General features: G+C 54.7%; 2 protein-coding genes and 2 long non-coding RNA genes across 8 annotated transcripts; 3 read left to right on the forward strand and 1 right to left on the reverse strand.

The window, feature by feature from the left end:
* Positions 1–211: 211 nt before the first annotated feature.
* On the reverse strand, positions 212–30,145 carry ITGB2 (integrin subunit beta 2). Of its 2 annotated transcripts, XM_025282248.3 has the most exons (16): positions 29,979–30,145; positions 17,407–17,470; positions 16,982–17,070; positions 12,004–12,184; positions 10,845–11,015; positions 10,444–10,685; positions 9,428–9,583; positions 8,380–8,475; positions 6,473–6,562; positions 5,623–5,763; positions 4,000–4,187; positions 3,669–3,913; positions 3,273–3,492; positions 2,887–3,089; positions 866–1,032; positions 212–679 (listed from the first exon to the last, which is right to left on the reverse strand). In XM_025282248.3, the coding sequence occupies exons 2-16, from the start codon at positions 17,465–17,467 to the stop codon at positions 617–619; spliced, it is 2,313 nt and encodes a 770-aa protein (XP_025138033.1). In that variant the 5' UTR covers positions 17,468–17,470; positions 29,979–30,145; the 3' UTR covers positions 212–616.
* LOC123335089 lies at positions 17,477–18,321 on the forward strand. Its single transcript, XR_006553402.2, has 3 exons — positions 17,477–17,592; positions 18,001–18,090; positions 18,189–18,321. It is a non-coding gene; the product is annotated as an uncharacterized LOC123335089 (long non-coding RNA).
* Positions 30,146–51,219: 21,074 nt separating the features above from the next.
* SLX9 (SLX9 ribosome biogenesis factor) lies at positions 51,220–75,660 on the forward strand. Of its 3 annotated transcripts, none has more exons than XM_006060814.4 (6): positions 51,220–51,499; positions 54,785–54,893; positions 62,132–62,200; positions 70,059–70,209; positions 74,088–74,275; positions 75,343–75,660. In XM_006060814.4, exons 1-5 carry the CDS (start codon positions 51,362–51,364, stop codon positions 74,239–74,241), a joined length of 621 nt encoding a protein of 206 aa, XP_006060876.3. In that variant the 5' UTR covers positions 51,220–51,361; the 3' UTR covers positions 74,242–74,275; positions 75,343–75,660. The 3 variants fall into 3 exon arrangements, with proteins under 3 accessions (XP_006060876.3, XP_006060874.4, XP_006060875.4); XM_006060812.4 differs by having other exon boundaries at positions 51,226–51,499; positions 74,207–74,275; XM_006060813.4 differs by having other exon boundaries at positions 51,229–51,499; positions 74,210–74,275.
* An 11,010-nt stretch (positions 75,661–86,670) lies between these two features.
* Positions 86,671–96,795, forward strand: LOC112586921. Of its 2 annotated transcripts, XR_003111412.3 has the most exons (5): positions 86,671–86,895; positions 89,169–89,283; positions 90,453–90,648; positions 91,169–93,946; positions 96,489–96,795. It is a non-coding gene; the product is annotated as an uncharacterized LOC112586921 (long non-coding RNA). The 2 variants fall into 2 exon arrangements; XR_003111413.3 differs by lacking the exon at positions 89,169–89,283.
* Positions 96,796–140,237: the final 43,442 nt, after the last annotated feature.

Raw genomic sequence — 140,237 nt, forward strand, 5'->3', positions numbered from 1 at the left:
GGACCCCCTTGGGGGGGGTCCTGCTCCTTCTCAAAGCAGCTTATGAGGGGGACCCAGGTAGGGACAGAGAGAGGCTTGCATTGGCCACAGGTGAGGAAGGAGAAAAAGAGAACCCCATGCCCTGGCCCAGAGGCCACGCGGACCCTCAGAGTGCAGTGGCAGAGGAGCAGAGCCTGGCTCCCATGAAAGCTTCTGCACAGGAAGATTTTACTGATTTTTTTTATTGATTGGGGGCAGCATAACCAAAGAGATGTAACTTCATACCCTGAGAAGTTCACACATAAATAATTCTTCATCAGACTGCTGTGCTAATTTTTACAAAGGCCCTGTGTGTAACCATACAAAATGTAGGCAATTCCTTCTCTGACTTGCTATCAAAAGTCATTCACATCAGAAGGGGGAGGCTGGCCCTTACCATGAGCCCATAGAATAACCTGGCCATGCCCATCATTCTGGGGCAGGAAAAGCAGTACATTTTTGGTTAACGGTGAAGTTGTCAAGCATCATCAGCCATGTCCATGAGGCAGCGGGGTCACGGCCAGCCTGCTGGAGGGGACGTGGAGAGGGGGTGTTCCCATCTGGGTGGTGCAGAAGGCCTTGTCTTCACCAGGCACCCCTAACTCTCGGCAAACTTAGGGTTCATGACTGTCGTGGTGGCACTCTTGAAAAGAGGGTTATCCTGGTGAGAAAAGCAAATGTGGCTTGTCAGCACAGGGAGGAAGGCGCTGGGCTCTGGGCCACAACAGTGTCCACTGGGGGTGGACGAGGTTCAGGGGTGGGAGTAGGGCAGGCGCACACGCCTGTGGGGATGCCTTGGCTTGGAGGGTAGGAGGTGGGCCTTCGCAGGGACCCTGAGGCCACTCACGTTGTTCCACTGGGACTTGAGCTTCTCCTTCTCGAAGCGATGGTACTCCCTAAGGTCGCTCAGGTGTGTCAGGGCCTTCCAGATGACCAGCAGGAGGATGCCGACGAGCACGACTCCCCCCACGGTGCCCCCCACGATGGCAGCAATGTTGGGGCCCTTCACACACTCTAGGGCACAGATGTGGTGTCAAGCCTGCCCCGGCTCCCAGGCCCCAGGTGTCGGCCCTGTCCCCGCACGGAGTCGAGGTCCCACTGCCAGATCTCTGTGGCAGGTAGTAAGCAAACCAGCCCTGGCCCCGGCCCCCAGACCAGGAGAGCCCAGAGCTGAGCACAAGGCCAGGCTCCGTGGTTCCCAATGAAGTCTAGAGGGCCCTTGTTTACAGAGAAGGAAAGGGGGGCCAGGGTTGCCAGTAACCAGGGCCAAATTCTGGCCTCCCACCAGGACCACACTGTATCAGAGTTTAGTGGGGACTCTCCTCATGCAAGCATTCCCGGGGAGACTCACAGCAGCAGCCTTGGGAATGGGAGGCGGGGTCCCAGTGCCCAAGGGGGCTGCACCCAGCCTCCTGCTGAGCTCAGGTGGGGGTCTCTGGACTGCCGCATGCTCACTTTGGCTGCCAACAAAGGCACCGCACTCGGTGTGAGCCCCTCCCTGTCTGCTTGGCTGAGGGCACCGGAGTCTGCGGTGCTCCCTCGTTCATCACCCTGGCCTTTCCAGGGAGCCTCGTGTCCTTAGAGACTGAACACTTTAGCCACAGCTGCCCCAAACCAGACCTGACGGCACATCTGCTCTGAAAACCCAGGGAGAGCCACCCACCCCAGCAGGCTGGGCTCTGCAGCCCCGGGGATACACAAGGGACTGGGCCCCACATGCCTTCCTGGGGGTCCTTTCCTGGGGAGGGGGAGCAGGAGCAGATTCCAGTCTTGCAAGAACCTGGGTGGACAGCTGTCACATGTCTGCTGCGGTCACCCTGGAGGCTGGCCTAGAAGCCTGTGCCCATACCCTCAGCCTCTCTGAGTGGGAAGGGTGGGGTACTCAGATCTGGTGTCCAGATGGCTCTGGGTGCTGCTGCTCCAAGCCTTACACTCATTCCCTCAGGGGTCTGTTGTTCTAAGTCCCTCCATCTCAAAATGTCATCATCACTCAATGTACCTCCTTGAAACTGACCCACCCTCTGCCCCCACTCATCACCTGTCCCTTTCGATCCTGCCCAGAGTTACATTCCAGAGCAGGCTCTGTCCATGCCACCCCCAGGGCCCCAACCCAGCTCTGCTCAGTGCCTGGGCCGGGCAGTGGCCCTTCCCAGGTGTGTGTCCGGCTTCTGAAAGCTCCTCTGAAAGCTGTTGGCAGCCTCCTTTTATGTCTGGGAAAAGACCTAAGGCTCCCCTGGACTCTCAGGGCTCCAGTAAGTGCCCATCCCGGCACCTGCAACCTTCTCCAACTATCTGCAACTGTCCTCCTTAGAGATACCTTCTGACCTCTGAGCTCAGAGACAGGCCCCGCTGGAGTCTTTGCCCCTCAGAACCTGCTCATGTGTCCCCAGACTGTGTCATGGGGGGACCTATGAAGACTGCGCTGGTCTCTGGGTCCTCGGCAGAGCCGGGTGACTGGCGGGTAGTGGGCATCTGGGGAAGAGAGCAGCAGCTCTGCGGGCCCCTCCAGGGCAAGGGCTGGACTTGGGTCTGGAGGTCCCCAGGATCCCCTCTGCCTGGCTCTCAGGACCCGCTCTCCAGACGCGCTCAGCTTGGGGAAGCTCTACTGTGGGACAGCCCACCGCCCACAACGACGGGGGCGGGCTGAGAGACGAGGTGGGGGCGGGGTATGGTGGGGTGCGGCGGGGGCGGGCTGAGAGATGAGGTGGGGGCGGGGTATGGTGGGGTGCGGCGGGGGCGGGCTGAGAGATGAGGTGGGGGCGGGGTATGGTGGGGTGCGGCGGGGGCGGGCTGAGAGATGCTGGGCCCGGGGGTGGGGAGCGGGTGCGCGGCGGGGACCCTTCCCGACACCCCCCCGCCCGGGCTCACCGAGCATGTCGTCCACGTGCACGTCGTATCTGTCCCGCCCGTCGCGCTGCACCAGGGTGTAGGTCATCCAGCAGCCCTCGGAGTCGCGCTCCTTGCACTTGCGGCCGGGCACCGGGCTGGACAGCAGCTTCGTCTGCCCGCACGCTGCGCTGCAGTTCTTGGCGAAGGGGCCCTTGTCGAACTTCAGGCACTCGGTGCAGGGGCTGCGGGGAGGCGGGGCGTGAGCACCGGCGGGGTTGGGAGGAGTGGCCGCCGGGAGCGGCGGGTCTGTGCAGGGCCTTCTGGGGAGGACGGGCCGCCCGCGCCCCCGCCCTGCGCTCGGGGCCGGGCAGTGGTTCTCCCCATCTACAAGGAGGTGCGAGCCCGGCGGGGCGGCGGACACTCACGCGAAGCCCGCGCAGGGCACGGGGCAGCCCGGGCACTCGCTGCACAGGGGCGGCTGGTAGCCGGCGTCGCACTGGCACACGTTGCAGCGGCATCGGCCGCGGCCGCTGCACTCGACGCCGTCCAGGTTGAGGCAGCCCTGAGTGGACTTGAGGCACTGGCACGCCGAGCCCTCATACTGCTCGTCGCACCTGCAGGTGCCGCAGAAGCAGAGCCCCCTCTCTGGAAGACAGCGCGGCCGCGGACTCAGTCCCGCCCCAGCCCTCGACCTCGCCGGACCCCATCCCCGCCCTGGAAGACAAGGCCGCCTCGGACTCAGTCCCTCCCGAGCCCCGCCCTGGCCAAAGCCCCCGGCCACATGCGGCCGAGGGTCTGTCCCGCGGCTCCCCAGCACTCACTTTCGCCCCCGCAGACTTGGCCATCGTAGCGTTCGCAGTTGACGTTGTCGCACTCGCAGAACTGGCCGTAGATCTTCTTGTTGGGCACGTCGCTCGTGTGGCACACGCACTGCCCGCAGATGCAGTCCCCCAGCCCCGAGCAGATGATGGAGCTATTGTCCTTGCGGCAGCTGCCCTCCAGCTCCTGGCTGCTCCGGCCCTGCGTCTGGCACTCGCAGTTCTTCCCGATGTAGCCGGCGTCACACCTGCGGGAATGCGGGGTCAGAGCCCTCCGGAGCGCACCCTGCTTCAGGGCGCCTGCGCCGGGGGCGGGGCGGGGCGGCGGCCTCACTTGCAGACGCCGCACTCCATCGAGCCTCTGCCGCCGCAGATGCTGCCGTCCCTGCTGGCGTCCCGGCATTGGCACTCGCACTGGGGGAGGACCCGCACGGTCACCGTGTCCGTGAAGCCCAGCGCCCGGATGGTGAAGGACTGCTGCTGGATGCACTCGGTGGCTGTGACCTTCACCTGGAAGGTGATCTGTCATGGGAACGTAGAGCTCAGGTGAGCATGGGACTCCAGGGTCATGACCCTGCTCTGATCTCCTCTGGGCAGCATGAACAAGGGCACAGCCTAGAAGGGGAAGGGCCACCACCCTCTGCTACCAGGCTGGTAGGGTGCTGCCTCTGTTGGGCCAGGGAGGGAGTGGATCGAGGTGGGAGAGGGGAAGGACAGGGACATTCCAGGTGGCTCCAGGGCTCAGGAAGGGAGATGAGGGAGAAGAAGATGAGAGCTGGAAACTCAGCGATGATGGAACATGCACCCCCACCCAGCTCCCCCCACCCACCATCCTCAGGTGGCCTGGACTTGCGCGGAGGTGTCTTTAGAATTCTTTAAATCATGCATCTCTTAAAGGGATTTTAAAGTGACTTCGTATTAATAAATGATGTATATTTTCTCCAGGTATTTTGTCCTGAAGCCCGGAGGCTAAGATGTCAGAATACCATAGGAAGTCCTAGATTCTGCCTGTGAGGGTGTATCTTGAGCCTGAATGCCCCAGAAGAACTGAGCTGGCAGCACAGAGTCCCCCCTGACCCACACTGCTCTGCTGCTCAGCCCGCAGGGAGCTTCAGGGAGCACCTGCTCAGCCTCACTGCCAGTCAACGTAAGTGAGTCTCCGCCCAGTACATGAAGACAGAGCGGAAACATCAGGAAGGAATCAGGCAGTCAACACTGAGTACATTCGGATATGGATCCCCCATGAAGAGGGGCAGAGATTTCAGTCAAAATTCACATGCATTTAGTAAGTCACATATTTGAAAGAATTTCAATGTCATTCAGAAATAAAAGCAAGTATTTTGCTGAATATTAATTCACAGCTGGTGAAAGGAAACGTTGAATCATTCCTGGTCACGACAAATTTAAACTATTAGAGAAATAACTCCCTGCCTGCTTGTATTCATCTGTGTGGCCCCTGCTTTAATGTCTTTGTCAAAAAACAGGGACTTCCCTGGTGGTCCAGGGGTTGAGAATCTGCCTTCCAATGCAGGGGACTTGGGTTCCATCCCAGGTTGGGGAAATAAGATCCCACGTGCCAAGGGGCAACTAAGCCTGCTCACCACAACTGGAGAGCCCACGTGCCACAACGAAGACCTGACGCAGCCAAATAAATAAATTCATAACAATAATAACAATAAACAAAACCACAAAAATCAGGAAAATCAAACCAAAGCAGATGCCCAGAGGGGAAGGAATGCCCATTTTAGGCGTGTGGTGCTATGCCCAGCATCTGCCACCAGGGGGCGCTGGGGTCTGTCCACATCAGGCCACAGCGTTTGTGGATTTTAAAGGGAAGGAACTGCACCGGAGGTGGACAGGCCCAACCTCTTAGCTCACCCCTGGTAGGCTGTTGGCCAGGGCACACCCTCTTGCTGTCCAAGAGGAGCCCCTTCCAGAGGCTGGGAGGGAGCCTCACCGGGACGTTGATCTGAACGCCGTCGCAGTCCCCTCTGGGCTGGTCCACCTGTGATACCCTGTTACTGCAGAAGGAGTCGTAGGTGACTTTCAGGGTGTCAGGGAGGGTGCTGTGATCCAGGAAGACTCTGGAGGACAGTTTCTGTGGGGATACAGTGGTGCCATCAGACTCATCTTCCAGGCCATGGCTGGCATGCCTCTCACCTCCCCTGCCACCCACCACACATCCATGGAGAGCTCTGTGGGTGCCAGGTTACCCATGTCATGCCCCTCAAGACAGGCCAGGGGAGGGTACGGACGTGGAGACAGGTCCCAGCCCCATGAGAACAGGAGCTCAACTGTCCACTCACCACTGAAACCCCAGTGCCTGGCACAGGGCAGGAGCTGGAAAAACTGTTTAAGTGAATGAGAGAGAGACAGACACAGAGAGAGAAAAACAGAGAGACACAGAGGTAGACACAGAGAGGTGAGACAGCCCCTCCTGGACAGCATCTGGAGTTTGGGAGGGCCTGCTGGGGCTTAGGGCTCCAACAGGGCAGGAGCAGCAGATGGAGCTCCCCCACGGGGCTCCGACTTCTCCCAGAGCCACCAGCGCTTCCTGGTGTGCCCAGCGAGCTGAGCCCGTGAGGCCCTCAGGCCCTGCGGCTGTAAGAGGGCTTAACGCTCATGTTCCAGCCAAGTGCAGGAAGGCCTGGGGTGGCACCTACCGCGCCATTAACCAGGGAGGACATTGCTCCCCAGGGGAGGCGCCCGAGGGTGGCCCAGACAAGGCCGGGGCTCTCCGCATCAGATCACCCTCCTGTTGACCTGCGCTGGGGACCCCATCTTCGCTGACTGCCCAGGGGACTCACATTGTAGGCATTCTTGATAAGCTCCACCACGTTCTTGGAATCTTCAGACAGCTCCCCGACTGCAGACTTGGGGATGATCTCTGTCAGCTTCTGTCAGGGCAGAACACAGGTGGTCGTGGCCAGAACCATGGGGCTGAAGACTCCTCAGTGTCCACCCAGTTCTGTAACACCCCTGAGGGTTTCCTTCTTGCTGGTGAGATGGCCCAGACAACCCCCCACTCGACTTATTCTTGTGTACATGGTCAGTGTTGTGTGGGCAGACATTTGCTTGGTAAAACTACTTCCCCCTGGTTATTTCAAGCTGGTCACTGAAAGCAGAGCCGGGAAGACGTGCCACAGCTAGGGGCCCGCCCCACCTCGCAGATGTGACAGGCACAAACAAACCAAGGGCACAGGTCATTGTAAAATGTGGCATGAAGTCAGGAAGCGACGTGTGCCGAGCGTGTGAATGAGCTGACATAATTTCAACAATGGCTGCGTTAAACAACAGCGTGCCAGTTGACTCTGGCAGGCAGGGCCACATCCAGTCCAGGTACACCTCTGCGTAGGCAGGCCGGAGCACCGGGTCATGCAGGCAAGCCTGGGGCCAGCCTCTGGGGCCAGCCTCCAGGGCCATCTGTGCCCTCTGCCGCCACCTCTCTCCCGCTTAGCTTATCTTTCACAGGAAATTACACCATCGGTTTATCTTGCAGAGCAGAGGGCTGGGCCATGTCTGTGCCCCCAACCCTGCTGTGATGCCCTGGAATGGAGTCCAGTCCCCTCCATTTGTGGCTCACGAGGACCATCACAACCTGGCCACCCACCTTGGGCCTCCATCACCAAGCAGGTGATGCTCCTAGCTCCTAGCTCAGGACCCCGCTGGGCTCGGGAAGTCCTCCCAGCCACCTGCTCTCCACTCAGAGCAGACACATGTACTGAGGAGGGTCCTGCGTAAACCGTCCACACAGACCCTGGGCCTCCTAGAACCCCCCAGGAGCCCCAGGAATGGGGGTCAGGAAGCTGAGACTCAGCGAGGCCTGTGACTGCCCGGGGCCTTGCCCTTGCTGTTGGAGAGCAGGGTCCGGGGTCCATGTATTCCATCTCCAGCTCCTGCCCTCTCACCACACTGCCTTCTGGGACACAAGTGTGCTGGGACCCATGCTGCCACTCGGTGAGGAGAGATTGTTGCATCCGGTAATACGGTTGGGGACATGGTGACTGGAGGTCCTGACCTGCCGGTGCTCAGGCAACTTGTGGGGCAGTGGTCTCTCAGCTGCACCCAGCCATCAGCCCTGTGGCTTGGCCAGCTCCCATCACCCACCCCTGGCCACTTATCCCTCCTCCCTCGGTGTCCCCTGCATCCTGTGCCCGAGGTGGGGCCCCGAATGCTGACGGCGGGTGTGGCTGGTCCCACCGTCGGGCCTGCAAGTGTCCCACACAGGCACAGCAGGTCACAGGCAAGAGGAAGGAGCCTGGGACTTAGGGGAGGAGAGGGGCCAGGAGGCGCCCCCAGCCCATCACATCCAGAGGCCACCACGCTGAGCCCAGCAGACGAAAACACAAGACAGCAAGTAAAACAGCCCTTCAGTGACCGGCAGAGGGGAGAAGTGCTGATGTGCAAATGTACTTGGACACAAAACAAGGAACTTCTCCTGATGAGAAGAATGGGACCTGCAGACTGAAAGGGTTTGCTATGTTGTAGCAAAACCACTGCAGACTCAAAGGGTTTGCTATGTTGTAGCAAAACCACGATCACTGAGCCACAGGGACCTGTCAGCTCCTCCTCCACAGGGCTCACTGCCTGGGGCCGCCCACATGGCCTCGGCCAGCACACCCAATGCAGAAGCAGCACTCAGTCTGATCACCCCAGATTTTGTCACTCTTCAGCTGCAACACCTTGTCCTGCCAGGCTGCTCAAGCCCACTTACCTCGTACGTTTTCACCATCTTCTTGGTTACCGCAAAGATGGGCTGGATGTTGCTTTCTGCCAGTTTGTGTGCCAGCTGGCCCACCGATGGGTAGTCCTAGAGAGGAGACCCCCGGTCAGATGGCCCTGAGGCTGGGGACAAGCCATCCAGGCCACCCATCAGCTCCTACAGGCAGAAGTGACTGCCCAGAGTGCAGAGGCTCCGCCCTGCTTGTGCTGTGATGCGGCTGTTCCCAGCGATGTTTGCAAACATGTAAGAGAGTGGGATTAGTAGGGAAATGGACAATACTGAAATACACTCAATAAAATATTAAAAGTTGTGGTGTGCTTCTTGATCAATGCACCAAAAAAGAAGTCCAGTGGCAAGTATCGGCTCACAGACCCTCAGCGTGGAGATGAGTGAGCAACACTTCGCTGTGTCTGAGCTGTAGGGCCGAGATCACAGACGCTGCACGCCAGCATGCGCTTAGTCACTCAGTCGTGTCCAACTCTGTGTGACCCCATAGACTGTAGGCCGCCAGGCTTCTCTGTCCATGGGATTCTCCCGGCAAGAATACCAGAGTGGGTTGCAATTTCCTCCTCCAGGGGATCTTCCTAACCCAAGGATCGAACCCGTGTCTCCTGTGTCTCCTGCCTTGCAGGTGGATTCTTCATCCGCTCAGCCAGTGGAGAACAGTGCAGTGGTGCCTATTTTCATAGCTGTCTCATGTACAATTTCAGACAGAAGCTCACAGGAACCTCAGATGTTACGTTCATCCTGTCCCAGTCGGTGGGCCCCTGAGAGCTGCCTCCACCACCTCCCGCCTCAAGTCTGCAGGCTGCAGGTGGAGGGCCCCAAGGGTCCCACCTCTGAAATCCTCTGCAGCTCCAGGGATTACAATGCCAGCAGACCAGGGAATTCTACCCTCTCGGTGCCATGAAAGCACTTCCCTGGGAGCGAGGGCCCCTTCTCGCCCCTCTGGACCCCAGGCTGGGAGTGAGCCTGCATCCCTGCTCCCCTGGGGCAGACCCACACCCTCCCACCTCCCACCCCAGGACACTGCACTCACAAATTCGTTGCTGCTTTTGTACAGGTTGTCTTCCAGGTGGCAGCGGCCGTCATTGGGGGTGAGGATGGCACCCAGCTTTCCATCGCCCGCAAAGTGGAACCCATCGTCTGTGGCAAACACCAGCAGCCTGGTGACATTGCGCCAGCCGATTTCCTCCTGACAAAGAGATGGTGGGGGTGACCTGCCTCGGTTTCCCCAGTGGGGCCCCCACAGACTGCAGGAGCCGAGGCTGAGCTTGCTATGGGGGCCTTGTGTGCCTCCAACACCTGGGTTTTCTAGGGAGCACAGGGACCACAGAAGGTCCCAGCTGCTTGACTCAGGGTCCTGGGTCTGCTGCAGATCCCAGCGCTCAGGGGAACCCGAGAAGTGTCTGCAGGGTGACAGCCTCCCTGATGCCTGGGCGGGTGTGGGACACTGAGGGGATAGGAATGCACATTCACATCTGAACACTGCATCCTCCATGCCCAGTCAGCTCAGATCTGGGAGCACCTCCTAAGGAGATGCTCCCAAAGAAGAAAAAATACTTAGAAATGTTTATCTCAGTGGAAAAGCACTGCCAACACAGGAAAACGGCCATGGACACTGGGGTGAGGGGGTGATGGAGGCGGGCACGTCAGCAACACGCGTCATGAACCATGATAATCACACAGACGTGAAAGTCTGGGTCTATGAGGCAGGGCGGTGTGCCCAGGGACCAGAGCACCTGGAGGGCTGGGATCCCATCTGCGAAGGCGACAGGACTGCGTGGCTAAATGGGATCGACGTGCTGCAACACTGACGTCACAGATACAGCGCGGGACAGGACCACGTGGGGAGGGGTCAGCAGTGGCCGGGGGGTGGCCGGCACTGACACCGAAACCACATAACCGTGGGCGAGCCTGGCCAGGATGCCCTTATTCTCTGAGGGGCTCTGGAAGTAGGGGGACTGCTAGGATCGGGCGGCAAAGGGCTCTTGCTTTCCAGGGTCATTTCCTCGTATTTGGGCTTCAGAAGGTTTGCTCAGGACGGAGCCTCACCGGGCACGCAGCCACCTGCATCATGGCGTCCAGCCCACCCTCAGGGGCGTCCAGGTTCCCTGAGATCAGCTGCTTCCCGACTTCTGTCTCGAACTGTTTGGAGTTGTCGGTGAGCTTCAACACGTGCCTGAAGGCGAACGGGGGCTGGCACTCCTTCTCCTTGTTGGGGCAGGGGTTCCGCAGCTTCTCGGGGTGCGTGTTGACGAATGGGAGCACCGTCTTGTCCACGAAGGACCCGAAACCTGGGGGACAGTGAGGGGCCATGAGCCTCTTACCAGAGCGGGGTAGGAAGGCCCGGCACGTGGGGAGGGGCCTGACGTCCTGCCCTCGGGGTGCAGAGGTGCAGAGGTGCCTGGGACTGGGGCTTGGGGGTTCAGGGGAAAATGGAGTAGCTGCCTCACCAATGCGGCCCGACTCGGTGATGTCGTTGAGGGCCCGGAGCAGGTCACCCCCCAGCTTCTTGACATTGATGAGGTCGTCCACCATGGAGTAGGAGAGGTCCATCAGGTAGTACAGGTCGATGGGGTAGCCCTTGGCCCTCCGGAAGGTCACGTTGAACGCAGCTGCCTGACCTGCCAGGATTTGGGAGAGAGTCAAGCTGTACCACCTGGTCTGGGGGTGGGAGGTTTTGGGGGCACTGTTGCCTGTGCAGGCCTCAGAACCCTCAGGACTCCCCCATTCTCTGAGGCTGGTGGATAAGACACAGGATGCCTATTCAGATCCCAATTTCAGGCAAAGCGCACGTTCTGACATAGAAGACCATCTGGATACAAGACGTGCTGGATACAAGAAGATATAAGACGTGGTCATTGTTTATCCAGCACTGTTGAGATTCAGTTCTACCTGGATCTCTCTGGGTCTCCCTGGTAAGGCCTTCTCTACCACCAGCCGCTAAGCAAACCTGCCAGGGCCCAAAAGGGCTCCCTGGCCATCCTGGGGACACCCCCCCCACTTCCTCAATCACAGCTGCCCTGGTTTCTGCTCCTCGTCATCTTAGTCACCGCCTGCATTGTAATGACTTCTTTCCTTGTCAATACAGATAGCCTGTGTCCCCAGCTCTCAGGTAGGTGCCTGGCACACAGCTGGTGCTCGACAAAGCCATGACCATCAAGTCCCCTCTGCCAGCCCGCCTTCCAGCATCAGCTCCCCCATGTGGCTGCCCCAGCCCTGCCCAGGGCCGTCCACCATAACCCCCTGCTGTTCCACCAAGCCACCTTCCTGAAGGATGTTTCTTGGAATGCTAGCAGAGAGCTGTGTCCTAAACCTGGGTCTGTGGTCAAGTCAGGTGGGCAACATTGATTCAAAGGTTTACTTGGGTTCCTAGCTTACAGGCCTTATGAGAGCCTTCACTCAGCCAAATAATACCTCATCTTCTGAGACAGGGATACAGGAGTGTTTTCCAGATGGTTTATTCTCCCTTTTTTTAGGACGCAGAACTCAGCGCTAAAAGCGAGACTAGGCACCAGCTGCAGATGGGGCATTGGGGACATCCTCCTGGGGCAGGGACACATGGATACACACGCCATTAGGGCTGGCCCACCCCTAGCCAGCCAAGCCTACCTGGTCTCAGGTAGAGTGTCACTTCCTGTGGGGACAGCTGCTTCTGTCTGTCCGCCTGGCTGTCCCGGGTCTCAGCAAGGCTCTTGGGTTCCATGATGTCATCAGCTGGGCAGCCCTTTGACAGCAGCTCCGCCCGTGTGTCACAGCGAAGGGAGTCGGGCTCCCCTTGCCCTGTGAAGTTCTGGGGGAGGCAGGGGTCAGGGGTAGCACAGAGGAAATATGGGAGCCCACACTGTGGGTGCTGTGCCAGGCTGACCCCCTCATTTGCTCCACTGTTCAGGAAGAGGTCCCTGCGGGGTGGGGCGGGGATGGGGGGAGCTGGGCAGCCTCTTCACAAGGCTCGGGGTTGCAGGAGAGCCTGGCACCAGCGGGCTTCTCCCCACAGCCTCCAGCAGTGGAAGCAGCTCAGGGCCAGCATCTCAGCTCCAGGCGGACCCATGGGTACCCTCCAGGGCCCATCGAGCAACTGGCCCAGGTTTTCAACCCCTTCCTCAGCAGTGCTTGCTGGCAGGGAGTGGCTCTCTCCTGAGGGAACGCAGGTGCCCCTCTTGGCCTACCAGTGAATGCCCAGGCACCCCGGAAACCCGGAATAGAGGCCAGGGCTCTGGGCCAAGTAGATCAGAAGGAAAAGACAGGGGGCAGCGTGGGGGTCCTGGGTCCAGGGCACTTTCCTCATGACCACTCTGCCCCCATGAAGGCCCCCTGGATGTCGCTGCAGCAGGGAGAGCCAAGGGGCCGCATCGGTGGGTCTGGCTTCCTCCCACAGAGGGAGACTAGGGGATAACAACCAGACAGGCCTGATAGGAGGCACTCAACATGCTGGCAAATTTGGAAAGCTCAGCAGTGGCCACAGAACTGGAGAAGGTCAGTTTTTATTCCAATCCCAAAAGGCAATGCCAATGACTGTTCAAACTACCGCACAACTGCACTCATCTCACATGCTAGCATGGAGAAGGCAATGGCACCCCACTCCAGTGCTCTTGCCTGGAAACTCCCATGGATGGAGGAGCCTGGTAGGCTGCAGTCCACAGGGTCGCTAAGGGTCGGACACGACTAAGCGACCTCACTTTCACTTTTCACTTTCATGCACTGGAGAAGGAAATGGCAACCCACTCCAGTGTTCCTGCCTGGAGAATCCCAGGGATGGGGGAGCCTGGTGGGCTGCCGTCTGTGGGGTTGCACAGAGTCGGACACGACTGAAGCGACTTAGCAGCAGTAGCAGCAGCAGCACACACTAGCAAAGTAATGCTACAAATCCTCCAAGTTATGCTTCAACAGTACATGAACTGAGAACTTCCAGATCTTCAAGCTGGATTTAAAAAAGGCAGAGGAACCAGAGATCAAATTGTGAACATACCTTGGATCATAGAAAAAGCAAGAGAGTTCCAGAAAAACATCTACTTTTGCTTCATTGACTACACTAAAGCCTTTGACTCTATGGATCACAACAAACTATGGAAAATTCTTAAAGAGATGAGAATACCAGGCCACCTTACCTGCCTCCTACGAAGTTTGTATGCAGGTCAAGAAGCAACAGTTAGGACCAGTCATGGAACAACAGACTAGTTACAAATTGGAAAAGGAATACGTCAAGGCTGTATATTGTCACCCTGCTTATTTAACTTATATGCAGAATACATCATGCGAAATGCCAGGCTGGAGGAAGCACAAGCTGGAATCAAGATTGCCGGGAGAAATATCAATAACCTCAGATATGCAGATGACACCACCCTTATGGCAGAAAGTGAAGAAGAACTAAAGAGCCTCTTGATGAAGGTGAAAGAGGAGAGTGAAAAAGTTGGCTTAAAACTCAACATTCAGAAAACTAAGATCATAGCATCCAGTCCCATCATTTCATGGCAAATAGATGGGGAAACAGTGACAGTCTTTATTTTCTTGGGCTCCAAAATCACTGCAGATGGTAACTGCAGCCATGAAATTAAAAGACACTTGCTCCTTAGAAGAAAAGCTATGACCAACCTAGACAGCATATTAAAAAACAGAGACATTACTTTGCTGACAAAGTTGTGTATAGTCAAAGTTATGGTTTTCCCAGTAGTCATGTATGGATGTGAGAGTTGGACCATCAAGAAGGCTGAGAGCTGAAGAATTGATGCTTTTGAACTATGATACTGGAGAAGACTCTTGAGAGTCCCTTGGACTGCAAGGAGATCAAACCAGTCAATCCTAAAGGAAATCAAGCCTGAATATTCATTGGAAGGACTGATGCTGAAGCTCCAATATTTTGGCCACCTGATGCAAAGAGCTGACTCATTAGAAAAGACCCTTGTGCAGGGAAAGATTGAAGGCAGGAGGAGAAGGGGACAACAGAGGATGAAATGGTTGAATGGCCTCACAGACTCAATGGACATGAGTTTGAGCAAGCTCTGGGAGATGGTGAAGGACAGGGAAGCCTGTTGTGCTGCAGTTCATGGGGTCACAGAGTCAGACATGGCTGAGCCCCTGAACAACCAACAAGGAGGCCAGAGAGCTCAGGGGGCAGGGCCAGACTAAAGGGGCGTGGTCACTAGGGGGGTGGTGCTTCCTGAGCTGCCTCTGTACTGGCTTCACTTTTGAAACCCTATTAAAGATTTTATTGCTGCGTGCCTGCGAGCTGCTTAGTGTCTCAGCCCAGTCTGACTCTTTGCGACCTTATGGGCTGTAGCCCGCCAGGCTTTTCTGTCCATGGGGTTCTCTAGGTAAGAATACTGGAGTGGGTTGCCATTTCCTCCTCCAGGGGATCTTCTTGATCCAGGGATGGAACCTGCATCTCTTGCATCTCCTGTGTTGGCAGGCAGATTCTTTACCACTGAGTCACCCTGGGAAGCCCACTTCAAGTGTTAGGGAAATAAAATTAACAGGAATGGGGAGGGAAAAAAATCCCTAAAATGGAATCTGCTCAGAAGCAATTTAGCCTAACTGCATTTCAGATGCAAACGAGAAGCTCACAGGAGGGAAGGGAGAAACCCACTCTGAGGAGGGGCTTTGCAAGCTGGACTGTGACTGAATGCCAGCAGAAGAGCACGCAGACCACACCCATCTCCTCCCTGCAGTGCTGTGGGTAGCAACTCTGTAACCACTTCCCCCTAGTCAAAGAAGGAGGAAATGTGGAAATGTATTGTGGATGTTGGGAGCCTGGCTTCTCATGAAGGGAACCAGGAACCCTCTGGTGGTGGCCAGGCAAGTGCCAAGGGGCCAGGAGCGCCTGCTGATCCCAGAGAGAGAGCTCAGGAAGTGATGCTGGGGTGTGCTAGTCGGGCACAGGGCTAGCCCCAGGGCTCCCATGGCCAAATGGGGAACAATTTGAGCTTCAAAATGACAAAGTGAAAGTGATATCTTATAAGCTACGGAGTAACAGAAACATCTATGGGTCCACACCGATGAGAAAGAGAGAGGGAGAGTGCAGGAAGGAAATATTCCTCTTACATTAGGAGCCATTGGAGGGAGTCATGAACAGGAATGTCACCATTCTGCAACCATCCCAGTGATAACTGATTCAGGCTCCCATCAACCGATGGACACTAGAGTGAGTGGGTGTAGGCTACAAGGGAAGCAGAGTGCTTCCTGGCTTCAGAGCATCTCCCCACAAATTACTTACTAATTGCAAAGGGGAAATACTGGCATCACAGTGGAGAGTCTGGCAGACGATTCCCTCAGCTGAGTGGTCTAGGCTGTCATCGCCCGTACTAGGACAGAATGACAGCCGAAGCCCTGGGGGTTCCTGCTGAAAGGCCCACCCCAGGCTGTGTCAGAGGGAACGCCAGACAAACCCACACGAGGGACATTCTGCAGAACTGCTGTTCTGAACTCTTGAGAAATGTCAAGGATGTGAAAGACAAAGAAATCTGAGGAAAGTTCCAGGTTTGAGGAGATAAAGAGACATTCGAATGCAATGTGCAATCCTGGATTATAATATTGACCAGTGAGGCAGGGATGATAGCGAAGACATTACTGGAACAATTGGCAAAATTTGTACAAGGTGTGTAAATTTGTCTTTTTATTTATTTTACTTATTTATTATTTTGGCTGCACTGGGCCTTTGCTGGGCATGGGCTTCAGTAACTGTGGTGCATGGGCTTCATTGCTCCACGGCCTGCGGGATTTTCCCAGACCAGGGATTGAACTGTGTCCCCTGCATTGGCAGGTGGACTCTTAACCACTGGGCCACCAGCGAAGCCCCGAGCTGTGTAAATTTGATCAGAGTAAAGTACTGTGTTAAATTTCCAGGCTTTGATAAATGCATTGTGGTTTTGTAAGTAAATACCTTGTTTTTGAGAAAGTCCCTAGAAACCTTAAGGGACAAAGGGGCTCGTGTCTGCAATCTACTCTCAAACAATTGAGAAAAAATAATAATGTGTGTGCACGCATGTGTTTCCAAACAGACCTGCAGTGTCTGAACCTCAGGGATCTCCAGGGGGAGAGAATGGTCAGGATCTCGGGAGTCCCCAGGGAAGGGGTCCTCTGAAGGAGGAGGTGGAGCTCCCCTACATCCTGGCTGTCCTGGGCCTTTGCCTTTTTCCCCAGAGGGTCTTGCAAGTAAAACATGAAGTAAGGAGAGCAGAGAGTTCAGGACCCAGTAGGGAGCTTCCCCACTCCTCCCGGTTCTGGGAGCGAATGGCTAGCGGGGAACCAGGGCTGCAGCAGCTCCTCCCACACATATCTCTCCCTTGTCTGGCCCAGGGCTCCTGCCTCCAGGGCCCAACGAGCTGCACCTGGCCCGACCCAGAAGTTTCACTCAGATCTGCCTCTGCCAGGCTGCCTGGGGACACCACTGTGTCTGCCTGTCTGTCTGCCTCTCTGACAACGCTGCGTCCCTGGCCTGCTCCTGCCCCACTGGGAAGCAGAGTGATGGTGCTTCTGGGGGCCGGCAGTTTCAGAGGCAGAGAAGGGGCTCCAGCCCAGGAGGAGGGAAGAAGGGAAGGGCAGGCTGGGTGAGAGGACCCTCAGGGTGGCCGACACCATTCAGCGAGGCTCTTACCAGTTTCTGGCACCAGGCGCAGCCGGGGCCAGACTCGATGCAGTCCCGGCAGGTGCTGACCTTGTACTTGGTGCACTCCTGGGACAGGACTGGGAGAGAGACACGGGCTGGTAAGCTGGCACTGGTCGACCCCCCTCTCCCAGAGATGGCGGGCCTTCCAAGGGCAGCAATGAGGGGCTGGGGGCTGTGAATGGATGACCAAGCCCGCAGGCAAGGGTGGTGGAGAACGAGGGCCAATGGGAGGATCAGGAAGCAGGGAGGAAACCAGGGCCAATGGGATGCTGTCTTCAGGAGGGTGGGGCCCAGGTCAGCCCCAAATAGAGGGGCAGGGGAGGGCAGAGCAGGGCCCTTCCTAAGGCCCCACCGAGGAGGGTGCAAGGGTGGGTCCCGCTCTTCCCGGGAGGAGCCGCCCCCGTGGGACTTACCGGACTGGAGGGCGAGCAGGCCCGCTAGGAACAGCGCCCGCTGGGGGCGCTGGCGCAGCATGTCCTGAGGAGGGAAGGGGCAGTGACACAGCCTCAGACCCCAGACTCTGGGCCTGGAGACACAGAGTTGGGAGGCCCCGTCCCTGCTGCTGAGGACTGCTCAGCGGTGGGGTGGGGCCCTCACAGGTCAGTCTCCCCGACCCCCTCACCCAGGCTTTGTGACCAGAAGGGGTGGAGGCCTGAGCTGGTCACGTGCTCCACTCCGCTGAGCCATCTTGACCTCCAAGGGTGAGCAGGGAGTGGGCCTCCTGCCAGTGACACACACACACACACACACACAGACACACACACACACCCCACAGGTGTGCCTGAGGGGTGGCATGCTCTGGGTCAGGGCCCTGTATCACCTTTGTGGCCCTGAGTCCTCAGCGATTTGAGCTGAGCTTGGAGCAGAGACTCGGTGTGCCCAGGCCTCCTGGCAGGAGGCAAGACCAGGATTGTGCTGGCTGCCTGATGGACGCCTGCCCCCAGGGCGAGGAGGTGTGACTGGACAGGCCCTGCCCACCCCATCCTCTGCCTGCCTCTTGTTTACAGAAAAGCTGTGGTCTCCCAGGCCTGGCTGGAGAATTAATGATCAAAGGATGTGAATGTGTAGTAACAGCAGCAGTTGGGCCGGGAGAACTGGTAAGAATTTAAACAGTAATTCAGCCATGTGGCAGTCACAGAAGCTTTAGTTTCTCCCTTAAGTACCTAGATAACAGTCTCTGAGATACATTTCCTAGGTTGTTTTACAGAAGCTAAAATCCCCACCAAACAGAAGGAGCTGATTGAATGATGACCATGAACACACGGCCCAGGGACCTACTGGATCCTGAAGACTGATAATGTTAACCCCTGTGATCCTGCCCTATTACCTCATCATCAACCAATCAGAGAACTGGACACAAACTGATCGCATACTCTGCTAAGCCCCCTCCCTCCTTTTGGCTTTAAAAATGCTTTGTCTAAATCTTCGAGGAGCTCGGGGATTTGGGGGTGGGGCCTGAGCCACAGTCTCTTTGCTCGGCCCTGCAGTAAGCGTTTCGCTGCTCCAAGGTGTTTCGGTTTGCCTGGCCTCACTCTGCACCGGGCACTGGAGCTTGGGCTAGTGGCCAGCGCACAGCCCTGCAGAGCCGGCACCTGCCTTACCTGCAGCCACCAGCTGTAGGCCACCGCTATTGTGTTTTTCTTATTCCGCACCTGCTGTCCTTAGAAACCCAGCACCTGGAGTGAGGCTGGACCGGGCGCTGGGTCATCACTGACTGGTCCTGATGCTCCCCAGGCACTGTGGCGGGGCGGGGCGGGAGGCTGGTATGCTGGCTCTGGCACTGGGTCTTGGAGGTGGAGGCAGCACCTTCAAACCCACTGCCTGCTGCGCCCTCGGGGAGTTGCTGCCCACCCCCTCCCTGGAAGTGACCCAGGGACCCAGGTCCGGACCAAAGTGACAGACTTCCTCCAGCTCAGCTTCCAGGAGGGATGGCAGGGCTTCCTGGGCACATGAGCCCCCAGGTCTGAGAAACCTGTAGGGCTGCGGCCTTTTAATCTGATACCAAGAGAGTGGAGAGAGTGCTGAGAAGCCAGCAAATCAGAGGCAGCAGACAGGAAGTGGGTGTGTTTTATCAGAAACCAAGATCAAGCCAAGAGGAACAAGCTTGCCCTGAATACCTTGCCCAGTGCACTGCTGATGGTGTTGGCCAGCGTGGGGGCCTCGGGGTCCCAGATCTGGGCCCGCAGAGGCTCCGGCCCAAGGTGTGCTGTGGCCCCTGCTGTGGCCTGTGGGCTCTGGGTGCCCGTGGGGTGGGTCGTGCCCGAGCCTCTGCTCTCGCATAACCTCTGCATGTGTACCAGGGGCTCTGGGTGGAGGAGGACCCCAGGGTGCCCCTGGGAATTCCCAGTCCTTTTGAGTTCCACCCAGCCTCACCCTGCTGTCTTTTCGGAGGGACCTTGCTCCCTGGTCCCTGCCAAATTTAAATCAGGAGCTAGAAGTGTCAAAATGGAACTGTGGCTCCTTCCTGTTCAGGTCAAAAGCAGAACTCACGCCCTGCTCTGGCCTCCAGGGTCTCAGAGTGGAGCTAGGAAGAAGTTTCAGTTCACTGCACGCCCACCCATTTGTGAAAGCCCGGAGTTGCCCCAGAGTTCTCCCAGTCCCTTCAGGTTCCACAGCCGGGTGGCCTGTGGGGCCAGTGTGTGCCCGTGACCTCAGCTGACCAGGGCACTGCCAGATCCAGGCGGCCTCAGGAGAGCACCCCACATCTGAGCCAGAAGTGGCTCCAAGTAGAGGAGGGGGAGCCCCCACCCCAAGTGCCCCAACCATGCATGTGGCCTAGTAGGGGGGCTATAACCCCAGCTCTCCATGCCTGCTCCTGTGGCCACAGACAGAACCCCAAAGGGTCAGCTGGCAGGTAACCCAATCCTGGCCTATGGAAGCTAAGGCCCCTCAGCACCAGGCTGCGGACCCTGAGCTGCTCACAGCTGGAGCCCCTCCAACACAGGGGGGATGGCGAGGGCGGGGAGAGGGGAGGGGAGCCGATCACAGCTGGAGTGGTGCCCCTGGAGCCCCTGCCACCTGGAGGGAAGGGAGTGCACTTCGGTTAGGCAAGACAACCCACAGGCCGCAGGTCCTTCCCTTGACCGCAGGAAGCTAGTTGGGGGGGGTCTGTCCCCACAAGTGTCGTCCCCACTTGCTTCCTCACTCAAGCATTGGGACAGCCTCTGCCAAAGGCTCTAGCCTGGCCCCGGTGTCCACAGCCCCTCAGGGACAGGACACCTGGACACATGGCAGCTCTGGGAGCTGAGGGTGGCCAGCCGGGAGCAGAGGCAGGGCCTGCAGCCAGCCCTGTGCTCAGCTGCAGGCAGAGGTCACAGCACCCGTGCCCCACGGCCAGGACTGGCTACCGGAGCCTTGATGCCTGAAACCAGCATCGCGGGGCTTTGCAGACCGAGACCCCTCTGGGTGCCGACGGCTCAGGTCAGTGTCAGTCCGGGTCCCCCAGTAACACGCTCTGCCTCAGCTCTCTGTGTGCCTGGAGGGGCTCGCGGGCCTGGACCAGCTTGAAGAGCCCTCATGTACTTGGGGCACTGACTCAGCTGGGACAGCTGGTCCAAGAGCAAGGAGGAGGGGCTCCAGCCGGCTACCCGAGCCCAGGTGGTGTGGTGCCTCCCTGATGACGTGCCAGCCTGCAGGCTGCACTGCACGCTCCTCAGATCAAAGGGCAGCTCCAAAGATCAAGGTGCAAAACCCCAAGTCCAGGCAGGTTCAGAAACCCAAGGCCACTCCCACCCCACCACCACCCCACAACCCACTGCCACTGGCAAGGATTTTGCATCAGAGTCACCCTTGAGCTTGACCTTGCCCAGCAGGGGGGCGCTGGCGCAACTGAGTGCAACCACAGGAAGTGGTTCATCTGGAGACCCCGGGCGCCCTGAGGATTACCCTTCACAGTGGACAGAGCTCTGAGCTTCAGGGACTGAGACTCAAAAGAAAAACTGAATCTATTCCTTTCAAACCCCACACACGCCACAAAACCCCATAGTTCATATTTGGTAAAAGACAAGAAAAAGAGGAAACATCAACAAAGGGAGAAAAGTTTGAGCAAGAGGCAGTGGGAGGCCCACATCCGAGGCAGGGCGAGCTGATGTCAGATCAGCTTCCTGTCAAAGACAAAGTCTCTGCCAAAGTGCAGACCCCTAGATGAGGCCCCTCTGACTGCCATCAGAGCCTGCCATAAACCCAGAGGTATGGCCAGTAAGTGACAAGGAACAGAAGCGCCCTGGGGAGGTTACAAGAGGAGAAGGCAGGGTCCAGAATTCACCCTGGGAGGTGAGGATTCAAGCCTCTTTCATGTAGAAAAAGTGTTTACATCAACCTTTAAACAGGTATCAACCTTTAAAACCAAAAGACAAAGTTAAGATGTAGTTGTGTCTACTTTATGTAAAGACAAGAAAGAATTGGACAGAAGCAGATTGCAACAGAGGCTGGAACCCCCACCTCCACTCCAGGACTTAGAGTTTCAGACAGACCAGGGAAGAGGAGGAAACCACCCACCGATTCTCCAAACCCACACATTCTCAGGCCCATGAAAACCCACCATACATGCTCACCACTGCTCAATTCACTGTCCATGGCAGAAATTTTCAGGGCCATAGTTTCTGGCCAAATGGAAAAAAAAATTGATGCCCCCACACACACTTGCTAATTGGAACCTTTAAGGCGCTCTGCTCAATATCGCTTGAGTTCAAGAGGAAATCAGGTTTAATGTTTACAGACATATCAGAAAGGAGAGCGCACAGTGCTCACTGATCAACACGGTGAAAACCTCTGTCCCTGCAGAGACAGAAGCCCAAGGGCCTGGGTGGCTTTGTGCCGATGAAAAGGAGTGATGATACACACCTGCAGGACAGAAAGCTCGAGGCGAGAGAAAGAGCCAAGGGCTCAGGAAGTAAGGTGAGGGAGGGGGGAAACAGACAATAGAAGAAGCTGGAGAATCTGAAAACAAACACAAAAGCTGAAATTGATAAATACACCGAAACCCGTTTCTTTGGAAAAAGCAATCCAGTAGGTCTCATCTGGAAGACAGTGTGTGTGGCAGGTGCCAGGGAGCTTAGAAAGGGAAGGGGCAAGGTGGCTGCCAGCTGGGCAGTGGCCTCTGAAACTCATCTAGAAGCTTTGGGACAGAGTTGGTGCCACCCTGGCCCTCAGACCAATGGCCAGGAGAGAGAAGTGAGCAGCAGGACTCGCCTTGGAAGATGCAGGGCAGAGCACGTTCCTGGGGAGATGCGCCCCCTTCACATCACGGGCCAGGTCAACCCAGGTGCAGGAAATGAAATGATTAAAGGAATGAGAGACTGCGTATTTCAGAGTAAGGATGCTGAGCATAAAAACTAAGGGAGAAGCTGTTAGAAGATAGACTCTGAGACGAAAACCCTGATTTGAAAAGACACATCCCAGTTGTTTATTGCAGTGCTGTTTACAGTAGCCAGGACATGGAAGCGACCTGAATGTCCATCAATAGAGGAATGGACAAAGAAGATTTGGTACATATATATGATGGAATATTACTCAGCCAGGAGAAAAGTTTGCCTGGAGAAATGTCAATAACCTCAGATATGCAGATGATATCACCCTTATGGCAGAAATCAAAGAAGAACTAAAGAGCCTCTTGACAAAGGTGAAAGAAGAGAGTGAAAAAGCTGGCTTAAAAAAACATTCAAAAAACTAAGATCATGGTATCCAGTCCCATCACTTCATGGCATATAGATGGGGCAACAATAGAAATAGTGACAGACTTTATTTTCTTGGGCTCCAAAATCACTGCAGATGGTGACTGCAGCCATGAAATTAAAAGACACTTGCTCCTTGGAAGAAAAACTATGACCAACCTAGACAGCATATTAAAAAGCAGAGACATTACTTTGCCAACAAAGGTCCATATGGTCAAAGCTATGGTTTTTCCAGTGGTCATGTATGCATGTGAGAGTTGGACCATCAAGAAGGCTGAGAGCTGAGGAAATGCTGCTTTTGAACTGTGGTGTTGGAGAAGACTCTTGAGAGTCCCTTGGACTGCAAGGAGATCCAGCTAGTCAATCCTAAAGGAAGTCAAGCCTGAATATTCATTGGAAGGACTGATGCTGAAGCTGAAGCTACAATACTTTGGCCATCTAACCCGAAGAATTGACTCATTAGGAAAGACCCTGAAGCTGAGAAAGATAGAAGGCAGGAGGAGAAGGGGATGACAGAGGATGAAATGGTTGGATGGCATCACTGACTCAATGAACATGAGTTTGAGCAAGCTCCGGGAGATGGTGAAGGACAGGGAAACCTGTTGTGCTGCAGTCCATGGGGTCAGAAAGAATCAGACCCGACTGAGTGACTGAACAACATTACTCAGCTGTAAAAAGAATGATATAATGCCATTTGCAGCAATATGGACAGACCTAGAGATTGTCATTTGAGTGAAGTAAGTCAAAAAAAGAAAGAAAGACAAATGATATGAAACCATATCATATCACTTATATGTAGAATCTGAAAATTGGTACAAATGAATTAATTTACAAAACAGAAACATATTCACAGACATAGAAAACAAACTTCTGGTTACCAAAGGGGAGAGGGTGGGAAAGGATAAATTAGGAGTTTGGGATTAACATTTACACACTGCTGCTGCTGCTAAGTCACTTCAGTCATGTCCGACTCTCTGTGACCCCATAAACGGCAGCCCACCAGGCTCCGCTGTCCCTGGGATTCTCCAAGCAAGAACACTGGAGTGGGTTGCCATTTCCTGCTCCAATGCATGAAAGTGAAAAGTGAAAGTGAAGTCGCGGGCTCCTCCATCCATGGGATTTTCCAGGCAAGAGTACTGGAGTGGGGTGCCATTGCCTTCTCCGAACATTTACACACTACTATATATAAAATAGATAAATAAGAAGGACCTACTGTAGAGAACAGGGAAGGGAACCATATTCAATGTCTGAAATAACCTATAACCTATAATGGGAAGGAGAAGGAAATGGCAACCCTCTCCAGTATTGTTGCCTGGAGAATCCCATGGACAGAGAAGCCTGGCAAGCTAAGGTCCATAGGGTCGCACAGGGTTGGACATGACTGAAGCAACTTAGCACGCCCGCACGCACGCAGAATAGAAAAGAAACTGGAAAAGAATGTATATATATATACAGAATCAATTTTCTGTGCACCCGCATCAGTGTGAATCAACTACACTTCAATAAATTAAATAAAAAAGAAGACTGACTCTAAAAACAAAGTTTGTAGATAAAAAATTGAGTGGATGAAAACATTCAGTATTTGTCTCATGCAGAAGGTGAATGGTAATTTTTGTGTCTAAGGAAATCTCAGGAATAAAAGCAAAAAGGCAAATTCCCCCATAGAAAAGTCTGTTGTAAACACAAAATGCAGAAGAGAAGAGATGAAACTTGTTCTCAAACATTTGAAAAGGCTGCTCTGGATGATAATCAGGTATTCTAATCAAAGTACCTAGATTCCTGGTCTAGTTATCAAGCTGGACACTGTTTTTAACAACTGTGATGCTCACGAGTGGAACCTACACAGCGTGAAAATGTGTGAACGGTGAGTCCAGCTCAATTTTTCCAATAAAATGTTGCTGTGTGAAAAAAAAGTAAGTGAACAATAACCAAACTAGGCCGTTTCTGCTGGATGGCAGCATTGTAAGTGTTTTCAATTTTCTTCATTATCCCCGTTTGTATTTTTCAAACTGCTAGAATAAACATATAAACTGATTTTTTAAAAATTCATACATTTAAGAAAATTTCAATTCTGTGGTAGTCGATGCATTGCTTTAAAATAGCTCTGGATTCCCAAAGTGGTCAGTTTTTCTGTCCCCAGTGAGGACAGAGGGCAGTCCTCAGTCCCCAGACTGAGGGCAAGTGACTCTCTGCTGGGACGCCGGCTCCCAACTCGGTCACTCATTCACTCATTCTCAGAACAAGTGCTACCTGTCTGGTCTCTGGCACTGTTCTCGATCCTAGGATTTTGACTTCTGCCAAGCCCTTGTGGTGTGCCACACCCCTGTCCCTCCCCCAAACTCCCATCACCCTGAAACTCTCACCACTGCAAAGCCAACACACAGCCACATCCATGCTGTTTATAAAATGAACTGGGGACTTCCCTGGTGGTCCAGTGGCTAAGACTCTGTGCTCCCAGTGCAGGGGGCCCGGGTTCAATCCCTGGTCAGCGAACTAGATCCCACAGGCCACAACTAAGAGTTTGCTTGCCGCAACTAAGAACTGGCACTGCAAAATAAAAATAAATGTTAAAAAAAAATAAATTGGTGGATTTTCGTCACTAGATATTCAACAAGGGACTCCAGAACACTGTTGAATGGTTCCAACTTGCAACTAATTATAAAGCATTTACTTTTCGTCTTTTGTAACCATACACAAATAAACATGTTTACAAAGTAAAACCACAGATGGGTGGAAGCACTGGTCCTGCTGGGCTGCCGTTCTGTGTGTCCCCGCCCTCGGGACGCGTGCCCCATGCTTGGGGAGGCCCCTCAGGCAGGAGCCCTGGCCCTGCTGAGGTCTCGCCCATCAAGGAAGCTGGCCTCAGCCCCTGACTTACTCCTCATCCAGCCAGGGAACACTTCCAGCTACTCCTAGCTATAGCCCAGGGCACAACTCCCCCGGACAACCCTCCCCTGGAAGCTTCCAGAGTGGTGGAATCAGGCCACGTGGGTGTGAAGGTCTCTGCATTGCAGACTGGCCAGATCTGAGCACCCAGGAATCTGACCCCACACTGTGGGCTCTGTGGTGACCCCTGGGCAGAGGGCGGAGGCTGTGAAGGCCTGGCCACAGCGACCTGACCACGGCAGGCACGGCCAGTCTTCAGGGGGAGCCTCAGGCAGCAGGCGTGGTCCCTGCCTGGACAGCCACTCAGGACCCCAGGTCCCAGAGGACCAGGGCTGGGTGATGCCCACAGCAGCCTCCCTGTGGGCCTGGCTGCCTCTGACACCCACAGCCTCAATTTGTCAGCAGCTCCCTGGCGTGGGGAGGCCAGACCTGCTCCCCATTCTCAGAGGTGGGGGAACCAGACCTGCTCCCCATTCCCAGGGGTAGGGGACCAGACCTGCTCCCCATTCCCAGAGGTAGGGGAACCAGACCTTCTCCCATTCCTGGGGGTGGGGGGCCAGACCTGCTCCCTATTCCCAAGGGTAGGGGACCAGACCTGCTCCCCATTCCCAGAGGTGGGGGAACCAGACCTGCTCCCCAGGGGTAGGGGACCAGACCTGCTCCCCATTCCCAGGGGTGGGGAACCAGACCTGCTCCCATTCCTAGGGGTGGGGGGCCAGACCTGCTCCAATTCTCCCAGGGGTAGGGATGGTGGCTCTGAGGGTCCCTAAGCCCCACAGCCAGGACAGAGGCCAGGACTGGGGCCCCCATCAACCTGACCCCAGGGTTGATATGCCTAAGTCTATGCCCAGTGCCAAGTGACTGTGGACAGGTCACAGTGACTTCCCCTTCTGGACCTCGGTTTCCTCCCGGTCACAGAGAGCCAGGGGTGCTGTGAGCGTGAGTCTCATGTGCCAAGTACACAGGCCCAAGGGACCCAGATGTCTGCTCAAACTCTTCTCTGAATGTGCTGCAAAGATGTCTCTTAGACAGAGTCAACATTGAATCAGTGGACTCTGGGTAAAGCAGAATGCCCTCAATGCTGTGGTTGGGCCTCATCCAATCAGTTGAAGGCCTTAAAGGAAAGATGGTGTCCCCCAGGAGGAGAGACCTCTGCCTCTGGACAGCCTGGAACTCCAGCTGTAGCATCAGTTCTCTGCAGGTTCTCCAGCCTGTCCTGCAGACTTGCGGTCTGCCAGCCTCCATAGTTTCACAGGTCAGCTCCACCAAACCCACCTCTCTGTACAAACACATGCAAACACGTGCACATGTTTACACACACACACACACACACGTGCACATGTCCTATTGGCTCTGTCTCTCTGGGGAGCCCACACTTCATAGCTCCCAGGAGAAGCACGTCAGGTTCAGGGAAAGCTGCTGGCATTTTTTGACAGCACCTCCAGGTAGGTGGGCACAGCTGTGCCTTCCTGCTCTGTGTGTTTCAGAAGCGGCAAGGGTGCCTGGCTCCCACATCTCTCTGCCCCCAGCAGAGCCCTGCGGTGGTGGCACCCCAGCCCCGAGTCCATGTGCACAGCTGCAGGCCTGGCCTCATGGGGTGCCATGCTAAACAGGGATCATGCCAGGGCTCACATGGAAGCTTGAATCTGCTGGCTCCCTGGCACCCCCAGCCCTGCTGCTCAACTGCTGGGATGGTGAGCAGCTTGGACACCCCTAGCTATTGGGGGGGACCCTGGAATAAGCAGGAAGGCCTGCCCGGGTCACAGATTGGCAGCTTGGGGACTTAACTGCACCTGCTGCATCACCAAGATGCCCACTCACCAGTGGTGGGAGCGACTGGAAACCCCAGGCCCGCCCTAGGGCTGCCGTCTGCATGGCCTGGCCTGCCCAGGGTCAGGGGGTGAGTGGGGGAAGGTAGGGGAGGTGGGGGAGGGGAAGGCGGGGGACATGGCTCTTTCTGAACAGCCCAGCTTCCCTGCCCACTGCGGTAGCTGGACATGGACTTCATCAGCCTGACCATGACCCCATGTCCAGGGACAGGCCCCAGAGGTCAGGGGGGTGACAGGTGGCAGCACGGCTGGGACAGGTGGGTCTTGGCATCCCAGGGCCCCTGGGGCTTGGCCCCCCACCCTGTCGGCCACTTGCTCAGTAGGTGCAGGGGGTTTGGGAGGCGCCTCCTTCAGACCTCAGCTCCTGGCTCAGGTGGGATTGGGTGAGATGACGACAGAACCCACAGCCCATTTTAGGTCTTGTTTGGGGAAAAGGGAAATGGACAGGGGCCACATTAGCATCGCAGCCCCGCCTACCTGCGGTGTCACTGGGACTTCACTGTTCCCAGAACTGGCATTCTCAGCTGGCCCCACCACCCCCAGGGGCTTAGTCACTAGCGCCTGGTAGCTGCCCCCGTGATGTCGGCTCCAGAGGGACTGAGGGACACACGCACAGTGACAGGTGTGCAGGCTACTGGGCCCCACCCCCACATGCTTTCCAGACCAGGGGGCCAGAGTCACATGGGGCCACCTCGGGCTCCACGCTGCCCCACCCACGGGGTGAAGAACTCTCCACAGTCCAGTAACCAGCCAGGCGTGGCCTGAGCTGAACTTGTGGGGCCCTATGGACACAAGGCCAGCCTTGCCCACAGGCCCACATCGCCACCTCCCAGGGAAGTGGTTTTTGAATCACAAGTCGATTAGACCATCAGCTGGAGTGCAAACTACTAGCCCATTTCACAGATGGAGGCTGAGCAGCCAGCCTGGCCCCACCCATTCGGCCAGTGTGTGGGCGGGCCTCTCCCATCCCCTGGACAGCGGCACCCCCTCTGCTGAGCTTCTGAGAGGCCCCCGACTGCCTGGGGTATCTCCCCTCAGAAACCTCCAGGAGCTGACTGTGACCTGCCCCAGGGCTGCACTGGCTTGGTCCAAGCCGACAGCTGTGGGCAGGCACGTCCATGCGGATTTCAGCTGAGAAACCCAAGGCCGGCGGGGCTGAGTCTGGCTGCCTGGCCAGCCGAGCCCCCAGGAAATATCTCAATTTACTCCCGTCGGGACAAATCCCAGGGCAGCCAAGAGTCCCCTCTCCCTGAACTGATCTGGGTCCTTGGACCCTTGTCCCCCTACTCCCAGGGGGAGAGGCCTCCAAGGGCCTGGTTGCGGGAGATTTAGGTCACACACCCAATGACCGCCTAAAGCTTTAACTGTCTCCCCGCATTTTCACATCATTAGACCAGAACTCATGAGCCTCTGGACCCTGAGAGAAGAAGCAGACCTGCCTTCAACACAACGCACCATGGACACAAACACACACAGACACACAGACACACACACACACACAATGTACCATGGACACCCAGACACACAGTCACACAGACACAGACACACAAAGACACAGACACAAACACACACACACAGACACGAACACACACAGATACAAACATACACAGACACACACACACACAATGTACCATGGACAAACACATAGACACGCAATGCACCATGGACACCCAGACACAAACACACAATGCATGGTGGACATACATACACACATAGACACACAGATATAAACACACAGAGATACAAACATACACAGACACACACACACAATGCACCACGGACACACACACATAGACAGACACAGACACACACAGAGACACAAACACACACAGACACACACACAATGCACCTGGATACACACACAGACAGGCACACACAAAGCACTGTGGACACACACATATGCACAGAGACACATACACTCAGAGGTACCACATGCACACAGACACACACACAGACACAAACACACAGAGACACAAAATGCACCATGGACACACAGACACACACAGACACATACATACTCAGAGGCACCACACACACACACACACAGGGGCTCGCTGGAGGACAGAACTGCCCGGCCAACTGTGGAAGCATGAAGAGAGGATGGGGACAGACCAGGGCAGGAAGAGGAGGGCATGGGGCAGGGGGAGGAGGGGGAGGCCCGGGAACCCTCCTGCAGAGCCCGGCCACACGGACCCCGTACCCCCGAGAGGGGCCTGGCCTGCCTCCAGCCTCCTTCTGGCTCTGCGGGGCCTCGTGGCCCCCAGATCAGGGGCTCAGCAAGTGCCTGGGCCTTGTTGAGAGACTCCCACAGCGGGACCGAGGCTGAGGTCTGAGCGCATCCTTCCGCCATGCTGGTCCCATCTCCTTGGTTACATGCCTCCCAGCAGCCAGTAGCTCTGCAGCAGTGGGCTCAGCGCTTCCCCTTGCGGGGTCTCAGCTCAAGGGGCCTGGAGTGGACGACCAGGGCCACCAGGGCCCTCGCAGCCTGGGCTCCTCGGAGCTGCTTCCCTCGGGAAAGACAGCAGCCAGGGCCTCAAGACTGAGCAGTTCCCCTTCAGAGAAGCTAGCCCGGACACAGAGGAGCCTCTGTCCACTCACCCCTGGATGCCCTGGAGACCTCGGCAGGGGTGTCCCAGCTGGACTGGAAGGGGCTTCAGCTCTGCTCTTCACCAGGCTGGTGCTTCGCAGGTCTGGGAAGACACTGGCCACTGGAGACCCCACGGGTGAAGGCGCGGTGCTTCCTGTTCTAAGTCAGCAACTTGGAGGAAGTAGTTACATGTGCTTGATTGCACCACATGGGGCCCGTCATCCAGCCCCGGCCCCTCTGCCTACACAGCTCCAGCCTGGGGGCTGTCAGAGGAACAACATGCACACAGACACACCATCCATTACACATGCTCAGGGCGGGAAGCAGAACAGGGTGGGAGCGGATGGAGCAGGAGCAGGGCCCCTGGCAGCACCGCCTGTGCCCTCAGGGGATGGGGAAACCTGGAGGGCAGTGCCCAGGAATTTGCACCCCTGGAAGGGACAGCCTGCAGACCGAGCACACCCATCAAAGAAGCAGACAGGCACAGAGGTTCCAAACTTGTATCACAGAAATGGAAAAGCATCATAGGGCCCGAAGGGCAGAACGAGAAGGTGGAGAGCAAATCAGTGAGCAGGCTGTGGGATCAACTGGGGGGACAAAGGAACAGGGCAGAGGGCAGAGGAGCTCCAGGAGAGAACAAGAGGGGAGAGACTCAATCAACAGGGGAAAAGCTCAGATCTAAGAGAAAGAGAGAGAGAATCCAGATGAAGGGGCTGCTGCTTGGCTTGGGAGGAAGGAAAAAGGTCCCCAAACTGGGTAACGTATGATGTTATCACAGAACATTAATGACAGAAAACAGTACAAATTCAGAGAGACAGAGATGGAGAGAGACAGAGACTGAGAGACAGAGATAGAGAGAGACAGAGAGACAGAGGCAGCACACAGGAGGAAGGGGAGGATGAGGATGAGGAGGAAGAGAGGAGAAGAGGAGACACAGACTGATTACATCCACAAAGAAACAGAAAGCAGAGTCTTCAGATGAACCCAGTCTCACATACATAAACTACCCTTAACTCTGTTTGGAAGATGCAATCTCAAAGACAGATAGATGAAGAAATCCAAGAGGAATCCAAGGGTGGGTGTGGGGGCAACAGTAACCAAAGAAATAAGTAAAAATTGTTAAGCCTAAGTAACTGTTGATTTTAAACTAATGATAGGAAACATTTAATAGTTAAATTAAATTTTAATATTTTAATTTAATATTTAATTTTAATAATACATGGTGACTTGTTGTTCAGTTGATAAGTCATGTCCGACTCTTTGCGACCCCACGGACTGTAGCACAACAGGCTTCCCTGTCCTTCACCATCTCCTGGAGTTTGCTCAAACTCACATCTATTGAGTCAGTGATGCCATCCAACCGTCTCATCCTCCGTCACCCACTTCTCCTGCCCCCAGTCTTTCCCAGCATCAGGGTCTTTTCCAATGCGTCAGCTCTTCACATCAGGTGGCCAAAGTACTGGAGCTTCAGCTTCAACATCAGTCCTTCCAATGAATATCCAGAGTTGATTTCCTTTAGGATTGACTGGTTTGATCTCCTTGCTGTCCAAGGGACTTTCAAGACTCTTCTCCAGCATCACAATTTGAAAGCATCGATTTTTTGGTGCTCAGATAGGAAACATTTAATTTTACATGTGGTAACTATTAAAACTCTTCTAAAGAAGAGAAATAGGTAGGTCTTCCCTGGTGGTCCAATGCTTAATAACCTGCCTGCCAATGCAGGGGACATGGGTTGGATTCCTGCTTGGGGAACTAAGATCCCATATGCTGTGGAGCAATTAAGCCTGAGCGCCACAACTAGGGAGCCTGTGCACCCTGGAGCCTGTGCTGCACAACAAGAGGACCCACTGCAGTGGGAAGCCTGCACGCCACCACCAGAGAAAGCCCATGAGCAGCAACAAAGACCCAGGGTGGCCAAAAGTCAATAAAATAAGTAAGTAAATATTTTTTAAAAAGAACAGAAATAGGAAGTACACAGCTGAAGAAGAAGGAAATATGAGAAAAAAATTTTTTTAAGGCAGGAGCAATAGAACAACAAGAAAGGATTGTCAACTAAAAGCACACAGTAAGACTTCAGGAATGGTTTCAAAAATTCCAGAGAACCCAGAGTTCCAGGGTTGCAGCACCTGTGAACACGCCAATCTCTCCCTCTTCAAATAAAGTCTTGGTGACTTTTTTTGAAAAAAAGAACAAGTTCCAATTAGATGTCTTCTATAAATGGAACTTCCTCTTTATGGAACTATTTCAGAAAATACGACAAAAAAGGAAGCAGAGATTGAGATGCAGCAGTGACTGTCCCTGGCAGTGACCCCACAGAGGCATGCCAGTCACAGAGACACCCCTGCCACTCACAGACGTGTCACCTGCTGCCCTAGGCCTTGGCACATGTAGCAACAGACATTAAGATAATCATAAAGTAAATAAAATAATTGATGTTGAAGCTGAAACTCCAATACTTTGGCCACCTGATGCCAAGAACTGACTCATTGGAAAAGACCCTGATGCTGGGAAAGATTGAAGACAGGAGGAGAAGGGGACGACAGAGGATGAAATGGTTGGATGGCATCACTGACTCAATGGACATGAGTTTGGGTAAACTCCGGGAGTTGGTGATGGACAGGGAGGCCTGGCGTGCTGCAGTCCATAGGGTCACAAAGAGTCGGACACGACTGAGTGACAGAACTTAACTGAACTGAAATAAAATAAAAGTAACAATGTTTACTCTTGAACCCCAATCACATCAACACTTTATCCCTTTGCTTGGGAACAAGGAGGACAGAGGGCTGGGCTAGTGGGCGTGGCAGGGATGAGTGAGCACCATCGAGGCTGGAGAGAAGCCCCCAGGACCAAGAGCAGGTTGCATGAGAGAAGAGAGGTGTGGGAACCCCAAGACAGGAGACTGGAGAGACAGGAGCCGCTTACCACGCCTGGACCGCAGGACATTCACAAACTCCTGTCAACAGCTTTAGGCGTGTTAAAGGTTCCGTGATTATCTTAAAGAATCATCACCTTTTAGAGTCCCAAGTTAAGATATTTGCACAGGATGTTTCGGGTTTGCTTCCAAACAATCAGGGGTGGGGTAGGTGGGAGAGAGTGGAAAGTGAAAGTGAAGTTGCTCAGTTGTGTCTGACTCTTTGTGACCCCGTGGACTGTAGCCTATCAGGCTTCTCTGTCCATGGGATTCTCCAGGCAAGAATACTGGAGTGGGTAGCCATTTCCTTCTCCAGGGGGTCTTCCCGACCCAGGGATCGAGCCCCGGTCTCCTGCATTGGAGGCAGACGCTTTAACCTCTGGGCCACCAGGAAAGCCCACCAGGGAGAGAGTGGGCAGAGATGTATAAGACAAGATTAGCCGGGAATTGATTGTTGTTGAAGCAGATGCTGAGGACACATGGGTTCATTAAACTGTCTGGTCTATTTGTATATGTGTAAAATTTTCTGTAGTAAAAATTTTTGATTCTAAAAAGAAGCATAAAGTTGTCTAATGGGGGTAGAGGTTCAGTTTTGCAAAATGAAAAAGTTCCAGAGTTTAGTTGCATGACAATGTGAATATACTTAATAATTGTGAACTTTACACTTAAAAATGGTAAAGATGGCTAAATTGATGTTATGTATTTTACCATAATTAGAAGGAAAAAATGTTACCTATTAAATTGTTAAAAGTGACATTGAAGGCTGAAAATAAAGAATTGGAAAACATACATATCACATAACAAAATACTAAAGATAAATATAGAGATAATATTAAAAGATAGAATTAAATGCAAAAAAAACCACATTAAATGAATAAAGATGTACATAATGAAAGTTCCAATCCACAAAGAAAGTTCAGCCATCCTAAATATATACTAAACAAAATCACAATACATGAAAAATAAAAACTGACAAATACATAAGTGAACAGATACAACCACAAACATAGCAAACATCTTAATATGCCTCTCTCAGAAATGAATAGATCCCAAAGAAAATTAGGTCTATGGAGAACTTGAGGAATATAATCCCCAGAGGCAGGCATGGCAACTCACTCCAGTATTACTGCTGGAGAATCCCACGGACAGAGGAGCGTGGTGGGCTACTGTTGCAAAGAGTTGGACATGACTGAAGCAACTTAGCACACGCGCACAACCCTTTATTTTTAACTTGTATGCGGTAAAGTTAAAAAGGGAGGGAAGTAACAAGCAGATCATTTATTAAGCCACAAAGGAAATTTCCATTTGTTCCAAAGCATAGAAATCATAAGGAGGCCAAATTCAGTGTAATAAAAGTAGATGACAAGCAAAGAAGGGTGTGTGTATACTAGTTACTCAGTTGTGTCTGACACTTTGTGACCCTAGACTACTCTGTCCGTGGAATTCTCCAGGCAAGAATACTGGAGTGGGTAGCCATTCCCTTTTCCAGGGGATCTTCCTGATCCAGAGATGGAGACCTGGTCTCTTGCCCTGCAGGCAGATTCTCTACTGTCTGAGCCACTAGGGAAGCCCGAAGCGAAGAATAGCAGTAAAGAAAAACCCAGCACTCCCAAACTGGAGCCAAACCCAAAATGGAATAAAAAGATAACTGGTGGCCTTTCATGCACAAGAGGAAGCAATTAAAGTATGGATCTGGAGCTGTCTGTGTCCAAACGAGATGCCCAAAACCATAACACTGAGGTTATATTTAAAAACAAACTGCAGAAGAAGGCTTCCTACTACACCATGCACATTTGATATGATCCCAGGAAAAGCACCCACACACTCAGGAACCCACATCCAGGGCAGCAGCTACCTCTGCAGGTGAGAAGGCAGTGGTCCTGGGAGATGGATGCAGAGGGCTTTAGTTTTGTGTTTTAAAGTTTTATGAAGAAGAAAACTTCTGGGCAAAGTAAAGCAAAATATTAAGATTTGATAAAGTTGGATGGTGGGTATATGGGTGTTGTTTATGCTGATCTCCACACTTTTCTATAGTTCAAAATAATTTATTTTCTTTTTTAATGAGCATTTTTAAAACAAAAATTTTATTTATTATTTTTATAGTTTTGGCCATACTGGGACCTTTGTTCCCCAACCAGGATTGAATCCTCACCCTCCTGCATTGAAAAGTGGAATCTTAACTACTGGACCACCAGGGAAGTTTCCAAATAATTTTTCTTTCTTTTTTTTTTTTTAAAAAGGAACTAACAGGGAGTGACTGCAAATGGGCATGGAGATCTTTTGGGGGTAAGGGAAATACTTTAAAAATGGACTGTGGTGGTGACCAAATAAATTTAAAAATCCAGCTAAAATTCATCATCATTAAATCGTACACTTAATATGAGTGGTATTGGCTTGCAAGCTCTGTCTTAATGCAGCTGTAAAAAATGAATTTAGATTAAGAATAAGAAAAAAAGGGCCAGTAGCTTCCAGTCCCAGCTGAGACAGAGTAAGCCCACCCCACTCCATCTCTACAGTGACCACAGCTGAAAATATTACACAGAATAAAATGGAGCAACTTTCCAGACAGACTAGGGGAAGAAATCAAAACCTGATGAAAGTCTGCTTTCATTGCAGATGTCTCCTACACCCACGGGTTAGATTCAAGGTAGTTTGAACCCCAGGAGAGACAGGAGGCATGGCCAAGAGAACCCTTCCTTTCTGGTCAGTGGACTGGGAGGAGCAATGCCCTGAAAGACAGACAGAGTGAAAGAGGTGCCCTGTTTCATTCTCCTAGTCTTGCCCTAGAGGCAGATTCCTGTCCCAATGCTGCAGTCCCAGCACGGTGGTAGTGGCAGCAGCTACAGCAGCGGAAGCTCTGGTCACTTTGACCCACAGGTGACCCAGTCAGAGAAAGCAGGAGGCACACCAGTGCAGGAGGCTGAAGCTCCTGCTTTGTAGCCAGAGGACAGGAAAGGAAGCCTCAGGAAGCTGGAGGGCTTGGGAGAAATTAATAAGAAGATCAAGAAGGAGAACACATAAAGCTTCACATGAAGTTCCAGACTCAACTCTGGGCTGGGAATGTATGGAAATGACCCAAAAGAGCAAGTCAAAGCCTTTGAGAGTTGAATCATGGTGTAGATAGACCACTGTCAAGGTTGAAAACTGGACCAGGGGGTGCAGATGAGAAGTGGATTCAAACAGCACTGCAGAGAGTCTGAAAAGTAAACTCACATTGGAACCACATCCCACAGGAGGCAGATCTGAACTTGTGGTCTAACCCAACCAGGCTGATGGGTGGGGCGGGGGCAGGGTTCAGGGAAGAGCAATGTTGGAGAACACTGGAGAAGATTTTGAGAGGATCATTAAACAATGTCCAAAATGTTTAAAACATAATCCAAAAGTTCCCAAACAACAATAACAACAAAGACAATCTGACCAAATTGTAAGAGGAAAAAAAAAAATACTAGGTGCCAACTCTGAGATGATCCAAATGTTGAAATTATCACGTAAAGCATTTAAATCAATAACTTAAAATATGCTCTATTATGTAAAAAACACATCTTGAAACAAATGCAGAAATATAAAAACTTCAGCAGCAATATAAAAGAAACAAATGGTGTTAAAAATATGATTATAGATTTTAAACAATTCATTGAGTGGGCTTATTAGGAGGGTAGTGAAGACAGCAGAGTGAGTGAACTTGGGGACCAGTAGAAATTATCCAATATTAATGACAGAGAGAAGAAAAGATTGACAACAAATGAAGAGAGCCTGGGGACCTGTGGAATAATATCAAGAGACCTAACACTTGTGTCACTGAAGCCCCAGGGTGAGAGGAGTAAAGGGCTGGCCCAGAAAAAGTATTTGAAAAAATAATGGCTGAAAAATGCCCCAAATTTGATGAAAAAATATACTACTGCTACTGCTGCTGCTAAGTCACTTCAGTCGTGTCCGACTCTGCGCAACCCCATAGACGGCAGCCCACCAAGCTCCCCCGTCCCTGGGATTCTCCAGGCAAGAGCACTTGAGTGGGTTGCCATTTCCTTCTCCAATGCATGAAAGTGAAAAGTGAAAGTGAAGTCACTCAGTCGTGTCCGACTCTTAGCGACCCCATGGACTGCAGCCTACCAGGCTCCTCCGCCCATGGGATTTTCCAGGCAAGAGTACTGGAGTGGGGTGCCATTGCCTTCTCCAAAAAAATATACATTTACAGATTAAAGAAACTTAGCAAACCCCTAACAGGATAAAGCTGAAGAAAATCAAGCCTACACACACCCTACTCAGACTGCTGAAAACCAAAGACAGAGAAAAATGTCCCGAAAGCAGCCAGAGTGAAATGACGCATCACATGTAGAGAAGCAATCACTGGAATAACAGCAGATTTCCCGCCAGAGTCCATGGATGCCAGAAGACAATGGAACAACCTGTACAAATCTCTGAAAGGAAAGAAGTCCTTTCCCTCAGCTCTGAATTCTGTTCCCACCGGCGAAGGGGAAACAAACACATCCTCTGATAAAAGTAGGGAAACTAGCGCTCAGCAGACAAGCTCTAAGAGAAACCTTAAGATTTCAGGAGGAAATGATATCAGAGGAAAACTGGGAAACCTAGAAATGAAGGAAAAAACAACAGACCCAGTAAATAGCTGGTAAACATGTACGGTATTTCCCCTCTTCAGTTCAGTTCAGTCACTCAGTCACGTCCGATTCTGCGACCCCATGGGAAGCAGCATGCCAGGCTTCCCTGTCCATCACCAACTCCCAGAGCTTCCTCAAACTCATGTCCATTGAGTTGGTGCTGCCATCCAACCATCTCATCCTCTGTCATCCCCTTCCCTCTGGCCCTCAATCTTTTCCAGCATCAGGGTCTTTTCCAGTGAGTCATTTCTTCACATCAAATGGCCAAGGAACTTCAGCTTCAGCATCAGTCCCTTCCAATGAACACCCAGGACTCATCTCCTTTAGAATGGACTGGTTTTCTATGATCCAACGGATATTGGCAATTTGATCTCTGGTTCCTCTGCCTTTTTAAAATCCAGCTTGAACATCTGGAAGTTCTCGGTTCACATACTGTTGAAGCCTAGCTTGGAGAATTTTGAGCATTACTTTGCTAGTGTGTGAGATGAATGCAGTTGTGCTGTAGTTTGATCATTCTTTGGCATTGCCTTTCTTTGGATTGGAATGAAACTGACCTTTTCTAGTCCTGTGGCCACTGCTGAGTTTTCCAAATTTGCTGGCATATTGAGTGTAGCACTTTCACAGCATCATCTTTTAGGATTTAAAATAGCTCAGCTGGCTTTCCATCACCTCCACTAGCTTTGTTTGTAGTGATGCTTCCTAAGGCCCACTTGACTTCACACTCCAGGATGTCTGGCTCCAGGTGAGTGATCATACCGTTGTGGTTATCTGTGTCATGAAGAGCTTTTTTGCATAGTTCTTCTGTGTATTCTTGCCACCTCTTCTTAATATCTTCTGCTTCTGTTAGGTCCATACTGTTTCTGTCCTTTATTGAGCCCATCTTTGCATGAAATGTTCCCTTGGTATCTCTAATTTTCTTCAAGAGATCTCTAGTCTTTCCCATTCTGTTGTTTTCCTGTTTCCTTGCATTGATAACTGAGGATGGCTTTCTTATCTTTCCTTGCTAGCCTTTGGAACTCTGCATTCAGATGGGTATCTTTCCTTTTCTCCTTTGCCTTTCACTTCTCTTCTTTTCTCAGCTATTTGTAAGGCCTCCTCAGACAACCACTTTGCCTTTTTGCATTTCTTCATCTTGGGAATGGTTTTGATCATTGCCTCCTGTACAATGTTATGAACTTCCTTCCACAGTTCTTCAGGCACTCTATCAGATATAATCCCTTGAATCTATTTCCCCTCTTCATGTCTTTACAATATGTTGATGGTAATAATGATGACATTGTCTGGTGGGGTTTTCAATGTACATGGATGTTAAAATGGACTTCCCTGGAAGTGCAGAGGTAAAGAATCTGCCTGCAATGCAGGAGACGCAGGTTCAGTCTCTGGGTTGGGAAGATCCCCTCTGGAGAAGGAAATGGCAACTTACTCCAGTATTCTTGCCTGGAGAACTCCATGGACAGGAGCCTGGTGGGCTACAGTCCATGGGGTCACAAAGACTTGTGACTTGATTAGTGACTGAGTGTGCACGCAGATGAAAAATAGACACAACTACATCATAAAAGGAGACCAGTGAGGAACACAGTTTTAACATTACATTTCATTTCACTTGAAATGGTAGAGTGGCCACTTCAAGTAGACAATGAGGTGTTTAGTATATATATTGTAATCCCCGGAGCAACTGCTGAAAAACCTATATAAAAAGATGTAGTTAAAAGCCAACTAATAAATTAGAATGTAATACTCAAAACCCTGATACAATAAAGGAATGCAGCAAAGTTGAACAGAAAAGTGAAAACCAAAGAGCAAACAGAAAATGAAGATTTGAACAACACCTAAATCCAATGATGTTAACAATTACATCATGTAAACGGTCTAAATACACCAGTTGCAAGACAGATACTGGCACATGGAGTTTCTAAAAATGTGGCCCAACTCTATGCTGCCTGTAAGAAACACACTTTATTAATTTTTTTTATTGAAGTATATAGTTGATTTACAGTGTTGTGCCAATGTCTGCTGTACAGCAAAGTGACTCGGTTATACACACATATATTCTTTTTAATATATTCTTTACCATTATGATTTATCATAGGATATTGCATATAGTTCCCTGTGCTATACATTAGGACCTTATTTTTTATCCATTCTAAATTTAATAGAGAAACACACTTTAAATATGATAGTATAGGTAGGTTAATAGAAGATGGATGGGGAAGATATACCATGCACTAATAAAAAGAAAATTAGAATGACTGTGTGAATGTCAAGCAAAGTACACTTCACATCAATCCACATTACCAGGTGCATGGCGGGTCCTGACTTGACGAAAGGGTCTATTAAACAAGACACTACAACAGTTGTAAAATGTGTGTACATCTAATGACAGAATGTCAAAATATTAATACAGGAAGCAAAATTTGAAAGAAATAAAAGGAGAAATAGATGATTATAAGAGGAGGCTTCATTACTCCTCTCCCAGTAATCAATTTTTTTAAAAAGTAGACACAAGATCAGCAAGTACGCAGAAGACCTAAAAAACACCACTGACCATCAGGACCCAAAGGACATTTCATCCAGAGCAGTAGGAGATGTCCACAACACGGCCACCAAGGAAGGCTGTGTCCAGGGCCACGGAGCAAAGCAGAACACATTTAAGAGAACTGGAATCATGTGGGGTATGTTCTCCAGCTGTATGGCATTGCTAATTGGAATTGAACCAGAAAGCAAGCAACAGAAAGACACAGGGCACTCTCGGAAGAAATGATGCACTTCTAAATAATCCATGGATCAACAGAAGCCTCAAGGGAAATTAGAAAACATTTCGGATGGAATGAAACGAGGCACAACATATTGTGTTTGTAGGATGCAGCTAAAGCAACGTGTAGAGGGAAATTCATAGCAGTAAACGTATCCATTAGAGACCCAATGGCATGAATGATTCACAAGCATCGTGCCAAGTGAAGAAAGCCAGGAGGAAACACATAAGGCCAGATAGAGACTCAGTGTGCGCAGGGGAGGTTAACATCAAAACTGCAGTGAGAACCGCTCTCCAACCATCACAGGGAAGGATCTGAAAGACAAAGAGGAAATGGGGTGCAGCATCCTGTGTCTAGGTGTATAACACGCACCCGGTTTGGTGTGTAGCACCCCAGCCTGACGCCCACAGGGTGACTGGAGGGTCTGTGTCTTCATGCAGCAGCATTCGTATGAAGTGTCATGAAATCCCATCTTCCAGGGATGTGGCCTTAGCAAACCCTGGGCACATCCGTGCCAGGGGATTGAAGTGGTTGAACGGCTGGCAGCAAGAAGGCAGACAGGGAGCTCTGACAATGTGGAGCAGAGGACATCACTGGCTTTGGTGGGGAGCAACCAAGAGGGACAGGGCTTTGCACCGCAAGGAAAACCGAAGCCACGGACAAGTAAGCTTCTGCAGCAGGAGTCTGAGAATAATCTTCTCCCCTAGGTCAGCTAAGAAAGCCCATCTGCAGGCATTTTCGCCTTCACCTTCCAGATAGTTGACTTTATTTTATCAGGTGCTCATTGAGGACTCCAGGGCTGGGGCCGGACTCTAAGCACAGAAGGTGCATGGCCGTGCGCTCAGAACATCAGGGCCTGTGAGAAGGCAAGCACGTCATGGTGACATAAAGCAGGATGAGGGGACCCCCAGTGTTCCAGGCCTGGAGGTGGGCGGGCAGGAGGCAGCCAGGTGAGTATAGAAAGAAGGGAGAGATGCCTTCCCCTTGAGGTCCTGAACATCAGCCTGGGTGCCCCAGCCTCCTTCCCACCCACTCACGTCCCCACAACACACTCCCCGAGAGCACGAGAAGCGGGCTCCTTTGAGACAGTGTGCAGGTTAAGAAATATTCAATGATGGAGCACCATGAGAAGGGCTCCTGGCTCACTGTGCAGAGGTTCCCGTGGCGGGGCAGCTGGCGTCAGACACTGCAGCCCATGAGGCTGTGCCCGTGGGGTGGACGAGGAGGCATGAGACCTGGAGAAAGAAAGAGCCTGCACCCAGCACCCAGAAGGCAGAATATAGTCCCTTGAGAACTCGCCCCATGTGACGAGTGGGCATTTAAGTGAACAGTGAGGCTGCCGGCAGCTCTTCCCCAGCCCTCCCTGGTCCCCAGCTCCTGGCAGGCAGGGCCACCATCTTGCCTCCCTCTGCCAACCCCCTCCCAACTGGCCTGCAAGTTCCCCCACCTCCTCCTCCACTCCAAATCGTCTTCTCCAACCCTTCCCCCCATCTTTGCTTTTTTTCTTTTTTAATTTCTTCCCACCAGTAACTTCCTACTGAGTGTTGATTCAGCTGCTGCTCTTTTGTGGGGAGGCGGGGGTGGGAGGCACTGGCAGAGGCAGCTGTGGAGGGGCGGGTGGAGCAGGCACACGCCACTGGGGGTTGGGGGAGCAGAGCAGGAAATAGAACTGGCCATGCAGGTGCTCTAAACAATTCCTGCTCCTTTGAATCCCCACAAATCCACACCAACAGGCAGAAGTCACCCAGCCAGGGTGATGGAGATGCCCAGCCTAATCCAGGCCATGTGTGTGCGGTAGGATAGCCAAGTGAACCTAGAAAGGAGAAGAGGTCTGAGAGGCGGGGACTTGAACACTGGCCACAGCACCGCAGGCCCTACTTCCCATATCTAAACAGAGGGCCCTTTCTCCTTGCCTTCCTCCTTGTAGCTTTCTCTGTTCATGGGAGGAAGTTGAAGAGGTGACTCTCTCTTTCCCTGGCATGCCTGAAAGGAGGGTGTCTGAGCACCCCAGGGAGGCTGGGGTGGGGGCTGGCCTGGGCAGGGGTTGCTGGACCCTCCTCAAAGCACAGAGATGAACTGACAGGTTTGACGGTGTGGAAGGTCACACTGAGAAGAGTCCCTGGTGGACAGAGGAAGACTTGGCTCCAAGTTCAAAGGAGACTGAGCCAGCAGAAACGTAAGCAACTATCAACTTGAGGGAAAACCAGAAAGCTGTGCCAAGATGAAAATGTAATTATCATGAGTGCACTTGGCTCAGCAGTGCACATTTACACAGTCAGAAGAAGGGAAGCCCTGAGCCAGGTTAAAAATAAAACTGTGATAACAGCTCCAGCCAGAGGCGAGGGGTGGGCGGGGGTGTGAGGCACTATCACCTCCTCTACCAGAACAGGAAGGGCACAGTGCTTTCCCACACCGCTCCCCTCAGCACAAAGGCCGGGCTGATCTGTGGGGCACCCACGGGTCGGGGGAGGGCATCAAATCCTAACCCAGTCCCCTGGGTCATTCCTCTCCATCCTGGGACTTGTCACATCGCCGTTTCCTGTTCAGTTTGTGTTTTCATTTGAGAACATCTTTGTGGATGCATGCCCATGGAAAGTCTGGGTTGCCTCCATCTAAGCAGGTTTTGTGTCTTCCATCCTGGATGGAGCAGCTCAGTTCCCACATTCGTTGTTTGGGCTCCTCCTGTCCTGGGGGCCCAGCTGCGGGCCTGGAGGCCGAGGCTAGGGCAGCCCTTGTGCTTGGGGTCTAACAGCTGGGCCATTAGTGATGGAAGCTCAGGCCCCTCGCCATGTTTTTTCTCTGGGCCTTGGTTTCCTACAATCTCCCTCTGCCCCAGGTTGTGAGCATAAGTGAGGACATGGGAAAGAGTCCTGCAGTGGGCCTGGAACACAGCAGGTGCCCAGTAAATGTAAAGATTAAATCATAAAGAGAAGAATGAGACGAGGTCCCAGCCCTCATGTAGCTTTTTTTTTTTTTTTTTTGAAACTTCAGTTCAGTTCAGTTACTCAATTGTGTCCGACTCTTTGCGACCCCATGAATTGCAGCAAGCCAGGCCTCCCTGTCCATCACCAACTCCCAGAGTTCACTCAGACTCACGTCCATCGAGTCAGTGATGCCATCCAGCCATCTCATCCTTTGTCGTCCCCTTCTCCTCTTGCCCCCAATCCCTCCCAGCATCTTTTCCAATGAGTCAATTCTTCGCATGAGGTAGCCAAAGTACTGGAGTTTCAGCTTTAGCATCATTCCTTCCAAAGAAATCCCAGGGCTGATCTCCTTCAGAATGGACTGGTTGGATCTCCTTGCAGTCCAAGGGACTCTCAAGAGTCTTCTCCAACACCACAGTTCAAAAGCATCAATTCTTTGGTGCTCAGCTTTCTTCACAGTCTAACTCTCACATCCATACATGACCACAGGAAAAACCATAGCCTTGACTAGATGGACCTTTGTTGGCAGAGTAATGTCTCTGCTTTTCAATATGCTATCTAGGTTGGTCATAACTTTGCTTCCAAGGAGTAAGCGTCTTTTAATTTCATGGCTGCAGTCACCATCTGCAGTGATTTTGGAGGCACCCCAAATAAAGTCTTAATTAAATAACTTCTGGCTGTGCTGGGTCTTTGTTGCTGTGTGGGCTTTTCTCTAGTCGCCACGAGCAGAGGCTACTCTCTAGTTGCTGTACTTGGGCTTCTCAGTGCAGTGCCTTCTCTTGCTGTAGAGCACGGGCTGTAGGGCATGTGAGCTTCTTTAATTGCGGCTCCCGAGCTCTAGGCACATGGGCTTCAGTAGCTGTGCTGCACAGGCTTAGTTGCCCCTTGGTATGGGAGATCTTCCCGGACCAGGGATCAAACCCGTGTCCCCTGCACTTGCAGGCAGATTCTTCTTTTTTTTTTTTTAATTAATTAATTAATTATTATTTTTTAAGTTAGTTAATTTATTTTTGGCTGTGCTGGGTCTTTGTTGCTATGCGTGGGCTTTCTCTAGTTGCCACAAGTGGGGGATCCTCTTTGTTACTGCGGTACTTGTGCTTCTCCTTGAGGTGGCTTCTCTTGTTGCAGAGCACGGGCTCTCGGTTGCAGGGGCTTCAGGAGTTGCAGCACGCAGGCTCAGGAGTTGTGGCATGCAGACTTAGTTGTCCTGCAGCATGTGTGGAATCTTCGAGGACCAAGGCTTGAACTTGCATCCGCTGCAATGGCAAGTGGATTCTTAACCACTGGACCACCAGGGATGTCCCACTCATGGAGCTTTTGAAAACATTACAGATTTTTTTTGAGGGGAGGGTCTATATCTAGATTTACAGAGCAATTTCTCATTAAATTTCCTGCTTCTACTTCCTAACGTTGAGCTTGGGAGAACAATTTAACTTCTTTGCGTTGGTTTCTTTTCATGTAATAAAAGGAATCAGATTCTCTACTCCTTCCCTCCCAGAAATGCGGTGCAAAGGTGAACCTGGCTCCATGAGCTGAGAGAATGTATTAAGGAGGAGGCAGAGGAAAGCGTGGCAACGGAGGCCTTCCTGGGGTGCGGGGGGTGGTGCGGGAATATGGCACCACTGGTTCCTGCCCACCCCCAGGAGATGGTGGGTTTGTGAGATTTCGGGGGAACATCTGAAGAATTCTCTCCCTGCTCCCTGCCAGGATCCCTGGGAAGGTTCGTAAAAGCCCACTTTCAACCCATTCTCCACCGCGGGGATCCCGGGCTTCAGCCACATCCGATTACCTGCCACATCCTTGTAGTCATCTATATTTTCGCACCTGCATGGTTGGCTATGAGTCCACCGCCCCGCCCACCCACACATTCCATCCTGAAGGGTCCCACCTAAACCCTGCTGGCCTGTGGACCCCTTGTCCCTGCTGTGTTCCTAACTGGTCAGGAGCTGTCCCTTCCTCTGGCCCCAGGTGGCACTTTAGAGGCAGGTGTCGCATTGGTTGTGCAGAGGTGAAGGGCAATGGCTTGGGTGTGTGGCCTGGGACTCGGACTTGAAGCCAGACCCTTGCCCACCAATGAGAACACTGATCACAGTGCTGTCACCCAGCGTGGGGCTGCGAGCCACATGGTCACAGAGGAAGTGCAGTGGGTCTGGAGGGTGGCAAGGGGCAAACTTTGCTGGGGAAGAGCATATAGCACCTATTTTTGGCCTGGCTGGCCATGTGACCTGTGGTGTGACAGCCACAGCCCATCATGCTGCGAAGAAGCAACTGGGTTTAAAAATGGGCAGAGGGCCAGTCTTTGGATTGGGGTTCCCAGAACTCACTAGAGACCAGCAGTTCTCTGGGAGTCAGGACACCGGGGCGAGGGGCGGGGGAAGGAGCACCTGGGTGCCTGTTGGAAATGCAGTGGGTGCATGTCCAATCCACTGGATCAGACTCAGTGTGGGGCCGGGTGTCTGTGTAACACAAGTGGCAGGTCATCAGCAGGAGGGACAAGCCCAAATGGGACCCTGAGCCCCATGCCATGCTGGCCTGCTTGGGAAGGTGCTAGGCACTGGGGAGGAAGGAGAGGTGGGAACAGAGCCTGAGACCACCCGACGCTGAAGCAGACCCTAAGGGTCATTTCTGTCTTGGAAACCTCTCTTGGCTTTCCTTGTCATTTCAAGACTCCTCCTCTTCCACCCAGAGCCTCCCAGGGTGCACTAGTGGTAAAGAATCCACCCGCCAATGCAGGAGTCACAGGAAACAAGGGTTTGATCCCTGGGTCAGGAAGATACCCTGGAGGAGGAATCAGCAACCCTCTCCAGTATTCTTCTTGCCTGTAGAATTCCACGGACAGAGGAGCCTGGCGGGCTACTGTCCATGGGGTCACAAGGAGTCGGACATGACTGAGCACACACACAGCTCTTTCTCCACTGCAGCACCTCACTGGCTCCCCAGTTCCCACTGAACCCCGAAGGTGGGTGTTGCTGTGCCTGGCCCATTGGGCTCCCCTGGCACCCTTGCGGGCATCTTCCATGAAGTGGCCATGTGCTCCCTCTGCACACCTGCTCCCTCCTCCTCCCCTCTCCCTCCTCCTCCCTCCCCTCTGGTTCTAGGTGCCAGCCCAGTGGCAGCCTCTTGGCCCAGCAGGACCTCTCCAGAAAGATCTCACATCCTTCATCACTGGGAAGCCCCTGCAGCTCAGGGTGGTGGTGGGGGGAGGGCGGAGTCTGCGTTCTGACTTCTCCCGCTTATGTTTTCTTGCTCAAGGAACTAGCTGCATGGGCTCCATGGGTCAGCCTTGCTGCTGGCACCCAGAGGCGCAGGGTGACTGAGCAGTGGGGGGCTCAGGGTGGGGGGCTGGGGTGGAGGACTAGGTATACCTCTCCCTCCCAGGGCAAGTAGCTCCAGGGTCTTAGGCCAGTTCCTCGAAGGTGCCCTTTTCTATCTGTAAAATGAGGGTGGGGGTCCCCCTCTCAGGAAGCAGGGATGAAGTGCAGGAGGCTGTCAGCAGAACCTAGTAACATGGAGGCTGGGCAAGGTCAGGGCCAAGGCTAAGTTGCAGCCCAGCCAGGCTGCTGAGGGAGGTAGGGCAGAGAGGAGGAGGGGAGAGCGTGACACCCAGAAGGCGGTCACTGCTGGGGTGAGGCAGAGGGCAAGCAGGGAAGGAACATTTGCCTAGATCTGGGTGTGGCACCGCCCCGCAGGGAGTGACCCTAGGAATCACGTGGGTGGGAGGCCGGCCTGGCTGACGCCAGCCAGCAGACCCTGGGCTACGTGCTGGGTGGGTACCAGGGAGATATAATCCCTTCAGTTCAGTTCAGTCGCTCAGTCGTGTCCGACTCTTTGTGACCCATGAATTGCAGCACGCCAGGCCTCCCTGTCCATCACCAACTCCCTCACTCAAACTCACATCCATCGAGTCGGTGATGCCATACAGCCATTATTAAAATTCCTATTGACTAAGGCTGCATTACCTGCGTGGGTGGGGGCAGGAGAGGAAAGAGGCTGCAGGTGCCTGGACACTATGGGGCACCTCTGGGAAATGGGATTAAAGGGGTTTTCACCTTAGAAATGGATTTCTGTATTCTCCAAATTGTCTATGAGAGCCATGTATTAATTTTATAATCAGAAAAGCATGCAACTATAAATCAAGATAATGAAACGTAAAAACAGAAACAAGGGACCCACCCGCTCCCCCATCAGCGGGCTCTCTTCCTAGCTGCGGGAGGGCTGGAAGCAGGAAAATGAGCCTAGCTGGAAGCAGGGGCTGGCGGGCGACCGGCTAGGAATGCGACGGGCCAGGGCCCCCGCGGAGTCAGGTGGGAAACCTACTGCCCGCCTCATCCTCTCGCCCCTCCCTCTCCACTTCCTTCTGATCACCCCGGCGACTACATTTAGGGCGCACTATTTTACCCCAAGAGTTTCTCAGTGCAGCAACTCCACCACCCCCATAGTTTGCATTAGACCTTCCTGTCGCGTTGCTGGGCGTGGACGGGCGGAACCCTCTAGCCCCGCGGTGGCCGCCCGCGGAGGCGCACCGGTGGGGCCCCGGCCAAGAGGGATTCGTCCTCTTTCAGGGACGCTCAGACGACAAATGGCCCCACAAAGACCCAAACCGACCGTTTTCAACTCCAATGCCGGCCTCAGTCTAGCAGTCTGTAGCCAGTGGGGGAAGCCACTCCTCCGCAGCCTGGGCGGGTCTCAGCCGCAAGCCCCGGGACCCTGGAGCCTCCTTCCGGAACCTCTTCCTTAGGGGGTCCTCGGGGCGGGACTGGAAGGTCTGCAGGAAGGTCTGCAGGAAGGTCTGCAGGAAGGTCTGCAGGAAGGTCTGCAGGAAGGTCTGCAGTCGCGACTTTTCTTTTCTTTGCCCCCGCCTGGCTCAGGCGTCCCCAGGCTCGCACGCGGAGCCTCCACCTGCCGCGGGGCGACCTGCCGGGTGCGGACAATCAGACCCTGAGCCTCACGCTCCACCGCGTGCACTGCGCACCGGCTCGCGGCCTCTGAAATCTGAGCCCAGGCCGCCCGCAGGTGCTTCCTGGTGCTTTACCTGTCGGCCTCAAAGAACCCCTACAGCAACTCAGTGTAGTGATGGGGAGACAGGCTCCTAGCTTGCTCAGGTCACCTCCGAAACTGGCCAACTCCCCGGGGGCGCGTGAACCGGGCCTCCTCTCGGAGGAGGAGAGGCCAGGCGGGGGCTGAGCGGAGAGGAGTGTGGCCGGGGAGGGGGCAGAGAGGACGTATCCCGGGGCTGAGCAGGGCTAAGACAGGCTTATCTGGATTCACTCGGGGAGCTGGTGCAGCAGGACCACCCAGGACGGGGGTCCTGACACGGGGCATGTGGAGACGCGTAGGGACAGGGCACTGGCCAGGCAGCGTCCGGATGTATTGGGCCCTCGGGCTCCACATCCCAGCAAGATCGCTGGCCAGGGCGGCGCCCACGCCGCAGGGAGCTGGGCGCTGGGAGGGGCAGCGGGTCAGAGCCTGGCATCTGCAGCCCGACTGTTCGCAGGTCGCCGTCCGCTCTCACGCGCAGCCCGGTGGGGTTTGGGAAACCCGAGGGCAGAGCTAGGGGCTGGAGATCATCAGGAAGTCCTTGCGGCGGGCCCCGAAGGACTGGGTGGACAAGGATGGACTGCGGGGTGTTTGCCCCGAGGCTTTCCCGGAAGCCATCCTTCCACGACTGCGTGGGACCCCTGGACCCGCTCGGAGGACCGCGTCCTGCGGAGGCTAAAGGCGTTCTGGGGCCGAGGAAGGGCCCGCGCTGGGATCCATCCATCCCCCCACCCCCAGCATCTCCGCATCTGCGCCCTCTGCGCCCCAACTCCTCTGCAGAAACCCACGAGGGCCGTGGGCGCCCTCGCGCGACAGAAGAATTAACTAGCGCCGCCAGCACGAGGCGCAGGGTCTGTCGAGGGACCATCAAGACCGCGAGGTCCCGCTGGGAGGCCCTCAGAGGGAACAGAGGAGCTGCTGAGAGAGGGGAGCGGCCCGGGAAGGGCAAAGCCGGGGGTAGGCTCTCTAGGGTGACTATGGCTGCGACCCCTGGGGAGGCAGGGGCTGCTGTAAAGCTGAAGGGGCTCCATCCTGGCCAGGGGTGGAGGGAGAGGGCAAGAGGCTCCAGTGAGGCGGCCAGGGCAGAAGCCCAGTGGGGGTGGAGCCTGGGGGGTTGATAAGGGGGCTGCTGGGTTGGATGTGACAGGGGGACTGCATGCAAGCAAGGCGACATGTAAGCCAAGGTGGCACCCTGGTTTGGGGTTTGGGTGGCTTTGTGAGTGCCAGTGCCATTTCTTCTGAAGGGGGATGCACTGCAGGGTGGTGGGGCAGGTTGGGATGGGAACCAAGAAGTCCGCTTTAAGATTCCCTCAGTTTCAGGTGGAGACCCAGAGAGAGGTGGAGGCTGCAATGAAAGTGTCAGGGTATTGGGATGTGACCTTGTTACCCAGGAAGATGAAGGCAGAGAGGGAAGGGGCCCCAGGATTAAAAACTAACATATCCATTTTGCAGCAGCTGGACAGTCTTTTTCTTTAATTGAGTAAGCACGGACTGCACAGAAAGCGCAAAAAGCAAACCTGAAGTGCAGGCTGCCTTGCGGGCCTCTGGAGCTGGCCAGGGGCCCAGCCACTGGGAGTCAGGCAAAGGAGCAGGCCTCTAGTCCAGGGGCCAAGCCCGGGCCTCCCTGCCTAGATGGCTCAGGAAACAAGCCTGATTGGATGCAGAGGATCCAAGTGTTGATGATCAGGTCCAGTGATGCTGGGACCCATAGAACAGAGCTGCTCCTGGAATGCGTCTCCCAGTGTCTTGGCACTGGCTGCCAGGAGGTCATTCCTGGATGCCAGCTGGATTAGCGTGGTGTCTGCATGCACCATGGCCCTAAGTGTACCCAACAGTCATTACTCTGTGTCTTCCTTAGATCAGGGCTTCCCTGGTGGCTCAGATGGTAAAGAATCTGCTTGTAATGTGGGAGATTTGGGTTCGATCCCTGGCTCAGACCTCTGGGTCAGAAAGATCCCCTGGAGGAGGGAATGGCTACTCAGCCCAGTATTCTTGCCTGGAGAATTCCATGGACAGAGGAGCCTGGCGGGCTGCAGTCCATGGAATCGTAAAGAGTTGGACATGACTGAGCAACTAACACTTTTTCACTTTCACTCCTTAGGCCTGGCAGAGCTGCAGAACAAGAGAATGTCTCCTGACACACTTTAAAGAAGTTGCAGGTGCCACCAGATGGGTGGGGATATGACTGGGTGGTGGGCTCAGCCTTTTCCACGCTCCAGGAAGCCTCCCCAGCAGTTCCATTAGGCTTGGTCGCAGGCTGGCAACAGGTTCTAGCCAAAGAAAGCTGGTCTAGCAGGCACTGGTCAGACACCCACCCTGGCCCTGCAGAGGCGGTGATAGCAGGACTACAGACAGGGTGGGAGCGCAGGACCTGAGAGCTGGCTTCTGGGGCTTCTTGCAGGGACATTTCTCTCCAGCCCCAGTCCAGATCCGTGTTGTGAAGTCGCCCCTGTAAGTCCTGGCATGATGTCTCTGAGGTGCCTGCAGCCTTCAGTCCTCTGCTCTCTTCCTCCCCCGAGGGCACTTTTGACAGGCACAAGCAAACACACGCGTGTACTTCACACTTGATCCCCTCCAGCGTTCTAACCCATCATTCCCCAGATCACACTGCTGCTGCTGCTAAGTCGCTTCAGTCGTGTCCGACTCTGTGCGACCCCATAGACGGCAGCCCACTGGGCTCCCCTGTCCCTGGGATTCTCCAGGCAAGAACACTGAAGTGGGTTGCCATTTCCTTCTCCAATGCATAGGACTGAAAAGTGAAAGTGAAGTCGCTCAGTCGTGTCCGACTCTCAGCGACCCCATGGACTGTAGCCCACCAGGCTCCTCCATCCATGGGATTTTCCAGGCAAGAGTACTGGAGTGGGGTGCCATTGCCTTCGAGATCACACTGAGGCTGCGATTAACCAACCACACCTGCCCTGGGGGGCGGGGCGGGGCCGAAGGCGGGGCCAGGTGCCCCAGGACCTCGCCGTCTGCACCGCAGCCCCGCCCCTCTGTGGCCCCGCCCTACTCCTCTCTGAAGCCTAACAACCGGCGCGGGCAGGATCGCGACTCCTGTTTCCGCCCGGCAGTCAGAGTGCCGGACCAGTTTCCGGCAGCGTGTGCCGCTTGAGCCCAGCGGCTTCCAGCCGGCTGTGAGTCTTCGCTGGGAACATGGGGAAAGTGAGGAGCCTGAGGGCCCGGGTGCACCAGAATGCCGTGAGGCCCACGGGGGAGGCAGCGCCCGGCCTCGCGTCCCCCGCCCGGGAGGTAGCCCCTCTGCAGGCCTCGACTGGTGGAGTCGCGGGGAAGGTAAGCTGAGGATACTGCGGGCGGTAGGGGTGGGAAGGGGGAGCGGGTGGAAGAAGGGGGCCGCGGGCCGGAGTCGGGCGCCACACTGTGCGGCCCCAGGGTCCCCTGCCGCCCCCCGAAGCGTCCCTGCGGCCCCAGGACCGCCCTCGGCGGGCTTTGCCGCACGGTCTGTGAGCCTTTCCGGTCCACGAAGTGTTGTGGCCTCCGTGGACCGCCAGGCTCGGAGCAAGAGGTTGACTTGCTCCGCGTCTGGAGTTCTGCGAGGGAGAACCAGAAACCTTCCACCTCGACTTGTAGAAATCTGCGCTAAAAAGGTCAATATTCCTTTACGTCGTAGCTGCGCTCCAAGGAAAGGAAAGGGGTTTCCCAGGATTAAGGAAAAAAGGAAAGAGCAAACTGAAGAGATCATGCTGTACCCTGGAGCTGTTCCCTCCCCTACCCCATCCCCTGCCTTGGCGGTCCCCTCAGCCCTCCCGGCCCTGAGCAGCCGCTCGTCTTTGCCTGTGTCTGTACATTTCACATGGATGGGGTCCTGTAGGTTTCCGCCTTTGCGTTTGGTTTTTTGGACTTAGCACAGTGTTTTCAGCTCTCACGCAGGTTGTATGATGTTTAACAATGCTTCATTCTTTTTTATGGTGGAAGCACCTTCCACTGTGTGGTTAGACCGTGTTTTGTTTATCCAGGTGCTGACCCTGGAGCTGCCTGGAAGCATTTACTGGTGTTTGTAGTCAAGGGGCCAACACTTGGACAGTGGACAAAATCCTCTTGGTTTGTGGGAACCGTGGCTTTGGGTCAGTAATGCTGAAGAGAACAACCATGTTTGTTAAGCATGTGCTATGTGCCTGTCACCTTACATCTTTGTAACAGTCCCAGCCCTCATTTTGCAGGGAAAAAAACTGAGAGTTTAAATGAACTACCAAGGGCATTCAGCTGCTGATGGAGGAGATGATGTGTGATCCCAGGATCTGGCATCAATGCCCTGGCTTTCATAAAACTTTATTGGGATAGAATTCATGTCATAAAATTCATCCATTTAAAGTGTACAATTCATTGGGCATTTTAAAAAGAATATTCACAGATTTGTGCAACCGTCACTACCAATTTCTGAATGTTTTTGTCACCGCCAAAGGAAATCCCATACTTACCATCAGTCATTCTGGCAACCACGAATCTGCTTTCTGTCTCTATATATTTGCCTCTCCTGGGCATTTCATATAAATGGAATTAATACGATATGTGGCCTTTTGTGTCAGGGTTTTTTCACTGAACATGTTTTTGAGGTTTGTTCTTATAGCATTATTTTCGTAGCACTTATTTCTCTGTTGTCCTCATTCTTTTTATGGCTGAAAAATACTCCATTGTCTGAATAAACCAGACCACACTGCATTTTGTTTATCCATTCATAAGTTGGTGGATAGATTGTTTCTAATTTTTGGCTGTCATGCTGCTGCTCTGCACTAATTTTCCTGTGGATTCAGGGGACGGAATTGCTAGGATGTACAGAATTCTAAGTTGAGCTTTTGGATGAATTGCCAGTTTACTTTACACAATGGCGGCACCATTTTACATTCCCACCAGCAATACATGAGGGCTCCAATTTCTCCACATCCTCACCAGCGATTGTTGTTGTCTGTCTTTTTGATTATATCCATCCTGCTGGATGTCAGGTGGTATTCACTCTTTCGATTTGCATTTCCCTAAAAGAGTCGGACACGACTGAGCGACTGAACTGAACTGAACTGAAGAGATAATGAATAATGTTGAATTTTTTTCTTTTTTTCTGGGCTTGTTAGCTGTTTATCTTTGGAGAAATGTCTTTTCAAGTCCTTTGCTCACTTAAAAGTTGTTGTTTCTCTTTCTGTTGAGTTGTCAGAGTTATATATTCCAGATACTAAACTTTATCAGATAAATATGGTTTGCAAATATTTTTTCCACTTCAATGGGTTGTCTTTTTATCTTCTTGATATTACCCTTGGAAGCATAGAATTTTTAATTGTTGTAACATCAGTTTCTCCTGTTTTCCCTTGTTGCTTGTCCTTTGGGTGTTGTGAAATGTCAGGGTTTAGTTGAAAAGCTCAGGGGAGTCTGAGCAGTTTGGTCATGGCTCTGTCTCTTTGTTGGTATTCTCTGATGAGACATTGTCATCGTACTTCCTTGGTTCTTTAGACATGCTCTCTTTCAGTCCCGTGGCTGAGATGAGGTCATTGCCAAATCCAACACGTGGGCCCCTCGGACACAGCTTCTGTTGCCTAGGTCTTGTTTCCAGTCTCTCTGCGTGTGTCCTGCTCTGTTGTTCTTGAAAGCTGGCTGTCTTCGGAAGTGCTGGTGTTTGCAGGTCATCTCGGTTGTTCCCTGGCCTGGCTCAGCTCTTGTGTAACAGACCATTCTGCACCAGTGTGCACCCTCCTGTCTGCCTATTATGTTTTCTTGTTTTTGTGTTGTAGCCTGGCAGCCTGGGTTGGCGCAAGCCTCTTACTGTCAGATTGTGCTTCAGCCCCCGTGGCCATAGAAACCTTTGCCCTTTCCGCTGGGTGTGCCTGTGTGGCTGGGAGGCTGCCTTCACAGTTCAGTCCCACCTTCAGCAGGGACTGGAGGCTTTGCGAGTGCAGCTGGTCACTCCTGAGCCAGTGCAGCCTTGAGCTCACACTGCCTCCAACCTGCCATCATGCCGCTTCCTGGAAGCTGCCCCCAGGCCAGGGCAGCGTGGTGCCTGGCCAGTGTCTGCTCAGAGGTTGTGCCTAAGCTGCCGGGTTACTGACGCCCCTTCCAAGGCTCCCGTCCTGGAGCTTGGACCTGAATGAGGCGGCCGGGCCTCGGAGGCGGGGTCTGGGGTAGCATGGTGTGCCAGGCAGAGTGACCTGGAGGGTTGTGAGACCTCGGTGTGGGATGAATGTGGTCAGAGACCCAGAGATTGCTGGGAGAGTGTGGAGGTGGAGGAGCAGCCATGAATGACAGGAAGAGTAAGATGGTGGGAGGTTTGGGAGGAAACCTGGGTCCCCTCTCGGGGGCTCCTGAATGTTGTGATTTGTAATTGTTACTGATCCTGGGTCTAGTCTCAAATGGTCCCGAGGCTGGAGCCAGGCCCAGGGGCGGGCGTTGGGGGTTGGGGGATGAGCTGAGGCTGCAAGGAGCATGTGACCTGAGAGTCCTGGGGCCTGGGGTGGGGGTGGGCCTCGGGTTCCTCTCCAGCTCCAGCTCCTGCTCTGGAGAAGCCAGGGTCTGGCCCTCGCTGAGGGGTCTTGAAGCTGCAGAGCGAGTCTTAAGTCTCCCGTCTTGCCTCTTCAGGAGTTGGCTTGCCTGAACGCTGATGTGTTTGCTGGGACCACGATAGACCCCAGTGCCTTGGTGCAGCAGCTGGATGTGGAGACGAGGAGCGTCACCTCCATCAAGAGAGGTGAGAGCTAAGAGCGAACAGCATGGATCTTGGGGTGGGGAGCTTCGGTGCAGGCGAGCTTCCACATGCCCACAGGCACAGGCTGGAGCGCAGCTCAGGTCGCCCTGTGCACCTTATATGTGCTTTTATTTATTTATTTGGCTGCTTCGGTGTTAGTTGCATGTGGGATCTGATCCCTGACCAGGGATGGAACCCAGGCCCTCTGCAATGGGGGCATGGAGTCTTAGCCACTGGACAACCAGGGAAGCCCAAGAGGTGTTTTTTCTTTAGTGGAAAGTTTTAAAGATGTGCTGAACAGAAAGATGGTATTAAACATTCCATGTGCCTATCTCCTGCCTTTAGCACAGCGCTGGGCTATTTTGAGGCAAACAGCATTTCCGTCAGGAATCCTTTAGTCTGTATTTCTTAGGGCTCTTAGAAAAAAAAGACATACACGCCTACAGGGCTGTTAGCACACCTGAACACATCGATTGTAATAACCTTATTTCAGGTGAGCAAAGTAGAAGGATCCCCCGTCTCCCTGACGCCTCAGGCAGGATCCAGGGTGCACTGTGGCCCCCAAGCCCCTCTTCCTTCCCTTTTGTATCGTGGGGAGAGGTCTTCTTTCCGACTGCACGCCCCCCATTTCGGGCTTTGTGACGCTGTTAGCCCGGTGTCCTGCCTGGGCTGGTCCTGGAGCAGGGGGCGGCTCTCCTGCCCTGGGCAGCCACACCTCGTCCGCTCTCGGCAGGTGAAGCCTTCATGCCGCCTATGCTAGCTGCGTGTTTACGGCTGAGCGATTGAGAGAAGCGTCCTCAGTCCTGTTGAAGCACTCTGGCCTCCAGGGCAGGGCTTCCAGTGTTGAGCATTATTTTTCTGAATTTCCATGTACGGTCTGAACTGCTGCTGGAGTTGTAAGTTGTAGTTATTTCACAGGCAAGCCTATGTCGAGTGTTGCCTGTGAGATCGTGTTGTTTGCAGCTTGGTTTGGATTTTTTTTTTTTTTTTAATTTCACTGGAGAGTTATCCAGATCTCCTTGCTATTCTTTGTACATTGAGACTGTAGGGAGGGAAGCCTTCTCGTCTCTGCCCTCCTAGATTCTCAGCTAGGACCCTGCCGGTTAGACTAAGAGAAGACAGATTAACAAGAGAAAAACAGAAAAACTGCTGTGTGCAGGTCACATCCCGTGACCGTGTGCAGGCTTCGCCCAAGCCTCAGTGACAGCTCAGAGGCGTGGTGAGAACCTGGGCCTCTGGAGTATCTGAGTGAGGAGCAGCAGTGTTGTGGGCGGTGAGCATGGGGAAGGTTCGTGTATGCGGCTCCCTGTGGTCCTCATTCTGGCGTCCTTATGGCGTTAAACCTCCCCGGAGGAGGGGACCCAGGCAGTCCTCACCTCAGAAGCTCCCAGCTTGGGTCAGATGAGGGGAGTCACAACCTGCTGGCTCTGTTGGCTCCAGCCCGGAGTAATCCCGGCGCCTAGAGCGGTGTGTTTTCAGCGCCATCGTCTCACCCTTAGACCCTCCTGTTGCTTTTTGGGCTGGATCCTGCAGAGCTCTGGCTGCGTCCTGCCCGAGTACTTTCCCGTGCTCAGGGGTGGGGATCGGGGGGTACCATGGGGACTTGCCGTCGGGAGGGCAGGAAGGGTCTGGAGTCACGGCCACTCAGGCCCCTTTGGTGACCCACACGATCCAGCAGTTTTGTGTGTTAACTGGTTCTCCTGTGGTTTGTGTACTGGGCAGTTTTGATCACTTTTCTTAATCATGAAGAATTTTTATGTGTTATAGAGAGCAGCTCTTTATCATTTTGGGCAAAAACTCTTCCAGGGTTTTTGAGTTGCCGAGGGAGCTAGTCCTCCAGGGAGCCGATGGGTGCTGCCGTCCCTGCCCTCCTGCGTACCTCTGTCTTTCTCACTCTCTGTCCGTTGGCAAGTGTTGGGCACTTGGTGCTCAGCGTGGCACTCGGACATCTCACCTCTGTCCGGGGCTCGGAGGAGGGGCTGCTGAGCGGGAGGCTTGCATTCCTGCGGCAGCTGACAGACGTCCCCTCGCTGTGAGCCATGTCCACAGAGGCACAGCACACGGATCCCCACTTACCTGAGAGGGTGGGTCCCGCAGGGAACAGCCCACAACCCAGCACCTGCCTCTGACCTCCCTGTAGCGGGACCTCCATGTGGGGCTCAGGGGACCCAGCAGAGAAGCCGTGCTGCCACTGGTGTCCCTGAGAGGTGTGCAGGGAGTGGAGGGGACACAGGGCCGTGCTCTGCTGGCGCTGGTGTCCCTGAGAGGTGTGCAGGGAGTGGAGGGGACACAGGGCCGTGCTCTGCTGGCGCTGGTGTCCCTGAGAGGTGTGCAGGGAGTGGAGGGGACACAGGGCCGTGCTCTGCTGGCGCTGGTGTCCCTGAGAGGTGTGCAGGGAGTGGAGGGGACACAGGGCCATGCTCTGCTGGCGCTGGTGTCCCTGAGAGGTGTGCAGGGAGTGGAGGGGACACAGGGCCGTGCTCTGCTGGCGCTGCATCTTGAGCGTCTGTTACCTGCATCCGTCAGGCGAGCGTGGCATCTGCTGGGCAGGTGTGCTGTGGGCCTGCTCAGGACTTGTCCAGGCCCCTTCAGCCTCACACTGGTGAGGGACTAATGCACACGCACTGTCTCCTGTGCAGACGAGGCTGCGGCACCAGGGGGTGGGGGGCGATGTGGCCGAGCTCAGAGCCACGCAGCCCGCCCTGGGAGTGACTGCGGGCCCGCCCCTGGCACAGCTGTGGTGCTGTCTCAGCTCTTGCTCTCCTTCCCCCGTGCACCGTGTGGGTGGGGTGGGTCTGAGGCTTTGCACCCAGTTCGGGGAGGCCTGGGCCGGCACCAGGACCACTGGGGCCCCATCCCAGACCTGCCGAACCTTGTCTTCACACACCCCTCCAGAAGTCTCTGATGCTGCCAGGTTTAGGATACTGGCCCACAGCCTAGTGGGTCCTGCCTCTCAACTATGGGAGCACAGGAGTGCCCATCTCCTCCTGGACCCAGGGTCATCTTGGTCCTGAGCTGTGATGGGCTGTCATCGGGTCTCCTGATCAGTCCTTGTGGTCCTGGTCGCTGTCTCTGAGGTGGCAGCGCCTTGGCGCGTGCCTGTGGGCATGACAGCCTGTGCTCATAGGATTGTCTCAGTGCGCGGGAGACACTCAATTACCCTGAGCCTTCACGCTGAGTCTGAGGGGTCGTTGGAAAGGCCGCCACAGACAGCGTGGGCTGCCCGGGGAGCATGGCTGATCAGAAAGATGAGGTGTCACTTCGAGGTGGAGGGGACACTAAAATCTGAGTAGCATGGCCTGAAAACCACAGGGGTGCTAGAGGGGCAGGGAGAGAAGAAAGGAAGGTGTTTTCTTCTATGGGCTGGTCAGGGAGGAGAAGGAGCCACAGAGGAGAACATCTCTTACAGTCTGAGGGGCTGGCAGGCAGGGCCAGGAGGCAGAAGACGGGGACTGGCCAGCTCTTGGAAAGCAGTCTCTCCCCAGTCAGAAGCCTTTTTGAAAAAAAAAAAAAAAAAGTCATAGTGTACAGAAAGCTAAAGGAGAATGACAGGAGGAGAGGGCCCAGAGCTTGGAGCTCAGCAGCGGGCTGTGTGCCTGTGGCCTTGCGGCTGGCAGAGCCCTGAGAGCCCCAGTGCCGAGGGTGGAGAAGGTGGGTGGGCGGCCTGAGGCCGTGTGCTCGGGAGCCTCCTGCTGGGGGTCGGGGTAATACCAGGCCTTATTTCTGTGTTGGGGTTGAGACAAGTCTGTAACTGTGGAATACTGGGAACGGTGCCTGGGCCTGGCCTTAGGATGGGGAAGCTGTGGGCCTGACTGGCCACACGTCCCGTTGAGCGGGCCTCCTCTCTGCTGGCCGAGGCGCCCAGTTCCCAGTGGCAGGTGTCTGTCACCGTGCCCATACCTCCCTCTGCAGCAGCAGACTTGCTTCCGCATTGGCCCATGCCTTGGCTCCCTTGAGCGCTGGGCCTGGCAGCCCCCTGGGTTTGAGCTGGAGTGGTGGCCAGGGCAGACACAGGTCATGGGGAACGTGGTGTCCAGTGACTCAGCTCTGCTTGTGACCTGCTGGGCCGTGCAGGCAGGGTACCTGTCCACCTGGACGAGAGCGTCCTCACTGCGGGCTGGGGGGCAGGCAGCTCTACTGCCCACCTCCCTGGCCCCTGTGGGCATGTGCTATGCTGCCCTGTGGTCATGTGGTCCCGGGGCCTGGTGGTGCCCCCCTCCCCGGGGTCTGCTGTGCCCCCTCCCCTGCAGCCTGGACTCAGTGGGGCTGGTGGACCCCAGGGTAGGAGGGCTGGTGGGCCTTACTAGTGGCATCTCTCTCAGGGCTTCCTTTGGGAGCCCTGCCGGCCAAGGACTGCCCCCACTTTTCCTTCTGATTCAGGCAGGGGCTCAGCCTCCTAGGGGGAAGCACTGGGTTCTGAGATGATGGGCCTCCCCACCCCACAGACCGCCCCCACCCACCACCAGCAGGACTCAGCTCTGGGTGGGGACCGGGGACTGGAGGGCCAGTAGAGGTCTGGGGCCCTTCTGGGCTCCCACATCCTCTTCCCATGGGGTGCCACTTGCCAGTTCTGTTTCTAGTTCTATATTCCCTTGCACTGCGACCATGCAGGAAACAAGCTCTGTGCTCAGATAAGCGCCTGGGTGTCCCCAGTCCTCTGTACCCTGGACTGGACAGTCCTCACCCCTAGACTCAAGCGGAGGCGTGAGCAGGTGGAGGACAGGCCTGGTCGGGGACGCAGGAGCAGAAGGACCAGAGAGAGGAGGTGGCCCTGCAGCGTGTCTGCAGGGGCTCTGGGTGGAGAAGTTGGGGATGTGACGGTGGTGAGTGGCCCTGCTGGCCTGGAGGTCGCGGTGGAGGGACCGGGTTTTGGGGGCCCCAGGCAGAGAGCTCTGTGCCTGACTTCCCTCGCTCTGTAGCCGAGCTCCCCCTGCTGGCCGGCTACCACGGTCTCCTCTGAAACGCGCAGGCAGGCGCTCAGCAGAGGGCAGCAGTGCTGCACCTGGCCCTCAGGCCTGTCCCGCCTGGGGGAGGGGAAGAGGCTTGGGCAGGCTGACCTCAGGCATTGGAGGATCCGAGCACCTCCCAGAGGGGCTTGTGCTGAAGCTCCCCATCAGACCTCCCCACCTTTCCTGCAGCTGTGAGGTCAGGGCTGTGACAGAATCCAGTTCTCCTCACTCCTCTCCAAGTGGAATGGGAGGTGTCCAGGCTGAGAGGAAGCTGCCATCCATTGCATCCGGCCCTGGGCGGGGTCCGCTTTGGGTTGGAGGGGTGGTGGTTGGCTCTCCCCTCGTTCCCCCTGACCTCCAGAGGATGCGGAGGGGAGGCCTGGAGGTCTTCGGTGGACAGCAGCGTGTGTGGGTTTGGGGGCTGGAGGATACCACACTGTCCTGGTCTTGGCTGTGGCGCTGGTTGCCTGCTGCTGGAGGTGCTGTGACCTCTGTGGCCGCAAGCTCTGCGCGCCTCCCCATCTTGCCCAGGCTCTTGCCTCCTTGCCATGGGGAGGCCCTGAGGGGAGGAGCCCACAGCTTCTGGGGACACCCTGACCCTGACTGGCAGGGCCTGTGTTCTGGGTGCTCGACCAGTGAGTTGGAGGGCACAGGCCACTGCGTTGGGCCTGCTGGCAGCTGGAGGCAGGGAAGGCCACTGCTGGGCTCGTCTTGCTGTCGTCTGGTCAAGCCCGTTCTGCCTGACAGGGAAGCTGGGAAGGGCAGTCAGGTCCAGCCTGGAGGACTCTGCCTGCATGGCATCAAGGGAAGGGCTGGGCCCTCGGGCCAGTGGGAGGAGGAGGAGGACAGATGTTTCTCAGTGCCCCTTCTTGGCTCTGGGTGGGCTCTTGGCTGGTGCCACAGGCAGGAGGATTTGGCTGTGGCGTGGCTGCATGAGGATGCATCCGGACAGGCCCGGGGTGCCAAGGAGCCGGGTGCTCTGGGACCTCCAGGGCCCCGCAGGCAGTGGGGGTCAGAATCTCGGGGCAGGAAAGTGGATGGTCGCTGGCCTGTTGCATACAGCACAGGACACAGGTGGTTAGAGGGGGTGACGTTGGCAGGAAGCGTCCAGCCTGGCAGCAAGTCCCTGCCCTCCTCCTCCTAGTGGGAGGGCCGCCCTCAGGCAGTGCCTCTGGATCAGCCCTGAGGTTGGGTTCAAGTCACTGGGCTCAGGTCTCTATAAGGAGCCATGCTTCCCCAGGGAGCGGGCTGGGCTTTATCGGTGATTCCTTCTGTCCCGGTGAGTTTTCACCTGAAGTGACCCTCTCACCTGAAGCATCACTAAGATGCTCACGGTTCTGCAGCGCATGTTCCACAGCAGCTGATGTGGAGGTATGCGTTGGTCACCCTGCCTTCCCCAAAGCCTGGGCCTCACAGGGTCAGCATGCTGGGACCTGTTTCCTGAGTGTGAGTCGGGGGTCCTGGCTGCTGAGAAGGTGTCCTGGGTGGTACAGGGTGGTCTTGACCCATATGCCAACTTGTCCCTTGATCACAGGCTGCAGACTTAGGATTCCATCATTCTCCATGTGTCGTAGACTCTTTTTCTTTGAAATGATTTCAAAATCTTAGAGAAGTTATGGGATTGGGGCAGAAAAGGTGGCTTCCTGGACCTTTGGGAACAGGTGTCCGGCTTGAGTCTTGTCTGAGGTCCCCATGTGAGGCCGCCCTCTGCCTCCTGCCACCGTCCCCCTTACTCAGCTCCCGTCCCGGACAAGCCGTCCTCACCTCACCCCTGCAGCCTGGCACCCGCGTGGGCCCCGCCGTGCAGCCCCTCTGTCCCGCCTCCCTGCCTGGGCACCTGCAGCCGGCTGACCAGCCCCGGGTGACTGGCGGTCCTTCCTGCTAGGGATGAGGGGCCAGGGTGAGTGGGGAGGAGAGTGGGTCAGCCTGGGGCATGGGCAGAGGTTAGGCATGAGGCTGTGGGTGTGGGCTCTGACTTGGAGAAGAGGTGGGAGCCCCGTGGGAGTCCTGGCTTCCCTGAACTGACTGAGCAGTAGGCCACCCTGACAAGCGCGTGTCCTCTCAGCTTCTACTTAGATGCCGGAAGTCTGCGGCCATTGGATCTTGAAGAGTGCACCCGCCGGGTGTGTGTGTTGTCTCTGGGGAGACCAGTGAAAGCCCAGTGCGCGGGTGGCCTGCAGCCCCTGGGTCCCGGGTGTTCCGCAGCCACGGCCAGGTGCGGCGGCGGGCGCCCTGAACAGAGGCGCAATCTGGGCTCCTGGTCTGTCCTGCTCACATGTGTTCTCTTGGCAGGTGCTGAGGCCAAGACTGTTCTGCCCAAGAAGGAGAAGCTGAAGCTGAGGCGCGAGCGGTGGCTGCAGAGTAAGCTTCCCCGTCCTGTCCTGTCCTGTCCCCAGTGGACCCTTGTCCTGGGCTGGCTCAGAACCCGGCCTCTGGGTGGTCCGGGCCCTGGAGGAGGCGGCCTGCACTGTGACAGGCAGATGGCAGCGGGGTGGCCCTGTCACCCATGCGAGGGTCTGCACGGCCTTACCTCACTCCCCACCAGGAGTGTCACCCGCTCTCGTGGGTAAAACGTCAGAGAGGGAGTGCCTGAGGGTCAGGTGATTTATGACACGAAGTTTCTCAGATCACCTTCCCGGCCTGCATGTGGCCCTCGGGGTCCCTGGCAGAAGCTGCCGTTCACCCACTGGTGGGGTCAGGGACCCCGGCCTTCGCCCTCTTATGGGGGTGCCTTGGCCTGCCTATCAGGGTGGGTTTCTTCTTAATAATTTTGGAAAATACACTTATTTTTCATGATGCTGAATATTTGCTGGTGTTTTTCTGAAGGTTTTCTTGTGAACATTGTTTTGTTGGTTTTTTTTTTCTTACAGTTATCTTTTTAGTCTGATTTTGCTGACTTAAAACTACTTTGAAATGTTTTTTTTATGTTCTCACACAGTTAAAAATGACCAGCATTATTTTTTTCCTTGAAGGTTTTAAACAAATTATATGTTTAATAAATTAAAAATGTTTAGAGAAATGTATCAGTTTCATCCATAATTGTTAATTTTAAGTTTTCTTTCAGTTTTTGGATGTGTCTTAAGGAAATGTCCATTCATGCATTTTCTTTTCCACGGTCTGTAGCATGGGGTTGTGCAAAATATTCTTTGTAAAATGGATTTGGAAAGTTAATAGGCCGGGACCACTGGACCCCTGAATATTCTGGGCTATAGTTCTCTGATGATGTTTAAGTTTTCTTCTGTGATGGTTGGTCTTTTTTTAACTACTTGAGCTAATCTTGGTCACTCACTCATTTTCCCATAAAACCATCTAATCAGATCTCAGCCTTTATTGGCAGAGTTGCTAGTTTCTCATTATTTAACCTCTTTATTACTCTTTATTTGTATCCCCTTCTCTCTCTTCTGATTGATTTTGTCTTATCTGTTCCAGGAATGCCTGTCTTTAGTTGTCGTCTCCTGTTTTGTTTTCTAAATTGTTAGTTTCTGTTGTTTTAATACCCTGTTCTTGGTTTCTCCAGGTTTGTTTTAGTAACTTAGTCATTTATTTTTGAATGAAAGGCTAAATGTTAGCCTCTTACTGTAGCTTTAGCTACAGCTCCCAAATTTCTTTCACTGAGTACTTTATTATGAAAAGTTTTGTACAGAAAAGTGGGAAGAATTCTACAGTGGATGCCCATTTGCCCACCATCCAGACTTTACCATGAGCGCCTCACTTCTTTATCACGGCTGTCTGTCTGTCTGCCTGTCTGTCCCATCTGTCTGGTCCAGCCGCCAACCCTTGTTTTAGCTGTATGTTCCAAAGTGGATTACAGATTGAGCACACTTTCTCCCTAGTAACTCTGCTAGAGGTCAGTATTTGTTTACGGTTCTTTTTGGTTTTGATTTTGAGGTGACGTCTGCATGTAGTGGCCTGGGCCTTCACTGTGCTGTGTGGTGACTTGGGGCCAGTGCACGCGCGCACGCAGCAGAGTCCTCTCGGGACGTGGGCCGGGCCCCGCCCCCAAAGGCAGCTCCGTCTGCTCTTTTCAGGTCGAGTTCAAGCTTTGCTGCTCTGGACATCGGGTAAGGGCAGTCTTTATGTGTCTGGGTTCTCCTGCTTATCTGTGCTGGGTGGAGCTGTGGTCTGGGCCTATGTGTTGCTGAGAAGTGTTTCCTTATGTGGACACACTGCTTGGTATCCACTTTCCTGTGGATGGACACCTGGTGTCTTTTCTCTTTTTAGCTGCTGTGAATAGGCTGCGATGAACATTCTTCACAAGTCTTTTTGTGGACATATGTTTTCATTTCTCCTGGGTAAACACTTGGAATGGAATGCTGGGTCATAGGGCAGGTGTATGTTTAGTTTTACGAGCAGCTCCCAGACGTTCCTCTCCTGTGGTTGTACGCTTACGCCCCCGACAGCGCGGGGGAGTTGGGGTTGCTCGCAGCCCTTCCGGCACGCCAGTCCTGCAGTCCTGGCCGTTCTGCTGAGCGTGAGGTGCCTGTCACTGTGGTGAATGGGCGTTTTGTCTGCTGCTGCCCACTGGGGCGTCCTGACGCCCAGGCCTTGTTTCCCGAGGCTCCTGAGGGCTCTTTATTATTGAGCTCCAGGAATCCTCTGTCCTGGAGGTCAGTCTCCTCAGATGTGTTTTGCAGATAATTTTCTCCCAGACTGTAACTTGCCTATTTATTTTCTCAACAGTTTTTTTTTTTTTAACTGAACAGAAGTTTAATTTTGAGGACACTGATTTTGTCTCTTTTCTTTGCATGTTTAGTGTGTGTGCACGTGCATATGTGTGTGCACGCGTGCGTGTGCCTTGTTTAAGGAAACTGCCCAGTCCCAAGACTACCCTTCTGAAAACTTTATGGTTTTAGCTTTGATATTTAGATTTCTGATCCATCTTGATTTACATTTTCTGTGATGTGAAGCACTGGTTCAGGGTTTTCTTTCCTTTGGTTTCATCAGTGTTTGTCGTAAAGACTCTCTCCTTGTGCAGTCATCCTGATGTCTGTGGAAAGCTAACGCCTCTCACCATTGTTCTGCTCGCTGACCCTCCTCGGTTCCAGCCTGTTGAAGCTGCAGCTGTGAAGCAGGTCCTGGGGTTGGACAAGGAAGTCCTATGTCTGTCCCTCTGTTTCAAGACCGCTTTGGGGGGTCCAGGTTCTTAGCATTTCCATGTGACTGATCACAGGCTGGTCAGCTTCTTAAAGCCACCACCACCGCCGCCACCTGGTGTAGTAGTGACCTCCAGATCATCGCTTTGAATCCGTACATCACTTCAGAAGTGCTGTTTTAACAAGGCTGGGTCTTCATCCACGGACACGGTAATTTTTCCTTTAATCTTTTGTTGTTGTTCAGTCACTAAGTTGTGTCTGACTGTTTTTGACCCCATGGACTGCAGCATGCGAGGCTCCTCTGCCCTTCAGTTCAGTTCAGTCGCTCAGTGGTGTCCGACTGTTTGCGACCCCAGGAACCGCAGCACACCAGGCCTCCCTGTCCATCACCAACTCCCAGAGTCCACCCAAACCCATGTCCATTGAGTCTGATGCCATCCAACCATCTCATCCTCTGTCGTCCCCTTCTCCTGCCCTCAGTCTTTCCCAGCATCAGGATCTTCTCAAATGAGTCAGCTCTTCGCATCAGGTGGCCAGAGTATTGGAGTTTCAGCTTCAACATCAGTCCTTCCAATGATCACCCAGGACTGATCTCCTTTAGGATGGACTGGTTGGATCTCCTTGCGGTCCAAGGGACTCTCAAGAGTCTTCTCCAACACCACAGTTCAAAAGCATCAATTCTTCAGCACTCAGCTTTCTTCACAAACTCTCACATCCATACATGACCACTGGAAAAACCATAGCCTTGACTAGACAGACCTTTGTTGGCAAAGTAATGTCTCTGCTTTTTAATATGCTATCTAGGTTGGTCATAACTTTTCTTCCAAGGAGTAAGCATCTTTTAAGTTCTTCTTCACTTTCTGCCATAAGGGTCTTGTCATTTGCAAACCTGAGGTTATTGATATTTCTCCCAGCAATCTTGATTCCAGCTTGTGCTTCCTCCAGCCCAGCGTTTCTCATGATATACTCTATATACAAGTTAATAAGCATGGTGACAATATACAGCCTTGACGTACTCCTTTTCCTACTTGGAACCAGTCTGTTGTTCCATGTCCAGTTCTAACTGTTGCTTCCTGACCTGCATACAGGTTTCTCAAGAGGCAGGTCAGGTGGTCTGATATTCCCATCTCTTCCAGAATTTTCCACAGTTTATTGTGATCCACACAGTCAAAGTCTTTGGCGTAGTCAATGAAGCACTGCCCTTCACTGTCTCCCAAAGTTTGCTCTGATTCATGTCCATTAAGTTGGTGATGCCATTCAAACATCTCATCCTTTGTCATTCCCTTCTTCTCCTTCCCTCAATCTTTCCCAGCATCAGGGTCTTTTCAAATGAGTCAGCTCTCTGCAGCAGGTGGCCAGAGTATTGGAGTTTCAGCTTCAACATCAGTCCTTCCAATGATCACCCAGGACTGATCTCCTTTAGGATGGACTGGTTGGATCTCCTTGCAGTCCAAGGGACTCTCAAGAGTTCTCCAACACCACAGTTCAAAAGCATCCATTCTTCGACATTTAGCTTTCTTTGTCAACCAACTCTCACATCCGTACACCACTACTGGAAAAACCATAGCTTTGACTGTATGGACCTTTGTTGGCAAAGTAATGTCTTTACTTTTTAATACGCAGTCTAGGTTTGTCATAGCTTTCTTTCCAAGGAGCAAATGTCTTTTAATTTCATGGCTGCAGTCACCATCTGCAGTGATTTTAGAGCCCAGGGAAATAAAATCTGCCACTGTTTTTTTTTTCCCCCATCTGTTTGTCATGAAGTGATGGGACCGGATGCGATGATCTTAGTTTTTTGAATGTTGACTTTTAAGCCAGCTTTTTCACCCTCCTCTTTCACCTTCATCAAGGCCTCTTGAGCCTTTTTAGTTCCTCTTCACTTTTGCCCTTAGGGTAGTATTATATGCATATCTGAGGTTGTTGATATTTCTTCTGGAAATCTTCATTCCAGCTTATGATTCTTCCAGCATTTCGTGTGGTGTACTCTGCATATAAGTTAAATAAACAAGGTGACAATACACAGCATTGTCATACTCCTTTCCCAACTTTGAACCAGTCAGTTGTTCCATGTCTGGTTCTACTGTTGATTCTTGAGCTGTATACAGGTTTCCCAGGAGACAGGTAAGGTGGTCTGATATTCCAGTCTCTAAGAATTTTCCATAGTTTGCTGTGATCCACACAGTCAAAGGCTTTAGCTTAGTCAGTGAAGCAGAATTTTTTTGAAGCTCCCTTGGTTTCTCCATAATCCAACAAATGTTGGCAATTTGATCTCTGATTCCTCTGCCTCTTTGAAACCTAGTTTGTACATTTCCTTTCATTTAAATTTTTCTCAATTTCTGTCATCCTGTTGTGTGATTTTCAGAGTAGAGGTCTTAGATTTTTTTTTGTTTGGATAAGCTTATTGCTAACTGTTCATTAGCTTATTGCTAATAGTTTTTGAAGCTATTATAAATGGAATTCACAAAAGTTTCATTTTCCAGTTTTTACTATGTATTATTATATTATCATTTATTAATTATTATTAACTCTGTATCCTCTGATCTTGTTAAAATTGTGTGTTCTGGTAATTATCCTGTAGATTTGGTAGAATGTTTTACATAAACGATCGTGCTACAATACTTAAGATAGAGACAGTTTTACCTCTCTTTCCAGTCTCTGTTTTATGTCTTCTCTTCCTACTGCAGCAGCTGGAGGGGGTGAGGATTGTTTCTAGTCTTTGGGAGCCAAGGGCCCATGGTCACTGTCCTGTGAGCCTGCTTTGCTCAGGGTCAGTAACCTCAGGCCACGTTGGGGCATAAAGCCGGTGGTGCTCACTCGAGCTCTGTTTGTTATGGGTGAGCTGATGCGGGCAGGGAAGCAGGGGATGGTGACCAGGGTGGACGGACCCTCCTGGGAACTGTGCCTGACCTTCTGGGCACCATGTGGACTACAGGCCCTGTTGGCACTGCGCAGGCTTGAGGCGGGGTGGGGAGGAGCTGCTTGCTCGTGTCGCCCACCCCGGGCTCGGAGTCGCCCTCACCCGGGCTCGGCTGGGTCAGCGTGGGTCTGCACCGTCCCTTCTGTGGCCTGCTCCATCAGAGAATGTCTCGTGTGTATGAGACGCGGTTTCTGGTAGATAGTGTCTCAGATTGGGGAAGTTCTTCCTGTTCTTGGTTTCCTTGTGAGCTTTATCCTGAGTGGGCAGTGAATTCGTCAGATTCTGTGGACACCTCTTGTGGCAACTGCGGCCTTTTTTGAGGCAGCCGCTGCAGTGACCCGCCGGTGCATGTGCCCGTGTGCTGCCGTCGCTGCGCGCCTCAGATGTGTGCTGGGCGGACCCCGCCTGTTACTAACCCAAAACGCTGATATGCTGGCTCCTCTGTAGGCACACAGGGGTCCTGTGTCCTGCTAGGAGCCAGGCCTGCCCTGCTCTCTTTGGTCCCCTGCCTGACCCCTGACCCCCAACTCCTCCTGGGTGCTGGGCTCCCAGGGAAGAGGCACCAGCTTGACGAGCTGAATAAATTGCCCTGGTAGCATGGAGAGCCCTGGATCGTTGCCTTTAAATCCTAGTGTCCCAACACTGAGGGGTGGCCTGGGCCAGGGCCCAAGGACCCGGAGGAGGGTGATCTTTGTCCCACAGCCCAGCTCTCTGGAGTGAGGTGCAGGCCCCTGGACTGCGGCAGCCTCCTTGCGGCTGGGGCAGGTGTGTCCTGCTGGGCTTGTCTGGCTCGCCCTTGCTGGGCTTCTCTGGGCCTCTGGGGGTGACCGCTAGCTGGGAGGGGCTGCTCCTGCCAGGCTTCCCAAGTAGTCAGTTTCTGGAAATTACTCTCTTTTGGAGATGCCTGTGGGGGTCAGCACGCACCCCTCACATTTCACACACACCTCCCGCACTCAGGGTGGGCTGTCCTGAGTTGTCCAGCCCCCATTTTCCTGGCCTGCCCTGTGTCTGGTGTCATCACCGCTCCCCTGGTTACCGTGCCCACTTCCATCACCTCTCACACCTGCCCTGAGGGGCAGCTGGGCAGCCACACACCCACATCCCTTGCAAGGAAAAGGTCCCCTGTCGGGTTCGCCTGGGCTGCTGGCTGTCACCTCTCTCCTGGCTTCTCCTGGTCCCTTGGCCATACTCAGTCCACCGACCGCTCGTTGGGAGGGTACTTCCAGTTTTTTTTTTTAGAGGAGATTCAGAGTCTGCAGCTGGTTATTTATAGCCAGTAAAACTCGAACAGTAGGGAGGCGGGGAGCGTCTCTGCTCTGGTCCAGCCGTCCCAGATCCATCACAGCCTCATTTCCCAGCTTTTTAGAAGCAGAGCTTTTTTTTTTTTTTTTTTTTAAGGAATCTAATACAGAACAATTAACAAATCGCTTATCACAGATTCAGGCAGTCTCCTGGAGCAAGGTCTGCACACAGACTAGTGAGCTGGTGGGTCCACACACCACACTGTGGAGACAACGTGCTTGAGAGCGTGTTTTATTAACAGTTTCAGAATACACATTGCTTATAAAATGGAATTCAGATCTCGAGGCCCTTCCGTGTGTGGTGGCCACAGCCCTGCTGGCCGACAGCGGCCTCACCCAGCGGCTCACCCACGCCCTGCCTTCCACCTGGCACCCTGGACCTGGGCCCTGTCACCCTGTCTCTCTGGCCAATGCGCCTGCCCCTCCTCACAGCCCCCACATCGTGCAGGAGCCCCCTTGAGACCCCCCCTTGCTTTATACCTGGCCAGTGTTGGGGACCCTTCACCCTGTCACTGCCTCCCATGGGGACTACTTCTCTTTTCTGGGTGCATCCCCAGGAAGCCGACTGGGGGGCAGAGGGGAGGGTACCAGCTGCTCTGACTCTGCAGGCCCCTCTGCCTGCCCACCCCTCCGCCCACCCCCTCCTCCAGGCCTCAGGGCCCTGGCCTCCCCAAGGGCAGCTCCTCTGCCTGCAGCCTGTCTCCCCAGGCTTGTGATTCCACAGCCATCTCCAGGATTAAGGGGAGCAAGTCGCTCGGGCTGCACCCCTGTACCCCCTCCCACCCTGGGTTCCCGGCTAAACTCTGGCTATGCAGGCTGGGAGCCGGGACCCTCTGCTGCTAAAGTCCATGGCCGAACACTTGTCCTCCTGGGTCCTCTCTCACTGACCCTGTGTCCCTCTTCCTCAGAGATTGAAGCCATAAAGCTGGCGGAACAGAAGCTCAAGGCGGAGAGGAGGCGGAGGGCCACGGTGGTGGTGGGGGACCTGCAGCCCCTGAGGGACGCCCTCCCTGAGCTGTTGGAGCTGGAGACCGGCGGCCGGCGGCCCCCCACCCGACGGTGAGTGTCGTGTCCGCAGGAGAGGCTGAGCAGTGGTGTGGCCGGGCCGGGCACTGACCCTGCAGAGGCCCGTCTTGACTTGGGACACCCTTGTCTCAGGCCCAACCATGAGGTGGGGGCCCTGGGCCTTCTCAGGAGTGGGTGCCCGGTGGCGTATCGATGGCCTCCCACAGCCACTCAGCCGGGTGCTGTGCCTGGGGGTCCCTCCAGCTCCATTTTCCCACCCATTGCCCAGCCACTGCCCTTGTCACCCCAGCCCCCTGCCCCAGGCTGGGCCTTCCTCCTGGGGCTCGTCCTGCTCCCCTGGGACCCCGTGCTGCAGAAGAGTGTCCTGCTGTGCACCAGCCAGGTGTGACCGTGGCTTGACTTCAGGACGAATGGGGAGTTGTAGGCCTTCCTGTCCTATCATGGTTCCTGGACTTTCATCGTTTCCTTTGTCTTTGATTTTGTCTTTTTGAAATAATTCTTTTTCCTGCCGAATACCCCTCTGAGGAGGAAGGGTTGGGGTGGTGGGTGACAGGCTCAGGGCCCCTTGGCTGCAGAGTTAGGTGGTCAGTTCTAGCCAGTCTGGGATGGGAATGCCCAGAGTGTGGGGACCAGACGAGGAGTGGCCATCGGAGCTGAGGTTTGGTGATGGAGCTGGAGCCTGAAATGCACATTCCATTCCTGGTTCTTGAACAAAAATGTGACCCGGTCAAGCGTCCTCACCCTGCTTGCAGTTTTCTCATCCAAAAAATGTGCTTGGTGCTCCCAGAGGGGAGAGGGCTGCACAGACACCGGCCTGCAGCGGAGGAGGGCCCTGCGAGGCGGCCGGGGCGGGGGGCGCTCTCCCGGCCACTGTCACCCCGCCCCCAACCGCCTCTTGGCACCAGGAGCTGTCTGCTGAGGTAAACGTTATTCTAGAGCAGAGTTTGATGATAGAAAAGTTACGGTGGTGATGCCCAGAGTCACACGCCTCTCCTCACGTCTGACATCAGCCTGTGCGTTTGTCATAGTCAGGAGCCAGCTTCATTCATAAATAATAGTCGGCTAAAAGCTCAGTCTGTTCAGGCTCCTCAGTTTCCCCTACTGACCTTCTGCTGCCCCAGGGCTCCAGCCAGGCCCCCACGTGACATGCAGCCACCGTGTCCCCTCAGAGCGCCTCTGGGCTGTGACAGTCTCTCAGACCTTCCTGTCTTTAAGGACCTTGACGGTTTGGAGGAGGAGCCAGGCGTGTTTCAGGACGCCCCTCAGGGAAGACCACAGAGGGGAGGGGCCCTTCTCACCACGTCCCGTCCAGGGTGCGTGCCGTCACGTGACCTCCATGGTGGACGCTGACCGTGGTCGCCCGGCTCAGGCGAGTCTGGCAGGTGTCTCCACTATGCTGCCACCACCTCCCACCGTCCTCTGGGAGGAGGTCGCTGTGCCCACCCCCGGCCCGAGGAGGGGGCGCTCCCCTCCCCTGAGGACGGGACAGCTGCAGAGCCACGTGGATCCTCCTGGTTTCCTTCTCTGTCACTTGTTTACGTCAGGCTGGCCCCGGGGGTATTTATTTATTTTATGCTTTGGGCCGTGATCCAGTACGACTCTGTTCTGCTGCTGAACCGGCTCTGGCGCTGGCCCTCGGGAGTTCCTCGGTTGGCTCTGCTGTCCCACCCCGACACTCCCATCCGTGGGGGCCGTTGTGTTTTGTTTCTGAGTACGTCCCTTCCTCGGGCACAAGATGCTCCAGGCTCATCTAGGCATTTCCTCTTCCTGTCTGAGAGTCAGTGTTCCTCCAGGGAGCCCAGTCCCTTCCGCTGGAAATGGTGTGAGAGACCATGATCTGGGTGCCGACGTCTGACCACGGCTGGGGAGTCCTGGCCCCTCTCCGCAGGCTGGGGTCCCCGAGACCACCCTTAGGCTTTGCGATTCCCGTGGGACTGTTACCCTCACAGTCACGATTAGAGTGAGCCGAGGAAGGAGGGATGTGGGGAGGGCCCAGGAGAGTCGCCGCCGTGGGCCCCAGGGGGCAGCCCCGGAGTCTCGCCCAGGACCACAGGGGCCCTGCCACACTCGGCCCTGGGGTGGGCTGCGAGGCCGCAGGCTTCGATCCCTCCCCTCCATCCTGTGCCCTCCTCCCATTGGCAGGGTGGAGTGGGATTGTCGTCAGCCCCGGAGGTCTGCTGGGCCGGGTGTTTGGCCTCTTCCTGCTTCACAAGGGCAGGGCTTCTGGGGCCTGGTGCAGGAATGCCCACCCTCTCAGCTGCCCCCGGCATCAGAGTTGGGCAGGATGTGTTGTGGGGCAGCTTTGTGCCTGGGAACCCAGACCCCAAGTGCCTTGCCTGGGTCCAGTCACCTGCTGGGATACCCCAACAGAGGCCCTGGGCTGCCCCAGGTTCATCCCAAATCTGGGTGGTGTGGGGAGAGCCCGAGGTTCTGAGCAGGCCCAGTGGGCTGTTGGGTGTTCCCCCCGACAGGTGGCACTGCCCAGCACTGACCTGGCCCTCAAGCCCCTGGAGAGCCTGAGGGGCCCAAGACCAGAGCAGATGGTGCTCTGCCAGTGGTCTGCGCTCACCAGGAAGAAGGTTTGAGTCTAGAGAAAGTGGTTCCCCCATGGTCCAAAGGTTGTAGAGGACGACAGCGGGTGGCCTGACACGGGGGGGGCCTGACCCTGGGAGCTGGCGCCTGTTACCAGCTGGGCTTCCTGGACCTTGGGGCCTCGGGATCATCTACCAGTGCTGTGGATTGAGATGAGAGTCCCATTTGGTTTTGGGCCCCAGTCCCCTTGGGGTGGGTGCCACAAGGGTTTGTTCACATCAGAGGGGGAGGGATGGGGTAGCACAAGAGCCCTGAAGCTGAGAGCCACCTGGGCCCACTTGCATCCCCAGGCACTGGGTGCCAGCTGAAGGGAGCCTGTCAGGACAGCACTGGCCTGTCTTGCATTCTGGGAAACAGACTTCTGCTGGAGCAACTTCCCCAAGGGTTACCCCAAGGCATTTAGCACCCAGAGCCGCAGCCCCCAGTGCTGGCAGGGCCAGGGTCTTCTTCCAGCTCCATGGGTCTCGGGAGTGGGCAGCTGCTTCAGTTCTGGCAGGAAGGTCTTTGTCCACTCTTTGTCCCTTCTCAGTGCTCTCGGCCCTGCAGCCAGAGCTAGACCCAGGTGCTGGGTGAGCTGGGGCTCCAGCCTTTGAAGCGGGTGGGCAGGACCTGGGCTGGTGTCTAGTGTGAATGTCCCCGCCCTGGGCCACTGGGGTGAGCACAGGGGGGTCAGTTCCCTGCGCCCCCATGGCCTCCGGGAATCCACCCTGCCTGCCTTTGTCCAAAGTGGAAAACCCCAGCGGGGAGGGGCGTGCCATTCCCGTGAGCGGCCTGCCAGGCCCTGGACATGTCCTGAGGCTTGGGTGAGGGTCCTGCCTCTTCTTGCCACCCGCCCCATGTCACCCTAGGCTGCCTCTGGACCCTGAGGGGACTCCCAGGGGTGTGCTTGCACCTTGGGGCCCTTGACTGTCAGAGCAGGAAGAGGCTGTGGGAGGCCTTCTTACCTGAACTAGATGGGGATGAAGATTCAGGGCATGAAGTCCCCAGGCCTCCTGACTTCCCAGCATGGAGGCGCCACCTCCTGGGTGGGGGGCGTGGCTGGGGGAAGGGAGAACCAGGCCCTCCGGATCGGCAAGGGTGGGGCCTCCGGGAGCTCTGTGGTGGACACAGAGAGAGGTCAGTGGTGAAAGGAACAGGGCCACAGTGTCCAGGGGCTGTCTTGGGGGTCTGGAGCGGGAAGGAGTCGGGATGAAGTAGCCCCAGAGCAGCTGAGCAGGGAACAGAGGGAACATGAATAAGAAATGGGGGCTCTTGGTCTGCAGGCCAGAGTTAGGTGGTGTTTCAGGACTCACAGGTTTTCTGGGTTCCCGTTCTGCCAGGTCCTTCCTGCCGTGTGGCACCTGTAGCCTTCCAAGCCAGCCGAGAGCCCTGTGTAGACTGTGGCCTCCAGTCGAGACTCGAATGTGCGCCATGCTGACCCCTTTCTCCGTGTCCCCAGCAGGGCGGCCAGCAGGCCCCGGCCCGCCGAGCTGAGCCGGATGAGCGCCGTGCAGAGACTGCAGCTCCTGTGAGTACCACACACCCTGCCCCCCGTCCCCAAACACACACCTGCAAAGGACGCCCGGTGTCCTGCCTGCCTCCACACGGCCCATCCAGGGCTTCCCCCACCCGAGTCCTTGGTGTGTTGGGGCTCAACCTGGGGGGCGTGGACGACTGTCTCCAGGGACCAGGAAGCCCCTTCCCCTGGAGTGCTGAGGGCAGCCGCTGGGTCTTGGGGGGCTGCCCTTGGGACCCGGGTCCCAGGTGTCTTGGGAGTGTGGACACCTGGCCAATCAGTCAGCCATCCGTTGGGGTCTAAAGTCTCCCTGTTAACAGCACAGAAAGCTGGGGCATGGTGGGGTTTGACCTTGTCTTTGGGCACGCACCTGTGGAGGGTACAGGCTGGGCTCTCCACCCTGCCTCGCCACAGGGCCGTGGCGGGCCCGCCGCCCTGAGGTCCGGACCAGGTCACCTCAGTTTCAGTGGCAGAGATGTCCCTAGAGGCACCTGACCAGGTCACCCGTGGCTGTGCTGGGCTGCAGGGCCGAGGTGTGAGCTGGCCCTGGCACCTCGGGGAGGTGACGTGGCCGGCTGGGCTTAGGGATGGGCACAGAGAGGCAGCCCCCCCCGTGGACTCGGGGCCCAGGGCCTTCTGCAGGAAGGTTGGGCCCACTGCAGACCCCCATCACCACCGGGCCCGGTACCCCTGCTCCTGTGGGACCAAGCTGGCGAGGAGCTGCCGTGTGAGGTCTTGAGTGTGCAGTGCGCATTCCCCGCCTTAGACAGCAGCTCCTTGTCACAGTTGTGGCGAATGAGGGGCCTGTGTGCCCACCAACAGGCCCCAGGGCAGCCCCTCCCCTCCTACCTGAAGTGCCCCCTCCCCCGGGCTTCAGACACCCATCCGCCCCCACACCCAGACCCACCAGGCAGAACCTCATAGCCCCGCAGCCTGCCTCACACCCCGCCCCGTCCAGCCCTGGCCCAGCCCTGTGCTGGTGTCCCTCCCTGCGGGGTGGCTGTGCCGAGGCTGGCCCTGCGGTTGCTGGTTGCGCCGCACCCACCCTTCCCACTGACCTCCGCTCTCCATTCTTTCAGTGAGGAAGAACGGACGCGGTTCCAGGAGCTGCTGGCCAGTCCGGCCTATAGAGCCAGCCCTCTGCTGGCCATTGGGCAGCGGTTGGCTGAGCAGATGCAGCTGGAGGGCGGTGGGCAGCCCTGACCCCGTGGGGCGTGTGAGAGCGCCGAGGCCACCCACGAGGAGGTGCCCAGGGCCGGTTTGGCCACTGTCCCCTGGGCTGCCAGCCCCTTCCTCTGCGACACGGCTGCTGTGCTTGGCACAGGCGGGAGACAGGCAGTTGACACAGGAGTATTGTGACGACACATGTATTTTTGCAATAAAAACACTGCTGGAAACCCAAGGTGTCCATGGAGCTCAGTGCCCGCCCCACAGGAGGTGGTGCAGCCATGCGGCCGGCCTTCTCCTCGCTTTCCTCTTCCGTCTGGGTTTGTGGGCAGTGACTCGCACACGTGTGTCATATTAAGAGACAAGCCTTCTGGCTTGGTCCTCTGGGGGCTCCAGGCTGACTGCAGCTGGATGCAGCTCAGCCACTCTTCTCGCGGTGCCCTCTCTCAGGGCCTCTGACCTCTGCCCGATGTCAGGACCTTCTCCTTGACCTCACCTGTGGGGCTGGGGGGAGGACGGGGAGGTGCGGGGCGAGCCCGACGCTGCCGTCCTCTGCAGCGGCCATCCACTGCCCTCCACTGCGGCGGACTCGCTGGGAATGTGACTGAGAAGCCGAAACTGTCTGGGGATGCCCCCCGCCCTGAGCAGAGTGCCCTGCCGCCCAGATGGTTGGGGGTGGGGTGGGGGAGGAGGGCGGGTGGGAGAGACCCCCTCTCCCTCCCCACTCTTGGGAGCCTGCTGGCTGCCGTCTCTGACCTGGAGGGATTTCTGTGCTGCTTACCTTGTTTTTAATCTTCATAGAATGCGCTTGGATTATTTGGTAATAAAATTAAGTGACAAACGATTGGGTGGTTTTCATGTGCATTTTAAACTCAGTTTGCTTTCAGGGTCTGAAGGCTGGTGGGCCTGGTCTGCGGTGTCCGCCCTACAGGGCCTCTGAGGGGTTCTGGTCACCGACGGGTCTCCCCAGCCAGGCGTTCTGCAGCCCCCAGCAGTGGGCAGAGGCAGGGGCAGAGTCCTGCAAGCCCCCAGGCCTTCCAAAGTGTGCAGTCCCAGGCCTCGGAGAGGGAGTGGGGGCTGGGGGAGGGGGGAGGGGGCCAGTGGAGGAGCCCCTGAGGGGTGTGGGCGTGCAGCAGAGTGGCCTGGGGGGAGGGGGCCAGTGGAGGAGCCCCTGAGGGGGGTGGGCGTGCAGCAGAGTGGCCTGGGGGGAGGGGGCCAGTGGAGGAGCCCCTGAGGGGGGTGGGCGTGCAGCAGAGCGGCCTGGGGGGAGGGGGCCAGTGGAGGAGCCCCTGAGGGGTGTGGGCGTGCAGCAGAGTGGCCTGGGCAGTGGTGTCACCCAGCAGAAGGAGCAGCGGCTGCTAGGCCAAGGGAGCGAGGGCTCCAAGCAAGACAGATGAGACGCCAGGGCAGAGTCCGTGGCGGCGGGGGTGGTGGGTCCCCTAGGAAGACGGACCTCGGTCAACATGGCAAGCAGTGGGCACCTGCTGCTTGCCTGGAGGCGCAGGGGGCAGGATGTGAGCAGCAAGGAAAGGGGACTTGAGAGTGGGGGCAGCAGAGCCCCAGCGGGGGTGCTGGTGTCCTAGGTAAGGCCCTGGTCAGCGTCGCCCGGGGCCCCCAGTGAATCACTCTGCTGCTGTGTGAGGCAGGGCTCAGGACGGGAGGGAGGGGTCGGCCTGGGGACCAGGGGGTGGAGGGCTGGCTCGTGCGGGGGCCACACCCTCTGACATGGGTGCTTAGTTGCTCAGTCTCTTTGTGACCCCATTGACTGTAGCCCACCAGTCTCCTCTGTCATGGGATTCTCCAGGCAAGAGTACTGGAGTGGGTAGCCATGCCCTCCTTTAGGGGATCTTTCCCAACCAGGGATCGAGCCCAGGTCTCCTGCGTTGCAGGCATTCTTTACCAGCTGAGCTACCAGGGAAGCTCCTGTGTCCCGCATCGGTTCTGGTGTCACCCAGCCTACAGCAAGCTGGCCCTGTTTGTGCCCGGCATTGGGTGTCTCAGATTCGGTGTCCTGGGTGGGCATCCACCAGGTGGGGCCCGTCAGGGAGGGGACGGTGCACAGGCAAGGCTCCCGGGATGGCTGAGGTCCCGAGCCGCCTGCAGCCAGGTTTGCACGACTCCAGATGTGCTGCTGCTTGAACGCTCCTTGCTCAATGATAACGCCGGTGATGCAGCCTGGCTGAGGTCACCGTGCTGAGAGGCTTTCAGGGTTCCCAGGGTCGGGAGCTCCAGGGGCAGGGGTGGTGGGGGTGGTGAGGGGTGGAGGGGGGTGGTGAGGGTCGGGAGCTCCAGGGGCAGGGGTGGTGGGGGGTGGTGAGGGGTTGGAGGGGGGTGGTGAGGGTCGGGAGCTCCAGGGGCAGGGGTGGTGGGGGGTGGTGAGGGGTGGAGGGGGGTGGTGAGGGTCGGGAGCTCCAGGGGCAGGGGTGGTGGGGGTGGTGAGGGGTTGGAGGGCTTTCACAGCGGCTGCCGCCCTGTCCTGTCTTGTCTCTCTAAAGAGGCTCAAGTGACAGGTTAAAGTGTCGGCTACAGGCGTACTCCTGATGTTGGATCATGTTTCTAAAGTCTTCCTTAAGGTTAAGAAATCTTTATTTTTAGATTCTGGGGAGAAAGTCTGTGATTATTTGTATCTCTGAATCCAAGTGTTTCCTCTGGTGCCACAGAGGCTTCCGGACCGTGGGCCTTCTGCTGGGCCTGAGCCTCGTCCCTCCTATTCCTCTGGTCCCTGGGACCCAGCTGGGCCCTTCCCTCCAGAGGGAGACTGAGCCTGGAGACAGGGGCCTCCTTCCAGCTGGCCTGGCCACCCCATGACCCCACTTACCCCTTGACCTCGCCCTCAGTTTAGGCCAACACCAGGTGTGCCACAACACGAGGCTCGGTGTACCCCGGGGGAGCAGCCCCCTTGCCCGCCAGCGCCCTTCTGCCTTGGGTCTGGTTTCTAGCTCAGCGGTAATTACTCCCACCTCAGCGTCTCCTGGGCTGGGAGCAGAGTAATTACATAATGATGTTTAATTAGAGTGCCAGGCCCAAGTCAGCCCTCCAGCTGCAGGGCTCCTACATGGAACGAGTGGGCCGGCCTCCTACAGCTGCCCGGGCCTGAGGACCTGGCCTGGATGACCCAGTACCCCCACCTCCCAGAGCTGATGCACCCTCATGCTCGTCGCATCATCAGCAGGGCTCACCTCCAGCTCCATCTCATTTGACCAACCCTTGCAGGCCTAATCTGTGGCCAGCCGAGCCACCCCACCAGGTGAAGAGACCCCTTCCGACAGGGACCTCTGGTGGGGCAGGCCCAGCTGACCTGTCAGCCTAGTCTGGGGCTGGAGGAGGAGGCAGGGGGGCAGCAGCAAGTGTGAGTGAGGGGGGCACCAGCTCTGTGCTTGCGGAACTCACACCCCAGAGCAGACAGCGGCAGAGGCCCCAGGCAGACCCCTCCTGGCTGTGCGTCTGCATGGATGGGGCCTTCCTGACTCTGTGTCTGCACAGATGGGGTTCTGGAGGCATTGGGCTGGGTGGCAGTATGCAAGGGTGGGTTTGTCCTGGACCTGGGATTACCGCAGAGCAGGCTGGGGACACTGTTCTGCTGAGGCCCAGGATGAGGGGTGCCTTGGTCATCTGCTAGTCCCTACTACAGACTGCTAGTAACAGAGAACTGTGGCTGATGATGTTTAAAATGGGAAGGGTTGCCCCTCGTATGATGAGGGTCTGGAAGCAGGCAGTCCAAGTCTTCAGGGTGTCATCAGCTGCCCAGGTGCCACTGTCCTCTACTCATCCTGGTGCTAATGAAGCTGCCAGTGCCCCAGCCATCACGTCACACTCCAGGCAGGAAAGGGGGAGAGGCAGAGGGCAAACAGCAAGAGGAATGGGGAAACCTGCTCTACTCCCATTTTAAGGTCTCCTCAGAGTCCCACCCAGGGATGTCCCTTCTCAGCTCACTGGCCAGGACTGGGTTATGTGCCCTCCCTAGACTCCAGGGGAGCTGGGCAGGCAGGGACAGTCTCTGCTATGGAGAGCAAGGCTCTTGCACCTCTCTGTGGGAGGTGAGTTGAGATTTGGACACCAGGCAGGTCTGGGACACTGCTCTGGGCCTGCAGAGACCTCAGCTATGGCTAGGCCATATCCTGGGGAGGAGCTGGGCATGGCCCTGTCCTTGCCCCAGCCCCACTCAGGTGGCCCAGCTGTCTTCCCGAAGGCCCCGTCCACTCGACCTGTGGCCCAGGGCTCCGCTCACGCACAGGCCCTCTGGAGCCTGGTCACTGTAACAGTGGCCCTGGGTTTCCTGCCTGGCCACAGGAGAGTCTGCCTGCTGGGCTGGTCTCCTGAGCCCCTGCCAGGCCACCTCCTTCGTGGAGCCTGCCTGTAGCCCCTTGGGCAGACCCACCCTCCTTCCCTCCCTGGCTGCCCTCCTCCTGTCCCCTGGGTGGACCCCAGGGCTCCTTTCCCAGAGTCAGGTCAGGCTGACCTGCTGTCCTCTTTGGGGCCCCCCTGCCCTGGGTCCCAGGCTCTTCCAGGAGAAGCTTATAGACTTGACCCAGTGGATTCCCATCCACCGTTAGCTCTTCCTGCCTGAGGCCACACGTCTGAGTGTCATCAAGCATCCCTGGGGTCCCATCCCAGGGTCTCATGTGTGTCCTGTTGCAGCCACTTCACTGAGTTCTGAAGTCACCAGGACACGTCCTCCCTCCGACTGTGTTGACCAGACACAGCCAGCTTCGCCTGCCTCATCCGAGGCTTAAAAGTTGCTTCTTAAATATTTAATGTTGTAAGGACATGTTAACATTCAGTTACATTGTAAGGGTCTGGACTGCAGTCAGGGTGGGTGGGCTTGCTCCTGTTCTGGTAGAGGACGTGTTTAAAAGCCGCACCTGTGTTGTAACTACAGGGGCTGACACTTGAGTTTAGAAGCAGACGCTGCAGGCACAAGGTAGGTGTTTGCTCTTGCCCTCGCTCCGCTCCGAATGGGAAGGAAGCCCCCTGTTCCTAACTCTCGAGTGCTTCTCCTGGAGATGCTGAGTTTTATTGAATTCCTTCTTGGCTCCTGCTCAGAGTCATGTGTTTTTGTTATTACTTTTCCTGCTGGGGGGTGGATGGTGCGATTAGTTTTCCACGTGCCACACGGCTTTGCATTCCTGGGGTCACAGCTTGTGTCTGCTCTGTTCACACGTGACCTGCACCCTTTCCTGGCTCCTTCCCGAAGCCGAGAGGTGGGGCACTGCTTTTGAACCACGAGACTTTCTTGTGGGTCCCCAGGAAGCTTTCCACAGTGTCCACAAGCTTCCTCTTGGTGGACTGGGGAGGGGGCGTTTCCTCTAGTCCCTGTCCCACCCTGACCCCGAGGCTGGACCTCGCCCTGCTCCCTACAGAGGGAGCGTCTGGGCCTCAGCCCCTTCTGCTTCAGGCGCCCCTGGAGTCCCAGGCAGGGCTTTGTCCTGGTCTGGCCCCTATCCTGAACTCCCCCTGGGGTGGATCCTGCACAGCCACCCTGGCCCGCCCCTTGGATGTCCTGTTGTCTGGCCAATGTCCTGGTCCCAACATCTCAGAAGGACTGCTCTGGGGTCCCACAAGGTCCCTAACCAGGGCCCTCCCCTCCTGCTTGGCCTCTGGAGCCTGCTGGTGTCCCTTGTCATCATGTGACAAAACCTGTTTTGCAAGGAACGTTTCCAAGTCCAGTGAACAGTGGGCACCAGTGCCCTGGCCACATCAGGACAGACATGACTAGTCAATCACCAACACTCCCAGCACGATGGAACCTCAAAACTTGCCTCTGTGGGTGGCCTAGAAGCAGCTCCTTGTGACTGGGGTGCAGGTAGGGCACCCGCCCCTTCTGTCCTTGTCTCTGTGGTGGAGACCCGCTATGGTCCATCCCGAGGCTGTGCACTGAGCCCCCTCCTCCCCTGGCTCAAGGTGGGCCTCTGTCCTCTGCTCCCTGGGGTTGGGACAGCCCCAGACTTGATCTGGACATGACAGCATGTAACACACAGCACTGTGGGGGCAGCTTCCAGAGTCGGGGCGACCCTGCATGCCACGCACTGAGCTGTGTGGTCACCCCAGCACTGCAGATGTTGGCCTGTCCCCCAGTTTAGTCCTGTGTGAGGGTGGCTGGCTCACAGTGGCCTTGCTGTGCCAGTCGGGGTCCAGCCTGACTGTGAGGCTGCTAACCTTGGGAGTGTTCGTCACAGCAGCAGAACCTAGCATCGTGTGACAGATACACCTCCTCCTGGTTCCCACGGGGGAGACCTAGGAGAAGACACAGGTCATCGCTGAGGCCAGGGCAGGGCACCACCAGCAGGGCGGCCAGGAATATTGGGAAATAAGAATTTTCTGCAAGAAAGAAACAGCAGATCAGACGTGCTTCCAGGAAACAGAGGCTCCCTTGGGGACTTGCATGCTGAAAGTCTGGCTGCTCCTGTCTGTCCCTGCTAGAGGCAGCACCTGGGGCCTGGGAAACGTACACCAGGCCCGTAGAAGAGACTCGGTAAGCTCTGAGTTCTCCAACACACACGGTGGAGCCAAAATTAACCTGAGTCGCACTCAGCTCACGTGTGTGTGCTAAGTCGTGTCCGACTCTTTGTGACTCCCTGGACCGTAGCCTACCAGGCTCCTCTGTCCATGGAATTCTCTAGGCAAGAAGAGTGGGTAACCATTTCCTTCTCAAGGGGCTCTTCTGGACCCAGAGATCGAACACGTGTCTCCTGCATTGCAGGCAGATTCTTTACCGCTGAGACACCTGGGAAGCCCTAGAGCCACACTCAGACAGCATGCAAAAAGAACAGATGTTCAGAGACCCTTGAGCCCCAGGGGGAGCCATGGGGCATGACGGAGGCCTGGAAAAGACGAGCACAGAGGACACTCCCCAGGGAAGCTTCCAGAAGGCAGCCAGAAATGCACTCGGAGGAGAACTTATCACTGTAAGTGTTTTCATTATACACAAGAGAGAATAAAAAATACATGAACTAAGCTTTCAATTCCAGACTGGAGAGAAGAAAAATAAGACAGCCCAAAGCCCAAGGAAGCAGCAGAAATATGTGAAAAAAGGGGAAAGTGGCTGGTTTGGCAAGTAGAAAAACCATAGAATTGGTACGCCTGAGACCTTGAACGTCCCTGGGGAGCTGCCTCTGGTGAGTCGGGTGTCTTCCCTGGGCGGCCGTCAGGGGAGGGGCACCCCCCACTCGCTCCCCCGGGACCTCTATGCTGCCAGGAGCTCCTTGCTGTGCTTTCCAGGCGCTGGTGGGGGCTTTGGTTCTTGGCTCATCCTGCCGTTTCCAACAAGGAGAAAGATTCGACCGCCACACGGGGACCTGGGCCCCCAGGACAGAGCAGGGGTCACTGGCAGCCCAGGGATTGGTTGTTTCCCATGGCCGAGTAATCACGCAGTGGTTTGGGAAGAGAGCCAGGGCTCTGATGGCCAGGCGTCTGGAGGCCTGAGGAGCCACGAGGGCCAGGAAAGACCACGGCACCTCGTCCAGGGCCAGCCGAACTGGGGGCCTGAGCCCACGGCTAGTGCCCAAAGGCACCACACCAGGGTGAGTCCCAGCCGCCCTGCCCATCCTGGCCGGGACAGCTGTCTACAGATGTCAGGTATCCAGGGGCCTTGGGAGTCCACGGCCACATGGCAGGCCCCCAACACAGGGCCCCCGTCCTGAAGGAAACCAGGCACTGTTCCCCCACCTGCACCCCAGAACCAAGCTCGGCTGGCTGAGCCCCCCGGAGGAAGCAGGGGTCTCTCTGGAGCCCTTGGGGGGAGCATCGGGGGTGGGCCCTTGGCTGGGGACCCTGGTCCCTGCTGTGGCTCCTCTCCCTCTGCCCCTTGGCGTCGACCCGGCTCTGGGGCCGCGAGCAGAGACACACAGCTGCTCGGAGCAAAGGGAAAGTTGTTTGTATGAAGCTGAACAAGACCGTCATATATTAAAGGCAGCTGTAAAACAGGACTTAGCCTTGTAATAATATTTTGGTTTTATTTGCACTATGCGCATCCTGAAAAATGTGAGTGTGACCTCAGCCCAGGGGTGGTCACACTCCGAGCCCTGGAGTGTTTCTGCTGCTGGTCAAGACTCCGGGGCACCCAGTTCCAGGCGCCGCTACAGGGCCCTCACGGACAGTGGCCTCAAAGGGGTGAAATGTGGCCAGGCATCCTCCATGGCTCACCTCTGGAACCGCGGCCCATGGGAGTTAACACAGGTGGCATCAGGTGTTCCCCATCCCCAGCTCTGGACTGAAGGTCATCGTGTGCCGTCTTCCTGGATTCCTTCTGGCCCCATGACATAAATGCCACCATTGTCCTGGGTCACACACGAGGACACCAAGGCTCAGGGAGGCTGGGCCCCCTTCCACTGAGGGGAGCCTGAGGCCTGGGTCCCCAGCTCACGAGAGCCTGCTGGCATGGCCCCCACGGCGCTGTGGCCTCGGGATAGACAGTCACACAGCCCTGTCCACACCAGGCTCTGGGAGGCTGTGCGGCCCCTGCACAACGGGAGGAGACAGGCAGCTGTGGGCAGGTGCACTGTGAGGCTTTGGCCAACTCGTGTCCTGGAAACGGACCCTCTGGCCTCCAATCTTCCGGCGGAGCAGCCAGAAACCATGGAGACCAGGCGAGCGGCCGTGTGAAGCTGCTGCTTTTGGGGCAATTTGTGAGGTGGGGACAGAAAGCTCATACCCCAGAGTCCTGGACACCTGAGTGAGGGGCAGCTTGGGCAGCCAGAGCCCAGCAGGCTGCCCCAACCCTGTCCCACCACAACCAACCCTCGACCCCCCGAGGCAGAGGCTGACCTTGACCTTCCCTGGAGCCGGCTGTCTTGCAGCCCCGAGCTTCCCAGCCCGGCCAGGCCCCAGCCTGTGTGTCCATGTAGACCCGGCTCCTGTCTGGCACAAGCCCCTCAACCCCTGGCCAGGCCCACCCCCGTCTCCTCCTTCCTCTCCCCAAGCCCACCCTGGGGCCTGGCCGTTCAGGGTGTCCTCACTCATGGCCCTAGGCCCCTTGCTTGCCGATGTCTCCTGGGACTTCATCCTGGCCTCACTCGTCACCCTCCCCAACCCCCAACTGCCCTTCCTGGTGCCTCTCCTGGGACCAAGGGGTTTCCCTGGATCCCAGCCCTGCCCATAGGCCCCAGAACTCAGACAGGCTCTGTGCCTCCCTCCCCTCCTCGTCTCCTGATTCCCACACCTGCCCAGGCCCCACGCCTGTCCTAGTACCCACACCTGCCCCCTCCCCAGACCTGCCCCTCCCCACACCTGTCCCATCCCCATACCATGCCCCATCCCCAGATCTGCCCCCTCCCCACACCTGCCCCCTCCCCTGCACCTACCCTCTCCCCACACCTGCCCCCTCCCCTGCACCTGCCCCCTCCCCACGCATATCCCAGCCCCAGGCCTGCCCCCTCCCCACACCTGCCCCCTCCCCACGCATATCCCAGCCCCACGCCTGCCCCCTCCCCATACCTGCCCCCTCCCCACACATATCCCAGCCCCACGCCTGCCCCCTCCCCAGATCTGCCCCCTCCCCACACCGGCCCCTCCCCTGAACCTGCCCCCTCCCAATGCATATCCCAGCCCCAGGCCTGCCCCCTCCCCACACCTGCCCCCTCCCCACGCATATCCCAGCCCCAGGCCTGCCCCCTCCCCACACATATCCAGCCCCACACCTGCCCCCTCCCCATACCTGCCCCCTCCCCATACCTGCCCCTTCCCCAGACCTGCCCCCTCCCCGCACCTGTCCCATCCCCACACCTGCCCCTCCCCATGCCTGCCCCCTCCCACACATATCCCAGCCCCACGCCTGCCCCTCCCCACACCTGCCCCCTCCCCACACCTGCCCCCACCCCTGCACCTGCCCCCTCCCCTGCACCTGCCCCCTCCCCACACCTGCCCCCTCCCCTGCACCTGCCCCCTCCCCACATCTGTCCCATCCCCACACCTGTCCCATCCCCACACCTGCCCCCTCCCCTGCACCTGCCCCCTCCCCACACCTGTCCCCTCCCCACACCTGTCCCATCCCCATACCTGCCCCCTCCCCACACCTGTCCCATCCCCACACCTGCCCCCTCCCCACACCTGCCCCCTCCCCTGCACCTGCCCCCTCCCCACACATATCCTAGCCCCATGCCTGCCCCTCCCCATACCTGTCCCATCCCCACACCTGTCCCCTCCCCATACCATGCCCCCTCCCCTGCACCTGCCCCATCCCCACACCTGCCCCCTCCCCACACCTGCCCCCTCCCCACACCTGTCCCATCCCCATACCTGCCCCATCCCCAGTGAGCATGTCAAGCTACCATTCAGGCTACAAAACCCACGTCAGGCACCATGGGACACTGTGGGGATGACGGAACCCCACGTGCAGTGGAGTGAACCACGCAGCACCTGCTGGCCGTGTACTATGAAGAGGTGTGAGGTGGCATGTGGTCATGAGCACTGGACTCTGCCCATGGTGATGCCTCCAGAGGACCCTGGGGCTGGGACGAGCTTTTCCCGCCCTTAGATGAGTCCTGGAGATTCTGAGACTGGAGGGAGTCTTGGCCAGCCAGTGACTGACCCAGGGGAAACCTGGGCCCTCCCTGAGGGTCCCCATCTGTTCAAGCACAGGGCCAGGTCTCTGCCTGTGTCCCCAGGGCTGTGGGCTATAGGTGGGACGGCTCAGGACATCTGGGGAGGGGAAGCGGGGAGACTGGGGGCGGCTGTCAAGCACAAGAGGCTGGGTGTTTAGTCAGTGATTCTGCATTCCTGCATGCTATAAACAGAATTCCCACTTGACTTTTGTTTAGGAGACTTTATTAATGATTTACATTTCTGCTCAATTGTTTATTAGGTGTTAAGTTGATATTCCTATAACTGTGCCCTGCTGCTGGGACTGGGGCCTCTGAGTGTGTGCACAAGTGCTTATCTATACTCATATGTGTGTGTCCAAACATGCGTACACAGTGCATTCACGTGTGTGCGGGCTCACACATGTGCCCCTTGCACATGTGTGTGTACGCATGTTTGTGTGTGCTTGCTCTTGAACTCCTGGGTCCTGGTGTCTGTTTGCTTGAGGGGTGATGACCTGCAGAGGGAGATTCTGCAGCCAGTTGATGCCGGGGGAGCCATGCTCTGAGGGAGGGTCCCCCTGGCTCTGCCATTTCCCGTTTAGAGCCGCTCCCAACCTGGAGGACTGAGCGGCCCCGCCATCTGCCTCGAGGGGCCCACGTGAGCCGCTGCCTTTGACTGGCAGGTCCAGACAGAGCCTGTTTAATCAGATGGTGTTTCCAGGAACAAATAACAAACACACTTTCTGGAAGCAGCAGGAACAGCCTGTCTCCCTGGAGAGGAAGGAAAACAAGAAGCTGCTGAGGGCCACAGCCGGGACAGCTGGAGCCACTGGGGCCTGAGCTCACCAGCCCAGGCCTTGTGGGAGGCTCCTCTGCATGTGCAAAGGCCCTGAGCATGGCAGCCTGCAGCCTGAGTCTGGGGGCCCAAACCCAGGCAGAGCAGGCGGGGTGAGTGGGTGGGGTGGAGTGCGGCCGGGGCCAGCTCTGGGCTGGAGAAAGGAAGTGCAGGGACCCAAGACTTCATGTGCTGCTTCTGTGACCTGGGGCCTTCTGGGTGGGGCTGGCGCATGTGCGTTGTTGGGGCTCTGTGGGCTCTGGTCCGGGGCAGAACTGCCCCTGCAGGGCTGGCCTCAGGCACCTGCTCCCCAGGCGAGCTCCTTGGAGGTGCCTCGCTTCCAACATCCCTCCAAGCCCAGCCGTGGTGTGGGGGAGGGGACCTTGCCCTCAGAGGTAGGTCTGTGGCCTCTCCCCACCCCGCCTCTGACCCCCTCACAGGGAGGAAGACAATGTCCTTAGGCAGCAGGGGCTCCTGACCCAAGTCCTGCAGGATTCATGTAGAACATTCTTTAGAAAGCCGCAGATTTCCTTCTAAACCTCAGTCCTGCTAAGAGTCAAGAGGAGGCTGTGCCCACGTAGCCCTCTCTGCTTCTTGGAATTTGACCTGTTCCCCTTGTGCACCCGAGCCACCCCACTCAGCTCCAAACCATCTGCTGAGGCCACAGCCCTGGGCAGGTTGAAGCAGCCAGGGGGTGGAGGGCTCCCGTGGGTGGGCTCAGGGGGCACCGTCTGCTCTACCCACCAGACAGAGATGGGAGGGGTGAGCAAGGGTCTGTAAACAGTGAAGTGCTCTGTGCACACTGTGCTCCCAGGGCTAGGTGGCTCAGTGGGGGGTGGGGGTTGGGGGGGGGGTCCCGGTGGGGGAGGGGCGGGGCAGGGGCTGCAGTGTCCGGTGGCCTTCTCATGGTGTGGTGCCTGGTGGCCAATACTCATGGTGAAGGAGGAGATTTGGGGCCCTGGAGTCTGTCCAAGGCCGTGGCTCCCAGCTGCGTGCAGGCCACCTTGGGCCTGAGGTATGGGTTCCCTGGGGCTGGGTGGAAACAGAAATCCAGATCTGGGACCTCTTCCGGGTGATTCTCAAGTGCGGTGGGTGTGAGACCCCTTGGCCAGCATGCAAGTCAGGGAGAGCATGCTCTAGTGGTGTTCCTGGGGAGGCCGGGCTGTGGGCCCTGGGGTTGCAGGGAGGCCAGGAGCCACTGGGCGGTTGGAGGCCAAGCCTTCCAGCCTCTAACCTGGATGGGTTGGGGGTGAGTTCTCCTCGCCGTCCCTGCGTGACCTGGAGGAGCTCAGGATCTCTCTGTGGTAGGGGCATCATCACAGGCCCGGCGCTGGGCGCCTCCGGGAGAAACACCTTTTATTTTCAGTCTGGGTTTTCAGCTTTGCAGGCAGCTGAGGACTTGATGATGCTGTCACCTGGATCTCGCCTCTGAGCTAGGAGCTGGGGTGTCAGCCCTGCGCGCTTGCCTCCTGCCTAGAATTGTTGGTTCCTGAGGACACACTGGTGTGGGGAGGAAGAGGGCCTTGGGGGTCAGGAGCCAGCCCTGGGCAAGCAGCCACGGGGGCAGTTTGGCCGCAAACAAAGTCCCTGCAGGCCACGGCCCCTGGCTCAGCAAGGGAGGCTGTGGGAGGTTCCCCAGGACTTGAAGGGGCCCCCAACCCCTGCCTGGCGCCTGGGGACGGGGACACAGGGAACTGCAGCCCTGAGTCTGCTGGCCTCTGCCAGCCTTAGGTGCCTCCCTCCTGGTGCCCTGCACCCACGGCCACCCTGAGGCCATCAGAGGAGGGGCCGCTGCAGAGGGCTGGGGGTGCCCAAGGCTCAGACGCCCTAGTTCCAGGTGGGCATCAGGCCTGGCCTCTCCTGGCTGCTGGAAAGTCCCTAACACCCGGGCGCTCTGGGTGCTGCCAGCTCTGGGTGCTGGTCGGGCCCTGCTCCCCTGCAGCCCCCGCAGATGGGAGAGGTGATCTGAAGCCAAGGCCATGAGCCGCAGAAACCTGGCTGGGCTGGCACCTGGCTCTCCTAGCCCCAGCCTCCCATGGGTGTGACCAGTGCCGTGAGAGGTGTCCCTGAGGCCAGTGGTGGCAACAGTGGGGACTCGGCCTCCCCCCACCTACCTTCCCCTGCACCCTCTTCACGGAGCTGCCCTGCACAGGCCAGCTGCCCGGTGATGGCGTGGGGACTCGCTGACCTGGCCCTGCTTCCCGAGGGTCCTGGATGTGGGGGCCAGCAGACCCCCAGCTGTCCCAGCTGGAAGGGGTCCCCCACCAAGTGCTGCTTGGCTTCTTTGGGGGAAGCTGTAGGGGCAGATGAGGGTTCCAGAGGGGGCAGCTCACCCCAAAAGAGTATTTGGGGATGTCCCCCCTCAGCCCGTTTCCCTGATCTGCAGGGGCTGGACCACATGGCCTTGGAGCCTCCCCAGGGCCCGCCGCCCATGGGCTGCCACGTTCCTGAGGACCTGCGGTCTCCATACTCACTGACACCGCAGCAAGGACCCTGGCGAGGTGACAGCCGCCTCCTCTCTTCCTGCTGGTTTCGGGGCTGGTGCAGGGGGCCGCTGCTAGAACCGGGAGAGTGACTCTCAAGCTATTTTGTACCCAGTCAGGTGCATCTCAGAGAAGGCGTTTGCTTTATCGCCCGAGGGAAAATGAGGGAGCAACTAGAATGAGGCTGGAGGAGCAGCTGAGGGTGTGGGGGCCACACGGCCCAGAGCTGGGGCCAAATAACCGCGGCCCAGGGTCTGGGCCCCCCACCCTGCCTGCAGAAACCCCAGATGGCTTAATGATGCAAGACAAACAACTCAGGCCACCCTTCTGTGCATGTCTGTATCCTCACCTCTTCTTACGAGGACACCATCCCTGTAGGCCTGAGTGCCCCCCTAGTGATACGATATCGTTTTAACCTTTAACCCTTTAAAGGCCCTATTTCCTAATACAGCCCTGTTCTGAGTCCCTAGGGTTGGAGGCTTCACCATCAGCTTTTGGGGGCACAGCTCAGCCCAATGATAGGGGCGTTAGCAACCTCAGGTTTGGGGTGCACTGGCTGCCCACCTGTCCATCTGGCAGCTGGCATGTCTGGGCTGCAGGAATGTTTAGGGTCACAGAGGCTGAGTGTCTGAGGTGAAGAGGGGCCGGGTGGGGGACATCTTGCCTGTGGGCCTGTCCTGAGCTGGGTTCACACCCCCACCCTTGTTGGTCTCCCCAGCCCTCCCATCTGTAAGAAGAGCCACGCCTGCTGTTGAGCAGCTCTGCGAGCCCTGCCCACCACACACACAAGGGCTGAGCCCACACACTCAGGACGGGGACACTCAGAACGGGTGTCACAGGCCCCCTCAGCATGGGGCAGGGCCCTGTGTCCTGTCACTTGGGTCTGTCTGCCCACTGCTGGCCCTGCCTTCCTGTAGCCACACTTCACGCTGTTTGGGGGGCTACAGTCTGATGACTCAGATTGTAAAGAATCCACCCGCAATGCAGGAGACAAGGGTTCGATTCCTGGGTTGAGAAAATCCTCTGGAGAAGGGAATGGCTACCCACTCCAGTATTCTTGCCTGGAGAATTCCATGGACAGAGGAGCCTGGTGGGCTACAGTCCACGGGGTTGCATAGAGTCGGACATGACTGAGTGATTAGCACTTTCACTTTCCTCCTCTGACTGTCTCTCTTCTGTGTTTCCAGGCTTGGTGTTCACTTTTCTCTGCTGGGAGAAGGGGCACCATCCAGCCCAGAGCCTAGAGAAGCGGAGAAACAGCCATCAAGTGGCCCACATATGAGGGAGGTTTCAAAGTCCTGTTCTGAAGGAAGCCACCATCAGGAGCCCAGGACCTGTCTGACTCACCCTCTGTGCTGTTATTCTGATGCAACTTCATCCAAGGTCAGTGTCAGGAGCTCTGGGTCAGTATCAGCTGTTGGGTGAAAAGTGGATTCTTTGGCCAAATTAGTTTGGGGGATGCAGAGGTAGGCAAGGTTGAAAACAGGCCCTGCAGCAGCCTTAGCAGTGCCTTTAATGGGCCAACGTGAACTCTGAACCTCAGAGGGGGTGGCGGCAGCAGGATTCTCAAATTAATTGGTGTTTTAATTTTGGGGGAAAATTTCACGAGGCCAGTGTCTTATGAACATATTTTGATAATGCTTCTTTAGAACAGCCAACAGCAGAAAATATAGGGCAGAGATCTTTAAAAAACTACACCTTAACTCTTCCTCACTTTCTTCTTATTGTTTAAAATCTGAGAAGGGACTTCTCAGTCCAGCCTCCCGCCTCGCCTGCCCGTCTCCTGCAGATGTGGTGGTGGGGGGACGGGGGTGGGCAAGGTCCCCTCCTGCCCAGGAAGAGACCAGCTGCCAGGCATTCAGGCACTTCCTCTCTCTAACTGGATTCTCGTTGGGTTTCTTAGGTCCTGAGGATACCCTGATGCTCCCTTGACTTCAGTGACCCCAAATGCTCTTTTCTTTAAAAACATCGCAAATACAGGATTTTTGGATTTGAACCAGTGTCCACAGGTGCTAGACATGGGTGTCAGGATGCCACAGCATCTGGCCCCTTTCTCCAGCGCGATCACGGCAGGGGATGGGAGTTCGTGTGGGTGTAGATGGCCTGCCACGGGGTTGCAAAGAGCTGGACACGACTTAGCAACTGAACAACAACAAAAAGACAGCCTGCCACCTTGCACGCCCAGCTGCCCGGCTGAGGCCAACTCCACTCCATCTCTTCAGCCCTACTTGTGTGCGGCTTTCTGATTCCCATCTTTGCATCCTGGGATTTCCCCTAAGGACTGGAGGAATTACCATGGGAGCCTTGCAGGCCGGTGAACCAGGAGGGTCTCTGGGACTCCGGCCAGTGCCAGCTTCAAGGCTTGGCCTCGCCAACACAGTTGATTAGAAGCCCCTCCACAGGCACCACTGTCCTTAACCAGCGGGGCGGGGGGCACCCAGCCAGTCTCCTTTTGGCACTGAAGTTGGAGACAATGAGAGGTCAAGGACAGGCAGAAAGAGCAGCCCTGTCGCTCCCGTCCATGTTGACCTCACTTTCCAGATGCTCCCACAGTGTGGGCAGCGGAGTGAGACCCAGGACAGTGGCCGGTGGACCCCTGGATGCATGGTGCCACCCTGTCTCCTGCCCGCAGCCTTCACGCCCGTCGGGGGCCTGGAGGCGGTGGGTCTGGGCTTGGTGCTGCGCTGGTGGGAAGGACCACGAGGAGTCTGAACAAAGGCAACGGAAGCATCCATCCAGTGAGTTCTGAGCTGTGTTTCTGCAAAGCTGTGCCTAAATGGCATTTTGATAAGTTAATTTCCCCTCGGCTTGTTCGAATTTTGGCAATACTTTCTCTTTTTCTCATCACAGTTACGTTTCCCGGCTCATGGTGCCCCTGAGTGGCAGGTGCACGCACAGTTGCATGCTGGCTGTCTGTCCTCGCCACGTGGGACACCCAGCGAGGTCATTGTAAGAGGGCTTTCCTAAAGGAGCGAGGACGTGCCAGGGGTGACCCTAGGGGCTGGGGTCCAGGTTGGGGTTGGCTGTGGCCCTGTGGGCTCCTCCTGGGTCAACCATGTCCCGGCTGCATTAAGGCTCAGGGTCAGAAGCGTCCTTCACGTGGGAAGTGACCACAGGCTCTCTGAGACCCCACCCCTGCCCTCCAGGTACCAATCAGCCTCAAACCCCACCTTTCTCCTGGGTCCACTGTGGCTCCCTGACCCTGTGGACTGTTGTTCTCCAGGTGGCAATCTGGCCTTTTCAAGTTGAGCTGCTCTGAACCCAGGCCCCACCCACCCTGTCTCTCCCACATGCACCCCCCACCCCACGCCCCATTCTCTCTGTCTGGTCCTGGGGGGCAGAGTCCAGACCCCCGGCTGTGCTGACCTCTCTTGGGCAGCAGGGGGTCCCTCCCAGAGGCCTCAGCTTGGGTTATCACAGGCACCCAAGCCCCCTCCTTGCTGGCTGCATTTCCTGTCTGCTCTGCCATGGCTATCAGCCTGCTTTGGCCCAGAAGAGAGTGTCTCACTTCCAAACAGAGATGTTCAGGGCCCTTGTGTGGTCAGCAGTGTCTTGCTCTCTCCTGCTCTGGCCCTAGAGTAACTCCCTGGGCGACCCTCACAGGCAGGGAGTGTGGTGGGGGTGGGGGGCTGTTGTGAGATCTGGGGCCTGCTGGGGACGCAGGGTGATCCAGCCCACCCAGGACACACACGGAAATCAGGAAGGTGGCCAGACACAGCTCCAATCTCAGGGGACCATGGCCCAGAGGCACCGGGGTTTTTAAAACTGCACTTAAATGAAACCGGAGCTCCGCCATGGGCCTGGATCTTCAGATGAGCGTGGCCTGGACTTTCCCTGTTTCTTTCTTTCTCCAGAAGTTCTTGGCGAGAGAGCTGATTGTGTGAAATTTTTTCCGGGCAAGGGTAATTTCCAACTATTCTATGATATTTGCAAACACTGCAAGAGCAAGCAGATCTGTGCTGTGATGTTTTCCAAGAAATAAAGTCTCTCCAAGTGGCCCTAACTGCTTCCTCCAATGGCGGAGAGAGAACGGGGCCCTCTGCCCACTCGCTCGGCACCAGTCCTGCGGGCAGTGGTGTGAGCAGGGTCTCAGCAGGCGTCTCAGGCCCTGGACTGGGAATGTGTGCATTCCTTCTCTGAGTTCTTTGTGGAAAAGCAGAACCCAAAGCTCAGGTACAGCCTCAGCACAGCCCACCTGTACACTCAGGCCAAGGTGGCTTGTGGCCTGGTCCCTGCCTCCTGTCCCCTCCAGCTGTCCCCAGGTGGGCTCTGTGGTGCGTGCTGCTCTTCTGGGCTGATGCCCCCGCCCCAGGACCGCCACCCCCCAACCCCCTGCCATCTGCCTCAGCAGGCACTGCTCCCCTGAGATGACCGGCTTCCAACAGTTCTCCAGATTTAAGATGGTATTTAGTCCCCACTGGTGTACATGTCCACAGTCAAGCTAATGCACTTGCCCAGGTGAACTGGAAGCTTGTCCTCTGTAAGGATGAGAATGCGGGAAGAACTCAGGTGCCTCCAGCAGGCACCACGTGCCTATGGTGGGGTCGTTCATAGGACAGGAAGGACCGCACTGGCCTTCACACGGCATGGACCAACCTTCAGTGCATTTTTCCAAGTGAAAGAAGCCGGAGCCCAGAGCCCATTTCCTGTCGGAGCCCATTTCTGTGACATCCTGGGGAAGGTAAGACTGCCGCCTTGGAGAACAGGTGTGACTGCCCTCTGCCGGTTGGCGCTGGGACAGTCTGACCCCACGGGAGCCGGAACCCGGAGCCATGGACATTCATGTGACCAGAGGCCCAGTGGCCGTAGCTTGGAGCTGGGACACAACCTCTGGGCATGCCGTCCACTGTTCTTGGCTTGTGCATAAGCAGCCAGCTCCATGGGTTCTACATCTAGAGTCGCCATCCCAGCCCCCTGCTCATCTTCCTAGAAGAGGCCATGTTTCTGAGTTGGCCTCTTACAGAGGGGAAGCTGGCACCAGCTCTGGGGCTTGGGGGACCTGTGATGTCCAGTCCAATAGCTCTGCCAGGTACAGGCACGGTGATACGGTGGCAGGAAGCCCAGAGCGAGTGGGTTGGGGTGGGGGGCACTCAGGATCCAGACCTGCCTCTAAGGTCATCCTGTCCAAGTGGCTCGGCTAGAGGGGATAAGACTTGTGGGGACGCAGCTGGCTCATGGCTCAGTAGGGCCCAGAAACCTTGGCTCCTGAGATCCTCCGCTGCCCCACAGTGTCTGTAGAAGGAAGAGCCCCAGATCCAGCCAAGGGCATGAGGGGAGGCTCCTAAAGGTGGGGGCCCAGGGTGGCTTCCTGCAGGCATCTCAGAGACCAGCAGCAGCCCGTGCAGGGGCAGGTGGTCCTGGCAGGTGCTGAGCTGGGCGGTCAGGACCTCGGGCCGCTGCTCTGCACTCAGGCCTCGATCTCTAGCCCTGAGCCTGACAGTCTGATTGGCATGTCCCGGTGGGGTCTCAGCGAGCCGAGCAGGGGAGCTGGCATGCTCGGGTATGTGGGAGATGACCCTCCCACCTCCGCAGGAATGAATGCAGGAGTCATGTCCATCTGTCCTGATGTCTGTGTGCCAGGGAGGGCTGTGGACAGACGCACAGACCCCTGCCTGTCTTAGCACCTCCTTGAAGAGGAGGGCAGGGATCACAGAACCAAAATCCTCTAGGTCTCCCCAGCTGCATACCTTCTGGGGTGATGGGTGCACAGGGGAGCCAGGTGGCCCTAATATTTCAGAGTCAGAGGATGCGTTACATGTGGGAGTCTATAGCAAGCAGCTGCTGGAGAGATTCAAGGAGACTGAAGCCTGCCTCTGCCCGGTGGTGGGGCTTGGCCGGGCTTCCTCCTCCCGCCTCTATGCCTCCTCGTACCCTGACACCAGGCCCTGGGACCCAGGTCAGACTCTGCAGACACAGGCACATTAGCCGAGGGCCAGGCGCACCCGGCACACCGCCTCCCCCACCCCAAGGTTGACTCCTGCGGTCTGCTCAGCTTACCACACTGTAAACACAACATCCTTCCAGTTAGAAATCAATGGCAGATGTGAGCAGATTAGGCCTCCGAGGGACAGGCAGGGGGGAGGGCTGGTGGCCAGCCAAGGCCAGAAGAAGCTGCAGCTGCTGCAGCAAGATGCCAGGGCACCCACTGCATGAGGGCGTCTGGGTCAGGACAGCCCAGACTGCTCCTTGAGAGCTGCAGAGGAGACCAGCTCCTGTCGGCCCTGGGCGCATACTCCCCAAAGGTGGGCACAGGCCTGTCCCTTGGCTCTGGCACAGCGGACATGCATTGGCATTCGTGCTCCTTTTAGCCATAGTTGTCATCTTTGAAAACAATCCTCTCTTTCAGAATTTAAAAAAATTGAGGTATAATTCACATACCTTGCAATTCATCCTTTAAAAGTGTCGTTCAGCATCATTTAGCACGTGCACACTGTTGTATGAAGGACACTGTCCCCTCTCTAGTTCCAGAACTTTTCCATGACCACAAACACAAACCCAGACTTCCCTGGTAGCTCAGCAATAAAGGATTCTTCTGCAATGCAGGAGCCACAGGAGACCTGGGTTCAATCCCTGGGTCAGGAAGGATTCCCTGAAGAAGGAAATGGCAACCCACTCCAGTATTCTTGCCTGAAGAATCCCATGGACAGAGGAGCCCGGTGGGCTACAGTCCATGGGGTTGCAAAGAGTCAGACATGACTGAAGTGACTGAGCACGCATGCACGCAAACACAAACCATGCTCACCAGCCATTCCATCCATTCTCCCCCACACCCAGCCTCGCCACCACGGCTCTGCTATTTGTGTCTATGGGTTTCCCTATCTGGATGTTTCCTATGAATGGACTCAGACAGTGTAGGATTTTCTGAGCCTGACTTCCTTTCCTGAACATAGACTTTCAAGGCTCCCGCAAACTGTAGCACGTCAGGGGTGTTCCTTTTCACGGGTAAGTAATATTTCATGGACGGACCACACTGTGTTCACCCCTTTATCGCTGACGGACATTGGGGTTGTTTTCACCTTCTGACTATTATGAATGATAGTGAAATGAACATTCTTGTACAAGGTTTTATGTGTTTCTCCACCTAGAAGTGGAATTTCTGGGTAGTACGGAAACTGTGTTTCTAACGACTTAAGACTGTAAATGGAGAAATACATTTGTTCCATCTTTTATCTTTACCTTTCCCAATGTTTTTTAATTTTTTTCTTTCTTTTTGGCTGTGCCAGGCTGCATGCCAGCTGACCAGGGATGGAACTCGTGCCTTCTGCATTGGGAGTGAAGAGTCTTAACCACTGGACCACCAGGCAAGCCCCCAGTGTTCTTTCCTTTTTAATGTCAATTCCAGTGACCATCTAGTGCCCTTCCATTTTAACCCAAAGACCTCTCTTTAGTGTTTCTTGTAGGGTAGGCTTGCTAGTGATGGGTTCTGTCAGATTTTATTTACTTTTATTCATTTTGTTAAAATTAAAAACTGTGTGTATCATCAGTTCAGTTCAGTTCAGTCGATCAGTCGTGTCCGACTCTTTGTGACCCCATGAATCGCAGCATGTCAGGCCTCCCTGTCCATCACCATCTCCCGGAGTTCACTCAAACTCACATCCATTGAGTCGGTGATGCCATCCAGCCATCTCATCCTCTGTCGTCCGCTTCTCCTCCTGCTCTCAATCCCTCCCAGCATCAGAGTCTTTTCCAATGAGTCAACTCTTCGCATGGAGGTGGCCAAAGTACTAGAGTTTCAGCTTTAGCATCATTCCTTCCAAAGAAATCCCAGGGCTGATCTCCTTCAGAATGGACTGGTTGGATCTCCTTGCAGTCCAAGGGACTCTCAGGAGTCTTCTCCAACACCACAGCTCAAAAGCATCAATATTTATAAATGTATGTATTCTTTCTTTTTATCACTGAATCTTGTTATTCTGTTTATGTGTCTTTTGTGTTCTCACTGTTGTCCACCACTCGGCTTGCAGGGTCTTAGTTCGCTGACCAAGGACTGAACGCAGGGCCTGGCAGCAACAGTGCCAAGTCCTAACCACCGGACCACCAAGGAAGCCCCCATTTACGTGTCCTAGCTTCCCTTTCACTTTGCGGGATGGTTTCACTGTACATAAAATTCTTGGTTGACTGTCTGTCTTCCAGAACTGTGAATGTGATCTCCATGGTTTCTGATGAGAAATTAACTCTCAGCCTTTCTCACACTCCCTACTTCTCTACTGCCCCCTTTAAGATCGCTCCTTGACTTGAATGTTTCTACAGTCAAGTATGATGTATCCAGAGATGGGGATCCCTTTGAGTTTATCCTAGAGTTCATTGAGCTTCTACAGTGTGTAAATTGATGTTTTTCATCAAATCGGAGAAGCTGTAGGTCATTAGTTTTTCAAATATTCCCTCTGGTCCTTCCTTCTGTCTTTTTCTTGACCCTTTGATGTGGATTTTGGGTGCTAGTGGTGCCCCTCAGGTCTCTGAGGCTCTGCTCCTTTTGCTTTCTTTTCTTCCTCTGTTGTTCTGCTCCTCACCTATCTTCAAGCTTGCTGATTCTTTCTTCTGCTGCTCAAATCTGCCAGTGAGACCCCCAGTGAATTTTCTATTTCAGTTATTGTACTTTTCGACTCCGGAAATCCTATCTGGCTCTCTTCAGGTCTCTTTGTTGATAGTCCTTATCTGATGACCCGTTGTCCTCATACTTTTAGTTCCCCGCCCCCCAGGTGTTTATTTGTTTATTTGGCTGCACCAGGTCCCAGTTGACGCACATGGGATCTTCAGTCTCCATTGCAGCAGGTGGGGTCTTCAGCTGTGGCGTGTGGGGTCTTCAGCTGTGACAGGTGGGGTCTTCAGCTGTGGCGTGTGGGGTCTTCAGCTGTGGCGTGTGGCATCTTCAGCTGTGTAGGGTCTTCAGTTGTGGCATGTGGTATCCAGTTCCCTGACCAGGGATTGAACCCAGTTCCCCTTGCATTGGGAGCTCAGAGTCTTAGCCGCTGAATCACCAGGGAAGTCCCTCTTCTAGTGTTTTTACTTGGTTTCCTTCAGTTCTTTGAATATATTTAAAACAGCTAACTTGAAATCTTTGATAAATTTAGTGTCTGGACAGCGCCAGGGACAGTGTCCATTGGTTGCTTTGTTCCCTGTGTATAGGACATGCTTTCTTGTTTCTTTACATGTCTCTGTGTTTTGTTTTTGTTTTTTTTTAAACTGGACGTTTAAAATAATGCAATGGGGCAACCCTGGAAGTCCGTTTCTCTTCCCTCCCCAAGGTTTGTTGTTGTCAGATTTGTATTTTGGTGGTTGTTGTTTCTGATTTTCTGAGTTAATCTATAAAGTCTGTGTTCTTTGTCGTGTGTAGCTACTGAAATGTCTCCTCAGCTACCTTAGAGGTCAGCTGATGGATGGACAGAGAGCTCCTTAAACTGCTGACCAATATCAGCAATGTCTCAGTCATTGCTGGGGGGCTCTGTGTGTGTGTGTTGGGGCACGTTCAACACTCAGCCAGCACTTGCCAACTTTGCCTTAGCCTTCACTTCCTACCTGAAGGTTGGCCAGAAGTGAGAATGCAGGGCTTCATCAAGCAATGCACAGTGCTGGGCATGTTCATGGCCTTCCAGGCTCCCAGGAATACATGGGAGCTTTCCAAGTCTCCCTGTGGACATCTGACTCCCCAGTGTCTCCTATTAAGCTTGTTTGTTTGTCTTTTTCTTGCCCCAGCTATTTATGGGCTGGCTTAGGCAGCTACAATGTTAAATGACTGCCTCTGGTTTGTTTTCTTTTTTTTTTTTTTCTTTTTTGGCAGTGCCGCACGTCTTGTGGGATCTCAATTCCCCAACCAGGGATTGAACCCAGGTCATAGCAGTAAAAGCCCAGAATCCTAACCACTTGCTTTTGATTAAGAAACAAATGCCCTTGGGGAAATGGCTGTTCCCATTGGGTGAGCTCCAGCTCAAGTCAGATGAAGACGGCCTTGCAAGTGTGGTCTTTGGGGACCACCAGACAGGTCAGACCGTGATGATCTTCTGGGAATTGATGACTGGGGGCAGCACCTCCTTTCTGCCCCCTCCACCAGCTGCCAGCCTATTGGTTTTCAAGGCTACTGTGGAGGTGGGGGAGGCAGACGGGAGGAGGGCAAGTTAAAATGCCACAGAGCTCGCTGTTCTTACTGAGATTCAGCTGTTTTTCTTGAATAAACATTCCTCATTGCAAGTCTTTGGTTGATTTCCAGAGGTCTGAAACAGTTGATTCCGATCATTTTTGCCAAAGTTCTCATTGCTTTTATGGATAAGAGGCTTTTTGGATGTCCCCATTCTGCCATTTTACTGATGTCATTACTCAGAATGTTAAAAACAGCCTTACAGAGGTAAAGCTGGCATATTAAACTATACAGATGTAAAGCCCAACTTGACGAGTGTTGAACATACATGTGTACCCATGAAGCCATCACCACAGTGGAGCTGATGAACCGTCCAGCCCCCCAGACTCCTCATGCGCCTCTGGGTCCCCCCTTCCTACCCTCTGCACTGCTCTTCGTCTCCAGGAAACCACTGATCTGCTTTCTGTCACTGTAGATTAGTTTGCATTTTCTACAGCCTTATGTAAGTGGAATCATTCTGTCACTCGGCATCAATATTTTGAGATTCATCCATGTTGCTGTGTGAACCAGTTTCATTCCTACTTAAAGCTGAACAGAACCCCATTGTTCTGTATAGGACCTGTAGTAGCCGGAGTAATTTTGAAAGAGAAAAATGAAGTTTGAGGACTTATGCTGAACCTGATTATGCTTAAACTTATGCTGAAATGGTAGTCTGTATGTCTCATCCCCTGTTGATGGACATGTGTGGCTTGCATCTTGTTTTGGGCTATTACAAATAAAACTGCTGTGGACATTTACGTACAGGTCTTTGTATGGACATGTTTTCATTTCTCTTGGGGAGTGAAATGGCTAGATCATACGCGAGGAATGTGTTTAACTTTTTAAGAGACTGTTCAGTTTTTTTCAAAAGCAGTCATATTCTACATTCCCACCAGCAGAATGTGAATTGGCCCACATCCTCGTCCATGCTTGATTTGGTCAATCTTTTTATTTGTAGCCGTTCTAATAGGTTGACCGTGGCATCTTGCTGCAGTTTTATTTTCCCTGATGGCTAATGACATTGAGCATTTCTGGTGTTAATACGTTGTGTTGTTCAGTCTCGACGTATGTCTGACTCTTTGCAGCACACCAGGCTCCGCTGTCCTTCACTGTTTCCCAGAGTTTGCTCAAATTCATGTCCATTGAGTCGGTGATGTTATCTAACCTTCTCATCCTCTGCCGGCCCCTTCTCTTTTTCCCTTCAACCTTCCCCAGAATCAGGGAAATTATACAAACTATATCAGTGTTAATTTGCAAACTGTGTATCTTCTGTGGTGAATCATCTGTTCAAATCTAAAAAAGGGTTATTAGTTTTCTTATTATTGAGTGTTGAGAGTTCTTCACATATTCAGAATTAAAGTAGAAATATAGTTTGCAAATATTTTGTCTCATTTTATGGCTGATCTTTTTATTCTCTTAATAATGCCTTTTGAAGAGCAAAAATTTAAAATTTTGATGAAATCTAGTTTATCAATTTGTTCTTTTGTAGATCATCCTATTGGTATTGAACCTAAGAAAATTTTGCCTAAACCAAAGTCACAAGGATTTTCTCTTGTGTGTTCTTCTACAAGTTTTATAGTTTTAGGTTTTGCATTTAGACCTATGATTCATTCTCATTTAATATCTGTATATGGTGCAGGGTATAGATAAACATTCATTTTCCCCCCATATGGCTAGTCAATTGTCCAGACACTCTTTGTTAAAAAAGAGACTCCTTTCGACTGAACTGCCTTGGAATTTTTGTCAAAAATCATTTGCATGAGGAATTAATCTGGATTTTATATAAACACTCTATCTTGGCTACTATCTTCATTAAGTTTTAAATCAGGTTCAGCATAAGTCCTCAAACTTCATTTTTCTCTTTCAAAATTACTCCGGCTACTACAGGTCCTTTGCATTTCCTTATGGATTTTAGAGGACATCTGTCAGATTCTACTGAAGAAAGAGAGCCTCCTGGGACATTGGTTGGGTGTTTGTTGACTCTATAGATCAACTGGTTGATATTGCAAGAACATCACCGCTTCCAACCACGATGCAGAGTAACCTCGCATTTCTTTAAGTCCTCTGCAATTTTCCTCAGCAACGTCTTATTGTTTTCTGTGTACACGTCTTACACATCTTCTGTCAGTTTTATCCTTAAATATTTTAAACTCATGTGACTATAAATGGGGTCTTCTTTTTCATTTCACTTTCTGGTTGTTTATGGCTCACCGCAGAAACTCACACTGACCTTGATCTCACGACCTGGTAGGCCCCCTCCGCTCCTGTCACTTTTTTTGTGGATTCCATTACATTTTCTGCATAGATGAGCCAGTCATCTGCAGACAAAGACAGCTTCATTTCTTCCTCTCCAGCCGTGACCTCAGCCTTCCGTTCCTTTTTTTCCCACCCCAGCGGGACAGACTGTGAGAGCAGACCTCCTCTCCTGTCCTGATCTGAGGCGCAAAGCATGCAGTCTCACCCGTAAGTATGACGTCAGCTGTAGATTTTTCTAAATGCTCTTTATCAATGGAGGAAGTTCCCGGCTATTTCTAGTTTGCTGAGAGTTTTTATCAGAATGTATGTTGAACTTTGTCGAGTGTTTTTTTCTGTGTCTATGAGATAATCATATTATTTTTCTTTTGGTTTTAGTATGCTGATTTACACGGATTAAATTTTGAATGCTAAGTCAACCCTGAATTCTTGGGCTAAACTGTGTATTACATTTGTTGTATGTTGTTGGATTCAATTGAGTAAACTTATTTGGGATTTTTCATCTATGTTCATGAAGGATACTTTCTGCATCTTTTCTTGGTGACTTCTTGTCTGATTTTTTCTCTCAGGATAATGCTGGTCTCATAGAATTTGTAGCTGTTGTTCAGTTGCTCAGTCGTGTCTGACCCTGTGCACCCCTATGGACTGCAGCACACCAGGCTGTCCTGTTCTTCACAGTCTTCCCCAGTTTGCTCAGATTCATGTCCACTGAGTCAGTGATGCCATCTAAACATCTTGTCCTCTGCCACCCTCTTCTCCTTTTGTTTTCAGTCTTTCTCAGCATCAGGGTCTTTTCCAATGAGTTGGCTCTTTGCATCAGGTGGCCAAAGTACTGAAGCTTCAGCTTCAGCATCAGTCCTTTCAATGAATATTCAGGGTTGATTTCCTTTAGGATTGACTGGTTTGATCTTGCTATCCAAGGGACTCTCAGGAGTCTTCTCCAGCACCACAGATCGAAGGCGTCAATCCTTTGGCACTTAACCTTCTTTGTGGTCCAACTTTCACATCCAAACATGATTACTGGAAAAACCACAGCTTTGACTATACGGCCTTTATCAGCAGTGATGTCTCTGCTTTTTAATATGCTCTCTAGATTTGTCATAGCTTTTCTTCCAAGGAGCAAGCATCTTTTAATTTCATGGCTGCAGTCACCATCTAAAGTGATTTTGAAACCCAAGAAAAGAAAATCTGTCTCTGCTTCCACTTTTTCCCCTTCTATTTTCCGTGAAGCAATGGGACCAGATGCCATCATCTTAGTTTTTTGAATGCTGAGTTTCAACATAGTCTCATAGAATGACTTGGGAATTACTCTTTTCAATTTTATGAAAGATTTTATGTAGAATTACTACGAGTTCTGCCTTAACTATTGGGTGGAATCCTCCAGGCTGCCATTTAGGCCTGGACTTATTTGTGTGGAAAGGTTTCCAACCACAAATTCAGTTTCTAACCTGTGCTCTTCTGCGGATGCAGGGATTCTGGGTCTCCCTGGGGTCTGTGTGCAGCTCTATCCTCACGGGTACATGACGAGAGCTGTCGCTGCCTTGGTCTCCCTGGATTCTCAGTATCCTCAACCTGGGAGGTCCACCAGGCTCTGCTGGGTGCCCCTGTGCTGAGGCGTGGAAACTCTGTATGACAGCGGCCCAGGGCTCCTCTGTCACCACCTCCCTGGCTTCGTGGCTCTTTGTGGCCCGATGTCTGGGGCCTTGGAAACCCTGGTGTCGCGTGTTCCGTCTGTGGTGGTGGTTTCAGGTAGGAAAGTAACCCAGTCCCGGTCACTCCATTTGGCGGGAAGTATTGTCCTTTTATTAGACAATAAGATGTTTATTAGGCAGTAAGAACTAAAGAGCCTCTTGATGAAAGTGAAAGAGGAGGGTGAAAAAGTTGGCTTAAAACTCAACATTCAGAAAACTAAGATCATGGCATCCGGTCCCATCACCTCATGGCAAATAGACAGGGAAACAATGGAAATAGGGAGAGACTTTATCTTTCTGGGCTCCAAAATCACTGCAGATGGTGACTGCAGCCATGAAATTAAAAGACCCTTGCTCCTTGTAAAAAAAGCTATGACCAGCCTAGACAGCATGTTAAAAAACAGAGACATTACTTTGCTAACAAAGGTCCATCTAGTCAAAGCTATAGTTTTTCCAGTAGGCATGTATGGATGTGAGAGTTGGACCATAAAGAAAGCTGAGTGCCGAAGAATTGATGCTTTTGTCCTGTGGTGTTGGAGAAGACTCTTTAGAGTCCCTGGGACCGCAAGAATATCCAAACAGTCCATCGTAAAGGAAATCAGTCCTGAATATTCATTGAAAGGACTGATGCTGAAACTGAAACTCTAATACTTTGTCCACCTAATGCAAAGAACTGACTCAATGGAAAAGACCCTGATGCTGGGAAAGATTAAAGGCAGGAGAAGGGCACGACAGAGGATGAGATGGTTGGATGGCATCACTGAATCTATGGACATGAGTTTGAGTAAGCTCTGGGACTTGGTGATGGACAGGGAGACCTGGTGTACTGAAGTCCATGGGGTTGCAAAGAGTTGGACACAATTGAGTGACTCAACTGAACTAAAAAAGTTTATTGTAGGAAATCTAGAAAATGCAGAAATAGGAAGAAACAAGTCGGAATCACAGACAATCTCACTGGCAGCTGACATGTTTGATGTTCTTAATGGCATAATGTTTCCTGTGTCCACCCCAGGAGAGGGATGCCCCATCTCCAGCCTCCTGGCACCACCAGGCCAGCGCTGGACTCAGAGAAACCAGGTGGGCCCGGGATTGGCGGGCTGAGGTACAGCTCCCCTCCCTGCCTGCTGCCCCTCAGCCTCTGGAGCCCGCAGCGCCTGTCCAGACTTTGGCCCTGCCCAGGCCAAGTCCTAGCTGGTCAGAAAACCCTGCAGGAGGGCTCCCCACCCCATCTGCAGAAACTGGGGAGCAGTTTCTTGAACTTCGGATGGGTGGGGGTCAGGCTTCTTCCGTGTGTGTAAATGGGTCTCAGTGTGGCACTTCCTCAGGGCAGATCTGAAAAATGAAATTCCTGAGTCCAGCTAAGCACATAGGCTCCTGTTTACCGAGGTCTGGGTGTGCAAGCCGTGTGGGCTCCTATTCACTGAGCTCCGGGTGTGCAAGCAGAGTGGGCTCCTGTTCACAGAGAGGCTAGGTAAACCCAGACAGCAGCGTGGGTGCTGGGCCCCAGAGATGATGTGGTTTTCTGGCCATTTGTGACCTCCTCTGGTCCAGAGATGGCTCTTGGGGTATCTCCCAGCTCCCTGCGGCTGGTGGGTACCCTGTTTCCTGTCACGGGGTCTGCAGTTCTCGACACACCCCTTCCGGTCACGTTGAAACTGACAAACCCTTCCTCTTGCCCCAGACCCCTCCTGGCCAACCCCTCTCTGCATCCACAGCTGTGGGGCAGGACCTGGCGGTGGAGGTTGCCAGGAGTGAGGGGGAGGGCCCTATGGCACACCACCCGTCACCAAGCTGTGGAAGGTCAGCTTGTCCTGATGCCACCTTCGTGGAGGGTGTGCTTTTAATGGCTTCATTCTGTCCATGAAAACCCTAATCAATAGTCAGTCTAAGAAAGAAATGGACGCTTGTACATGAGCCAAATCGAGCACTGGCCCTGTGGGCAGCCTCTCGTAACTTTGAGATCTGTTCCGAGGAGGTGGCAGTTGTACACGTGTGGCTTGGTGGAGGAGTGTGTGTAATCAAGCACACGTCTTGGTGGAAGGCTGCTGCTGGTCCCCGGGAACAGACGTCTCCATTAATGCTTTAGTGCTTTTCTAAGCATGGAATCTGCAGGAATCCAGGATCATAAACATTTTCTCCTGAAGATGTCATCTGAGGGCCAGTTCTGCCTGTCTTCTCAGAGCACAGAGAGCCTCAGCCTGTTCCTCACCTTGAACCCCCGATGACCTGATCCTCATAGAGCTGGGGGTTGGGGGGCGGGTAATGTTCCTTATTTTAGAATCCCCTCCCTTTCAGTCTTGTGATGTGTGCTGTGCTTAGTTACTCAGTTGTGTCTGACTCTGCAACCTCACGGATTGAAGCCTGCCAGGCTCCTCCATCCATGGGAATTCTCCAGGCAAGAATACTGGAGTGGGTAGCCATGCCCACCTCCAGGGAATCTTCCCAACACAGAGATAGGACCCAGGTCTCCCACATTGCAGGCAGATTCTTTACCAACTGAGCTACCAGGGAAGACTTTCAGGTTTAATTTCAACCAAAGTTTGGAGGCATTTCATGATCAGTTTGTCCCAAGGCCCTTGGGGGCTCATTCCCAGGTCAGGAGAGGATGTTGTTGCGAGAATGCTCCCTTCATGTTCTGTCCCCAGATGAGGCCCAGAGCCTCTGGGCTGCCTGTCCTACTGGTCTGTTCAGGCCCAGGAAATGAGTCCATCATGTTGCTTCTTCCATGAAGCATTGCACGATCACAACCATTGATCTTTATGTTCAGAACTTCCAGCCCAGTATCTCCCTGGGTGTCTGAGCAGTCTGTTCTAAACCACTGCCTTTAAGGGGAATGACATACTGGCATTTTACTCCAAATTCACCGAAGATGTCTGTGTACAAGGCCAGTGTGTGTGTGTGGTGGGGGGGTGGTGGGGCGGTCACTGTGATCTTGTACAGGACTGAGAAACGGATGTCTTCTCAGAAGTTACATGACTGGTGTCAGGAGGAGAGAAGTTAGATCATGGTTGAGTTTCCTGTCCTTGGGGCGGTCTGGTCAATGCAGGTGAACACTGAAGTCCAAAGGGCAGACAGAAGCTTTCTGTTTCAATTTTTCTTATCTTGCCTCAAAATGTGAATTTATAAGTTTTAATCAGCAGGTATGGGAAGCAGTGACTGGTGGCCGAGGGGAAGCAGAGCCCACCCAACACCCCACATGGTCCCACATGGTCACTTGGCTGGGCCACGTGACCCTGGTCCCCTGAGCCCCCTCGCTGTGGGCAGCTTGGGTCCAGGGGGGTGGATCTCTGCAGGGAAGGGCAGGACTCCTCAGCTCTGCAGCCTGGCCTCTCCTCACCTGGGCACCACACACCCTCTGTTCTTTGGCTGGGCAGACAGAGGGTCAGGCCCCTGGAGCCTCCTGAATGGGATGCCGGAAGTGGGTGTGCGCGCTCATCACTGGGGAAGTTCTGACAGAGCCCCCAGCCGCGCTCCCAGAGACTGGCGCTCTGAGGGCCTGGTCCTTTGATGGGAGCTCTGAGCTCCTATTCTAATGGGGAGTCAGGCAGCCAAGACAGAGGACTGAAGGGAGCAAAGGAACCACCCACAGGTGTTGGGCAGAGAGCCGGCAGCGGAGCCTCGGGGGCTGGGGGGAGGATGTTCCCACGGGAAGGGCATGACCACCGGAGGGTGGGCGAGGGGCTGTGTGAGCGAGGGGGAGGGTGGGGGAGGGGAGGGACAGGAACCACCCTAGTGTCCCGGGTGTCTGGGGAGGTTTAGGTTGGACTGGATGTGACAAGCACCCTGCAAGTTTCCAGCCAGGAAGAGAAGATCCCACCTAGCCCAACAGTGCACGTTCATGAACTGCTTTCGTGCCCATTACACAGGAATGAAGAGTGAAGTCAGAAAGGCCACCTGCAGAAGCCTCGGAAGCAGATGGCAGCCCCCCTGCCAGCCCACCGACTCTGGGCCATGTCCACCCCACAGCATAGCGACCTCTCTGTTCTTTCCATTTTTGCTGGCCGGATGCGTGGAGGCAGGCTGTTTTCTAAGTCAGCAAACCCCTAGCCTGTGAGAGGCTGAGAAGCCAGATGTTCAGGGAATCACCCACCCAGAGATGTAGCCTCATTCACCCAGCAGCCCTGCTGGAACCCGGCCTGGCCTCAGGCCCTGCGCCCTGGCAGAAGCCCCTCTCCCAAGAATGGCTCCGCCCAGGAGGCGCAGACCAGCAGGCAGCCCATTTTAAGTAGCCCTGTTCATTTGCCTGATGGATGTTTGACCAGAGAATTCAGAACTGAAGTGTAAGCAGCGCCTGCTTTAAGTGAATTATTCATCAGAGCAGACCAGGCCTCCCGTGAGATCAATTTTTGGACTCCTGTTTTTATTTTCCTACCAGAATCATTTAATGCTGGCAGGGGGGCAGCAAGGAGCCAGGGAGGTGATCTGGGGATGGACTTTGAGGGGGGTCTATGGCAGCCAGGTTTTGGGGGGCTGTGACCCTGCATTGAGGCTGTGACCCTGTGTGGAGGCTGTGACCCCATGTGGACGCTGTGATCCTGCATGGAGGCTGAGACCCCAGGTGGGGGCTATGACCCCGCATGGGGGCTGTGACCCCGGGTGGGGGATGTGACCCCGTGTGGAGGCTGTGACCCCAGGTGGAAGCTATAACCCCGGGTGGAGGCTGTGGCCTCATGTGGGAGTTGTGACCCTGTTTGGAGGCTGGACCCCAAGTTGGGGGGGTGCTGTGATCCCAGGTGGAGGCTGTGTGTGTTTCTGTGACACCACCAGACCTCTCTTTGCTTGGTGGAGGGGGTCAGGGTCCTGCTGACATGTCTCAGGAGCTGGTGAGTGGTGGGAGGCGGGCATCATGGGGAACGTGCCCTCTGCTCAGGGCAGACAGAGGGCCTGACCGGGTGAGGCCAGGTGTGAGGTCCTGGGCCCACGGCTAGGGAGATGGGGCCTCTGTGAAGACCCTGGGTGTCTGCAGTCCTCACCTCTCTTCTGCATGGAGGATGACCAGCTGGCGGGCATGCGGTGCCAGGCCATCCACGCAGCCCACAAGTGACAGCTGAGAGCAGCACTGTCTCCTCACGAGAACACATCCGTTCCCATAGCCCCTGCCGAAGGTGAGCCGGGCCTGGGGTACCCGCGGACATATATTAATAGCTGTGCTTTCCTCTTTATTATAGAATTAATGTGTGTTCCTTTTAGAAACTTGAGAAAATGCAGATTGTCCAAAGGAGGACAATAAACCCCGCAGGCACTCTCCCGCTGTGATGAAATCTGTGTTGGTGTCCACTTTGTCGTGCGGCATTTCAGACACTGTGGGGCCGCCCTGTGGCTGTCGCTGGCAGCCTATTTTCTCATGTCACACTCTGTCTGTGCGGGCGACTGAGAGCCTCCCTGTGCGTGTCCTGGCTACTCCACATCCCACCGGGTGTGCAGACCTGAGTGGGTCTAACCCAGCCCTGTGGTCGGATGCTGGTTTTTTCCTAGAGTTTTCACTCTGTGAACAATCAGTGGTGAGCCCTCACCCTGCCCTGCAGTCGGCTTTATGTCTAGTATCTGCCTCACGTCTGATGGGGCGCCCCGTTCTCAGACCACATGCTTCGCTCCAGATAGGGCTCCAGACCTGGGTGTGTGAGGCAGCCTTGACCCATCATCCTGGTCAGAATGGGTCAGGGATGGTCATGTGGTCTGAGCTGAGCCATCTGGACACTCTCCCTGGCCCCAGGGGGAGGGCCCTCTCTGTTCCTGGGGCTTGCTAGCCATGGAGGTCACCCCAGGCCAGCCTGGAGGGAGATCCTCTGCAGAAACAGGCCTGGGAGTGGGTGGGACAGTGGCCCTGGATCCACCTGGACTCCTGGCTTCCCTGGCCCAGATCAGTCCCCTCACCTTTGTCATTGCTCCAACCACCATGCTATTTGCTTGTCTAAGTGGGAGATACACCAGAGAATGGACCTGGCTTTGCAACCAGAGCATCTGGACAGATGCAGAAGTGGTACCAGGCCCGATGTTGCACGTGGCAGCAAGGGGACAGGCCGGACAGACATGGGGCTAAGGTGAGCAGGGGCTTCCCTGCCCGAGGAGGGCTCCTGCGGACATGCAGGGCCACCCACCCCATCACAAGACGGCCCAGGGGCATCAAGGCGCAGCTCAGCTCACTGATCCCAGAAGCTCGCTGCTTCCCGTGAAGGAAATACAGCTGTGCAGGGCTGGGGTGAGCCCCTCCCAGGCCCTCCCCAAGACAGCGGGGTCCTCCAGGTGAGAGAGCTGATGCTCTTCCTCCAGGTGAAGTGGGGGTGGGGGTGAGGCCCCTCCTTGCACCCCTGTCTCCCGGTCCCCAGGGTTTGCTGTCACATGGGTCCTCTGCCGGCAGTCTGGGGGTGAGACATGTGTCCATCCTCCCAGCCTGGGGCCCCTCATCTCTGGGCCTCCGGCCTGGGCAGGCCTTCAGGGCCAGTGCTGAGAGACCAACGCCCCAGGCCAGGTCTTGGTCAAATACCATTTTCTCCATCGGTCATGGCTTCCCGGTCCTGCCCCCACAAGTAAGTGGAAGCAATCAGCTGACGGAGACCCAGATTCTGCGGTCGAGGATCTGGTTGCTCCCACCTGGGCAGCCCCGGGCCTCTCCTCTCCCCATGCCTTCTCTCCCTTCCTCCAAGTCCTGTCCACCCGGAACTGGACAGCTCCCAGCCGCTCCCAGCCCCACTGTCCCACTCCACGTGTGGCCACTGGGGAAATGAAGCAGCATTGTTAGGGGACCCAGAGCAACTGGACATGGCCCTCCTCCACTGCCCAGTTGGGCTGTCCGGGCTGTGGCCTGAGGCCTGGTTCTGCCCACTTTTCGGCAATGCCAGGTCTGGTCTACTGTTTCCATGACCCAGACGTTCCCACGGAGCTGAGTTGCTCCATCCTGACCCCTTGCCGGGGGAGCAAGTCACCGGGGGCTGCACGTGGCAGCCTCCGCATGGCTAGAGGCAGGGGGCAGTCAGCCTTCCTTTGTGTGACTGGGGGAGCAAGACCACCCTCTGCAGTCAACACACCTGTGACCCCGGTGAGATCTCACAGGATGTACCCCACAGCCAAGCATGAGCCAAGAGCAAGCCCTGGATTAGGGGCTGGGACCCGTGGGAGGAAGGGAGAGGGGCCAGGGGAGCAGCGGTGGGAGGTCGATCGAGGGCATGCAGCCCCTGTGATGACCCCGATGGCCCCAGAGCCTCTGCCGCGGCCTGGGGAAAGGCAGAAAGATGGCACCAAGACGGCCGAGGAGGTGCTGGAAGCTAGCACGGATGGGTTTCCCACTGCGAGGGGGACAGAAGAGAAGGGAAACAGCCAGGGTGCTGGGCTGAGCGCCGCTTGCACGGCCCCATGTCAGGCTGACCGCTGGGGGAGAGGCAGGCAGGGCCGAGGCCCCCAGGGTGGTGGTGGTGTCCCAGAAGGGCAGCGGCTCCAGCTGGGTCGGGCTTCCCGTCAGTGCTGCTCGACCTTCACACTGCGTGCAGTTATGGCTCTGACCAGGTAGATGTGTAAAGGGAGGAATAGTCATGGCAGTATGCCCATGCTTGGCCCAAACCCGCCAAGGGACCCCGGGTCCCATCCCCCTGCCACTGCTCAGCCCATGCTCATCAGCAAGCCCGTTATTTCCTGATAAGCCTGGCGACAGGACGCCAGGGAGCAGAGGGACCTGGAGTCGCTCTGGCCTCGCCAGCCCTGCATTCCCCCCTGGAAGCTGGATCTGGATGTGGAGGGCCCAAGCCCCTCCCTCCCCCCAGCCGGTCCTCTCCTGTCCCCTGGCGTCGGGTCCAGTGTGGGCGCTGCTAGTGCCAAAGTCAGCAGAGGCCGGGAAGGGAGCACAGCCTTATCTGTGCGCTGTTTTCCTTGAGGCCTGCTGCGCCCCGCTGGCTGCACACTCTCACCCTGCCCGCCCGCCATCCAACATTCCCAGACATTCTTCAGCCCTGGGCCCCTGGCATCCTGGTGGGCGGTGCTGGGAAGCGGCTCGGCTTCGGCTCCCACATGTACACTCTGTCGCTGCTGGGTTCTGGGGAGGCCTCTGGTTACTGCTCTGTTTTTGTGGGCAGGACACCCTGGGGCTCCATTCCCACACTGCCCCCAGGCTGCCTGTTTCAGCCACCATGCGGGGGACAGATGGGGGATGGCTAACCTGTTGCCACGAAGGTCCCCACCCTGCGGATGAAGCCTGAGGCTCCTGGGTGGTGGCGTGGAGGCAGTGGCCACACCTGCCCCACGCGGCCTGTATAAGGAGGAGTCTGAGGTCCCAGCCAGGATGGCTTTGGAACAAACAGAGCTGTGGACAAGAAGACTTAGAGAAAAAGAACTAAGTTCTCCCCTAGCCAGTGAGCAGCGTGGCCACTTGCCTGGCTTGTCTGTGTCCTGCTCCACAGGAAGAGCCCAGGGTGCCCTCATCCGGTACTCTGTGTGGCCATGGCCTCCGTGTAGGGACCTCAGCTTCCAACCTCATGTCTACACAGCCAGCAGCAACCGCCTGGGCCGGCCTGGTCTGTGGACACACCGGCTTTTGACATCAGCATGGGGCTGTGGCAGTGATGGGGGACAGACACAGAGTTACTGCAAGTCCATTGCCATGTATGACTGGTCTTGCTGTTGGGGGGACATGGTGGCTGTGGTCTGTGCGGTCACTGGGGGTATCCAGTGGGTCTTGCACTGGGCCTTGCCTTTCCTGGAGGCTGTGGCTTGCTGGGGGAGGGGCACCCACCGCTAAAGACGCCACCGTCCCCACCAGTCCCTGCCTTCAGGGCTCGTCGTTCCTGCGGCCCCATTGGTGGGTCATTGAACTAAAACCTAAGGGCTCCAGGCCTGGTGTTGGGGGCTGCCTGCCCTGGCCCTGGACCATGGCTCCTGGCAGGTGTGATGGGCTGGACGGGAGAGGATGGAGGGAGAGGCATACAGTGGCCCCAGCAGAGTAGGAGGTCCTAGGGAAGAAGGGCGCCCCTAGCAGGGGCCAGAAGCCCCACCAGAGACCACAGACCTGACACCCCATTTTCCCATCACTGCCATATAAGCGAATGTTCCTTGCAGAGCTGGAGGCCAGGTGTCTGGACAGCATGGGCATCTCCAGGGCAGAACCACATCTGCCTTTTCCTGCTTCTCGAGGCTCTGAGAGTCCCGGACTTGTGGCGCCTCCTCTGTCTCAAGGTCTCATAGGGGCCAGTCATCCCCCCTCCCTCCCTCTGTCCCTCTCTCCTATCTCCTTCCTCCATGTCCAAGACCCTGATGTTTGCATTGGGCCCACCTCCTCAGCCAGGAGACTCTCCCCAAGGTCAGCTGTTGGCTCCCCTTCGTCACATAGGCCACCACAGTCACTGGTCTGGGGATCCAGACGTGGCCGTCCCTGGGGCCATTGTTCTGCTGACCAGAGCCATCAGGGCTCTGGCAGGTCAGAGCCTTGGCGCTGGGCCTGGATGGAGAGGGCCGGCCTGGGGACCTGGCAGAGGACACTGGCCGTCGGGAGAGGTCAAGACCCTGCCTGCGGGCCTGCTGGGCAGTGGGCGGGGGGAGCCATGTTAAGCAGAGTCCACGGCTGCGCCTGCTCCTGCAGGGGCCCTCACTTGGGCCGCCTGGGCTTTTGTCAGCCACAAGGGCTGTTCTCAGTGTCAGGAGGGCAGCGGCGAGGAGTGGGGCTTCTTAAGTGTCATTCCCCATCTCCCGGGGACCACGCGGATCTGGGGTCAGTCAGGGTGGCCAGACGCCAACGATGCTGCCCCAAAACCTCACTGTGATGTCAAGGGATGGAGGCGGGAGAAGGAGTGGCATGGTGCAGCCAGGAGTGGGAGTGGGTCAGAACCCAGGATGGCCTCCATAGCGCACCGGACGCTTGGCCTCCAAACCGGCCAGTGCAGCAGGGACAGCCAGTGGACGCACCCTGGGGAGGCCAGGATGGCCTGTCACCGTCAGCAGTGCTGCCCTGGGTGGCGCTCCAGACCCAGGGGCACTGTCTGCGGCGGCACGGCCTTGGAACCTGCCTAGCAACAGATCAGTCGGACCGGCTCCTCCTTCATTCATAAGCATTGGAAGCCCGCCACCGGCACCCCTCCAAGGCAATCCGCCTCCTGCTCTACCCTGGCCCCCACCCCTACCCTGGATACAACAGCTGCAGGGCCACTCCCCAGGGCTCCTGCCTCCAGGGAACCCGGCCCCGCACACCTGCTTGCCTCTGACCTCACACGTCCACCCAGCAGCACTGTCAGGGTTAGGCGGGCATCTTCCTGCAGCTCTCTGTCCAAAGTAACCTCCTAGGGCTTCCTCTGCCACCACTATAACATAGACCCACACCCCCGACCCCAACACCAACCGCTGGCATCGATCCTCATCCTCCCAGCCACTCCAACTTTCTCCCAGCACGTGACACCCGTGACTTGTCGCTGGTAGTCCTTGTCTCTGGCAGCTGGGCTCCCTGCTCCGTGTGGCACCCCGGTGCACCTGGTAAGTGAGAGGTGCTGGTGGATAAGTGAGTATAGAGCCATGGAAAACACCCCCCCCAGAGAGGAACCATCCAGAAACTGAGGCATGGCTGGGTCAGCACGTGTAGACGGGACAGATGACAAGAGGAGACACTGGTGGACAGTGACACCTGCCCAGACACCCAGCCTGCACGGCAGGCCTCACAGCACACGTGTGTGCAGGGGAGCAGTAAGGGGCTGGCTGGGCACCAGGCACACAGCAGTGTCCCAGGAAGAAGGACGACTGGATGGGACAACGTGGCCAGTCACAGAGGCGGCCTCTGAGGTGCAACTTGGCTGCCATGATGAGAGGTCAGATGTGGGGACTGGCCCGGGCAGCCCCTTGTCCTTGCAGAGCAGGCCCATGTGCCGGGTCTGCGTGACCTCGCTGTTCGCCAGGTGGATGCAGATTTCTCAGGGCAAACTCAAAAGAGGACTCATGGAGGATGTAATCTTAACCAATTCAAATCTTACTACGAAGCCACAGAGGCCAAAACAGTGAGGTGTCAGCCCCAGGACAGACATGTAGACCAACAGACCAGATGGGGAGCCAACCCCCGCACATGTGGCCAGATGGTTTTGACAAGGCCACCAAGACCATTCAGCAGGAAGGATGGTCTTTGCAACAAATGGTGCTAGGAAAGCTGGACCTCCCCGTGTGAAAGGATGAACTCAGACCCTCCCCTAACACCATATAAACAATGAACTCAAAATGGATCAAACGCCTAAATCTAAGACCTAAAACAAAACTCTTAGAAGAAAATACCGGACACAAACTCCACGACACTGAACTTGGCAATGATTTCTTAGGTATGACACCAAAGGCACTTGCAACAGAAGGAAAAAAACGACCAATTGGAGCAAGGGATCTGCTGGCTGTGCCAGAGCCCCATGTCTGTGCAGACCCATCTGGTCACAGGCCTCTGCTTCCACCGCCATCCTCCCCCGCCACCATGCTTCAGTCTGCTCTCACCTGTGCACAGCAAAGCCACATGCTGTCCGGGCCCCCTGAGACCCGGCTGCTGATCCCCGGCCACTAGGATGAGCCCCGGGGGAAGTGCATGCAGCTAAACATTCATCGAAGTGGAGAAAAGAGCGGAAATGCCTTTGACTTCTGCAGAGTCAAGCAGGGCAGAAATCCGCAGTGCTTCTCATACGCAGGTATGAGGGTCATGGGGCAGAACAGGTGGTTTGTCATCTGACCTCTGGGGAGAGGCGAGGCTGCAGAGTCCATGCTGCCCCTCGCCTCACCGGGGCTGGTGTCTGATCCCCAGCAATGACTGCTGTCAATGTGCTGAGGGTCGCGGCTCTGTGTGGCACCACCCTGAGGTCATCCACGAGCACTGAAGGCAGAAGGAGGTGGGAGAGGCGCAGGGACAGGGACAGGCCTGCAGGGGCCTCTCCATGCACCTGGAGCTCAGTAACTCTCCTGCCACCCTGCTGTCCAGATGGTCCTTGGCTCAAAGATCTCCATCCCTGGAAAGGAGCAGAGGAGAGGTGGGCTGGGGCCCCACATGAGACAGGATGGGACATGATCCTGTGTAGTTATGTGAAATTCAATGTCAGGGTCCATGGTTTACCGGCACACAGCACGTTCATCTGTGTCTTGTTTATGTACAGTCTGTGGCTGCCATCGTGTAGTTGAGAAGCTTCACGAGGCTGAGGGGCCCACAGAGCCTCACAGACTGGCTCTCTGCCTCTCCTGGGAAGAGTCACCAAGCCCGAATGGAAGGAGCAAGCACAGCTGCCCATTGTTTGGAGAGCAGTTCCACAGGGAGGGGCGGCTTTGGCCTCTGTGCAGGCATTGCCCCTGGTCTTGCCCCCAAAAGAACTGGAACCCCTGGGCAGCCCCAGCCGTGTCCCCGTCCTTCCTCAGCCTGGCGGGCTGAGCAGGTAGCAGGGACTGGGCCTTGACTCTACCCTGAACCTGGAGGCCACTCCCTGCCCTGTCCACACAAGTGCCCGGGGCTGGGGAGGGACCCATGTGAGAAAGTGCGTTGTAGTGTAAATGTTTGCTACTGTTATTCACAAAAGGGACTTATGTCGTTGATCTTGTCTAGATTTATGTCATTTTCTGTTACAGACATAAACTCAAAACTGGGCTGTTCAGGGTCCAAAACGCCCCCAGCCTCACAGCCCCTCCAGACATCCCTTGCCAGCTTCTCACCAAAATACCAGTGAGGAGTCAAAGAAGCCACATTCCAGATGGGTGAAACACAGTGATTAAAACACGAGGAATAGATGAGCACAACGTTTGTATTCACTGAGTGAAGAAATACTCTCTAAGCATCTCATAAAAGCAGAAATTAAGGATTCAGAGTTAAATTAAGAATTGAAACTTTTTTGCAGGTCTGAAAATAGTCCACAAACAAACTGGGAAGGGAAATGGCTGTGGGAGGCAGGGATTTCAGGCTTTTCAGTGCACGCAGTGTGTGGCGAGATAGTCAGTGCTTTGAACTGTGCAGAGACCCGGAGGATGGGTGTGTGGCTGACCTGCCAGACGTCCCGGCCCCCTCACTTGCCACCTGAGTCTCCTGCACCTCTTTTCAGGGCCTGCACGGTGGTGGCCTGGAGTCCTGGGGAGCTGTGTCCCAGCCCCATCTCCACCAGCAGCCTCAGCAATGCCTGACGGGGGCTGGGGTCAATTGCTCAGCTTTCCCAGCCTTGGGAGGAGACACCCAACCCAGTGGGACAGCAAGTGGCTTATAGGATCCCCACACTGGCTGCCTTCTCTTTCTGGCCCCTTTTGCCCTCCCTAGGTGGGTGGTGGTGGTTTAGTCGCTAAGTTGAGCCCAACTTTTGTGACCCCATGGACTGTAGCCTGCCAGTCTCCTCTGTCCATTGAATTTTCCAGGCAAGAATACTGGAGTGGGTTGCCATTTCTTCTGGATCTTTCCGACCCGGGGATCTAACAGTGTCTCCTGCATTGCAAGCAGATTCTTTACTGACTGAGCCACACGGTAAGTGGTGGCTTATTCTCCCAAACAAGCCGCTTAGAGGCAAACCTGGACTCAGGATCTAGTCCTGAGGGAATCAAACCAAGACACACCTCTAATTAAAAGTGAGAAAGAGGTCCATTACCAGGGAAACACAAGTAGCCAGGAACTACGTGAAAGGTTTAGGAATCCAGAATCACAGATTGTAACGGGGAAGTGTGCAGCCTCCAGAGGGTGACAAAGCAGAGCCGGGACTTGTCATCCCCGCCCCTCCGAGACATTTTGGGGCCACATGCATGCGATCGTTGAACACACGCATGGCAGGAGTTCGGCTTTGTCTTTTACTCTAAAGGACTAATTAGGTAAGTGTGCAAAGAGATCCATGCATGCACAAGATGTTTAAACCCCAAACAAAGAAAAGCAGCAAATATAAATGCCCAGTAACAATGGACAGTTTGTTTAAAGCATCATTGATTCCCACAGTGAAATACCACATAGCCATTAAAAATGATGACAACATTCTCTATTTATTGTCATAGAGAAATATTCATGGTACACTAGGTGGTGAAAGCAGAATTATTAAGTAGTGTGTAGAGCAGAACCATTTTACGCATAGGTGCTGATGGGTATAATTTCTGCTCAGGAGAATGTCTACAAAAGGAGAGAGCAACCGACTGCTGTTACTTTGGAACTGTGGGCGGCGTATATCACTTTGTTTTTGCCTGTTTTCTCACTTTTCTGTGATAAATATGCATTAGTTATGTGGTTGGAAAAAACCTGGCACCTGCTTCTGCCAGAGCATATTTGCTGATTGCCGAACACTCTGAGAGCTTACACGCTGTTCACACCTGTCCTCGCCAATGGGTGGTGTGTACCCAAATGCAGGGGTGTGGTCTCCACCCCACCACTCTGACCCGTCAAGGCGGGAGCAGGAGACCCCCACACACCCTCACCTGAGGCCGGCTCTGCTCTAACCAGCTAGACCCACTCAGGGGGCTGCTTTCCTGGGGTACCTGTGCCTTCAGCCTGGGCAGAGTCATCTCTGCTTCTCCCCTTGACTTTAGTGAGTTCCTGTTGGCCCCACTGTCCATGGCCTCGGCCAGCCCCAGGGTCACGTCCCCCTGGCGGACACAGCTGGCTGACTGTGCCTCTTTTCTCCTAGTTCCAGCTAATGTCCCAAGGAAGATGTTCATTGGTCAGGAAGGAGTCACATGCTCATCCTGAACTAATCATGGTTGTGAAGCCAGGGTGGAGTGCACTGATTGGTCAGCCAGGGCCCCCCCACCCCCTCCAATCCCCCCACCCCACCCCCACCCCACCCCTACCCTGCTCACCTCTGAAGTGGAGGAGGCTGAGTCAGCCCAAGAGGACCACCAAAGGAGAGAGGTGGGTATAGGGGCTAACAGGAGGGTGTGGACATGCCCACCACCCTGGCTGGGTGTTCCACATCAAAGGAAGGTGTGACCCCACTCTGTGTGACCCCACTCAGTCTGCTGATCCTTGTCCTCACAAAGTCCACCTTGAGGAGCTGCTGCTGTTCCCAGCCCTAGGAGGGCAGGTGATCACCAGGAGGGCCAGACCCTGGACTGGGCTAGGCCCGAGGCAGGACAGGGAGGGTCTGGGCTGCAGTGTCCAGGAACCCCTCGACCACAGACAGGCTTGGTTGGGGAGCAGGGCTGGGGGGAAGGTGGGAGGACCCTTGGCCCATGTCGTGGGGAGCCTGGCTGATGTCCTGAGCATCAAGATCGAGTGGCAGGGCTGGGGTGGATTGCCCACCGACACAGGAGAAGAGCCTAAGGGGCATTGGGAGGTCAGTACCAGAGGGTCCCCAGAGCCCCCAGAACATGGACTGGACCTGAGGTTGGACAGCCTGATTCCAGGCCAGCCACCCCAGGGACCTCCTGCTCCCACCTGCCAGCTCCACTGGGGGAGCAGAAAGGTGTCTGAGAATTACAAAGCCATGGCCAACAGCCTGTACCAGCCTGGACACGGTCACTCCGGATGCACAGGACATTGAGAACGTGGACTGGACCTGAGGAGCAGCTCGAGCCCAGAACAGCCCAAACTCCCACCATTGCTTTGGGCCCAGACCCAGCCAGGGAGCACCCTCCCTGGGACTGCAGCAGAACAAGGAGAAAAGAGACCCTCCACTGGGACCACCAACCTGGGAGACATGACCCTGGGGCTGGCGGGGCCATGGAGAGTGTGGCTGTGGGGCCATGGGGAGCAGGATGTGAGTTATGCCTGCTGAGGGCTATGAGGGATGAAGCTGGCAGTGTATGTGACAGGGACCTGTGAACAACCAGCCGTGTGCAGAGATGACTTTTACCTTCCGGGTCCTGCTGTGCTGGCTGTGTTCCCCAGCATTCCGTATCCAGGCCTTACACACTCCCTCTCAAGTAGGGAGGTCCCTCCCTGGATCACCGGATCCCCCGCTCACCCAGTGACTGCTTGGCTGACAGTCCTGCCCCGAGTTGGCCCCATAGGATCGACCCCTTGGTCTCAGTGTCCTTGTTGATAACACAAGGCCTTTTCATTACTCACCGTGCTGTTTTGGGAGCAGAGAAACCAGGACCAGGTGGTTTCTCCCTCTTGGGCAAGTAGGGACCCAGATCCAGGACACCCTAATGCTATGGAGTATCCTAGTAGCAAGAACCTCTCCACACAGCACATGTGGAGACACGGCTACAGTTCATGCATCTTACCGAGCAGAGCTGGCTGGTACCACACATGCACCGTGTGACCCATGACCCATGTAGCAGTAACAGAGGGAACTGCCACACAAGTGCTGCATGACCCGTATAGCAGTAACAGAGGGAACAGCGTTTCTCCCAGACCATCCTTGACTCCCCAGCCCCATCGCGGTCATTGGTGCAGAGGTCACCTCTGGGCAGCCAGGGCCATCCCCTGCCTTCCTCCCCTCACATCCCAGGTCCAGGCAGGGGAGCCCTCTGCCTGGGCTTACACGCACCAGGGTCTTACACGCACACAGAAGACTTCTACTTTTGGCACATCCTGGGACTTGGTTCCCTGCCCGCCACTCGCATTGGAAGCAAAAGTGCTGAGCAGTGTTTCCTCAGACATTTGCAGGAGCTGGCAGGTGAGGAGTGAAGATGCAGGGGCTGGAGCTGGAGCGTGTGCAGGAGCTGGGGGAGCCAGGGGAGACCAGGTGGGGGAGGCTCAGGGGCGGTGCACTCCAGTGGGGGACAGTGCACTCCAGTGGGGGGTACATTCTAGTGGGAGTGCATTCTGGTGGGGGTGCACTCTGCTGGGGGGAAGTGCACTCCAGTGGGGCCTCCTACCCATGGAAGAGCCAGCATCCTCCTCATATGGATGAACCAGAATAGCACCCCAACCTCCATCCAGGGGACTACTGGCCCCTAATTGCCATTGAGCAGTGGAGGAAGCCTCTCCCTCAAGATTTGTGTCCACAGCAGACCCTCAGGAGGTTGGCATCCCAAATTCACATCCCCTGTGGGGTCCAAGGCACATAATTTCAGCTCAAGTAGTTTCAGGCTGGCAGTGCCTCTGGGAGAACCCAAGTTCAACCTGACTCCAAAGGCTCCCAGGGTAAAAGTTCAGGACACAAGAAGTCCTAGTAAAAGCTCACAATGCACCCAGGCAATAAGGCACCATAAATGAGCCAAAGAACCACAGACAGCAGAATAAGGCTCACGAACACTCTGTCTGGGGGTTGTCAGGGCAGATAATCTAGTAAGTAGTTATGCTTAGGGGCTTCCCAGGTAGCTCAGTGTAAAGAATCTTTCTGCAATGCAGGAACTTCAGGAGACACAGATTTGATCTCTGGGTCAGGACGATCCCCTGGAGGAGGGCGTGGCTATCCACTCCAGTATTCTTGTCTGGAGAATCCCATGGACAGAGGAGCCTGGTGGGCTATAGTCCATGGGGTCACAAAGAGTCAGACATGACTAAAGCAACTTCGTAGCAGCGGCAGCAGGCATGCTTAAGTGAATAAAAAGGAGACAAAAGTAGGAAGTCAAGAAACACCTGGAGTAACAGGCAAATTTGGCCTTGGAATACAGAATGAAGTGGGGCAAAGGCTAATAGAGTTCTGCCAAGAGAACGCACCGGTCATAGCAAACACCCTCTTCCAACAACACAAGATAAGACTGTACACATGGACATCACCAGATGGTTGACACTGAAATCAGATTGATTATATTATTTGCAGCCAAAGATGGAGAACCTCTATACAGTCAGCAAAAACAAGACTGGGACCTGACTGTGGCTCAGATCATGGACTCCTTATTGCCAAATTCAGACTGAAATTGAAGAAAGTAGGGAAAACCACTAGACCATTCAGGTATGACCTAAATCAAATCCCTTATGATTATACAGTGGAAGTGAGAAATAGATTTAAGGGACTAGATCTGATAGAGTGCCTGATGAACTATGGTCAGAGGTTCATGACATTGTACAGGAGACAGGGATCAAGACCATTCCCATGGAAAAGAAATGCAAAAAAAGCAAAATGGCTGTCTGAGGAGGCCTTACAAATAGCTGTGAAAAGAAGAGAAGTGAAAAGCAAAGGAGAAAAGGAAAGATATACCCATTTGAATGCAGCGTTCCAAAGAATAGCAAGAAGAGATAAGAAAGCCTTCCTCAGCGATCAATGCAAAGAAATAGAGGAAAACAATAGAGTGAGAAAGACTAGAGATCTTTTCAAGAAAATTAGAGATACTAGGGGAACATTTCATGCAAAAATGGGCTCAATAAAGGACAGAAATTGTAGGGACCTAACAGAAGCAGAAGATATTAAGAAGAGGTGGCAAGAATACACAGAACTGTACAAAAAAGATCTTCACAACTCAGATAATCATGATGGTGTGATCACTCACCTAGAGCCAGACATCCTGGAATGTGAAGTCAAGTGGGCCTTAGGAAGCATCCCTAAGAACAAAGCTAGTGGAGGTGATGGAATTCCAGTTGAGCTATTTCAAATCCTGAAAGATGATGCTGTGAAAGTGCTGCACTCAATATGCCAGCAAATTTGGAAAACTCAGCAGTGGCCACAGGACTGGAAAAAGTCAGTTTTCATTCCATTCCCAAAGAAAGGCAAGGCAATGCCAAAGAATGCTCAAACTACTGCACAATTGCACTCATCTCACATGCTAGTAAAGTAATGCTCCAAATTCTCCAAGCCAGGCTTTAGCAATATGTGAACCATGAGCTTCCAGATGTTCAAGCTGGTTTTAGAAAAGGCAGAGGAACCAGAGATCAAATTGCCAACATCTGCTGGATCATGGAAAAAGCAAGAGAGAAAACATCAGAAAAACATCTATGTCTGCTTTATTGACTATGCCAAAGCCTTTGACTGTGTGGATCACAATAAACTGTAAAAATTCTTTAAGAGATGGGAATACCAGATCACCTGACCTGCCTTTTGAGAAATCTGTATGCAGGTCAGGAAGCAGCAGTTAGAACTGGACATGGAATAACAGACTGGTTCCAAATAGGAAAAGGAGTACATCAAGGCTGTGTAGTATCACTCTACTTATTTAACTTCTATGCAGAGGACATCATGAGAAACGCTGCGCTGCAGGAAGCACAAGCTGGAATCAAGATTGCCGGGAGAAATATCAATAACCTCAGATATGCAGATGACACCACCCTTATGGCAGAAAGTGAAGAAGAACTAAAGAGCCTCTTGATGAAAGTGAAAGAGGAGAGTGAAAAAGTTGGCTTAAAGCTTAACATTCAGAAAACTAAGATCATGGCATCTGGTCCCATCACTTCATGGGAAATAGATGGGGAAACAGTGGAAACAGTTGCTGACTTTATTTTTCTGGGCTCCGAAATCACTGCAGATGGTGACTGCAGCCATGAAATTAAAAGACGCTTACTCCTTGGAAGGAAAGTTATGACCAAACTAGACAGCATATTAAAAAGCAGAGACATTACTTTGTCAACAAAGGTCTGTCTAGTCAAGGCTATGGTCTTTCCAGTGGTCATGTATGGATGTGAGAGTTGGACTACAAAGAAAGCTGAGCACAGAAGATTTGATGCTTTTGAACTGTGGTGTTGGAGAAGACTCTTGAGAGGCCCTTGGACTGAAAAGAGATCCAACCAGTCCATCCTAAAGGTGATCAGTCCTGGGTGTTTATTGGATGGACTGATGTTGAAACTGCAACTCCAATACTTTGGCCACCTAATGTGAAGAGCTAACTCATTGGAAGGAAAGTTATGACCAACCTAGATACCATGTTCAAAAGCAGAGACATTACTTTGCCAACAAAGGTCCATCTAGTCAAGGGTATGGTTTTTCCAGTGGTCATGTATGGATGTGAGAGTTGGACTGTGAAGAAGGCTGAGCGCTGAAGAGTTGCTGCTTTTGAACTGTGGTGTTGGAGAAGACTCTTGAGAGTCCCTTGGACTGCAAGGAGATCCAACCAGTCCATTCTGAAGGAGATCAGCCCTGGGATTTCTTTGGAAGGAATGATGCTAAAGCTGAAACTCCAGTACTTTGGCCACCTCATGTGAAGAGTTGACTCATTGGAAAAGACTCTGATGCTGGGAGGGATTGGGGGCAAGAGGAGAAGGGGATGACAGAGGATGAGATGGCTGGATGGCATCACTGACTCGATACACATGAGTCTGAGTGAATTCCGGGAGTTGGTGATGGACAGGGAGGCCTGGCCCGCTGCGGTTCATGGGGTCACAAAGAGTCTGACACAACTGAGCGACTGAACTGAACTGAACATATTTGGATGACATCACTGACTCAAGGGACATGAATTTGAGCAAACTCCAGGAGATACTGAAGGACAGGGAAGCCTGGTGTGCTGTGGTCCATGGGGTTGCAAAGAGTCAGACAAGACTTAGCAACCGAACAGCAACAACAAAAACATGAATAAAGGGCATGTGACGGTAAAAAGGGTATCAACCCAAATTGAAAATAACCAAATGGAATTTCTAGAAATTAAAAACATAATACATGGAAATAAAACTCAATGGATTAAAAAATAAAGTTAAAAACAAAGATTCAATTGATTCAGTTGCAGTTAGAGGTAGTTGAAGAAAGAACTAGTAAAATGGAAGATGGAGCTGCAGAAATGAGCTCTAATTCAGCAGAAACGGAACCATGGAAACATGAAGAGTACATGAGATGGAGCTGCAGAAATGAGCTCTAATTCAGCAGAAACGGAACCATGGAAACATGAAGAGTACATGAGACGGAGCTGCAGAAATGAGCTCTAATTCAGCAGAAACGGAACCATGGAAACATGAAGAGTACATGATTAAGAGCAAAAAAAGTGGCAAATGTACAGTTAAACCTACTGAGTAAGTAGCTGATCCAAGACACCACATGTTGAGGTGCTGGATGCAGAGCACCTCAAGGGGGAAGAGGCAGCCAGGCAAGAGCGGAGACTAAAAGAAACATAGGGAAAGAGAGACAAGTATCAGGTTTAAGACAAACATGCTGTGGCAAGTCGACAATGCCAAAAGTCACTCCTTGAAGATGGCGGATAAGATAGACAAACTGCAGTCATCCTGGTCAGGAAGAAGGAGTTACAATGACTAGTGTTAGGAATGGGAGCAGGAGACAAAACCACAGATGCTCCACCAATTACATGGGAGATATCATGAATAATTTTATGCTAAGATATCTGTCCACTTGGATGAAGTGGATAGAATTCTAGAAAAATATAACTTAATAAAAGCAAACCAAGAAGAAATAAATAACCCAAATAGTCCTTTAGTTAAAACGAATCAGTAGATAAAAATCTTTCAAAGAAAACCAGTCCTAGATAGTTTTACTACGAAGTTTTATCAACATTTAAGAAAGAAAGAATTCTAATCTAAAAAACTTCTTTCAGAGTATATAGAAAGAATGTTTTTCTAAAAGTCTATGTAATATATAATATTTTAATGGTAAACTCTTAAAAGTGTTCCCTTCAGGATGAGGAACAAGGTGGAGGTGACCACTGTCACCATTCCAGTCAACACAGTATAAGTCCAAGGAAAAGGTCATAGGGAGGACAAGGAAAGAAGTAAAAAGCAGCTTAAATAGAATTTTCTTTTTCTCATGTAAATGTAGAAAAAGACTCAGGACTGGGACTGGGGCCCCCTCCTTAGTTTATCCCATTGCACAGTCACCCTCAACACCTGGTTGCTAACTCATAGTCCAATATTGCTGCCCAAGTGCCAGCCATCACATTTGTATTCCTGCCATGTGGAGAAATTAAATGAGAAGGAGATATGACTGCTGTCTGCTTGGATGTTGCTTGAGAGGCATATTTACCACTTCTACATCTATCCGGCTGGCCAGAGGACATTATCAGACTCAGCTGTCACCTTGATTCTGGGTGGCCATTAGTGGAGAGAGGTCATCCCTCTGGCTCAGTTGGTACAGTCTGCCTGCAACGCAGGAGACCTGGGTTCAATCCCTGGGTTGGGAAGATCCCCTGGAGAAGGGAATGGCAACCCACTCCAGTATTCTTGCCTGGAGAATTCCATGGAAAGAGGAGCCTGGTGGGCTGTAGTCCATGGGATCACATAGAGTCGGGCATGACTGAGTGACTAACACACAGTAGTGGAGAACAAATGGAGAATGGATGCACGCAGGGACAGACACTCAGAACTCGGGGGACAGCCCAGACAGTGGGCCAACTGAAGGCTGCCCAAGCCAGGGTCAGAGGTCATCCTCTGCTGGGAGCTGTACCATGCCACTGATACCCTCTAGCTGTGCCCAGCCAGTCTCCAGCCCCTTTGGGGGATGATGGAAGGTAGCGGGGAGGGGTGGCCGTTGGTGCTCCACAGCACCTGGAGCAATGTGGGCAGAGGTGATGGGTGCAGAGCTCTGGCTCAGTTTGCAAGATGCTGCGTGACCTTGCTCGTGTCAATGCTACGAGTGAGAAGACGCTTTGAGCAGCTGTTTTGCTGCCTGGATCCACGTATTGGCAGGAGGACTTTCAGCAAATGTGCAGAGCACGTTGCTTTTGTCATAATTTCAGCAAGTGTATTTTTAGCTTAAAGACTCAGGAGCAACCTGACTGTGCAGCCTCAGAGCCTAAAGATGCTGTCAGATCCGGGATAGAGGTGGCAGGTCTCCCCAGTCCAGACGGCGCCCTGTCAGGAGGGCCAAAGCCAAGGTCTCGTGGGTCACACACTCAGGAATGTTTAGAACGCTTGCCAGATGAAGGACTGGCGGGAGCGCTGGGGCTGCATTTAGCACTGGATGTGCAGGGGCCATGGAGGCTGCAGAGCCTGCAGCTGAGCAGAGGAGACCTGGGGATGCAAGTGGAAGGGCGGGGTCTGGGGGCGGCAGGACCCTGGCTTCTGTTCCCTTGTTGTGGACCCCTCTGTCTTCACTGTAGGGTCACCAGGGAAGGCCTCTGTGACAGGGGAGCCCGGACATGCAGCCTTGCAGGTTCCCATTGAGGTCATTCTCAGAACGGAGTAGCCAGGAAGATGGGGTGGGGTGGGTGGGAATCTGTCAAGGGTGGGGCCAGAGTGATCGCCGGGCAGTGTGCCCTGGGAGTGGAGGGGTTCTGGGAAGGGAGAGAGCAGAAGTGCTTCCACTGAAGTCTGCAGCCAGCTGCCCCACCCCCATGTGGGACAGGATATTCAACAAGCCTGCAGTCCTGGGGCACTGTCTTCTTCGGGCAGGCCCTGTGGCCCCTCCACATCGAACCCCCACCTTCCATTAGAGCCCACCATGGCAGATGACCTCATCTGTGACACTCAGCCTCAGAGAGCTCGATCCCCTGGCCAGTTCAGGGTCTGGAGGAATTGGCCCTGACATCACCCATGGGCAGCTCGGGGGCACTGGGTGTTTAGGGGGCGACAGGACTTCATATTGAGAACAGGGTCCACTACCGACTGGCACAAGGTCGTGACATCCTGCCTGCCCTGGCACTGATTGAGGCCAGGCTGCATTTGGTCCCTGCTTGGTGGAGGGGAGGGGCACACAACTCTCGTCCCCAAGAACAGGCGTCATCAAGTGTGACCCCGACGTAAGGTCCCCGGAGTCACCACGCTCTTGCTCCCTCTCCCCTCTCCCCTGAGTGGAGGGTATGTAGAGGAGGGGAGCTCTGGCCTCCCTCTGTCCCCTTGGGTGTAAGGAGACCCAGACGGGCAGAGAGTGCCTTGTGCAACAGCTCAGAAAATGGCACTAATGAGGCGCCCCAGACAAAGACAGCATTCAGTGCATTCTGGGACGGCAGGTCCCTCCCCGCAGCCGGCAGCAGGCAGGCCCAGATTCCCGCACCCAAAGCTTGAGTTTAACAAGCAGCTCCCCTGCACAGCTGTCTGGTCCCCTTACCCTCCTGACCCCGCCTTGGCTGGAGTCGCCTGTTCCCACAAGGCTGCCGGGGCCCAGCCTGGCTTCACCCACGGGGGCCTCCCGCTTCCGAAAACGGTTCTGCCTCGTCATCTCGTCTTCCTCAAAAACGGGCAAAAACTAACCGAGGGTGGCTTTCTGCAGCTTTGGCAGCTCTAGCCCTGTTTGAAACAGTTTAAATGAGCAAAGAGCAAAAAGGGGGTAAAATTGCAATCGGTGTACAAATAAAACACACTTTCCAGTTCCGTGCATGAGGCATGATAGCATCATGAGTAAACACGTGTGTGCCCTACTCGACTTTAGAGTCAGAAAAGAGCAAAGCTGCTGTGGTATCACCCAGGGTACCCCACACACTGCAGGTGTCCCCGCCTCTCCCCAAACGTTCACCTGATTCCTGTAACAGTTCACGGTTTTTGGAGCTTTGATACTTGAAACGCCAGTTCGTCTCAGGCGCGAGCGAGTGCATGAACCGCTGGGATCCTGTCTGGGCCGGGGTGGGGGATGCGTTCCTGAGCAGCACCCTGGGGGCAGTAGGGCCATCATCTGGGGGTCTGGGGGGCAGCACCCACTCCAACAGACTCCAGGGGTGTCGTCTGGAGTCAGGAGGGAGGCTTGGGGCTGGAGGAGAGGAAATGGCCATGTCTGGAGGCGAGGAGCCGGCAGAGGTGACGGGGCGCGGTGGGAGATGGGTGTGCTCCTTTTCAGATTGTAAATGATGCTGTTTGAGGTAGAAAACATGGGAAACCTGTGAGAATCTTGGCAGGAGGAGTCACACTGCAGTCAGCAGCCTGTATTTCGTCTTCACATTATCTCTGTCCTTATGAGTCCCCCATGGTAAGCCTACAAGGTGTAAGGAAGTGTAAACACATCCCTGCTGTATTTAAAACCCTGTCTAGGAGTCAGGGTCCCACTTAGGCGGGTGCACTTGCAGGGGCCAGGCTGGGGCTGTGTCCCCTGAGGGGGCCCAGGGAGGCAGGGGACAGGATAACAGCTGTTTCTCTGAACCCCACTGACATGGCCCAGCGTGCTCCAGGTGTCAAGAAGGCATGTGAGAGCTGGGGTCCCTACTGCCCTGAGACCCTGAGGCTGTGGGAACCTGAAAGCCAGGCCCACCCACCTCTCATCAATCAGCTGCCTCGGATGTCAGGGCTCAGAGGTCAGGCACCAGGGTCTCCCTGGACCCAGTCCCTGTTCCTGGACATCTGGGGACTCCATGTCTTCTAGAGCTGGGAGGAAGGAGCACCTGGTGGGGTGCAGTCGGGGGGCCAGGGCCAGTTCACCAGGCCCTGCTTGGGGGTCTTGGCCCCGGGCCTGCCCTGAAATGGACCGCCCGCACTTCCGTGTTATTCTGAGATGCATTAGGACTCCATCGGTTTCTCCTGGAAGAACTTGTGACTGGAGGAGAGAAAGTGGGCGAGGGGAGGCAGACACCTGACCACCCCCTCCCCCCGCCCCACCTCCAGACAGTGCCCTCAGCCCCAGTTCAGAAAAATAGGAAGCTTCCCTGCTAATCACGTTCCATCCATCTTCGTGTTGGCCTTGAAAGCAGGCTGCGGCAGGGCCAGCGGGGGGTGGGGGCACTTGGACCCTCACACGGGCTGCACGGAGCCGCTGCTGGGGGACACCGGCTGCCCGGCTGGCAGCGCCCTCTCTTCTGACTCACATGTGTATTTATAGCAGAAAAGATACTCTGAGGCCAAGCTCCCAGCTCAGGAGTCAGGAGAAATTAAATCTCTGCACAGCCCTCAGCCTATCTGCCCCTTCTGCCCACCTGGCATCTGACGGCCACTGGTGAGGCCATGTACATAGGCTTCCTTGAGTTCCGGTTCTGGACGCGGGGCATTTGTCCATCACCATCGTGAGAAGAGGCCAGCCCCAAAGGGGGCAGGTTGGTGCTCAGACACTGGGGCCTGGACTCAGGGAGACACCAGCACTCCCCCCAGTGGGGCCCCCAGGGTGGGAGCCACAGCCACAGCCTCATGTGCTGTGCCAGCCACCTTGTGTCTGGTGGGCCCGCATCTCTCCTGGGGAGGGCGGGCCTGGGTACCCTGGGCGAGGCTGTGAGGGGAGCCAGTGGGGTGCCTGGTGGCTGAGGAAGGGCTCCTCTGGGCTCGGTCCCTAAGCATGCCGAATTCCTGCAAATGAAACAGCCGGAGGAGGGGATGGCTGGTGTCCCCGGGGCTCCGTCACAAGTGTGACCTGAGTCCTGGGTGTCACCCAGCCTTTCAGGCCAGCGAAGTCTCAGCTCCTCCCCTACCCTGGGGTCTGGGCAGTCACAGACAGGAGCAGAGAGCTGACAAATGAAAGGAAGGCCCAGGACTGCCGCGTCTCAGCAGACACGCAGCCGGGCAGAGAGCGGGTGGGTTTCCTGTCCCAGCCACCTAGGCTCCATGTCCCCTCCAGGGCTCCCTCTCTAGAGAGGCCAGGGCGCACCCCCCAGATGTCCTGCTGTAGAGAAGGAGCTTCTGGAGAGGGCTCCGTGCCCCCCTCCACCGCACCCCCAGCCACATGGCCGTTTGCCCTTGAGGCCTGGGGTCAGCCAGGCACCTGCCCCTGCAGGACCACCCCACGTCCCCCTCCCACCGGGCTCCTCCGAGGCCACCTTGGGTCCTCAGCCTCCCATCCCCAGTGAGGTGCACACAACCTCTTCGGGAGGGGGCGGTGCTGAGATGACAGATGCCGCCTGAAACATCCCCGCCAGGACATGCCTCTCATGTGCATGAGAACCCCCCTCTGGAAGCCCCCAGGAGAAATTAAAAACCCTAACCTGAAGTCTAAAGGAAATCAAACCTGAATATTCATTGGAAGGACTGATGCTGAAACTGAAGCTCCAATACTTTGGCCACTTGATGTGAAGAACTGACTCATTGGAAAAGACCCTGATGCTGGGAAAGATTGAAGGCAGGAGGAGAAGGGGACAGCAGAGAATTGAATGTGATGGTTGGGATGGGATGGTTGTGTGGCGTCATTGACTCAATAGACATGAGTTTGAATAGGCTCTGGGAGTTGGTGATGGACAGGGAAGCCTGGCGTGCTACAGCCCACGGGATCACAGTGTCAGACATGACTGAGTGGCTGAACAACAATAATAACAAAGCTAAAGTCTGAAAGAAAGTATGAAAGTGCCAGGTTCTTGGGAAATTCTCATCCCGGCTCAGAGATCTGGTTTCCGCCTCCGGGTAGTGGCTCAGCAGGGTCAGAGGTCAGCTGTTAGCTGAGCCAAAAGGGGACCCTGGATTCACACATGCCCCTCAGCTGTGGCTGTGGGGGAGGGTGTCCCTAGAAGCCCAAACTCAGGGGCAGGGACCCTGGCCTAGGGCTGAGGGAAACAAGAGAGGAAAAGTGACCATCTTAGGCCAGGTCTCGCCAGCACCCTGCCAGCCCCCGCCTCCCTGTCCCGCTCCGGGACCCACGGAGGTGCTGGCAATGGCCCTGGTCACTGGCCTTACCTGGGGGAGACTCCACCGTGTCCGTCCCCTCCCAGGGCACTTTCCACCTCCTGGAGCCCCACTCCAGCCTGCTGTGACATTGTCCTTTACCCTCAGGGTCCCTGTGCCCACTCCCCTGTGTGCCGTGGGGGTTCCCGGTTCCTTGAGCTGCAGGGAGGGGCCTGGCTACAGGTTCTGGGTCCCTGACTTGGGACGGAGGTCGCCTCCCAGGCCGCTCCCTCTGGTCTGGGAAGCTGCATCCAGGCAGGGCCTCTCCTCCCCCGTGCCTTTCAGGAGACACTCCCCACCCTGCCCCGTGGAGCTCTGACCTGGGGCTGCACAGAGGATCCTGACCTATGGAGAAGAATTCTCATGGTTTCACCTGCACCCCTCAGAAGGTGAGAACACGCCCGTGCTCACCCAGGTGAGCTTCACACTTAGATGTGTACACGCACGGCTGAGACTACGGCAGCATTAGAACAGAACTAGGAAAGCAGCCTGAGATGGTGCAGTGGCAAGGAATTTTACACGACCCAAGACCAGAACTATAAAGCTGCTGGGACATGTCTGATTTTCTAAGAATCTGAAATTTCTCTCGAGCAAGGTTTAATGAACACGGTTGGAACGTAACCTCAGGCTGGGGAGATGGAGTTCACCCCAGTCCTACTAAGGAGCTGCTGGTGGGTTTGAGGGGCTCTTCTCCGGCACCTCCCTCCTTGCTGAGGAGGGATTTTGGCCAGCCCTCCGGCTCCTCTCTCCCACAAGAAGTTCATCTCGGGGTTTATGCTTGTCCTCCTCTCTCTCTCGCTCATATTTAATCATCAACTTTCCTGTTCTCACAAGCCCTTCCCATCTGAAGACGTGAATCTGTCTGACTCAGGGGGAAGGCCTTTCCCTGGGTCTGTTTTTCCTCTGTCCCCACGTCAGCTGTGTGCCCCCAGCCTGACTCTGTCTCCAGGACTCTTGGCCACCCTGGTCACATTCATCTCTACCCCTGTCTTTTCAGTCCTGGGAGGATTTCTGAACTTCTCTTTGAATTCCTGGGTTTGTTTTTTAGGGGTGTGGGGCAAGCTACCCTTTGCTTCCAAAGTCAACAAGCCTACCACTCTCTCCAAGACCCTAGCCTACTCTCAGAGTGATTCTTGCCCATGGCCTGGGCACAAGATCCCTTTGAGATGAGTTGGGTGCACAGGTGGGCTATCTGAGTCTAGCGCCCACTTTCTAGAGGGGCCGGCTCAAAGGACTTGGATGGAGGAGTAGTGGAGTGCCCCCTTGCCCCCTCCCTTCATGGAGGGGCTGGCTCAAGCAGAGTAGTGTCTGTCTGGGGAGCTGAGATGTCAGATTCTTCAGCCCTGTGGTCAGATGGCCCTGCCACCTGGGGAGACCACCCCCGCTCACCCCCCACCCACCCTGCTGTCCATCAATCCAGCCCCAGGGTGAGGGTAGGAGCTTCCCAGGAGATTCTGTGTCTGAGCCTGGTGGTCAGGGTGGAGCCTGGCCCCTCTGGGGGTGACTTCCCCTGGGGATGCGGTCAGTAACCCTGGGGGCCTCCCCTGCCCCCCTATGAGCAAGATGGGGTGGTCACCCTCCCTCTATCACTCAGGGCTGTGTATGTATTCTAGAAACTCTGAGTCATTTCTCCCATGGACAGGCACTTCCTGCTCTCACCAGGGACCGTGCTCGGCTTGTACCCTAGGACAGTCGTTTCAGTGACTGTCCTGAGTGAGCTCCCACCCGCCAGCCCCCAGCTCCCTGAGATGGCAACTGCCCAGTGAGGTTGAGATGGTGGAGACGATGCCACCTGACACTGCCCCTCAGGCCAGGCTGGACAGCTGGACATGACAGGGCCTGCATGGGGATACTCGTCCCCCCAGATAAAAAGGACTGGAGGCTTACCCTACCAAGGAAGGAACCCAGGCCCCTGCAGTGGAAACTTGGAGTTCTAACCACTGAATAGCCAGGAAAGCACCCTTCGGGTGAGTTCAATAAGAACCGGTGAGAGAGTGCAGGGTATGGAACTGTAGGCTGGGCTCGCATCCCTGCTGTGAACATGGAGCCCCAGCTATTTTTCATGCTTCTACCAGGAGGTTTGCAGATGCGGTCACCCTGTGTGTAGGGGACATGCATGTTCCAGGGCTCAGGGCACCTGCCGAGGCCCCATGGGTGAGGGGCACTCGGACCTGCCACCTGAGGCCCAAGCCAGAGAGGGCTCCCTTTGCTGGCAGAAATGCGTGTGCAGGGGAGAGGCAGGGTTGATGGCCGGTCGTCATGGCGGCAGAGGGCTGTTCCCGCACGTCTGTTTGGGAGCACGGTGATTTATTTTCCTGTCTGAGCCTTGCTTTGCAGTGGGATTTGCAGCCACGAAAAGTTCTTGGCCAGGACATTTGTGTCTTAGGAAATGTTGGGTTGCACTTTTATTTTTAGCTTTAGGAATGCGACACTTGATATTATTTGGGTTGTTTAAGATGGGCCAACTTTAGGATGAGAACTATGTCCCCTAACCCACGCCAATCCTGGAACCTTCTCGTCAGAAAGGGAGGGTCTCGGCTCCACACTGGAGACAGCAGGCTGCATGTGCCCTGTTTCTAGTGAGGCTTCTGTCCAAGGTTCCCCCACCCCGTGTGTGCCGAGTTCACGCCATCAGCTGGGAACAACTGGTGAATCAGAAAGCAAACCTGTTGTCCAGGAAGTGCAGGAGTGGGTTCCCAGTCCAGGGGACAGGTTTCCCCAGGAGGGGCCTCTCTGAGTCACGACCCCTCACCCCCACCCCATGGGTTGCAGACCCAGGAAACCGCCTCACTTGTGCTCTCAGCTGAGTACACAGCCATGTACACAGAGCCCTGGAGCTCTAAGCCTGGGTGGGGGGCTTCTGTAGCAGTGCCGGGGGTCCTGCCATACTGAACGGCCCCTAAGCTGGGACCAGGGTGTTCTGGAGTCACACCCAGACCCCTGCCCTCAGCTGCCCCCCCAACCCCCATTGGAGGGGGCTGAGCAGTCTCCATTCACTCCAGCCTCGGGATCCACACTTCAGCCTCTGCCACTGGGAGCAGAGCCTGTGGGGGAGACTTGGCCAGGACGCGGAGCCCCAAGCTTGAGTTTCGTTTCAGTGACTGTCCTGAGTGAGTTCACACACGCTGGCCCCCAGCCCCCTGAGACGGGAACTGCCCAGTGAGGTTGAGATGGTGGAAATGATGCCCCCCGACACCGCTCCGCAGGCCAGGCTGGACAGCTGGACATGTCAGGGCCCTCATGGGGATACTCTTCTTCCCCCAGACAGAAAGGGCTGGAGGCAGCCGGTCTTCCCTGCTCCGCGCCTCATGGTGGGGGAGCGGCAGCACTCCGTGAAGTTGGACCCAGTGCATCTCCTTGATGTCCTGAACTGAGTCCCCGAGTCTCTGAGTGCTTGTCTCTCAGCTTCATTTTTTCCATTTTGCAGGGATTTTTAAAATGGAAGGCGAAGGCTTTTCCAACAGGAAGTGGAATGTGTGTCCTGTGGGGCTCCCCGGGAGAAGCCGACCAGACAGAGTCCGGGAGAGCAGGGGGGCAGGCACAGGTCACCAGGGGTGGGGGGGCGGGGAGTAGGATGGGCTTCCTGACCTGCAGAGACCACAGCCTCTCCGTGACTCCAGGTCCTGGTTCAGGGACCACAGCCCTGCCGGGAGGTCACACACTCGTCCCTGAGTCTCCACACATGGCAGAGCCTTACAAATGCCAATACAATGAATGTGTGCTGAGCCCCTGACAGCTCCGCAGGGCAGGACGTGGCCACCTGGGTTCTGACCACACTGCAGAGGGTTCGAGGGATTCCCCGGAGTTTTCGGCTGCTGCAGCAGAGGTAGGGGCAGCAGAGCTGATGCCCCGGGACAGAGTGGTCTGGAGGCCTCAGACCTGTGTTCTCACACTTGCAGGATGTGGGCCAGTTGGCAGGGATTCTGCCCCTGGGGCTAGAGTCAGCGGCCCACCTCAGTTCCGTGGAGCTCTGAGAGCCAGCTGGGGCTTTGGGAGTGAGACTAGGTTTGGGTTTGGGAGGCTCCCCGTCTTCTTCCTACTTCTCTGGGTTTCTCACATTTTCCACCACTTTTCATAATTTGCAAAGCTGATTTTTAAATGTCTGAAGTCAGTTTGAAAACAGCATTTCTGTGTATCCTCGTTGCCAGCCTTGCTCCTGAAGGGTCTAGGATGCATCCCCTCCCTTCCCAGGATCATGGTGGGATGAGCTCGGTCTGCTCACGGCCCATCCGCCTGTTGTGGGGTGAACGTCCCTCTGTGCCACATGCTCCTCTCCAGGTCTGCCCAAGTCCTTCCCCCCTCTCCCCAGGCTCATCCTGTGCCCTTGTGTCCAGAACTGAAATGGCCATTTCTCCAAGTCCTGGCTCCTCAGGGTGAGAAATGGTCCCAGAGACCACAGTTTGGTGTTAGGTGTGCTCATTGCTGGGCTTCCCTGGTGGCTCAGTGGTAAAGAATCCACCTGCGATGCAGGAAATGTGGGTTCAGTCCCTGGGTCAGGAAGATCCCCAGAGGGGGAAATAGCAGCCCACTCCAGGATTCTTGCCTGGGAAATCCCATGGACCGGGAAGCCCAGAGGGCTGCAGTCCATGGGGTCACAACGAGTCAGACACGACTTAGTGACTGAGCACGCACATGCTTGTTGCTGCCACAGTGCCGTTGTTTCCGAGCCTCTCCAGCCGACAGGTTTAGGAAATACACATATTTCTAAGAGGAGAAAGCAGGAGCCCTTACTATTTGTTCAAATTTATTATTAACAAGCTTTTACTTCACGCCATTGACTTTACACCGGATCTCTGAAAATCTCCCTTGTCTTGTGTAAAAAAGTTCTGGCTGTTACCAGCAGTAACTTAATTCCTTGTTTGCTTATTCCTACAGTTTATCTAAATAGTTTCAATAAAACAGCACTGATAACACTGCCAACCATAAGGGGACCGGATGCTGGTTAAGACTTCTGTGTGAGTCTGTGAGTCCCGAGAATATGTCCTGCTGGGGAAGTGCACTCAAAACCTTGCATTTTAAAATCTCTTGAAATAAGGTAGAAACCCATGCAACACTATAAAGCAATTATCTTTCAATTAAAAATAAATAAATTTTAAAAATCTCTTGAAATAACAAATTTTGAAGTCATTTACTAACCACAAATTCATTTCCAGTTTTCAAAATATTTTTTTAGGGATTGGTTTTACTTTCGATTTCTTCAAAAAGTTATAAAAGACAACCAAACAGTCCCCCAGTCAAAACTCTATGACCAAGCACATTCTAGAAACCTAACCTCCACCCCTCCCCTTCCTCACCCATCAGGCAAGCATTTACTCATGGCGTTTGGCTTACCTTCCACTGCTCCTTTTCAAAAGTTTGAGCAAATGAACGCCCCTTCCTTACATCAAGTGTAACTTTGCTCTTCATCCACATAAAAACCCATCCTGGGCCCCCTTCCAGGTGGACACATCTGGCCAGGACAGTACCTCAGGGCAGGCCCCGGGGACAGAGGGATGGAGGTCTAACAGTCACAGAGGGGAAGTCATGGCCACCGTGTCTCCTGCTGTGAGGAGCACAGGCCCAGGAGAGGCAGGAGTGGGGAGCATCACAGGGACGCAGGAGGGAAACGACCCCACCCAGGATGGCCATGAGGGACATGGGTCCTGGGGTGCTCTGAAGGTAGAGGTGGAAAGGTTTACAAAATTAGATGCAGTATGAGAGGAAGAGAGGGGCCAAGAAGGACCCCAAGGAAGTGGGCCTGAGTTACAGGATGGCTGGAATGGCCCGCAACTGAGACCAGTTTCTCAGAAGAAAGGACCCAGAGAGGAGACATGGACTGACCCAGAGGGCTCAGCTCCTCGACAAGCACCCCTAGCAACTGCCCCTGACAACAGCCCTCTCCCAGCAGCCCTGGACATCAGCTCCCGGCCCTTCTCTGTGAGGTGTCAGCACAGAGGTGGGCACACAAGGGGTCTCAGTACACATCTTTGGAACGGAACTGTAAAAGAGCAACCTATTTTAGCCTCTTAGGGTTTAGGGGATAAACTGACACCCAGTGATGTTAATGGTAAAAACGCATCTGCTAGTGCCACAGGAGATGCAAGAAACTTGGGCTCAATCCTTGGGTTGGTTGGGAAGATCCCCTGGAGAAGGGTATGGCTATCCACTCTAGTATTCTTGCCTGGGAAATCCAATGGACAGAAGAACCTGGAGGGCTTACAGTCTCTCCAGGTCCACAGATACGGACTTGACTGAGCAGCTGAGCACTGACACCCAGAGTGTGGGTGCAGAGAGTGCCTGAGGCTACTCACAGGCAGAGCCAGAGTTAAACAAGCTCTGTCTTCTCAACGGTTCCAAATTGCCCCTCAGGCGCCACGGTGGGAATGCAGCCCATGTTCTCATAGATACTTAATGTTTCAGAGCTGGAAGAAACCTTTGGAAACCATAGTTACTGTTGGAACAGGCTCATGGTGACACCACACCCACAGCAAGAACAGGATTCTCTGAAGAAAACAAAAAAAGAAACAGCTGGAGAATAAGCCAGAGTTCTTGAGATTTGAAATGTAATTTCCAAAATAAAAATTCAGTGGAGGGCTGGAAGAGAAAGGAGGGAAGTTTCTAAAAGGCAGAGAATGTAGACAAAGATGTAGATGAATTTGGGACAAATTAAGTACGGCAATTTAACCCAGGTGCTCCAAAAACCACCCGATAGGATTTTCAGAATGAGAAAAGAGAAAACTGGGGGAGGAAATACTAGAAGAATTAATAGAAGAAAAGCTCCCAAAGTTGAAGAAAGTCAATCAGACTGAAAGGCCACAGCATCCTGACTGGGGGAAGGACAGAACACCAGCCCTGATGCACCTGCTGAGATTTGGGAATGCCAGTGCAGAGAGAAGTTTCTACAAACTCAGCCAGAGGAAGACAGAGCTCCCTGCAAGGGAACAGAAGCACATGAATTCAGCATCATGGGTGTTAGATTTCCATGTAGGGCTCTGGAGCTTCTGATCAACAATGATTTGGAATCTGAAATTCTATACCCAGCCAAGTAGTCCATCAAGGCTAATGGAGAAGCCAAGCCACGTTCAGACCTGCAGGAGCTCAGAACATGTGCTCTCCATCGGCCCTGAGACAAGGCTTGGAAGGAAGAGGAAGACGTGGGATGGAGGGAAAGTGCCCCCCCTCACCTAAGAACAAAGAGAACAGGTGAAGACGTGGCCCAGGTCCAGACGGCACCGTCCAAGTCAGGCCGGGTCAGAGCCCCTGGTGGAGTCGTTCAGCAGCAGAATCATTAAGCAGCAGATGAGCTGTGGTGAAGACACATGTCTCCATCATCAAGAAGAAGGAAAGCAATTAGAAACTCCAGGACAAATACAACGTGCTGAGAGACAGCAGACATCCGGCTGTGCAAGAAGCCGATGCGGGGGAGTGAGGGCAGCAGAGGACGTGTGGGCTGAGGGCTTCCACCTGCCCATCCGCCCTGGCGGCACTGCTCATCCACAGGACCCCGTTCCTTCTCGGCACACTCAACCATGGTGCAAAGGGAGAGCGCAACTCCAGGCCACGGCTGGCGGAAAGGTGGAGCAAGGCCTCTGTCTGACTTGGGAAACAGAACACCAGAAACTCACCTGCAGAAGGCAAACTTTTTAACAAAAGAAGAAGTAAAATTAAAATTGAAGAAAAACTCAGAACGGACATTTGGCCTGATGGTAATTTATTTCATTATTAAGTGGTAAATCCCTTCTCTATGCTGATGAGCAAGGCTGGAGGTTAAGTATCATTTATGGTCCAGGGAGTGAAGCACCGCTGTGGGAGGTGGCTGGGTAGGTGAGGCTCTGAACAGGGTCTAAAATAAATGTGACACGTCCTCTGTCCTTCATTTCCTCTGGGTCAGCGTCAGACCCCACCCCAGCCACATTCCTCTGCAGGAGACTCTGGGGCCAGAGGATTCACACTCAGAGCCTCTCAGGGAGAATGAGGAGGGGAGGGTGTCTGCGCCTCTGCCAGTCCACCCTCCTGGCCTGGATGCTGCACCTGCCATGAAACACCAGCACAGCTGTGGCCCAGGATGGGACTGCTCTGTGTCTCCTTCCTGCTAGAGATGTTTGCCCTGAGCTTAGAGCACCGAGGATGCTGCTGACAGTGCCAAAACCTGAAACGCAAAGCAGAGGTTTGTACTCCTTGACATAAAAGGGAGTGTATGTAGCGAAAATGTGGAAGTGTGAATGTAGGGCGTAGCTGATGGGGGGGGTGGAGAGGAGGCGGAAGAGGGGAGGGAAGAAGGAGAGGAAATGGGGGAGGCAAAGGGGGAGGGGAGGCAGTGCTGCATGCCCCTTCCTCAGCTTGCGGAGGAGGAGCTGAGGATGTCCACAGCGGGCCTGGACCTATAGCCCCAGGCCCCACAGGGCTGCGAAAGCCGGCACGTCCCTTTTCTCCTTGTAGAAATGACCCTAATAGCCAGGACATGGAAGCAACCTAGAGGTCCATCAGCAGATGAATGGATAAGAAAGCTGTGGTACATATACACAATGGAGTATTACTCAGCCATTAAAAAGAATACATTTTAATATAATATAATTAAATATAATATTTAATTTAATATAATAATAGGCTCCAGTTTCATCCACCTCATTTGAATCAGTTCTAATGAGGTGGATGAAACTGGAGCCTATTATACAGAGTGAAGTAAGCCAGAAAGAAAAACACCAATACAGTATACTAATGCATATATATGGAATTTAGAAAGATGGTAACAATAACCCTGTGTACGAGACAGCAAAAGAGACACTGATGTATAGAACAGTCTTATGGACTCTGTGGGAGAGGGAGAGGGTGGGAAGATTTGGGAGAATGGCATTGAAACATGTATAATATCATGTATGAAACGAGTTGCCAGTCCAGGTTCGATGCACGATACTGGATGCTTGGGGCTAGTGCACTGGGATGACCCAGAGGGATGGTATGGGGAGGGAGGAGGGAGGAGGGTTCAGGATGGGGAACACATGTATACCTGTGGCGGATTCATTTCGATATTTGGCAAAACTAATACAATTTTGTAAAGTTTAAAAATAAAATAAAATTAAAAAAAAAAGAAAAACTAAAACATAAAAAAAAATTAATTAAAAAAAAAAGAAAAAAAAAGAAATGACCCACAAGCAACAGGGAGAGAAATAAATGCACAACTCCATTTTCTGGAAACTGAGGAACACAGAATTACCCAGACCTCCCAACAGCTGAAGCCAGGAGCCTGGGATGAGCAGGAGGCAATGAAAATTGAGGACCTGCCCACCTCCTAGAGTAACAGAAATAAAAACAAAAATTAAACAAGTGGGACCTAATTAAACTTAAAGCTTTTGCATAGCCAAAGAAACTATAAACAGGCTGAAAAGACAACCCTCAGAATGGGAGAAAATAATAGCAAATGAAACAACTGACAGAGATTAATCTCCAAAATACAAAAGCAGCTCATGCAGCTCAATACCAGAAAAAACAAACAACCCAATCAAAAAGTGGGCAGAAGACCTAAAGAGACATTTCTCCAAAGAAGACAACCAGATGGCTAATAAACACATGAAAAGATGTGTTTTCATCTCAACATCGTTCATTATTAGAGAAATGTAAATCAAAACTACAATGAGATATCACCTCACACCAGTCAGAATGGCCATCATCAAAAAATCTACAAACAATAAATGCTGGAGAAAGTGTTAGTCGCTCAGTCCTATCTGACTCTTTGCGACCCCATGGACTGGAGCCTGCCGGCCTCCTCTGTCCATGGGATTCTCCAGGCAAGAATATTGGAGTG

The sequence above is a fragment of the Bubalus bubalis genome, chromosome 1 (assembly GCF_019923935.1).
Source record: "Bubalus bubalis isolate 160015118507 breed Murrah chromosome 1, NDDB_SH_1, whole genome shotgun sequence".
Lineage (NCBI taxonomy): Eukaryota > Metazoa > Chordata > Mammalia > Artiodactyla > Bovidae > Bubalus > Bubalus bubalis.

Coding starts and splice junctions, on each gene's coding strand:
- ITGB2 (XM_025282248.3), bottom strand. CDS start 17,467: ATGCTGCGCCAGCGCCCCCAGCGGGCGCTGTTCCTAGCGGGCCTGCTC. Junction 12,185..16,981: donor GCGCCTGGTGCCAGAAACTG/GTAAGAGCCTCG, acceptor TGCCTCCCCCAG/AACTTCACAGGGCAAGGGGA. Junction 680..865: donor TCAAGTCCCAGTGGAACAAC/GTGAGTGGCCTC, acceptor TTTTCTCACCAG/GATAACCCTCTTTTCAAGAG.
- SLX9 (XM_006060812.4), top strand. CDS start 51,362: ATGGGGAAAGTGAGGAGCCTGAGGGCCCGGGTGCACCAGAATGCCGTG. Junction 54,894..62,131: donor CGTCACCTCCATCAAGAGAG/GTGAGAGCTAAG, acceptor TTCTCTTGGCAG/GTGCTGAGGCCAAGACTGTT. Junction 62,201..70,058: donor GCGCGAGCGGTGGCTGCAGA/GTAAGCTTCCCC, acceptor CCTCTTCCTCAG/AGATTGAAGCCATAAAGCTG.